The sequence below is a fragment of the Oncorhynchus clarkii genome, chromosome 18 (genome assembly GCF_045791955.1).
Source record: "Oncorhynchus clarkii lewisi isolate Uvic-CL-2024 chromosome 18, UVic_Ocla_1.0, whole genome shotgun sequence".
Lineage (NCBI taxonomy): Eukaryota > Metazoa > Chordata > Actinopteri > Salmoniformes > Salmonidae > Oncorhynchus > Oncorhynchus clarkii.
The window spans coordinates 32,471,020-32,592,915 of NC_092164.1; the positions used below are offsets into that span (position 1 = coordinate 32,471,020).

The following is a 121,896-nucleotide window of genomic DNA, read 5'->3' on the forward strand; positions in this document are numbered from 1 at the left end:
TTCTTGCATAAAACAATAACATTTGAAAGATGATAAACAGGTTAATGTCAAGCCCTGCATGTATTGTGGAATGTAGGCCAACATTGAACACCCCACATTATCTGCTACTGTAGGCTGAATGATCTCAACAGCTATTTCTATGTCAAAATGTTATGGGATGCATTTTCTCCATTGTTTTTGATGGTAGGCCACTTTGGTAGGCCTACATTTTGATTGAATAGCCACAGTAGCCCACATGATCAATGTTAAAACGATACCTTAGAGGGTACAGCCTCATTGTTCACAGTAAACACGCACTGGAAGTTACACAGAATTTTCACAATGTTCAAGTTTGCACTCAGCAAACCTGAAATTTGCTCAGTGCCCCAAAAATTTGGAGGGTCTTCAGTGCATCAGCTGCTGTCTTATCAATCATAGTTTCTGGGAGGACATCAGCAGCAGGCACTCTAGCGCAGAGCAAAGGATCATGTGTACTTGACACAAACGGAGAATCAACCATTGAGCGAATGGGTGGGTGGGCAGAGGCCAGGTAGACAGAGCAATGCGCCGAAACTAAAGTTAAAAATGTAGGCCTTATGCAGTGCCTTCGGAAAGTGTTCAGATCCCTTGACTTTTTCCACATTTTGTTACATTACAGCCTTATTCTAAAATTGGTTAAGTAAAAAAAATCCTCAGCAATCTACACAGCGAAAACAGTTTGACAAAGCGAAAACAGTTTGACATTTTTGCAAATGTATTAAAAAAGAATAATAATACTTTACTTACATAAGTATTCAGACCCTTTGCAACAAGACTCGAAATTGAGCTCAGGTGCATCCTGTTCCTATTGAGCGACATTGAGATGTTTCTACAACTTGATTGGTGTCCACCTGTGGTAAATTCAATTGATTGGACATGATTTGGAAAGGCACACACCTGTCTATATAAGCTCCCACAGTTGACAGTGCACATCAGAACAAAAACCAGCCATGAGGTTGAAGGAATTGTCCATAGAGCTCCGAGACAGGATTGTGTCAAGGCACAGATCTGGGGAAGGGTACAAAAAATGTCTGCAGCATTGAAGGTCCAAGAACACAGTGGCCTCCATCATTCTTAAATGGAAGATGTTTGGAACCATCAAGACTTGTCCTAGACCTGGCCGCTTGGCCAAACTGAGCAATTGGGGGAGAAAGGCTTTGGTCAGGGAGGTGACCAAGAACCTGATGGTCACTCTAACAGAGCTCTAGAGTTCCTCTGTGGAGTTGGGAGAACCTTCCAGAAGGACAACCATCTCTGTAGCACTCCACCAATCAGGCCTTTATGGTAGAGTGGCCAGACGGATGCCACTCTTCAGTAAAAGGCCCATTTCAGCCCGATTGAAGTTTGCCAAAAGGCACCTAAAGACTCTTAGACCATGAGAAACAAGATTATCTGGTCTGATGAAACCATGACTTAAAACTCTTGGGCCTGAATGCCAAGCGTCACATCTGGAGGAAACCTGGCATCCCCCCGGTGAAGCATGGTGGTGGCAGCATCATGCTGTGGGGAGGTTTTTCAATGGCAGGGACTGGGAGACTAGTCAGGATCGAGGCAAATATGAACGGAGCAAAGTACAGAGGTCCTTGATGGAAACCTGCTCCAGAGTGCTCAGGACCTTAGACTGGGTGAAAGATGGTTCACCTTTCAATAGAACAACGACCCTAAGCACACAGCCAAGACGACGCAGGAGTGGCTTTGGGACAAGTCTCTGAATGTCCATGAGTGGCCCAGCCAGAGCCCAGACTTGAACCTGATCTAAATTCTCCGGAGAGACCATATGAGAAGAGAAAATAGCTGTGCAGCAACGCTCCCCGTCCAACCTGGCAGAGCTGGAGAGGATCTGCAGAGAATGGGAAACTCATGCCCAAGAAGACTTGATGCCGTAATCGCTGCCAAAGGTGCTTCAACAAAGTACTGAGTAAAGGGTATGAATACTTATGTCAATGGGAGCTTTGTCATTATGGTGTTTAGATTGATGAGGGGGAAAAAATCATTTAATTCATTTTAGAATAAGGTTGTAACATAACAAAATATGGAAAGTCAAGGGGTCTGAATTCTTTCCGAAGACACTGTAAATATAAAATAACTAGAGATGTCACACCAGTGGCCTCAGTAAATGTTTTTCTTCCTATTAAGATATATATATATAAACATGTATAATCTCCCAGGTACCCCCTGGAGACTGCCCACGTACCCCGAGGGGTTGGGAAACACTATTAGCCCATACGCATGGACGTTCGGGGGCTACAGACGATTTTGTGAGAAGACCGATTTTTAGGACGTCTCATGGTCTGACGAAACCGCTCTAGCTTTGTCACCTTTCACCACAGATGCGGAAGTGCGACAAGGGCAGATGTGGTGGATTGAGATCCAATGCAACAATAAAACAAAAAATATTAAAACCCTTTAGAACACATATTCGGTCTTTCTCTAATTTACTATAGCGGCCGGGAACTGCCTTGTTTTTCTAACAATGTGTCAATATCACAAAATTAACTTCCTAACAACCTGTTGTCGTATTCGCGTGGCTATTGTCGTCAACCAGAAACAGGTGTTGAGAACTTGATCTGGCGGAATAAGACAATACAAGCGTTTCTTTCAGAGAGCGCTCGGTAATCCACGCCCCCAGTGGGCAGATAATATGACATAGCCTCTTATTTTAAAAGTCCGCTATGGTTCTGTTTAGCCTAGTTAGGCTAATATATTTGCAGTTAATAAGTAAAATATATTTGAGTAGAAAACATGAAAACAACGAGTCCCAGGCAGTTCACAATAGAACATTAATTATTTATTAGGCTACCTAAATTATTGGGATAATCGGTTTACCACAAGGTTTTGGAATACATTGGGCTCGTTGACAAAACAGACCATGGAACGCCTTTTCCAATAAGGGTCTGTGGTGAGTCTGTGTAAATCATGTGTTTATATTAGACACGTTGATAGCAGTGAATGACAGCTATTAATTTACTCTGATAATATTTGTAAGTAGAAGCCATATCAGCCAGGGAAAGTAATTGTTCTCACTTTCATAGAATATTCAGATTTGTTTGCCTGACTGTGGGGCTCTTTACCTGAATTAATATGATTTTCTTGTGATCACAACATAACTACTTATTTTGCTCAAATAAAGATATAATTAAATTGTTTTCTTTTAAAAGATGGGCCTGGCTGAGAATAGAACATTCAGTTTTCTACCTGAGTGTGGCGCTGTTTACTGCAATTTTATGGATTCTCTTGCGACCAGAACAAAACTACTTTTACTCAACTAGAGTGAAATAAAAGGTAGTAATCGACCTTGGTATGTTTCCATGTTTTCTACTCAAAGATATTTTACTTAAGTAAAATACTAAATTAACTGCAATACACTGGTCTCAAATAAAAGCATACCACTGCTGGTTTGCTTCTGAAGCTAAGCAGGGTGGGTCCTGGTCAGTTCCTGGATGGGAGACCAGATGCTCCTGGAAGTGGTGTTGGAGGGCCAGTAGGAGGCACTCTTTCCCCTGGTCTAAAAAAAATATCCCAATGCCCTGTGTAGGGTTCCGTCTTTCGGATGGGATGTTAAACGGGTGTCCTGACTCTCTGAGGTCATAAAGATCCCATGGCACTTATAAGAGTAGGGGTGTTAACCCCGGGTGTCCTGGCTAAATTCCCAATCTGGCCCTCAAACCATCACGGTCACCTAATCATCCCCAGTTTACAATTGGCTCATTTATCCCCTCCTCTCCCCGGTAACTATTCCCCAGGTCGTTGCTGCAAATGAGAACGTGTTCTCAGTCAATTTACCTAATAAAATAACGGATAAAAAAAAGCCTAACTAGGCTACACAGAACAATGGTGGAGCCACTAAAAGAGGTTTGAATTTATTAAAGTGTGTCCCAGTCCAACACGCCTAGCTCTGCCCACTGGGGCGTGGCTCATAGCGCTCTCTGAAATAAGCGCTTGTTTCAAATATGTTTAAGTTAACCTCATTATTCTTTGCTCGTATCGTCGTATTCCACACGATCGAGTTCTCATCCCATCACACCAGAAACAGGGTATGCTGTCATTTGACTTTACAACGTTTATTTTCAATTCATTACAGGGCTCCGGAGTGGCGCCTATGACATCCGGCCGTGATTGGGAGTCCCATAGGGCGGCGCACAATTGGCCCAGCGTCGTCCGGGGTTTTGCGGTCATTGTAAATAAGAATTTGGTTAAATACAATTACTCAAAATGACGGCGCCGAAGCAGACACGACTTTTCACAGTGAAAGAGGCTAATGTTGGTTGATGATTCGGACACGCACTTTGAAAAGCGATGATGTCGAGGTGAGTGAAAAGTAAACAGCAGAGATGTGTGATGCTGTGGAACTTGGGGAATAGCTCACAAATTAGCGAATCATGTCATGATAACTTGGTTGGTAAAGGCGAGCACATCAGCGGTGAAGCGCGAATGATTGCTCTCTGTCTCATGGAAATAGTTCGTGTTTAGCTGTATCTAGTTGGTTGTCTTGTTTCTACCGGTGTAATTCATATGGAAACGACCCAAGCTGCTTGCTATAGCTAGCTAGTTAGTCAGGTAATAAAAGTGGGCTGCGCTCACGAAGCGTCCTCCAGCTAGCCATACAGACATCCAGTTAACTGGCCACCGAAATGAAGCCAAGGCTAGAGTAATTCGTTTTTTTCGTTTGGGTTTGGTGTGCTAGGTGCAGATATTCATAGCCTATACATACATTGCCTCGCAGAGAGTATGAAGCAGAGGAGGAAGAGTGTACTCTCCGCACACCCGAGAAGGGGAGCCTACATTTCCATGGAAGGTGTCTGCCCCAAGTCCCACCTTTCACCCTTATACTACACATCCTTGGCCTAAAGTGAAAGTGGCTGGGGTTTTCGATATGTTTAAAGTTGTAGAAATGTATATCTTTTGCAGAGCTTGTAATGGATTTCAACAAGAAAATGGGTGGGGTTGACCATCTTGACCAATTTAGGAGCTATTACAATGTTGAACGTACAGGCAGAAAATAGTGGAAGTATGTGTTTCGGGGGATGCTCAACATTGCCATTTTAAATGCATACATTGTGTGGGGGACCCTGCAAAGGCCCCTTCCCAGAAACCGCAGGCGCTGGTCCCTGAAGGCATTCAAAATGCAGTTTGTCCATTCACTTTGTGATATGGCTACAGTGGCAGGAAGAGAGGAGCCAAGACTGTGGCACCAGGGCGTGTGGACTGAGTTGTAAACTCATTTGAAAGCAGGTGAAGTTTGAAGGGCGCATGGGGGGGTGTGTGGTGTGCATCCGGAGTGGACGCAGGGCAAAGAGTGGCAGATGTGTCGAAACCTCCTTTGGGTGCACTGTGTTCTGTGCCAATTTGCAGGATTGGGCAGTGCTTCCAGACGTTCCATGACCTTTAGGCAAACGCAAAGACTAAAGTGAGTGTGAAATATGAATTTGTCCTACACATTGTCTCTGAACAGTTGTTTTGTATCTAATACTTCTTATGTTCACTGAATTGTTGTCAAAGTAGGCTACTATTTCTACATTGTCAGGCCTGGTCTGTACTAAATCTTATTGAGGTTACCCACATTTTGACATGGTCTCTCGTTTATTTTTACATTATTACAGAATAAAGAATAGTTCTCAATCAAATAGCATTGAGTTTTGAAATACTTTATGAATATTGTCCTCTGGTCACGTTTTTGATATTCTTATTTATATTAAGTATATTGTTACATTTTGAGTGAGTAATTTACTACAATTTAAATACTCTATGGTTTTTGTTCTTTTGAGTGTTAACCGTTGTTTGATAGTTTATTTACACATTGGAAAGCAATGAGTGCTATTCCTTGACACAAATGTGGTGTCATATAGAGGATGTGCTCTTTAACTTGTAATTGTCATTTGTTCTTTGTTTTTGAGCTCTGTCTGTTTTGAAATGCGTGAGAAAATGAGCTTCACTTCAATTCTCAGTAATCTACAGCAGCATTGTAGAATTCTATTGGGGTCTAAAGGGTTAAACTAACATCCAACAGAGGAGCGGATGTCAATTATAAGAACATGCTATAATCTTAATTAAAGGTTTCTATTATGCTAGATCAATTTGTGGACAGATGGTCATTACTAACTGAACAACATGGAGATTCATTGGGACTAGGGATTGATTCTGATCAATGACCCCTTCCTTTTTATGGACTGTAGCCTACATGTGTATGTATTAACTGATTCCTTCAAAGTATGTACAGTACGCATCCCAACCCACTCAGGTGTGTGTTAAATCTTGCTAGTGTCACTGCTTTTGTTAAGGTTTGTTTGTTATAGTTCTTGCTTTAGGTTAGGTGTCTTATTTTTCAATAACAATCAGTGCAGTTCCTGTATGTTGGAATTGAATAATACAAAATAAGTTTAAAAAGAAATTAAATCTTCAAGCTCTGTCAAGTTGGTTGTTGATCATTGCTAGACAGTCATTTAAGTCTTGCAATTAGTTTAAGCCCATTTAATTCAACTGTAACAAGGACACTTAGGAATATTCAATGTCGTCTTGGTAAGCTACTCAAGTGCATATTTGCAGTTGTCCTGCTGAAAGGTGCATTTGTCTCCCAGTGTCTGTTGGAAAGCAGACTGAACAAGGGTTTCCTGATTTTCTGTGTTTAGCTCTATTCTCCTTATTTTTATCTGAAAAACTCCCCAGACCTTGATGACAAGCATACCCATAACATGATGCAACCACCCCATGCTTGAAAATATGAAGAGTAGTACTCAGTGATGTGTGGTTGGATTTGCCCCAAATATGCTGCTTTGTATTTAGGACAAAGTTAATTTCTTTGCCACAATTCTTTGCAGTTTTACTTTAGTGTTTTACTGCAAACAGGATACATTTTTTATTCTGTACAGGTGAACTTGTGGATACGCTTTGTCTGTGACCAGTATGACGGAAGTTCACGAACGAGAGTTACCCATATACTTCGTCATTGCGCTATCTGCCACTAGATGTCCAGTCATTGTGCTAACGCCAGTTAGCACTGGCTCGCAAAACTACTTCCTACATACTGGACACAGAGACATAAAAGTTGAATCCACAAGTTAATCTGACTCTGGGAAGTAGAGAAAGGGCCTCATATCTCGTTAAACTTTGAACTGTTTAAGTCACCATTAGCCTCATGGTGAAATCTCAGAGCGGTTTACTTCCTCTCCGGCAACTGACTTAGGAAGGCAGCCTGTATCTTTGTAGTGATGTATTGATACACCATCAAAAGTGTAATAACTACACCATGCTCAAAGGGATATTCAATAGCAGGCATTTTTTTTATCCATCTACCAATAAGCACCCTTCTTTGCAAGGTATTGGAAAACCTCCCAGGCCTTTGTGCTTGAAATTCACTGCTAGACTGAGGGACCTTTAAAATTTTGTGTGTGATGTGTACAGAGATGAGGTAGTCATTCAGAAATCATATTAAACACTTATTTCATACAGAGTCCATGCAACTTGTGACTTAAGCATATTTCTACTCCTAAAGTATATACGCTTGTCTTAACAAAGGGGTTGAATACTTAGTGACTCAGGACATTTCTGTTTTAGCATTTATTTATTTTTTTTGTCAAAAATAAACTCCACTGACATTCTTTAAAAAATATATTTCACCTTTATTTAACACGTTCTCGTTTATAACTGCACCCTGGCCAAGATAAGGCAAAGCAGTGCGACAGTTACACATGGGATAAACAAACAGTCAATAACACAATATAAAAATCTATATACAGTGTGTGCAAATGTAAGATTAGGGATGTAAGGGAATAAATAGGCCATAGTGGCAACATAATTACAATTTAGAATTAACACTGGAGTGATAGATGGGCAAGTAGAGATACTGGGGTGCAAAGGAGCAAAAAATAAATAATACGGGGATGAGGTAGCTGGGTGGGCTATTTACAGATGGGTTGTGTACAGGTGCAATGATTTGTAAGCTGCTCTGACAGCTGATGTTTAAAGTGAGGGAGGTGTGAGTCTCCAGCTTCAGTGATTTTTTTGCAATTCAATCCAGTCATTGGCAGCAGCAAACTGGAAGGAAAGGCGGCCAAAGGAAGTGTTGGCTTTGGGGATGACCAGTGAAATATACCTGCTGGAGCGCGTGCTACGGGTGGGTGTTGCTATGGTGACCAGTGAGCTGAGATAAGGCGCGGCTTTACCCGCAAAGACTTAGATGACCTGGAGCCAGTGGGTTTGGCGACGAATATGAAGCGAGGGCCAGCCAACGAGAGCATACAGGTCGCAGTGGTGGGTAGTATATGGGGCTTTGGTGACAAAATGGGTGGCACTGTGATAGACTACATCCAGTTTGCTGAGAAGAGTGTTGGAGGCTATTTTGTAAATGACATCACCGAAGTCAAGGATCGGTAGGATAGTCAGTTTTACAAGGGTATGTTTGGCAGCATAAGTTAAGGATTTGTTGCGAAATAGGAGGCAGGCTCGAGATTTAATTTTGGATTGGAGATGCTTGATGTGAGTCTACAGTCTAACCAGACACCTAGGTGTTTGTAGTTGTCCACATATTCTAAGTCAGAACCATCCAGAGTAGTGATGCTAGTTGGGCGGGCAGCGATCGGTTGAAGAGTATGCATTTAGTTTCTTGCATTTAAGAGGCGTTGGAGGCCACGGAAGGAGTGTTGTAATGGCATTGACGCTCGTCTGGAGGTTTGTTAACACAGTGTCCAATAAAGGGCCAGAAGTATGCAGAATGGTGTCATCTGCGTAGAGGTGGGTCAGAGAATCACCAGCAGCAAGAGCGACATCATGGATGAATACAGAGGAAAGAGTCGGCCTGAGAATTGAACCCAGTGGCACCCTCATAGACTGCCAGAGGTCCGGACAACAGGCCCTCCGATTTGACACACTGAACTCTGTCTGAGAAGTAGCTGGTGAAGAAGAGGCAGTCACTTGATAAACCAAGGCTGTTGAGTCTGCCGATAAGAATGTTGTGATTGACAGAGTTGAAAGCCTTGGCCAGGTTGATGAATGCGGCTGCACAGTATTGTCTTTAATCAATGGCGGCTATGATATCGTTTAGGACTTTGAGCGTGGCTGAGGTGCCCCCGTGACCAGCTTGGAAACCAGATTGCATAGTGGCGAAGGTACGGTGGGATTCGAAATGGTCGGTGATCTGTTTTGTTAACTTTGCTTTCAAAGACTTTAGAAAGGCAGGGCAGGATGGATATAGGTCTGTAACAGTTTGGGTCTAGAGTATCTCCCCCCTTTAAGAGGGGGATGACCACGGCAGCTTTCCAATCATTTGAGATCTCAGACGATACGAAAAGGGGTTGAACAGGCTAGTAAAGGGGTTGCAGCAATTGTGGAGGATCATTTTAGAAAGAGAGGGTCCAGATTGTCTAGCACAGCTGATTTGTAGGGGTCCAGATTTTGAAGAGTGGCAGATAAAATGGGTTGAGAAAGATTCCACCAGCCTAAGCTGCTACGGTGGCCAGGGTGGGGAATAACATGTTACACTGAAGTTATGGAACTTATGCAAAACACACACTCCTACTTGCAAGACACACTACACTCTTAGAAGAAGAAAAAAAGGTTCCAAAAGGGTTCTTCGGCTGTCCCCATAGGAGAAACATTTTTGGTTCCCGGTATAACTATTTTGGGTTCCATGTAAACACCTCTGTAAAGGGTTCTACATGGAACTCAAAAGAGTTCCACCTGGAATCAAAAGGGTTCTACCGTGAACCGAAAGGGTTATTCAAAAGGTTCTCCTATGGGAACAGCATAAGAACCCTTTTAGGTTCTAGATAGCTCCTTTTTTTTCTAAGAGTGGAATGTAGGCTAATGTGAACAGATACCCACATGATGTCAGTTTCATGCTTGTTGGAATAAAAGGAATGGGTGTGCACACAAGTGTTTTAAAATAGATGCAAAATAAAGCATTCTGTACCTTTCAAATTAATTACCACAAGTAATGAGTTTGAGCTGAGCTCCAGCACATTACGGGTCCAAAAATGAGTAGGATAAATAGTGTAGAAGTACTGACCTTAACCCTAGAAATATGTAATATGGGACCAAATACTACACACTTGGCTACTTTCCTACACCAGTGCATTTTTCAAAATATTTATGACACCTTCAAATGGGAGTAGTATATATACAGTGAAGTGCTTTAATTTCTAGATGGTAAAACAAATATATGTATGAAAATGCATTGGAGCCCTCAGTCAAAAAGTCACTTTTCTTTAGGGCTGTCCCCGACAAAAATAAATACATCTTGGTTGACCGAGAATCATCCTGTTCTTTTGATAAATTGGTCAGACACACCCTATGGGTTTGAATAAAATACGACATATGCACTGATCTTGTCTGATGCTTTACGCACACTATTTGATTAAATAATTAAGACCGACAAATGACTAAAGAGCCCGATGGTCAGACTGTGTAATAAAATGACAGCGAGTGCCTGTGTTACTGGAGCACGTTGTCTCGCTCTCCTCCCTACTGCAGCAAAACGGCACCAGAGCAAGTGTTTATTGCTGTCTGAGCCGAAGCTGCAACAATTTCAACCTTTTAGTTTCTTACTTGTTTGACAGAAAAGTTCTGTTACCGGAATCCCTAATTTCTTTATGAAAAATATCCCCTCAACGGTTGCTCTCTTTACATGAAACATGTAAGCGTCGCATGCATGTGACCAATAGTCGATCATAATCACATCAATAAATTGGTTATAACAAACTCTGAACACAGTAACACGTGATAGTAAAATGGTTGCGGATAATAAACTCGAAACTGACAAATGTTTACAGGTTTCTTAGGAGGGAAAGGGGAAGTCAAATCTGTGGGTGACATTTGACTTGTGGTGCTACAAGTTCTGGAGATCAAGAAAAAGGAGGGTATAGGACCAAGCGTTGCGGGAGTATAATGTGGGCTGTTAGATTACAATATTACTTTCTGACCATTTGGAATTGTGTAAACACCACAAAATAAGTGTACCAGAGAGTATCGAAGAATTAAAAAAATATATAAAGCCTTTATTACAGCAGACTAAAAACAGTTGTATGCATTTGAATTACAGTTTATTTATTGTTTAGGCTAATTATTCAAAGCTGTCTTTAACATTTAAATAAACAAAAATGCTTGATTGCATTTCAAAGCATGAATGTCTCGTATACTGTGTGATGGCATGAATATAGGCATAAATTAAGTTACGGTATTAAGACTAAACATTACTTATTATAATGATGATCATAATAGTAGTTATTATAAAAATAAGGATATCAAGAAAAAGGGGTATAGGAGCATGAGTTGCGTGCATATTATGTGTGACAAACAGGTGCTGTTAGATTACAATATAATTTCTGCCTGTTTGGAACAGTGTAAACACTAAATAAATAATACCAGTCTGTTCTAACAAATTGTAAAGCCTTTATTACAGCATAGCAAAGATTAAAAACAGCTGAATCTGTGAAATTGCTTTAACAGACATTTGCGGTTGCACGAGTGTTGGTCTTCAAAGATTCAGTAGACTATTAAACAAACACTCAACAGGCAACAGAAGCAAGATAATTTTTATTTCTGTAAAGTTTTCAGACCCCTTGACCTTTTCCACATTTTGTTAGGTTACAGCCTTATTCTAAAATGTGTTAAATTGTTTTCTCTTCATTAGTCTACACACAATATCCCATAATGACAAAGCAAAAACAGATTTAGAAATGTTTGCTCATTTTATGAAAAAAGGAAATATTACATTTAAGTATTCAGACTCTTTACGCAGTACTTTGTTGAAGCACCTTTGGCAGAGATTACAGCCTCGAGGCTTCTTGGTTATGAGGCTACAAACTCTGTAGGGTATGACTCTACTGGCTCTGGCACTCAAGGACATTCAGATATTTCTCCCAATGCCACTCCTGTGTTGTCCTGGCTGTGTACTTAGCCTCATTGTCATGTTGGAAGGTGAACCTCCGCTCCAGTCGGAGGTCCCGAGAGCTCTGGATTAGGTTCAGCAAAAATATCTCTGTACTTTGCTCCATTCATATCTGCCTCGATCCTGACTAGTCTCCCAGTCCCTGACGCAAAAAATGATCCCCACAGCATGATTCTGCCACCAACATGCTTCACCGTAGGGATGGTGCCAGGTTTAGTCCAGACGTGACGCTTGGCATTCAGGCTAAAATAATTCAATCTTGGTTTCATCAGACCAGATAATCTTGTTTCTCAAGGTCTGTGAGTCTTTAGGTGCATTTTGGAAAACTCCAAGTGGGCTGTCATGTGCCGTTTACTGAGGATTGGCTTCCGTCTGGCCACTCTACCATAAAGTTCTGATTGGTGAAGTGCTGCAGAGATGATTGTCCTTCTGGAAGGTTCTCCCATCTCCACAGAGGAACTCTGGAGCTCTGTCACAGTGACCATCAGGTTCTTGGTCACCTCCCTGATCAAGACCCTTCTCCCCCGATTCCTCAGTTTGGGTGGGCGACCAGCTCTAGGAACAGCCTTTGTTCTTCCAACCTTCTTCCATTTAAGAATGATGGAGGTCACTGTGTTCTTGGGACCTTCAATGCTGTAGAAATGTTTTGGTACCTTTCCCCAGATCTGTGCCGTGACACAATCCTGTCTGTACTTTACGGACAAGTCCTTGGACCTCATGGCTTGGTTTTTGCTCTGACATGCACAGTCAATCAAATTCACTAATAAAGCCGATGTCACAAAGTGCTATACAGAAACCCAGCCTAAAACCCCAAACAGCAAGCAATGCAGATGTAGAAGCACAGTGGCTAGGACAAACTCCCTAGAAAGGCAGGAACCTTGAGAGGAACCAGGCTATGAGGGGTGGCCAGCCCTCTTCTGGCTGTGCTGGGTGGAGATTATAACAGTACGTGGCCAAGATGTTCAAATGTTCATACGTGACCAGCATGGTCCAATAATAATAATCAGTGGTTGTAAAGGGTGTAACAGGTCAGCACCTCAGGAGAAAATGTCAGTTGGCTTTTCATAGCCGATCATTCAGAGTTAGAGACAGCAGGAGCGAGAATACTTAATTTCACACAGGACACCGGATAAGACAGGAGAAAAACTGCAGATATAGCAGACTCTAGCCCCCCCAACACAAACTATTGCAGCATAATTACTGGAGGCTGAGACAGGAGAGGTCGGGAGACACTGTGGCCCCATCTGACTATACCCCCGGACAGGGCAAACCAGGCAGGATATAACCCCACCCACTTAGCCACAGCACACACACCACTAGAGGGATATCTTCAACCACCAACGTACTAGCCTGAGACAAGGCCGAGTATGGCCCACGAAGATCTCCCCCACGGCATGAACCCGACAGGAAGATCAAGTCAGAGACCCACTCAAGTGAAGCACCCCTCCTAGGGACTGCATTGAAGAGCACCAGTAAGCCAGTGACTCAGCCCCTGTAATAGGGTTAGAGGCAGATAATCCCAGTGGAGAGCAGGGAACCAGCCAGGCAGAGACAGCAATTTTTCTGCATTTTTGGACAGAAAGTTTCAGATTTTCACAATGTTATGTAGATGAAAAAAACAGTCCTTGAAACAGTCTTGATATGTTTGTTAAAAGAGAGATCAGGGTCCAGAGTAATGCAGAGGTCCTTTACAGTTTTATTTGAGACTGTACAATCCTCAAGATTACTTGTCAGATCCAACAGATGATCTCTTTGTTTATTGGGACAGGGCTTCACCATGTTTCATCGAAATGTACAGCTGTGTATCGTCCACATAGCAGTGAAAGTTTACATTATGTTTCCGAATGACATCACCAAGAGGTAAAATACATAGTGAAAACAATAGTGGTCCTAAAACGGAACCTTGAGGAACACCGAAGTTTACAGTTAATTTGTCAGCGGTCATACCATCCACAGAGAAACTGATATCTTTCGACAGATAAGATCTAAACCCGACCAGAACTTGTCCATGTAGACCAATTTGGTTTCCAATCTCTCCAAAAGAATGTGGTGATCGATGGTATCAAAAGCAGCACTAAGGTCTAGGAGCAAGAGGACAGCTGCAAAGCCTTGGTCTGACGCCATTAAAAGGTAATTTACCACCTTCACGAGTGCAGTCTCAGTGCTATGATGGGGTCTAAAACCAGACTGAAGCGTTTCGAATACATTGTTAGTCTTCAGGGAGGCAGTGAATTGCTGCGCAACAGCTTTTTCAAAAAATTGAGAATGGAAGATTTGATATAGGCCGATCCTTTAAAAAAAATATATTTATTTTCTGGGTCAAGATTTGCCACTTTTAGTGAGTTTGGTACACAGCCGGTGGATAGGGAGGCGTTTATTATGTTCAACAGGAGGGCCAAGTTCAGGAAGCAGCTCTTTCAGTAGTTTAGTTGGCATAGAGTTCAGAATGCAGCGTGAAGGTTTAGAGGGTATGACTATGTTCATCAATGTGTCAAGAGATATAGTATTAAAAAAACTTGAGTGTCTCCCATGACCCTAGGTCCTGGCAGTGTTGTGCAGACTCAGGACAACTGAGCTTTGGAGAAATACAGATTTAAAGAGGAGTCCATAATTTGCTTTCTAATGATCAAGGTCTTTGTCAAAGCGGTTCATGAATTTATCACTGCTGAATTGAAAGCCATCCTCTTGGGGAATACTGTTTTTTAGTAGTTAGCTTTGCGACAGTGTCAAATACATTTTGGATTGTTCTTATTCTCTTCAATTAAGTTGGACAAATAGGATGATCGAGCAGCAGTGAGGGCTATTCCATACTGCACGGTACGGTCTTTCCAAGCTAATCGGAACACATCCAGTTTGGTGTAGCACCTTTTTCTTTCCAATTTTCTGGAAGCGTGCTTCAGGGCTCGGGTATTTTCTGTATACCAGGGAGCTAGTTTCTTATGACAAATGTTTTTTTGTTTTTAAGGGTGCGACTGCATCTAATGTATTACGCAACATTAAATTAAGTTCCTCAGTTATGTGGTTAACAGATTGTTGCACTCTGACGTCCTTGGGTAGGTGGAGGTAGTCTGGAAGGGCATCTAGGAATCTTTGGGTTGTCCGAGAACTTATAGCACGGCTTTTATGATCCTTGGTTGGGGTCTGAGCAGATTATTTGTTGCGATTGCAAACCTAATAAAATGGTGGTCAGGATTATGAGGAAAAACATTAAGATCCACAATATGTATTCCACGGGACAAAACTAGGTCCAGAGTATGACTGGCAGTGAGTAGGTCCGGAGACATGTTGGACAAAACGATGGCTCCGAAAGCCTTTTCGAGTGGGTCTGTGGACTTTTCCATGTGAATATTAAAGTCCCCAAAAATGTGAATATTATCTGCCGTGACTACAAGGTCCGATAGGAATTCAGGGAGCTCAGTGAGGAACGCTGTATACGGCCCAGGAGGCTATAAAAAAATGATTGAGTAGGCTGCATAGATTTCATGACTAGAAGCTCAAGACAAAAACGCAGTCTTTTTTTTTTGTAAATTGAAATTTGGTATAGTAAATGTTAGCAATACCTCCGCCTTTGCGGGTTGCGCAGGAGGATATGGTCACTAGTGTAACCAGGAGGAGAGGCCTCATTTAACACAGTAAAGTCATCAGACTTGAGCCATGTTTCAGTCAGTTCAAATCACATCAAGATTCTGATCAGTGATTAGCTCATTGACTATAACTGCCTTGGAAGTGAGGGATCTAACATCAAATAGCCCTATTTTGAGATATCAATCTCTTTCAATGACAGGAATGGAGGAGGTATTTATTCCAGTGAGATTGCTAAGGCGAACACAGGCATGTTTTGCCCAACCTAGGTCGATACAGTCTCAATGGGGATAGCTGAGCTGACTACACTGACTGTGCTAGTGGCAGACTCCACTAAGCTGGCTAACAGCCATACTGCCTGGCCTGCACCCTATCTCATAGTGGAACTAGAGGAGTTAAGAGCCCTGTCTATGTTCATAGATAAGATGAGAGCACCCCTCCAGCTAGGATGGAGTCCGTCACTCCTCAGCAGGCCAGGCTTGGTCCTGTTTGTTGGTGAGTCCCAGATAGAATTTGTAGATAATTGTCCCTTTGCAGAAAACAGTTTAACCAGCGATTTGAGTTGTGAGACTCTGCCTTAGAGCTAACTGGGAGGGGGCCAGAGACAATTACGCAATGCCAACATCTCTCTAGCTGATTTACACGCTGAGGCTGTGTTGCGCTTGGTGACCTCTGACTGTTTCATCTTAACATCATTGGTGCTGACATGAATAACAATATCACTATACTTTCTACACTCGCCAGTTTTAGCTTTAGCCTGCACCATCTTCAGATTAGCCTTAAAGTCGGTAGCCCTGCCCCCTGGTAAACCGTGTATGAATGCTGAATGATTCGTTTTAAGTCTAATACTGCGGGTAATGGAGTCGCCAATGACTAGGGTTTTCAATTTGTCAGCGCTAATGGTGGGAGGCTTCGGCGTCTCAGACCCCGTAACGAGTGGAGGGGAGACCAGAGAAGGCTCAGCCTCGTTGCTTAATGGGGAGAACCAGTTGAAAGTTTGTAGGCTGAATGAGCGACACCGGTTGAGCATTCCTACAGCATTTCCTTCCAGAAGCCATGAGAATTATCCAGCTGCAGGGACTGTGCGAGGGGATTTCTACTACTATCTGTACTTATTTGTGGCACAGACGCTGTTTCTTCCTTTCCTACACTTAAATTACCCTTGCCTAACGATTGCATCTGAAGCTGGGCTTGCAGCATGGCTATCCTCGCCATTAGGCGATAGTTCTCCTGTATATTATGAGTACAGCGACTGCAATTAGAAGGCATAATGTTAATGTTACTACTTAGCTTCGGCTGGTGGAGGTCCTGTAGAACCATGTCCAGATAAAGCGTCTGGGGTGAAAAAGTTTAATGGAAAAAAGATTGAAAACGGTATTTAAAAAGTAAAAACCTTAAAGTTGGCAGGTAGCAAATTAACGCTAGCAACAAAATGCACAGCAGCATGTAAACAAGTCCACCTGTGGGACCTATGTTGGCAGGTGTGTGGCTTTCCAAATCATGTCCAATCAATTGAATTTACCACAGGTGGACTCCAATCAAGCTGTAGAAACATCTCAAGGGTGTTCAATGGAAACATGATGCACCCAAGCTCAATTCCGAGTCTCATAGCAGAGGGTCTGAATACTTACAGTACCAGTCAAAAGCTTGGACAGACCTGCTCATTCCAGGGTTTTTCTTTGTAGAATAATATTGAAGACATCAAGACTATGAAATAACACATGGAATCATGTAGTAACCAAAAAAGTGTTTTAAAAAATCAAAATATATTTTAGATTCCTCAATGTAGCCACCCTTTGCCTTGATGACAGCTTGGCATTCTCTCAACCAGCTTCACCTGGAATGCTTTTCCAACAGTCTTGAAGGAGTTCCCACATATTCTGAGCACTTGTTGGCTGCTTTTCCTTCACTCTGCGGTCCAACTCATCCCAAACCATTTGTTGCGAAATAGAAAGCCGATTCTAGATTTAATTTTGGATCGGCGATGCTTGATGTGAGTCTGGAAGGAGAGTTTACAGTCTAACCAGACACCTGGGTATTTGTAGTTGTCCACATATTCTAGGTCAGAACCGTCCAGAGTAGTGATGCTAGCCGGGCGTGAGGGTGCGGGCAGCAATCGGTTTAAGAGCATGCACTTAGTTTTGCTAGCATTTAAAAGCAGTTGCAGGCCACGGACGGAGTGTTGTATGGCTTTGAAGCTCATTTGGAGGTTTGTTAGCACAGTGTCCAGAGAGGGGCCAGATGTATACAAAATGGTGTCGTCTGCGTAGAGGTGGATCAGAGAATCACCCGCAGCAAGAGCGACATTGTTGATATATACACAGAAAAGAGTCGGCCCGAGAATTGAACCCTGTGGTACCCCCCATAGAGACTGCCAGACAACATGCCCTCCGATTTGACACACCAAACTCTGTCTGAGAAGTAGTTGGCAGTCATTTGAGAAACCAAGGCTGTTGAGTCTGCCGATACAAATGCGGTGATTGACAGAGTCGACAGCCTTGGCCAGGTCGATGAAGACATAGTACTGTCTTTTATCGATGGCGGTTATATCGTTTAGTACCTTGAGCATGGCTGAGGTGCACCCGTAACCACCTTGGAAACCCGGAATACACAGAACTAAAGCTTAGTGAAACTAGCCTGCATAAACCTTGCTGTCTTTTTCAGAATATTACTTGTTTTAGTACATTTTATGTATTTAAGAACTATAACAACACATGGAAACCTATGGAGGAGGTATCCTTATTGTGAATGGTTTGTCTAGGCTAAGGTGCTCCAGATGGCCACCAGGGCTGCACCAAGGGCCACTGTGAGAGGTAGTTGTACGGAGCCAACCCCGTTGCAGATTGGTGCTGGAGCAGGTCTGTGAGACGTTGTAGCCGACTCCCAGGATGCTAGAAGTGGATGTGGTGTTGCAGAAATTTGTGGCCAGGCAGCTCTTGTGCTTGATGCTACTGATGTTGAACACTGGAAGAAGGAATAGAGGAGGAGCAATTGTAAGTCCAGGTAGTTGTTGTTTGGGTAGTCAGCACTATATTTTACCGCTACAGAAAAGACTAGGTATTAGCAGAGAAACTATTTGATGAAATGGTAATTACACAGTAAAAACCTAGGAATGACCTATTTTTATTGTAGCTTTCTACTTGGATGAAACCACAGGTCAGTCAGTACCTGCTTGTCCGCTCTAGCAGTTGGGCTCTGAGGTGCTACATGTTGTATTGTACCAAACAGACAAAGACTGGTGATCCCCATAGAACATGTGTTGCAATACAGAGACTCTGCTGTGAGATGGATGGAGAGACAGAGCAGAAAGAGAAGACGGTGACTGACCTTGTTGATGGTGACAATAAAAATGATAATGCTTGCATCGACCTGGGATTTTAAACTGTCAAGGGTTGGGTTTGACTGCTCTTCTGAGATTTGGAGTGTGAGTTAATATAGGTGTGAATGTTTTAAAGAGAGGAGGGAGCAGGTTTCAGTTTAAAAGTTTACTAGTCATATGTACGGGATACACATGGTATACACCATCCAAAAAAATGCTTACTTGCGTGTTCCTTCTCGACAATGCAACAACACTTAGAAATAAAAACGATAAGAATACGAACATAAGGTAAGTGGCTCAGTAGAATAGATAATACAGGAAGGCACAATTTATAGTGTTTCGGGAAAGGGGTGATTGGGGGGCAAATGTTACAATTGTGCAGTAAGTTTCTGTTAGCGGTAAGCAAATCCAGTGTACCTGGCATGCTGGCCTTGATGTGGGCCATGACCAGCCTCTTTTGACACTTCATGATAACTGGGGTGAGTACGACGGGGCGATAGTCATTTGGACACATAATCTTGTTTTTCTTGGACACTGGGACGATGGTGGTCTCCTTGAAGCAGGTGGGGACTATGGCCTGGGACAGTGACGTGTTTAAGAAGTCCAAAAAGAAGCCCACCAGCTGGTCAGCATACACTGAGGACACGGCCAGGGATGCCATCTGGGCTGGCAGCTTTGTGAGTATTCACTCTTTTAAGAGTTTTCCCTCACGTCAGCCTCGGAGAACGAAAGCACCTGGTTGTCCGTAGCAGCGAGAGTCTTCCTGGATGGTTCAATATTGTCTGCTTCGAAGCAAGCATAGAATATGTTAAGATCATCTGGGAGGGACACTTTGGTGGGCCACACAGCTGGATAAGCCTTTGTAGTCCGTGATAGTCTGTAGTCCTTGCCACATGCATCGCAAGTCTTGAGTTGTCGACTGTCAATTCAAGTTTGTGTCTGTATTGTCTTTTTGCGTCCCTAATGGATTTGTGGAGTTCGTACCTGCTTGCCTTGTACCAGTCACGCATCACCGAGTCATCAGAGTTTGTTCTGCTGACATTGAATGCTGCAGTTCGGGCTCTCAGCATGGTACAAATATCTCTGTTCATCCAGGATTTTTGGTTGGGGTATGGCCAGATTGTGAGTACAACATCAACACATTTCCCAGTGAAGCCTATGACTGACAATGTATACTGAACAAAAATATGAACGCAACATGTAATGTGTTGGTCCCATATTTCATGAGCTGAAATAAAAGTTCACATATACATTTTCCATATGCCAAAAACCTTATTTCTCTCAAATTGTGTTCACAAATTTGTTTACGTCCCTATTAGTGAGCATTTCTCCTTTCCCAAGATAATCCATCCAGCTGACAGATTTGGCATATCAAGAAGCTGATTAAACAGCATGATCATTACACAGGTGCACCTTGTGCTGGGACAATAAAAAGCCACTCTAAAATGTGCAGTTTTGTCACAACACAATGCCACAGACGTCTCAAATTTTGAGGGAGCATGCAATTGACACTGACTGCAGTAATGTCCACCAGAGTTGTTGCCAGATAATTTTATGTTAATGTCTCTACCATAAGACGCCTCCAACATTGTTTTAGAGAATTGGGCAGTACGCCCAACTGGCCTCACCAACGCAGACCACAAATAGACCATCGCCAACCCAGGACCTCCACATCTGGCTTCTTCACCGGCGGGTTCGTCTGAGACCAGCCACCTGGACAGATGATGAAACTGAGGAGTATTTCTGTCTTTAATAAAGCTCTGTGGGAAAAAACTAATTCTGATTGGCTGGGCCTGGCTCTCCAGTGGCTGGGCCTATGCCCTCCCAGGCAATGTGTGCACATTTGTCATTTTGTTCATATCCTTTGCTAGTTAGGGAGTTATTAGCCCAGTGTTAGATCATCTGTAGTCAGAAATGGGGGAGTGATTGCTTCATACAAGAGCACACAACGTGCATTTCTAGTCATCTTTAAAAAGAGTCAGGTCGAGATGTATTTTTGTCTTAAAGGGGCAGTGTTGTATTTTGAGACAGGCTTGAATAAGCTAAGTAGCCAATAGGCAGAGGGTAGCATCATTTTGTCTTCTCAGTAATAATGGTATGGGAATAATGATGCATTTTATTTTGTAAAGTGTTTTCTTGCATCAAACACATTTTCAGCCACCTCCTTGTTTGAATGACAAGTGGAGAAACGGGTTAACGTCAAGCCCTGTAAGTCTCATGGAATGTAGGCCTACATTGAACACCACTCACTCATTGGCTGCTATTGTAGGCTGAATGATAAAACAGCTCCATGCTAAGTTATGTTGCATTTTCTCCATTTTTTTGAATGGTATGTCACTGATAGCCTTACATGATAATCACATTCCCAGTGGGTCAGAAGTTTACATACACTCAATTAGTATTTGGTAGCATTGCCTTTAAATTGGTTAACTTGGTTAACTTAGCCTTCCACAAGCTTCCCACATTAAGTTGGGTGAATTCTGGTCCATTCCTCCTGACAGAGCTGGTGTAACTGAGTCAGGTTTGTAGGCCTCCTTGCTCACACACTCATTTTCAGCTCTGCCCACAGATTTTCTATGGGATTGAGGTCATTGGCTTTGTGATGGTCAATCCAATACCTTGACTTTGTTGTCCTTAAGCCATTTTGCCACAACTTTGGAAGTATGCTTGAGGTCATTGTCCATTTGGAAGACCCATTTGTGACCACGCTTTAACTTCCTGACTGATGTCTTGAGATGTTGCTTTAATATATCCACATCATTTTCTATCCTCATGTTGCCATCTATTTTGTGAAGTGCACCAGTCCCTCCTGCAGCAAAGCACCCCCACAACATGATGCTGCCACGGCCGTGCTTCACGGTTGGGATGGTGTTCTTCAGCTTGCGAGCAGCCCCCTTTTTCCTCCAAACATAACAATGTTCATTATAGCCAAACAGTTCTATTTTTGTTTCATCAGACCAGAGGACATTTCTCCAAAAAGTATGATCTTTGTCCCCATGTGCAGTTTGCAAACCGTAGACTGGCTTTTTTATGGCTGTTTTGGAGCAGTGGCTTCTTCCTTGTTGAGCAGCCTTTTCAGGTTATGTCGATATAGGACTCATTTTACTGTGGATATACAGTTAGTCGGAAGTTTACATACACCTTAGCTAAATACATTTAAACTCAGTTTTTCACAATTCCTGACATTTAAACCTAGTACAAATTCCCTGTTTTAGGTCAGTTGGGATGATGTCATGTCTATGCTAATATGGCAAAAAAAATACCCTAGCTAGCTGACCAACAGCTGTAACAGTGTACTTGAGAGAAAACAAGAGCTCATTGAGAGAAAACATAGACGAAATATAGTTTACATGTTGTCAACAATCTAAGCCAACCCCGTCTGTTTTGCAACCCCATAGTTGTTGCGAAGGCATCGATTTGTTGCTAAACAGCCAACCCCTCTATTCAAACACTGGGGCATCAAATATGGCACGTCAAACGAGGGAACTGTAGCCTACTGTTTAGATGGGTTAAATGGAATAGTAGCCTCACTGAAATTACTGTAGGTCTATAACCTCCTACATAGTCTAATATGAATTAAGCATTTCTTCCAGTAAAATAATACACCATGTAAATGTGTACTCCGGAACAGGAGTGGAGAAATGTAATGTCTTTATTTCAGCAACTTCAGAGAATTAATGCGCAGATAGGTGGTATCATTATCAACGTCATAAAAGCTGATAGTATTTTAACTAGAGGTACTTACGGTTCCAAAAAGTTGGACCTGTTCCGACATGTACCTGGGGATTTCCCACCCGGACCCGATGCGCATAATTATTATTTTTTTATTTTTAAATATAGAGACCCGTTCCAAATGGAATCGAGGACAACTAGACCCATTTCGTAGAGACCTGGTTGGATCCAGATCCGATCCAAGTGTAGAACGCAGCAGAAAAGTTTATTTTTATTTGTTAAAGCAACTTTATTAACCGGAGCTGATAAATCACGAGGGAGAGGCGCCGCTCTAGCAGGCGGGGAGCGTCTGTACTCTGAGCAAGTGACATGGGGAGGAGGAGGGAGGGAGAGACAGCAACCAACCAAGCCGACTCGCGCTATAGTAGACTAATATAGGTTATCATAGTGTTATATAAATATTCATACACATAGCTCATATAAACAAAGACATTCCGTCGTAAGAACACATACACCCAGCCAGAAGACTGACCCCCTCTTCCTTATATAAACACACATCTCATCTCCCTCTAACTGGCCGGTCCCAAGAGCAAAGAACTTTTGCTGTGCACCAATGGGGCCCGCTCTGGCTAGAGCAAGGCCCGCCTCCAACCCTCCGACCAGTCAAGAAGACCGAAACGACAAGACTCCACCTACTTTATTCTATGTATAAAAATGTATGTAACCATTGTATAGGCCTCTTTTTCACCTGGCTCCTTGCCGAGTTATGTGAACTAGGTCCGTGCACGTAAAACTGCGGGACAAGATATCTCTGACTCATTAAAACTGTCTTTCGTTACAACTGAAATCCACTCTGTCCAGCGTCCGTGATTTGGTCTCAACTCTCCAGTATTTGAACACTAACAATAGGTTATTTATCAGCAAATATGATTACGAAGAACCTGTCTTGACTGCATCAAACCGGGAGAAGCTAGTTAAGCTAGCTAACGTTAGCTAGCTAGGCTAATTGAGGCTGCAGTGCATGCACTTTCTCATCCTACAGTTACAAAAAACAACTCCATTCAAATATTAAGTAGCAGCGTACCTGGCAAAGGCAGATATTGATTTCTTTATGCTCACTTTCATCCATCGTACAGGACGCGAACAGGTGACTAACATTTCGACGTCAAACTGAGGTCTTCCTCAGTGACCTGACCATTGCGCTTAGCTCTTATTTATAGCCCATTGAGACACAACAATGTAAAAAATAAAGTATAATGATAACGTTTCAAAGTAAATGGCAAATTATGGTAAAACAATAAGCTGCATGGTATGTCTCGTTAATCAATTAAACATGTCAAAATATACACTGCTCAAAAAAATAAAGGGAACACTAAAATAACACATCCTAGATCTGAATGAATGAAATATTCTTATTAAATACTTTTTTCTTTACATAGTTGAATGTGCTGACAACAAAATCACACATATGATCAATGGAAATCAAATTTATCAACCCATGGAGGTCTGGATTTGGAGTCACACTCAAAATTTAAAGTGGAAAACCACACTACAGGCTGATCCAACTTTGATGTAATGTCCTTAAAACAAGTCAAAATGAGGCTCAGTAGTGTGTGTGGCCTCCACGTGCCTGTATGACCTCCCTACAACGCCTGGGCATGCTCCTGATGAGGTGGCAGATGGTCTCCTGAGGGATCTCCTCCCAGACCTGGACTAAAGCATCCGCCAACTCCTGGACAGTCTGTGGTGCAACGTGGCGTTGGTGGATGGAGCGAGACATGATGTCCCAGATGTGCTCAATTGGATTCAGGTCTGGGGAACGGGCGGGCCAGTCCATAGCATCAATGCCTTCCTCTTGCAGGAACTGCTGACACACTCCAGCCATATGAGGTCTAGCATTGTCTTGCATTAGGAGGAAAGGAGGAACCCAGGGCCAACCGCACCAGCATATGGTCTCACAAGGGGTCTGAGGATCTCATCTCGGTACCTAATGGCAGTCAGGCTACCTCTGGCAAGCACATGGCTGTGCGGCCCCCCCAAAAATGCCACCCCACACATGACTGACCCACCGCCAAACCGGTCATGCTGGAGGATGTTGCAGGCAGCAGAACGTTCTCCACGGCGTCTCCAGACTGTCACATGTGCTCAGTGTGAACCTGCTTTCATCTATGAAGAGCACTGGGCGCCAGTGGCGAATTTGCCAATCTTGGTGTTCTCTGGCAAATGAAAAACGTCCTGCACGGTGTTGGGCTGTAAGCACAACCCCCACCTGTGGACGTCAGGCCCTCATACCACCCTCATGGAGTCTGTTTCTGACCGTTTGAGTAGACACATGCACATTTGTGGCCTGCTGGAGGTCATTTTGCAGGGCTCTGGCAGTGCTCCTCCTGCTCCTCCTTGCACAAAGGCGGAGGTAGCGGTCCTGCTGCTGGGTTGTTTCCCTCCTACGGCCTCCTCCACGTCTCCTGATGTACTGGCCTATCTCCTGGTAGCGCCTCCATTCTCTGGACACTACGCTGACAGACACAGCAAACAGCTCGCATTGATGTGCCATCCTGGATGAGCTGCACTACCTGAGCCACTTGTGTGGGTTGTAGACTCCGTCTCATGCTACCACTAGAGTGAAAGCACCGTCAGCATTCAAAAGTGACCAAAACATCAGCCAGGAAGCATAGGAACTGAGAAGTAGTCTGTGGTCCCCACCTGCAGAACCACTCCTTTATTGGGGGTGTCTTGCTAATTGCCTATAATTTCCACCTGTCTATTCCATTTGCACAACAGCATGTGAAATGTATTGTCAATCAGTGTTGCTTCCTAAGCGGACAGTTTGATTTCACAGAAGTGTGATTGACTTGGAGTTACATTGTGTTTGTGTTCCCTTTATTTTTTTGAGCAGTGTACATAGATTATATTTGTCAGTGAATCCGGAGATACAGACCCTAAAAATCAAGGTAACAACATTATAGAAACGAGGACAGTGAAAATAATTGTTTAGCCCCTTTTGAATCCAGTGTCTAAGCAGTACTGCCAGAATGTCTCTCCTTGTTTTAGTTAGCATACCATGTCACCACCTCTTGGTGTAATTTGGCTGTGTTCTATGGCTACAAAGCGAAGGAAGGGAGGAAGGTGAGCCATGGTTGGCTTCAATGCAGTGGCACGCAATAGCATAGTCTGTTTTTATTTCGAATAGCAGGCTCATCAATCCACCTCCAGGCCACCTGAGGAAGTTCAGTCAGAACCGCAACAAGAATATTCAGTGATCAACATATCACCAGGGTCTCTCACTGATGCCCAAATGTCAGTCCTGAGTAAAGGACTCTCTTTATCCCCTTCTGATAGGATAGACCCCTTTGCATTAAAAGACACTTTCAAATGTATTTGCCAATTACATTTAAAAAAGTTATTCTGTACTAATAGGCATTGATTTATGGGACACTGGGGGAGGAGACCTTAATTTATGATGTCCAGAAAAACTCATATTTCCACAATGTCACACTTTGGAAAATATACTATATATAAAGTATGTGGACAACCCTTCAAATGAGTGTTAGGCTCACAAATCGAGCACACCCCCATACAATCTCCATAGACAAACATTGGCAGTAGAATGGCCTTACAACCCATGTGCCGGTCTCATCAAATCCATCGTATTGAAACACCCTCAAGTGATCCAAATCTACAAGAGTTCACAACATTGCCCTGCATTTTTTTTTTCGCTGTGTGCGCAATCTAGCCGATTTCCATTACGTACAGCATCCAGCTACCAAGGACGGGTGACACTTGGCTCCCAGGCCCGCCCAATGGTAATTACAAGTGTGGCCACTGTGTATGTTGTGACAAAATGATCAACACTAAAGTTTTTTAACCACCCAAGAACATGTAAAGCATACAAAATCCAAAGCTTTATTAACTGTAGCACCACAAATGTCATATACAGTGCCTTGCGAAAGTATTCGGCCCCCTTGAACTTTGCGACCTTTTGCCACATTTCAGGCTTCAAACATAAAGATATAAAACTGTATTTTTTTGTGAAGAATCAACAACAAGTGGGACACAATCATGAAGTGGAACGACATTTATTGGATATTTCAAACTTTTTTAACAAATCAAAAACTGAAAAATTGGGCGTGCAAAATTATTCAGCCCCCTTAAGTTAATACTTTGTAGCGCCACCTTTTGCTGCGATTACAGCTGTAAATCGCTTGGGGTATGTCTCTATCAGTTTTGCACATCGAGAGACTGACATTTTTTCCCATTCCTCCTTGCAAAACAGCTTGAGCTCAGTGAGGTTGGATGGAGAGCATTTGTGAACAGCAGTTTTCAGTTCTTTCCACAGATTCTCGATTGGATTCAGGTCTGGACTTTGACTTGGCCATTCTAACACCTGGATATGTTTATTTTTGAACCATTCCATTGTAGATTTTGCTTTATGTTTTGGATTATTGTCTTGTTGGAAGACAAATCTCCGTCCCAGTCTCAGGTCTTTTGCAGACTCCATCAGGTTTTCTTCCAGAATGGTCCTGTATTTGGCTCCATCCATCTTCCCATCAATTTTAACCATCTTCCCTGTCCCTGCTGAAGAAAAGCAGGCCCAAACCATGATGCTGCCACCACCATGTTTGACAGTGGGGATGGTGTGTTCAGAGTGATGAGCTGTGTTGCTTTTACGCCAAACATAACGTTTTGCATTGTTGCCAAAAAGTTCAATTTTGGTTTCATCTGACCAGAGCACCTTCTTCCACATGTTTGGTGTGTCTCCCAGGTGGCTTGTGGCAAACTTTAAACAACACTTTTTATGGATATCTTTAAGAAATGGCTTTCTTCTTGCCACTCTTCCATAAAGGCCAGATTTGTGCAATATACGACTGATTGTTGTCCTATGGACAGAGTCTCCCACCTCAGCTGTAGATCTCTGCAGTTCATCCAGAGTGATCATGGGCCTCTTGGCTGCATCTCTGATCAGTCTTCTCCTTGTATGAGCTGAAAGTTTAGAGGGACGGCCAGGTCTTGGTAGATTTGCAGTGGTCTGATACTCCTTCCATTTCAATATTATTGCTTGCACAGTGCTCCTTGGGATGTTTAAAGCTTGGGAAATCTTTTTGTATCCAAATCCGGCTTTAAACTTCTTCACAACAGTATCTCGGACCTGCCTGGTGTGTTCCTTGTTCTTCATGATGCTCTCTGCGCTTTTAACGGACCTCTGAGACTATCACAGTGCAGGTGCATTTATACGGAGACTTGATTACACACAGGTGGATTGTATTTATCATCATTAGTCATTTAGGTCAACATTGGATCATTCAGAGATCCTCACTGAACTTCTGGAGAGAGTTTGCTGCACTGAAAGTAAAGGGGCTGAATAATTTTGCACGCCCAATTTTTCAGTTTTTGATTTGTTAAAAATGTTTGAAATATCCAATAAATGTCGTTCCACTTCATGATTGTGTCCCACTTGTTGTTGATTCTTCACAAAAAAATACAGTTTTATATCTTTATGTTTGAAGCCTGAAATGTGGCAAAAGGTCGCAAAGTTCAAGGGGGCCGAATACTTTCGCAAGGCACTGTACATTTTTATTTTTATTTTTTATTTTTTTATTTTACCTTTATTTAGCCAGGCAAGTCAGTTAAGAACAAATTCTTATTTTCAATGACGGCCTGGGAACAGTGGGTTAACTGCCTGTTCAGGGGCAGAACGACAGATTTGTACCTTGTCAGCTCGGGGGTTTGAACTCGCAACCTTCCGGTTACTAGTCCAACGCTCTAACCACTAGGCTACCCTGCCGCTACCCTGCTACCCCACATCCTGAAATGCATAAAACAACGGCGGAGAACATTGAGCGGGAGAGCATGCTCTCGAAGATGGCGATAGGAACAAGGCATCCGACACGGATAGTGTTATGAAATCTTCATGTATTTTTCCAGGCTTGGGGTCGATGAGGTGGAAGGAAGTAGGTTACGAGTGTGAATCTGATGACGCTAGCAACCATAAGGGAGATGGTGCGTCGAGGAAGGTTGGCGTCAAGTACGAACAGAATGAGCTGTACTCCAGTCGCTCTGGGGGTGAATTGGAAGAGTGAAGATAAATTACCTGTGTTGGCAGGTGTGGTGAAGATCTTGGAGCGTGAGCCTTGCACCGATGGTCATGGTAAAGATGAATCTGGTACAGTAGGAGTGATTTTTGGAGAAAGTGCACCACATGTGGTTTCAGGTTGGGTGCGGATGCATTGGTGAAGGTAACCTGAAGTGGACTTGTGATTGTTTCTTCCTTCCAGAGGGAGCAGGCGCCACGCGAATGAGACCTGTTCTCGCTTTGCTCTCATGAACAGGGTGCCATTGAAAGGAGTTAATGATTACTGTGGTAGCTGTGAGGGTGAAGCTGGATCAACTAATGTTGAAGATTCCCGGTGTTTGACACCTGCCAGCGAGTGTTTCAGGTGCCAAGCTTATGGTTGTTTCAGCAGTGTGTAGGAGGGCGATTCCTAGATGTGAGAAGTGTGCAGGAGGGTATGGGACAAGGGATTATGAAGTATTGGTGAAAGAAGCCGTGTGTGTTAACTGTATGGGTGCCCATGCTGGGGATCAGAAGTGCAAGAGAAGCAGGTGGAGGTTGCCAGGGTCAGATTTGTACGTGTTTGCGGAGACAGTGAAGTGCAGGAAGATGGGTCAAGGGTGAGGGATCCTAAGAGGCTCCCGGTGTGTAGTACATTTTTGACCAAATGAAATATGCTTCAGGAAAGTTGGCTTTTTAGCGTCCATTGGCATGGTTAACTGTACTGCAGAAATGGAATGTAAATCAGAGAAAATAGTTGTGGCAGCTGCAGAGAAGTACTTGGGTTTGAGATTTTACTACAGAAGAGTTACAGGGTGTGTTAAATGGTAGTGTCCCATCCTCCTAGGGCGTCAACCTGGTGTAGGATCAAAATAGTGGAATGTGGTGGTGGGTTTTTGAGTATAAGGTTAGTTGGCAGTGTCATTTTTTATTTCCCCTTTTTGTAACAAAGTATAACACATTTATACTCCAGTACAATTCATTGGTGGCTGGAAATGCACTATTAATATTGGATGCCAACCGCTGTTAAACCTCATCGAAGAAGGTTCCTAATGCAGAGGACAAGACCCCTGCAAAACAATACCAGCTTCACAAGCTTTAAATCGACAGGTTAGTGGTAAAAAAATGTTACATCTTTACAATAATAGGGTCAAGCCATGGCATGATATAAGTATGATGAGTTTGCCTTTTGTGAAGAGAATAAAAACATTATATTAAGACATGAGCATGCGTGACAAGGACAGCTTGGGCTCATCTGATTGGCAGGGCTAAGCATGAATAGTCATTGAAAAAGATAAAAAACATCCACTACTACATTTTCCCACTAAAGAGAAAATGATTAATATGTGAGCCATTTCCCATTTGTCCGATTTAATATTGTAATGCAAAATACTGTGGTTGCCGCATGTGATGTCGACGCATGGTTCGTTTTCATACTTTCAAATGTAACGAGTGTTAAAATAGAAATATGAAAGGTTTAGTGCACTTCCCGCCAGCTGTTACACAGAACTGGCGTGAAGGGTGTTTGGGCGTGGATAAAAGTCATGACGCCGATAGACAAAAGCAAACAACTAAGGTGGTAAGGGATTTTGTAGAAGCTTTAATCATTTATTTTTGCAGTCACCCAGCAATCCCGTACAGTATACACATTTACAGTTTAAAAATAGGTTTTCAAAAATAAAATGTTTCATATTTACCTAACCAGTCAAGCCATTTAGTTAGTACAACATCAAATTAGTACACAGTTCTTCCTAAACAAGTAGGTTTGACAAATTTCTAATTAACCTAGAAAATCCTATTAATACAAATAGCATTTATAAAGCTTGATTTAATTATCTACACCTACATTCTAATATTGCCATACAAATACAAGTATTACTTTAGGCAAAAAGGAATATGCAGGGTGGACAAAGATACAATTCCCAGTCAAAACAAGATTAACCACATTGTTTGCCCTTTTTAGGGACAGAGACTAGTTTAGCAACTGGCCCTCCTTTGGTCTAGGTCATCAATGGGGGAAACATGGTCATAGAGCAATTGCATTATTAATTGTAATTTGGGTGATCAGTGGAGCTCCCCAACACCAAGTGGCTGGATAATCGGCTCATTAACATTGAACATCAAATTGAAATAGTGGTTTGAAAGTAGCATTCATCTGAAATTAACATTGACTGAAATGGCATGTACTTAACCTTTAATGTATACATTGGCCTCAGGGATACTGTATAATAGAGCATGGCAATTGGGACAACACTGAATGCAGTCCATCACCCATGACACCTACTGTACAAGCAGGTATAACCAACACCAAAGTTGGTAAATATTGTCTTTGTTAGCGGAGCTCCCTAATGAAGATGAATGAATCAGTCAGTATACACATTCATTGGTTATACAGTATAATGACTGAAGTGCATCATCCTACTAAAGTGCCAGAAGGCATCTGCTCAATTATGTTGATGAAAAGTTGCCTATTGTATGTGAGCATTCCATTTAATTGAATGTTTTTCGTGGTGTGTAAGTGCAATGGAATGAGGGTCAGGGAAAAGCTAATCTGACTGCATTTCCAAGTGAGCAATAAAACTAATTTAGAGACTTCCAGAGGCATCAAGGACAAATCTATTTTTTTAGTGGAAATAATTGAAGTTTAGATGGTATGATACACTAAATGTTTCCTCCTTGGCCTAAATTATATAAGATAATGCAGGACTTCTATACATGGACAGATTGCTGCTAATGTTGGCATGTGTGAACCATCAACCTACATGCGTATCAACCTCTGTATATGTATAGGCCAGAGGGCTCCCCCCCCCTTACACTAGGACTTTGGTCATGAAGGTGGTGGCGAGGGCCAGGTGCAGGATTCTCATTCGGGGCTGGCCCGGGGCAGCGTTACACAGGTCCGAGCTACAGCAGGTCTTGTTTACGCTGTAGACTGTGACGTTGGAAATGGAAGGGAACGTGGTTGTAGACACCTTATTGCAGTCGTTCATTTTCAGGCAGCCTTTTGTCTTGATTTCCAAAACATGAGCTGTGGATGAAAAGACATAAATAATGTGGTGCCTCTTGACTTATTTACTTGGGCATCGTCGTGCCAAGCGGCGCATAACCCAACAAACTAGGAATCGTAAGTGGTTTTCCATAAGCTTTTTGCCCCAAGGCAGAAAGCTGACAAGTGAAATTTTAGCATCTGCAAAGGGATAGTAGCAGGTTGTCTTCCTTCCTTTTTGGCTTCTGAAGAGGACAGAGGCTCTTAAAAAGGTGCAAAAACACACAAAATAAAAAATAAACTTACTGTTGTACTGGTCTTTGTAGCAAACTTGCACTTGTCTTTTACCAATTTCGCTGATACTGTAAGCTACTTCTTGAGGAAAGTCCTTACTTGCAATGACTGCTATATGGATGTTGAACGCACTAAGTCGCGCTGGATAAGAGCATCTGCTAAATGATTACAATGTAAGACACCAGTGACCTGTGTCAGCCAGTCCTTTGGTCCTTACCTGCTTTTCCGACACCGTTGAAACATTGCTCGTCAGCGCCGCAGGTGACTTTGGTCTGGAACACGTTGAAGATGCAGAGCTCACAGTTGAAGCACTGCAGAGCCTGGCCTGGGATGAGAAAGCAGGATAAATAAAAACCAAGCAATAAATTACCATGCCATTCTACAAATCATCATGTTCAAGGAAACATTCTTGTAGATGACCTAATGCGTGTTGATGCAATCCTACATCATTGAGACAGTCTGTTAATATGGGCCAAACAGCGGTTTAGTCGACGACTCCCACCCGGTTTTGTACACTTCAGTGGATGAAGGGCCCAACCTGCGTAGGTACCATTATGGTTAATCATAGAAGGGCATGGTTGTTTGAATATTTGTTCACTACTCAAAACAAAGTTCTGTAGCTTTTGATGGGGACAGACAAAATGGCTGCTTCCCAGTAAGCGCTACTCCAAAACAGAGCAAAATCGGGTCAGGGAACTACCCTACTTTTATAAACAAGTAGTTTAGTGGTTTTAGGGGGCAGAGGAGGAATGGTCTGCCGGAAACTACAGAATGAACTGAATGACCGCAACAACCATAAATTCAACAAATTAGTTGCAAGTCCCTGAGCAAGTTGACTTATTCAAATAACCCTCCCAGAAACACACGCAGTACCTTAGGAGTTCAAAACCTGGCCAACAAAAGTGTACGTATATACCAGTGTGTGCACGTCAACCCCCCAAAAATGTATGCCTTTCCATGAAAGCAGGAAAACATGGTATGACCTTCAATTATCAATGTCTGGTGGACAAAAATCATTTAAGCAATTTGATTGAACCAAGGAACGTTGGGTTGCTTAGAAAGGTTGTAAAAGCACCATTCAGAAGACTGCTCGCTCCCCCCCCCCCACCCAAACACTGGTTTCGGTTACACCCCATCGCAGATAAGTTCAGACTCGGGTTACAAAGTGCCACTCCTGATCATAAAAAAACCCCACCAAACTGCCATTGAATGTGAGTGGATCTCCACAATCCAACCAAATGACTCAACTGCTTGGGTGTCATGTTCCACACAATATATACACACAAAAGTATGTGTACACCCAATTAGTGGAATCGGCCATTTCAGCCACACCCATTGCTGACAGGTGTATAAAAGCGAGCACACTGCCATGCAATCTCCATAGACAAACATTGGCAGTAGAATGGCCTTACTGAAGAGCTTAGTGACTTAATGTAGCACTGTCATAGGATGCCACCTTAACAAGTCAGTTCGTCATTTCTGCCCTGTTAGAGCTGCAAGTGCGGTTGTTGTGAAGTGGAAATGTCTAGGGGCAATAACGTCTCAGCCGCGAAGGGGTAGGCCATATAAGCTCACAGAATGGGAACCCCAAGTGCTGAAGCGCGTAAAATAGTCTGTCTGTTGCAACACTCACTACCAAGTTCCAAATTGCCTCGAAGCAACGTCAGCACAATAAACGTTTGTCGGGAGCTTCATGAAATTGGTTTAAGGCCTAGCAGCCGCACACACCTGAAGATCACCATGCGCAACGCCAAGCGTTAGTTGGTGTAGTGTAAAGCTCGGCACCATTGAATCACGTTTCCACTCGAGTCCATCACTCCAGAGAATGCTCTTCACCACCTGGCAGGCCGATGGAAAAATCTGGGTTTAGCGGCTGCCAGGAGAACCATCTGCCCCAATGCATAGTGCCAACTGTAAAGTTTGGTGGAAGGAGGAATAATGATCTGGGGATGCTTTATTGTTTGAGCTTGGCCTCTTAGTTCCAATGAAAGGAAATCTTAACGCTACAGTGTACAATGACATTCTAGAGGAGTGTGCTTCCAACTTTGTGGCAACAGTTTGGGAAGCCCCTTTCCTTTTTCAGCATGACAATGCCCCTGTGCATAAATTGAGGTCCATACACAAATGGTTTGTTGAGATCGGTGTGAAAGAACTTCTGGTCTGCACAGAGCTCTGACCTCAACCCCATTGAACACTTTTGGGATGAATTGGGACGCCGACTGCGAGCCAGGCCTAGTCGCCCAACATCAGTGCCTGACCTCAGTAATGCTCCTGGCTGAATGGAATCAAGTTCCCACAGCAATGTTCCAACATCTAGTGGAAAGCCTTCTCAAATTATAGCAGCAAGGGGCGGGCGGGGGGGACCAACTCCATATTTATGCCCATGGTTTTGGAATGACATGTTCGACAAGCAGGTGTCCACGGTCTTTGATGCACTACATGACAAAGTATCATTGTGACCTTGCAGACATTGATTCAGCTTTTATCCAACTTTAAAGCCACTCCGTGTATCAAAACATCTTGTTGCCATTTGAGCTGATCATTCAATCATTGTTTGAATTCCATTCTTTAGGTTCAAATATGAAATAAGGTGTCGTTCCGACAAGACATCCTTGAGGGAATACGCAGAGAAGGCAGACGGGACAGATGTAAGCGCACAAGTAAACTTCCACTTGTCAACCTTCCCACTTAATGCTTTGACCTAAAAGCAGCAAAATGCTGATATTTTTCCACTTATTGGTCTTCTGACCAATCAGAGCAGCTCTTTTGATAATAATTGTTCTAAAGAGCAGAGTTGGACTGCCTGTGTTAACTCAGCCTAAGTGACGGTTTCCCCAGACACAAATCAAGCTTAGTCCTGGACTACAAAGCTATTTTGACCATGCTTTTTAGTTCAAGACTAGACTTAAATGTGTCTGGGAAACCGTCCCCATGAGTGAAAAATAATCAATTGTCCTCAATGAGAATGCTAATTCCCCTACCACTACAGTACGTACAACAACCTACAGGCTCAGCTCCTGGAAGCACACCAAACAAGGTTGCCATACTGTGCATAGTAACGTACGGGCCTACGTAACGTACATGAGTCATGACATGAATGTTTGTCAGTCTTGGGGCCGCACCTTGACATTACCCTTCACAAATCCAGTCAAACCCGTTACCCAGTCTCTCCCATCGCCCCACCAAATCGGTCACCACCTCACAAAAACAGGGGACAGTCAGGTTGCGCAAACAGAACTGCTCCTAGGCTTACAGTTGGCTGCATTCCTGCCACAACAGGTCATTTACCGACGCAATGAGGGGGTTAAGGATGAGCACACAAGCCTTGTTCGGACACGCAAGAGCATGGGGAGACAGCGAGTCATATGGGAACTGACTGAGGCACCATAATGGTAGTCTGATTCTATATTCGTCATCATGGGGAATGTTCACCACACAAGCAACCTCTTAATAATTGTGTCTCCACCATCGTTGCCTTTTAAGAGGACAGTGACCATTGAGTATGAATAAACAGTTACTCATACAACTCACCCTAAAATAAAATGCACAAAAAAAATGTGGCCTATGACTGTCAAAAGGTTATACTTTAAGGCAGACTGGACATACTATATGTTTAGGACATACATTATTAGAAACAATATGGTTTGTGTTATACTGTATAAGGCTAATTATTATTATTATTACATGGACAAAGTGTAAGGCAGACTGATAAATACACAGGATTACCATGTCACAAAATAGTCGTCATGGGGAATTTTATTGGCCTGTAGCAACATTCAAGCATCTTAAATTCCCCCATCCGAAATAAAACTCCTTGTGGGCCTATGCAGTATTGCATGGATTCCATTCGAACTACCAAGCCAACAAAAACAGACCTGATAAGCAGTTGTATAGTGCCCTGTACAGTCCTCAGCCCTATTTAGGTTTTTGTATATTGTCGGGTGTTTTATGTTCTGTAAGGAGTTTTACGCAAGCAGCGGTGTAAAAGTATTAAATTGTATTTTTGGGGTATCTGTACTTCATTTATATTTGAAAACTTACTTTACTACAATCCTAAAGAAAATGTACTTTTTATTTCATACATGATCCCTGACACCCAAAAGTATGTTACATATTGAATGCTTAGCAGGACAGAAATGGTCCATTCACACACTTAAAAAGGGAACATTCCTGGTCACCCCTACTGCCTCTGATCTGGTGGACTCACTAAACACACATTCTTAAATTTGTAAATTACATCTGTGTGTTGGTGTGCCCCTTGCCGTCTTGTTTTCTTAATATAAAAAAGGAACTTGAAATGATTAATACTTTAACAGTAACATTTACTTTTGATACTTACGTAGATTTAAAATCAAATACTTTTACTCAAGTAGTATTTTACTGGGTGACTGCCACGCGAGTCATTTTCTATTACCTGAGTAAAATTACAGTATGACAACTGGGTACTTTTTCCACCACTGGATGCAAGGCAACATTGTGAAAACAGACACAATGCCATCTTAACAAAGATACCTAAAGTAAACTGGTAGCATAAGGAAACATTCTCCCTGTGTTACTGTTGGACATACGCTTATCACATTGTACAAAAACACTACATTTGCAGATCCTCATCTCATCAGGCAAATGAGCAAAACAGACTTGATAGATTTCTAACATGAGTACCAAAGTTGTCCACCTGATGACAATGTGGCCTGATGAGACTCCCATGGTGTGTCGTAATCTAGAGCCTTGACCAGGCAGATCAAGGCTTTCAACAAACATTGTGTATTGAATTATAGTGAATGAAAAAGGTAGATCAGGATTCCGTAAAATAACCGATCAGGTTATTCAGGACAATTGGTTACGCATCTCCCAGTTCTAAGGCCCACCATGAAGTACAGTGCAACAAAACAATTGAGAAGGGGAAGACAGTGGCTTCATGGATGTGTTGATTCTATTCATTTTAAAATGGTCTAATGTGGTCTCAACTGAGCAAGTCTCATCTTATTTAAATAACCTGGACATATAGTACACAAAACATTTTGCTTAAGCCTAAAATCCTTTACAAATAAAGTCTGGAACTACTCCAATGTTCATTCCAACCGGTGTTCAGTAAAGCCGAGCAAAAGCCAAAGTATTTAGTATTGTTTGCCTTTCCCAATTTCTGTTTCCCCTAAAATGTTTTCTAAAAAAAAAGGTTACACTACATTAGCAAAAGTATTTAAATACCCAATAAATTACTGGGAGTTTATATATGGAGTGAGTATATATGGACTCTTTATTTTCATAGTTGACACCTGCTCAAACACATAATTCCAAAATAAGGGGCATTAATATGGGGTTGGTCAACCGTTGCTGCTACAACAGCCTCTACTCTTCTGGAAAGGCTTTCCACTAGATGTTGGAACATTGCTGCGGGGACTTGCTTCCATTCAGCCACAAGAGCATTAGTGAGGTCGAGCACAGATGTTGGGTGATTAGGCCTGCTTACATTTGGCGTTCAAATTCATCCCAAAGGTGTTCGATGGGGTTGGGGTCAGGGCTCTGCAGGCCAGTCAAGTTCTTCCACACCGATCGACAGTTCTGTATGGCCCTCGCTTTGTGCACGGGGGAATTGTCATGCTGAAACAGTAAAGGGCCTTCCCCTAACTGTTACCAAAGTTGGAAGCACAGAATCATCAAGAATTTCATTGTATGCTGTAGCATTAGATTTCCCTTCACTGGAACTAAGGGGTCCGAACCATGAAAAACAGCCCCGGACCATTATTCCTCCGCCACCAAACTTTACAGTTTAAGATGGCATCCTACGACGGTGCCACTTTGAAAGTCACTGAGCTCTTCAGTAAGGCCATTCAACTGCCAATGTTTGTCTATGGAGATTGTGTGGCTGTGTGATTGATTTTATACACCCGTCTGCAATGGTGTGGCTAAAATAGCCAAATCCACTCATTTCAAAGGGTATCCACATACTTTTGTGTTCATAGTGTACCATAATTCCCGTGACAATGTAGTTGTCAAGTAAAATGTTTCACCTTGAGGGTGTCAGCAATGCACACTAGTTCTACACCGTGTCCCTGAAAGGTTACACCTTTTACTCTGACGCCATCTGGTGGCATTTTCTAAACTATACATATTGTATACTGCCCTCAAAGTACATTTAAGTTTTTACACAAGTCCTACAAACACATCCTTAGTACTGTTAGAAAGGTAAGAACTGTGGGATTCAGCTAAAGGTATCAACATTTGCAAAACTAGTTTCTATTGCACAAATTCAGGTAGGCCCCTCCCATTTGTTTTCTAGTGAATACACTGAAGTATTACACTGAACAACACTGAGCCAAAAGAGTAAGCGAGCAACATTACATTTTCATACGATCTTAGTTTCACCAACAAAAAAACTTCAGGGGAACCTATGCAAATGTATGAAATCATGTTCTGAAAATATTTGGTAAAAATCATGAGGAATGAGGCCAGAAATTGTGTGTCATTTTGATTCTTACATAGTCACAATTCAGGAAGAACTCAGTCAAGGTAGATGATTGCAGAAAATCCTATAGTAAGGGTGTGGTTTGAAACCTGAGCTGGGACAAAGGCATGCTTCGTGGAACTAAGGTATTTAAAACTTTGGGTCACACATAAAAACAGCAAGCCTTTAAAAATCACATGCATAATGTGGACAGGTTCTGACACGCAATCTAGGCGAGTTTAGTATGCCTGGATCTGTGCTTAAGGGTTTGACAAACCACACATACCAACCCTAAAACATCAAATAGGGTGGAGTGAATTCACCGAAAATAAAATAGTACAAGAGCCACCAAGTTAGGAATAAGAGTTTCATGGCAAATTAAAGATATAGTTCACCCAAATTATGAAGTTTCCTTAGCCTGTTAGCAATACATGTTATTCTTTACCAGAGGGATTTTTAAAATGCATTTTATTTCACCTTTATTTAACCAGGTAGGCCAGTTGAAAACAAGTTCTCATTTACAACTGTGACCTGGCCAAGATAAAGCAAAGCGACAAAAACAGTTCCACATGGGGTAAACAAACATATAGTCAATAACACAATAGAAAATCTATGTACAGTGTGTGCAAATCTAGTAAGATTAGGATATACTACAAGCCACCAGGGTCTGAACTTGAATGGAAAATGACTGAGGATAATAGCGGACAATATTGCCACTCCTAGTTGCCATATCTTCAATCTAAGCCTACTAGAAAGTGTGCGCCTTCAGGCCTGGAGAGAAGTTAAAGAATTTCCGCTACCCAAGAATAGTAAAGCCCCCTTTACTGGCTCAAATAGCCGACCAATCAGCCCGTTATCAACCCTTAGAAAACTTCCACTTATAGGGAAGGACATTCAACAAGCATAGAACTTACACAAATGACTGATTGGCTGAGAGAATTATAAAACGATTGTCGGGGCTGTTGTGTGGCTTTTGACATTATCGATCAGTCTGCGGCCTGAAAATCCTGTTATAGCGTTACACCCCCTGCTAGATTGTGGATAGATTTACCTGTCTAACAGAACACAGATGGTGTTCTTTAATGGAAGCCTCTCCAACATACTCCAGGTAGAATCAGGAATTCCCCAAGGCAGCTGTTTAGGCCCCTTACTTTTCAGATGACTCAACCTTCTTGCCGTTTGTGCTGTTGTCTGTGCCCAATGTTTGTACCATGTGTTTCTGCCTTGCTATGTTGTCTAATGTCTCTTTATGTAGTGTTGTGCCTTGTGGTGTGTTTTGTCCTATACACAAAAGTTTGGGGTCACTTAAATGTTCTTGTTTGAAAAAAAGCTATTTTTTTGTCCATTTAAATAACATCTCTTGATCAGAAATACAGTGTAGACATTGTTAATGTTGTAAATGACTTGTAGCTGGAGTTTCAGAAGAAAGTTTTGTTTCTGGACATTGAGCCTGTAATCAAATTCTACGAATGCTGATGTTCCAGATACTCAAGGTTCAATAAAAATAGACACTGTATATGTCAGCTACTACAGAGACTGCAACATTTAATTTTAGAGTGGGTGGCAAGGAATATATTAGTCCTAAATATTAATAAACTTACAGCATTGTATTTGGGACATGCACTAAACCTCAACTAAATATTGTAATTCATAATGTGGCAATTGAGCAAATTGAGATTAAACTGCTTGGAGTAATCCTGGATTGTAAACTATCATGGTCAAAACATGATACAACAGTAGCTAATCTAAATGTATAGCTTCCGTCCCTCTTCTCGCCCCTACCTGGGCTCGAACCAGGGACCCTCTGCACACAACAACTGACACCCACGAAGCATCGTTACCCATCGCGCCACAAAAGCTGCAGCCCTTGCAGGGCAAGGGGAACAACTATTTCAAGGTCTCAGAGCGAGTGACGTCACCGATTGAAACGCTATTAGCGCGCTCCACCGCCAACTAGCTAGCCATTTCACATTGGTTACACTAAGATGGGGAGGAGGCTGTCCATAAAGCGCTGCTCTGCCTTAACACAGTCAACAAGGCAGGTCCTACAAGCCCTAGTTTGGTCACATCTGGACTACTGTCGTGTGGTCAGGTGCCACAAAGAGGGACTGGTTCAGAACAGGGAAGTGCAGCTGGCCCTTAAATGTACATGGAGAGCTAGCATTAATAACATGCATGTCAAGTTCATGGCTCAAAGTGGAGGAGAGATTGACTTCATCACGGCTTGTTTTTGTTCGAGGTGTTGACAAGCTGAATGTGCCGAGCTGGTTTAAACTACAAGCACACAGCTCGGACACACATGCATTCCTCAAGACATGCCAGAGGTCTCTTCACAATCCACAAGTCCAGAACAGACTATGGGAGGCGCACAGTACTACATAGAGCCATCACTACATGGAACTCTATTCCACATCAGGTAACTGATTCAAACAGTAGAAGCAGATTATTATATATTTTTTCTCCACACTTTATGAAACAGTGGAGTCAAGAGACACACGCATACGGGCAATTGCACACGTTCACTAATATTGTTGTGTAGTGGTATCATACATTGTGTTGTGGATGTGGTGGTGTGACAGTTATGTACTGTTTTATCCTTTGTTGTGTGTAATGTGTCTTAATGTGTTTGGATCCCAGGAAGAGTAGCTGCTGCCTTGGGAGCAGCTAATCGGGATCCCTAATAAAATACCAATTACTACATAGCAGGATCAATGAGTAAGCCAGCTAACTTTTTTTCAAGACCGGCTTGAAATTGGAATGGTCTAATTGACTTTAAACATTTCAGCTTTCTTCATTAAAATCAGAAAATAAGTTGTTTATCAAGTTTAGCTGACTAACTCACTCATCGATCCTGCTTTGTAGTATAGGCCTACCGATCTGGCCACTGTCTCAAACTTTTTAGCACAAATTCAATGCAAGTCAGTGGTACCGCTATTAGCGTTTCCACTTCATATCCAAATCTATGAGTAGCCTAGCTTCATTGAGGTGCACAGATACTTTAGGGTGTTTTGGAAATGTAATTGAAAAAAAATTGAAAAAGTTAGCATTTGAAAGTGGCCAGGTCAAGAAAACCAAAGCCTGGATCGCTGTCATACCTTGTCCATAGACTGCTTACAGGGTAAGGAAACCAATTTTATTCTGTAATTTGGGTTAACTATCCATTTAACCATAAATAAATAAATAAATAATTGATGACATTCCTTTATAAAGCATTGTTATCTGCTGACCATATGGTCCTATATAGTCAATAAGGTTCAAGTCATCCCAGCTTTACAAAATGGGCTACATTAGCCCAAGATGTACTCTTCAGGAGTAACGGTACCATCAGGCTCCTTAAGGTCCTGTAACTCCTTAAGATCCAAGGACCTCATGTTATTTTCAGAGGTAGACTGGCTCTGGCAGCCAAACACTCAATTTAAACCGAATCCATTCTCAATTGTAATAAGGTTCGAGAAACAAAGCCCTTTAGTTTCATATCACCTCCAAATAATTTCACAAATGCATAATACACTTACTGTACACAATTTTAACCGGTTCTAACAGTAGCAGCCAACAGTATTTTTAAGTTACATTTTTCTGGCAGCCTTCATCCTTTACACACAGGTGTCCAGGAACATGCTAGATAGCTCATTAGTACAGGTGGTCCCTCAGTCTTCTGTAAACACACACTAACATGGAGCTATGGCAGTGTAGGAACACTAACCCTATAAAAAAGGTGCAAATCAATTTAACGTTTGTTTTTGAAAATGATTGCTAATTCAAATGGTCCTTATGCTTCCAAAATCAAGTCACAAGTAATGCGTATTAATGTTCAGACCAAGCTTTGGGGCTCTTAAGAGCCACTGAACAGGCTGATTGGCACATGGGTTCTGTTGCTCATTAGAAAACGAATAAAATGGATTTCAGTCTTCCTGAACAATATCTTGTTTGGTTATTGATGTTTGCCCCCCTGTAGGCACTGTAGGATAGCTATAATATCCTCAAAATCCCAAGAATTAATTTAAGATCAATCTAATTGTAGTTGACCGAGGATGTTTAGTGGCGCAATTCCACATCTAACTAAGGTGTTCGGTGCAGTATTTCTCAAGTAAAAAAAAAAACGTGTGAAGTGTGGTCTTATGTAAACAGAGCTGCTAGGCAAGTCTGTCACACTGTTATTGGATGAAGTGCAAATCACCGCACCCACGTTAGTGGGTAAATGGACATAAACAAATCCAAACCAAACCTTAATTTTACCCAGTGTGATTTTCCAAACTGTTTGAGACAAGATTGGTCATAGTCAAAGTTATTACATTTACACTAAGTCAATTTTGACACTAACATAATTGACTCAGATGCCACAGGCTGTTTTCAAAGGGATTCATTGTTTATTAAAGGCAGTCCCTTCTTAACAAAGTTATTCTGTAGAGAACAGTGGAGGAAGGGGAGGACCATCCTCAAATTTCATAATTGTAAACCGTATCTAAAAAGGATAACTCAAAACTATACAATATATTCACACCACCAAATAATTGATTAAAACATTTTTTGCAATGGTCTACAGTAGCCTCAACAGCATGCTGTAGGGTAACATGGTGTTGCCAGAGGACAGCTAGCTTCTGTCCTCCTCTTGGTACATTGACCAAAAAACAATCAGATTGACAGAAATATGGCTGAGACGCAAAGAAAGTTCTCAAGAATGATCAGATTAATATTGCCATTGAGAACATTCAAAACAAAACGAGACATGACCTTTCAAGGTCAGTCTCGCAAAAATATGCATTATTGTGTTCTAACTACCCGCTCTTCAAAGCGTTCTGAACAAGTTAAGGGAATCGTTCACAACCATTGGCACATTCTAAAATCCGATGATGTCTCGGTAATGTGTTTTTGGACCTTCCCTTGGTCGTATTCTCACGGGGCAGAAATCTCAGAGACCAATTGGTAAACTCTGATTTACCACCGAGATATTCCTGAACAACGTCTATTTGCGCCCCTACTGGATGGAAATTACAAGTGTAATGGCTGTGCTCAATGCAATGGCACTTCTAAATGTAGATCCTTCAAACACCCACAAACAGGGACATCGATCCCAATCAAAGGTGTTATTACGTGATCCACTAAGGCAGTTATTTATCTTGTAACTTGTCCTTGTGGTAAAAATGATGTGGGTAAAACAAAGCGCAAATTAAAAGTACGCATCTCAGAGCATCGTAGCACCATTAGGTGCAAAAACTTTTCTTACCCAGTTGCGGCCCACTTTTTGGAGGCAGGCCACTCAATTTCGTCTCTGCGTTATATTGGCGTTGAACATTTCACCCTCCCTAGGAGAGGGGGTGTCCTTGATAATTTATTGTTAAAACGAGAGGCTGCCTGGATCTTTAACTTAAAGACCCTTGCTCCCTTCAGTCTCAATGTAGACTTTGATCTGAAGCCATTCTTGTGATTATTGTTACTTTGCCATTGTAATTGTTTGTCAGCTTGTGTAGTCTAAAATGAATCTATGATCGTATGCTATCCATTTGTTGTTTGTTTGCTGTTCTTTGTATGCCATTTTAATATCTGAGAATAAACCAATGATATTAGGCTACTCATGGCCATGATTACAGACACCTGTGTCTTCTGACACTATATAAACGAGTCATTCCGCAGGGTTTGTGATTATACCCTGATGAAGACAGCTTGGCTGTCGAAACGTTGGTAATGACATTTTTACATCTGAGCTCATAGTGTGTGCGGCCCTTTTATTTTGAAGTTTTCTACTCCGCTAGCCAGCACCTCGCCTAAATAGGTGTGCGTTTCTTTTTCTTCTAGGTTGTAAGTAACAAGAACATTTCCCAGACATATCTGATATGGGCAGAAAGCTTAAAATCTTCTTAGAATAACTGCACTGTCCAATTTACAGTAGCTAATACAGTGAAAGAATACCATGCTATTGTTTGAGGAGTGTGCACAGTTATTGATACATTTTCAATTTCATTAGGCACGTTTGGGCAGACTTGATACAACATTGCAATGGTTCAGCCTAAAACTGTGCACTTACACTGCTGACATCTAGTGGCAAATATTAAAATGGCACCTAACCTGGAATAATACATTGACCTTTCGCTTGCATTTCAAAGATAAAATACGTAATTTTTTTCCTTTTAATTGTCTTTTACCAGATCCTAGTGTGTTACATTCTCCGACATGAATGTCACATTTACACTAACTTCAAAGTGTTTCCTTTCAAATGGTATCAAGAATGTGCATATTCTTGCTTCAGGTCCTGAGCTACAGGCAGTTAGATTTGGGTATCACATTTGCTAACTGCTGACTGACTACAAAGCAACATTACTGCATGATTGTAATGGGTTTACTAATGTGTTAGTTCTATTAGCTATGTTAACTAGGACATTACTTTAGCTAATAAGGGGACAACGATGTAGGCTGTGTGTAGCAGTTATGACATGGTTTGGCTTGGAAAAGTTTTTTGCTAGGTCACATACAGCTGATGTGTTCATTGAAGTCCACAAACGAAGGGGAAAGGTGAGTAGAGACTACAATGAGACTACAATGGATACGTGGCTACAATTAAAGTGAACTGTTTATGCCTGATTAGGGGTTTATTCATTTGGCCGATTCTGTTTCTTCAACGGAAACAAACGAAGCGGGGTTAAAAAACGGAATTTGTCCAATCGATACTCGTTTTCAACTGTTGGACTAAGGATTACAGGCATGAGTCACTGTCTGTCCAATAATTTCTCTCACATGTGTGCTCCTACTTTGTAAACTTTTCATAGGCTAGGTTGTAGCAACCTCATGATAGGTTTAGGGAAAATGTAGTAGCTTAGACCTATCGACGTTAAATACAACTGGGTGAAAGGAATATGAATGACAGTCATCCAACATGCTGTAATAGAAATAATTCATGCTCATGAAAAATAAATCGTCCTCCATCATAAACGGCACTGACTGCCACATTAGACTCCTTACTCCAATGACCTACGTGTAATGAAACTGAGTAATGAACAAGGGCTTGGGCTACGGTAGCTACAATGTTACCATTTCTAGAAGCGCATCGTGCCAACAATCACTACTTAGCTAAGACAGATATGATTGATTAAATCAGTTTCAGATATTAATCTCAAATGTTTCATTGATGGCAATTGAAGACTCAAATAAAGGCCACGTCATTACCATCACGTCAATGAAGTGGGATGAGTAAAACTGTTCAAAAATATGTTGATTATTTTATTGTAACCAGTTTATGGAAGAATCCGAGTTCTTATTATACATTATTTTTTCCATACAAAGACTAAAAAAAATACACACACATCAGCATATTCAGTTAGCATTATAACATGGACAAATACCAGCAGATAATTTCATAATACTAATTTTGAACTTTTCAGATAAACTTGTACAATTATTTCTTTGCCCCTTCCCCGCTCTTTCTATGATACGAGGATCCGAACTTTCAAATGCGAACAATTAAGCTGATTTTCAGATCTTTTTCACTAGTAATTGGTCTTTTGACCAATCAGACCAATTATTTTGCCAATAAATTGGGCAAAAGTTCAGAATTTGGCTTCTTACGACATCCACGTGTTCTAATTGGCTGTAAAGTTAACCTATTGATATGATAAAGTATCGTGTATCTTATTACAAGAAAATACAGGTTAGCTTCGAATGATGAAGAGGATTGTCGAATATCGTTTAGTCTAAACAATTCATTACACACACATATCGAAGATTGTTTTTAGGTATGAAATTGATACCTAAATGAGACAAGCAATTGTTTCTTACCAACTGAAAAACACAGGCCAACTGCGAAAATGCTGAGAATAATTCTGTTCATCGTTGAAAAAAAGAAGTTTCGCAGGTTTCTATCCTTGCCTCTATGGACCGTTAGCTATGTTCTCAAACAACAGCTTTTCACCAACTCGCTATTTATAACCTCCCTCCCATCACCACAGACGCGTCGCCGTTATACAAGGTAGAGAGGTATCTTGGCCACGTTCAGTTGCAAAACGTCCTGAACGTTGCAGATAGAAATTCCACGAATAGAGCCGGCGACATTATTCTACGTGTCGGAGCAGGGCGTTGGACATACCTTTGAGGGAAGCATGTGCTCAAAATGAACCCCCTCCCATCCCCCTTAAAAAAACGTTTATAATTCACAGCTTCACAGAAATTCACAGCATACCAAATGCCACCATAGGCAATTATTAAACATGTTACATTTTTTATTATAGGCATATTTATTTCTGCAACAACACATCATCACAAATTGTAAGTAAGCTATTTTCAGTGCCTTCTAAACACATGATTGACATTGGGAAAATAGCTGATCCTTGAGGACGACTTGCGGGATTGGAAGGGCTGTGTTGGAGAGGCATGTTGTTCTACATAGCATATTTCTTTCTGAATGTTCCAACACGTTGCTTCCTGCTGAACATGCCCCAGCCCTCACCACACCCTAATTTGCCCTCCCACCTGTGCACAGGTGATGGTGGTGTTCAAGAGACAATAAGCAATGTTCTTTAGTTAGGGGGTGTCAAACTCATTCCATGGAGGGTCCAGTGTCTGATGTTTTTCGTTATTTCCTTTCAATTCGTGTCCAATTAAGACAAACAACCAGGTGAAGGGAGTTCCTAACTAATTAGTTACTTTAATTGATCAGGGGAGGAATTAAAACCTGCAGACACTCGGCCCACAGTGGAATGAGTTTGACACCAGTACTTTAGGTCATAGTTCTGTCAAAAACAATTATGTTGGCATTTTTGTGCCAATTTGAAAGTTCTGTATCATATTTTCCAAGACTAGCCTACATTAAATACACACGTAGGTTATGTCAATCGGTGGAGGCCGCTGAGGAGAGGAAGGCTCGTAATAATGGCTGGAATGGAGTCAATGGAATGGTATCAAACACTGGTTTCCATGTGGTTGATTCCGTTGATGCCATTCCAGCCATTGTTATGAGCCTTCCTCCCCTCAAGCAGCCTCCACTGATGTCAATATCCTCCAAAAAACAATGAATCCGTGTGTAAAGACAACGAACTCCCCTGTACTTTGTCAGAGTAAATAGAAGGGCACACTAGTGGTATACCTGGATTTCTCTTGCGACACAACTCTCATCTCCCCATCCTTTTACTGATGTTATTATGCCCAACAGAGCTTAATGCCAACCTAGTAGGCGACAGGTCATTCATTATATAGGCATGAGGAATCAGACAAAATAGGCCTACGTTATGTTAACAGTATTTCTATTTTTGTTTCCAATTAGTCTGCTGAAAGGAGAGGTAATCTAAATGTTGGGGAAGTGCATAACCTATGGAAAAACAGGCTCAAATAGACCGTTTCAAATACACAAAAATGAATATATTTCAATTGAAAGACATTGGTTGTGTAAAAATGAATATCTTGCAACTGAAAGACATTGGTTGTGTTATTTTCTGTGTCATAGTGTTTTCACCCCAGTATCTTTCCCGATATCTCAGGCTGCCTATCCTGTCTGAAATGTGTCTGTTGTTCTGTGAAAGAGCAGGGCCTGAGTTTCTTACTGTGCATGTGACCATTGACCGTTTTGTATATTTTTGACATTCTTAAACGGATTACATTTGAAGGTTAGCTCTATTGGAATATTAATATTAGAATGATTTGCCAATAATAATATCAGCTGTACATCTATATCCTTTGGAGGTGTGGCAGTTTGTTCTTTAAACCACAGTGTCTATGGTAAATACAGCTAATACGAAGTACATCTAGTTCCCTCCCTATACGTCTATATCCTTTGGAGGTGTGGCATTTTGTTCTTTAAACCGCTGTGTCTATGGTAAATACAGCTAATACGAAGTATATCTATTCCCCTCCCCATATGTACATCATAGGCCTGCCATACGATTAGGGGCTTTACCTACCTCCAATGTCAATGTGTGGAATTTTCCATCAGCAGTAGTAAGTCTCAAATATGCATGCGTGCTTGCGTACACACACACACACACACACACACACACACACCACACACACTGACACACACAACGCAATATAATAAGCTATGTGCATGCCAATTCAACCTGTGCCAACATGTTAGACAGATCACTGTCTGAAGGAGTCTGGTAAGAGACCATCGTCCTCCAGCACTGAATGTTGGAGTGATCAGAGAAACACAATTCTTTCAGTCATTGTCTTGGCCATCATGCACCAAATGAGAGCATTCCGCAATGTATGGTTGCTATTGTGTATTGTTTGCTTGTTATTCGGGCAACCCATTGGGCACAAACTGGTTCAATCAATGTTGTTTCAACGTAATTTGTCAACGTATTGTGACGTGGAAAATACATTGGATTTGAAAAAATTAATCAACTCAATTCTATGATCAATGTTCCAACATCAGACTATACACGCATTTCCATACAATACAACACATATAAACACACATAGACTAAACAATCTTTTGAGGATCCTTTTGGCACCATTCATACAAATTGAATCACTGTTATATTTTGGAAGTTACAGTATGTTGCCCAATGCAATCTCTCGAGTGCACTGCCCAGAAAGCATACACTTAACAACAAAATGACAATAGAAAAATAATGGTAATATCAGTAGGAAAGGAAGAGGAAACTTGTTGGCCTTCTGCCCAGTGTGCCCAAGGTGTGTGAGGAGAGACCAAAGGAGGGACAGGTCCTTACTTCTGATGCTGTGGTCAAAACTCCTGAACCATGTGGTGACCTCTCCCACTCTCCTCTCCCTTGGAAAATGTGACAGAGTCAGGGCAGTCACATGGTTGCGTACTGCTCATTTTACTAAAGAGGAGCAGCACTGTCTTGGGTAAAAAGTAGAATAATATATACTTTCAGAAAGTATTCACACCATTTGACTTTTGTGCTACAGCCCGAGGTAAAAATGTACACAAATTGTGTTTTTTAAATTTTTATTACAACACACAATACCCCATAATTCCAAAGTGGAATTATGTTTTTAGAAATGTTTAATTAATTAAAAATGAAAAGCTGAAATGTCTTGAGTCAATAAGTGTTCAACTCCTTTGTTAGGGCAAGCCTAAATAAGTTCAGGAGTCAAACTGTCAGGATAAAAAATAATGGAGCTAAGAACAGGCAAAATCCTAGAGGAAAATCTGTTTCAGTCTGCTTTCCACCAGACTCTGGGAGATTAATTCATATTTCAGCATGGCAATTACCGAAAAACACAAGGCCAAATCTACACTGGAGTTGCTTACCAAGAAAGACAGTGAATATTCCTGAGTGGCCGAGTTACAGTTTTGACTTAAATCTGCTTGAAAATCTATGACAAAACCTGAAAATGGTTGTCTAGCAATGATCAACAACCAATTTGACAAATCTTGAAGAATTTTGAAAATAATAAATGGCAAATGTTACAGTATGTGAAATGTCTCTGAAGCCACACCCTGAAACTCTCCCGAGTACAGGAGTTTCAGCGATGAGACAAGACTGTAACTACTATCAATTGGGGAGAAAAAAGGGGTGTATATATATATATATATAGTGAAATAAATGACTTGTATTAAGCCTTTTTTTTCTGTTAAAATAAGCTAAATATTTGCCAATGACATTTAGATAATTTAGCTTGGTACAAAAAACTAAAACACTAATATAATATATTTAGTCTTGCTTAGTTTTCACTTTTTGCAATGTATCCCTTGTTATATTATGGTTATATTGTTATGGTTATACTCTGTTTTGGGAACATCTACCCAAAATATTTCACATTTTTTATTACTTTACCAAACATATCATGGCACTAGTGAAAGTCAAAATCTGTAAAATTTGTGAACGTCTAAATCAATATTCGGGCCATTTAAACAGGGTGCGTCCCTCCTATAGACCAGGGGAGAAGGGCTCGATTTTGTCGTTCTGAGCATTTGCAATGCGTCTGCCTCCGACGTATAACAAATGTTTTACTTCCACACAAATGTACTTCTTTACTTATTTTAGGTTTCATGAAGTGTGTAGGTTGCATTCTTAATCGTACAGCTATGAAAGTTATGTATTTAAACCTGCCTGCTCGAGACGCATTCAGCGATTACTTTGCGTTGTCTGTGCAGTGAAGCAGTCGAGCTGGATAAAAAAAATTCAAAGGGCCGCCCCATAAATGGATGTAATGATGCAGCCGACCACCACAGGAAGGCAAATATACGTTTATTCGACAGAGGATGTGCACGTGGTTGTAGGAAGGTCTGGATGGCTGTCTTCTGACTTATAAAACTATGGGAAATCAATAAAATAAGTTATGCAAACGTACATTTAAAAAAAAAAAAGTAATTCTAGTGCCCGATTTTGGGGACTGTCAGTTTTAATAAATAACCTATCACGCTTCAGTTCACAGCTGTGCAGAGTATGTGAGTTGAGCGGAGTCAGGAGAGGAGCGTTCCCAATTTGACTGGAGCGCTGAGCGAGATTCCCAAAGGCTGGAGCATCGGCCTTTTAATCTCCTCCAATTTCGTTCCAGTAGTGCTCACTTAATTAGCTCAGGGCATGCCCGGCCCAGCATGCATTTGTAGTCTATTTGTAGCTACCCACTAGTGATGGGTCTTTCGCGAACGAGTCGGCTCTAAGACCCGGCTCTTGTAGGTGAACGTTGGGAGCCGGCTCGCATATCAGAAGAGCTAAATCTATTTATAAAATGTAAAAAAAAAATAACGTATGAATAATCAAAATATTTAAATGAATAGAATGAACTAATTCAAAGAACGAAAAAATACATCAAATAATATAGGCCTAAATGCTCAAGCACACATTCGTTCTGACTGTCTGATCAGACTAACAGCCTCACCTGTCGTTCCTGTCAATCAGACACGCAGTGTCAACCACTGAACCAAAGATGCATGAGGTTGGGCTGGGCCAATTCACTCACAGTCACACATTTAGCAGCCGAGGAGAGAGAGGAAGGACAGCTGTGAAGACAACACCTGGAAAATGAGTAGGAAGCACAGTAGCATTTGGATGCATTTTAATAATGTTGACAGTGTTAGAGCATAGTGTAGATTTTGCCAAAACAAAATCTCATATAAAGCCGGCTCTACGCACAACCTACACCGGCATATGCGAACTGTGCACCCAACTGTGAAGCTAGCTGTAGCGGAGTTTCGAGAAACTAGCGGGCCTGCTAGTGATAGTGGTGGAGCCAGCACCTTCACACGTGGAGATGTATCCACCCAGTCAAGTAGGCCTACTCTGCGTCCAACAGCAGCGCAGTCTTCTATGGAACAGTTTATGCCAAAGTCTATGTCTGTAGCAAAACAAGGCCAAATTGATATTGCATTGGCTAAAATGATTGCCACCGATTTCCAGCTATTTTTGATCATGGAGGACAGAGGTTTTAGAAATTATAGCAATAGTCTAAATCCAATGTACACAATTCCAAGCAGGAAACCCCTTTCAAAATCACTTATTCTACAACTGTATGAGAGCACACAGGCTTCAGTACGGGAAAGAGTCCAAAAAGCTACTGCAGTTTGCCTTACCACTCACTGCTGGACATCAAGGGTAACCACTTCTTACATGTCAGTTACATGTCACTTTATTGAAGATTTTTTCGATGTCTAGCGGTCTTCTGGACTGCTTTGAGTTCAGCGACAGACACACCTCACAACTTGGCAGAGGAACTGTTGAGAGTGGCCAGAGAATGGTAAGTAGATGGAAAAGTGGTCTGTTGTGTTAGCGACAATGCATCTAACATAGCCAAAGCCATGAACATTTTTAAATGGATCCATCATCCATGTCTTGCCCACACAATCAACCTGATTGTAAGAGATGCTCTGAAGCTGATGAAGCCCACTGTGGACAAAGTGAAAGCAGCTGTGGAATACTTCCACAGGAGCACATTAGGTGCTGAAAACTAAAGTCTACACAACGCCAGATGGGGATGTCTGATGCCATCATCTCTAGCCTGGTCATTGTCAATGCACCTGTTGATGCTCTGACCCAAGAGGAATGGGATGTGGTGGAGGAGGTGTGCAGAGTCCTGGAAACATTTGAGCAGGTCACTGTGGAGATCAGTGGAGAGAGGTACAGTAAGCAGCTATTACTACATCATTATATTATACATCATTATATGAGCAGTAGATGAGAATGTAGTATCAGTAGACAAAACATGAACCTGAACTAATAAGTTACTGTTCTCTCCTTTCAGCTATGTGACAGCCTCAGAAATTATGCTCCTGTGTAAGGGTCTGCAGCGAATCACAGCCAGCCGCCAGAGAGAAGCAAATGTAATCACAGGACATGTGACAGACTTGATGGACACCCGGTGTTCATCAATGGACAGAATGGAATATAATCACGTGCTATCAGAAACCGCAGCACTTGACCCTAGGTTTATTAAGAAGTTAGCCTTCAGTGATGCCAGAGTGAGTGATGAGGCTCTTCAAAGAATAACCTCAGCAGCAGGGAGGGACAGCCCCGGCAGTCAGCTGGCTCAGGCACCAGGGCAACAGGAAGAAGAGGGAGCAGATTGAGCAGAAGCACGAGCAGTAGTGCCACAAACGTCTGACGAGAGAGTAACTGGGGATGCAGCACAAAGGAATTCCTCAGCAGATGCCATAATGGAAGTCCGATCCTATTTGGAGGAGCCCCTCCTCCAAAGATCTGCAGATCCTCTGAGCTGGTGGAAGAACAAGGCCTCTGTCTACCCACAGCTTACTAAAGTCATGACAGGGAGACTCTGCATAGTGGCCACATCCGTTCCCTCTGAGAGGGTCTTCTCAAAAATGGGAAAAATAATTACTGAGAGAAGAAACTGCATCAGCCCCTCGAAAGTTGAGGCAGCTTGCATTTCTGAATGCAAATCTCTCATAAAAGCAAACTATGGTCAGCATTGCTGTGTGCTGCTGGTTATAACATGGCAATAAAGGAGAGAGAGAAAAGAGGGACCAGTTTAATGTTTTAAGTGGAATGCTACAATTTTGCACGTTGTTATTTATTTTTCTTTGACATGGTGCAATATTCTATTATTATGCTGTTCAGATTGTATTATTGTTGAATGGTTAGATTTATATGCACTTTGTTTATATACATTAAAAAAGTTATACTTTAAATGCACATGTTTAATAGCATTCTTTTTCATAATAAATCAACGCATTTCTAAATACATTGTGGTTAAGGTAGAGTATGATTTCATTTAATAATTTAATTCAATTTTTTTTTAACACCAATCATACTGTTTGACTAGAAAAAATACAAAATATATATTTTTTAATTGCCGTTTGGGAGCCAAAAGAGTTAGCGCTTTTTGGTTAGCTGAGCCGAACGAGCCGAATGCCCATCACTACTACCCGCTCTAGAAATGGTTAAATTAGCTAATATTATAGACAGATCACACATTCATGCAGCTGTCACGTTGTCTTTATCCATACCAAAGCTGCTGTTATGGATAAGCCTTTTACTTGAGAGCTCTGTCCTCTTTGCCAGGTCTCCCTTGACCAAATTATGTTATTTTTGACCTGGTAAAATAACCTAACAGTTGTGTGCACTCTCACCTGATATAATTGTGTGGTCCAGTGGCAGATTTTCAGATTTTTCAAAAGAAAATAGACATATACAGTATATCATCAGCAATTCTCAATCAGATGAGATACACAGCTAACCCAAATTGAATTTCATTCATTTCTTAAATCTTCTCTAGGCCCTCCCTTCCCAAACCTGAAGCCCCGTCCCCCGCAGAAAAGACCAGGAAGAAGATTTGGCTTAAGGTACAACTTCCTATTGAGGAAATGTAAGAGAATTCAATGTAATATTTAGAGTTACTGATGTGAATAGAAGCATATACAAGCAATCTATCAAATGTATTTTAGATAGCCCCTTTTACATCAGCAGTTGTCAGAAAGTGATTATACCCAGCCTAAAACCCCAAAGAGCGAGCAATGCAGACGTAGAAGCACAGTGGCTCGGAAAAACTACCTATAGATAGGCAGGAACCTAGGAAGAAACCTAGAGAGGAACCAGGCTCTAAGGGGTGGCCAGTCCTCTTCTGGCTGTGCTGGTGGAGATTATAAAGGAGTGCAGCCATCTAGGCCAGATCGTTCTTCAAGACATTTAAACGTTCATAGATGACCAGCAGGGTCAAATAATGGTTATACAGGGTGAAATAGTTCAGCACCTCAGGAGTAAATGCCAGTTGGCTCTTCATAGCTGAGTAATTAGAGGTTGAGACAGCAGGTCCGGTAGAGAAAGACAGGATCAAACAGCAAGTCTGGGACCAGGTAGCACTTTTGGTGAGTCCTGAGCAGGTCGAGGTTTCCATAGCCGCAGACAGAAACAGCAGAGACTGGATCAGCAGTACGACCAGGTGGACTGACGACAGGGCTAGCCTGGAGTCACAAGGCCAGGTAGTCCTGTGGCATCGTCCTAGGGCTCAGTTCCTGCATCCTTTATTTAATTTGTGTTTTAATTTGTGTCGACTAAAGCCCAGAAACACACACTTCATTTAGGTTAGTGTAGTCAAGGCTTTGTCACTGAAATAATATTGTGCTTATCTGTCCACCAAGCCTGCTGGGTGACAGGTGAGTCTTTTCACCAAGCTGTTCCAGTCCTGGAGTGGCACGCTGGAACTTCCAGAGGCTTGTAGACCTGAACAGTGTAATGTGGTCCAGGTAATTATCACACATCTGTTTTGTTGTATAATTATTTCCACTTAAGAAAATTGTTCCTCTTTCTTTTATATCTGACATCCCTATTATCTCAACCACAGCCCTCACAGCTGCAGTCGTCTGCCCCTGCACCTGCTATACTGGTGTTGTGTCTTTGGCTATGCCGGATTAAGTGATATGACATGCTATTCTATAAAATAATTTCTCCGTAATTAATATTACCTGATTGAGCTAATCATGTAAATGTAATTTAACTAGAGAGTCGGGCACCACAAAATAATATTTATAGAGCTGTTATCTTCCGAATAAACTCTTAAAGACCTAGTAATGTTTTACATCAATAGCAGTCAATATTAATCGTCATCTTAATTCAGTCTCATCTGAAAGTTGTAACTTCTTGGTTATCTGCACGAACCCTGGCTAACAAGTTGAACCAGCAATACAAAATAGGGTTTAATTATTTATTTACTAAATTCCTAACAAATCACACAGAATTACACATACACATAATTAAATCATAACTTGATTACAAATTACGTCATAAAGGAAAACGTCCCTAGTGGGCGGAACAGATATGACAGCTTGTTACACAAAAGAAAAGGGGCTGGGTTTGAGTGAAAGAGCGGGAAGACTGAGGAACAAAGGGCGAAGCTGTGCTATTGTAAATACAGTATCTTATGCATTCTAAATTACCGCCCATTTGGAAAAGGAAAATGCAGTAAATATTTACTCTGAGCTGCGCTTCGGTAGGTTGGTGGTAGATGGAAGGCCGTGTTGCCCAACCGAGTCCTTCGTCCTTTGAAGACTGTCTCTGCTGGTAAATGGAATACGTTGTAGTAACGTTGTTGTGTCGGTGGCATTGCATTATCCCCAAAGCGGGCCAAGAAGGTGTTTAGTTTGTCTGGGAGCAAGACGTCGGTGTCCGTGACATGGCTGGTTTTCCTTTTATAATCCGTGATTGACTGTAGACCCTGCCACATACGTCTTGTGTCTGAGCCGTTGAATTGCGACTCCACTTTGTCTCTATACTGACATTTCGCTTGTTTGATTGCCTTGCGGAGGGACTACACTGTTTGAATTCGGCCATAATCCCAGTCACCTTTCCATGGTTAAATGCGGTGGTTCACACTTTCAGTTATGCGCGAATGCCGCCATCTATCCACGGTGTCTGGTTAGGGTAGGTTTTAAAATTCACAGTGGGTACAACATCTCCAATATGCACTTCCTTATACACTCACTCACCAAATCAGCGTATATGTCAATATTATTCTCTGAGGCTACCCAGAACATGTCCCAGTCTGCCCTCACATATGTACAGTGTTCCCAGGAGTGGCAGGCAACCCAATTCATTTTGATTGGGTTATTTTGCCTAAAAACCTTTAGGCCTACCCATAGAAAAAAAAAACCTGCAAAGGTTGGCAAAAATGGTGTCTAGCATCCCCATTGGCTCGCAAATGCTTCTCAACGTATTTCTTTGTAGGCTCTAGCCTTGAAATAATATAGCCTAAATAATTCATTTTTGTTCTTTGTTAGGTTCCCTGTCTGGCTCCTGACCTATTTAGAGTGTTTATATGCTGTTTAATATGACATGTAGTCTGAAATTATGTTCGCTTCTTACATGAACCTTTTAATGTATATTCAAATACTTTTCATTCAAATCCATATGGTTTGGTTTTAATACTTTAAAACCAATTGGTAGGTCCAGGTAGTCACAAAAATAGATGGATGTTGACACCTGGTATACACCTGGTTGATTCAATTGTGATTTTAATGAATGGAGCGAAATCGCAGTAGTTTCTTCCCAGTGATGAGCACGGAGCAGTTTTTAGCAGAGTGGTTGGAAAGGACATGGTGAGCACAGTGCGCAAGAACCACTCCATGAGCCGGGATTCAACTGTGCTCACATGTGACATTGTCCAATCCATTTGAGAAAAGAGGAAGACAAGGAGCAATTATTGTTCACCATCATGAAGGAATTGAGTTGTGAGAAGGCTGAGCTCCAGCATTTGGGAATCTTGCTCAGGCTCCAGTCAAATTGGACATGTTCCGCACCAGCTCTGCTCACATACTATGACGGATTCAATGTCATGTTTTAGTTAGGCCTATTCACCATTTCAACACTGTCACGGGGGTAGCATTAAGAGAAGAGGAGAGGTATAGTTTGGACTGCACTATTTATCTCCTTGTCTTTGTGGATGCAAATAAGCTGATAACTCAAAAACAGGGAGAGATGTGGGTTGGTGTGAGTTTGGAGTGTTGGATATCAGCAAGAAACAAAGGAAGGTATGAGCGTAAACCTTAGGAGGAGAGAAAAATAGGAAATGCAAATAAATGAAATGAGAAAAACAAGTTTGGAAATTTCAATAGAGAATGATTAGGGGCCTCTAGTGGTCAAAATGCAGTATTAACATGGGCAGCGCCATTCAGGGCTGCCCATTTTATTTTATATTAAAAAAATCACAACAAATACCAACATACACATAAGAACAACGACTTACAGACACACACAAACCAAACTAAATCTCCTCTGCCCAGACCCGCATGCTCACACCCCCATCCTTAGTGCCTGCATTATTGTTTGCCACATTAAATTGTAGGGGAGAGAGAGGTATGTTGTCACATTTTTCACGCTGTCTTAACATTTACTGGGCACAATATATCACAATGGTATAAATGTCATACCAAATGAAAGACGGAAGTCTTGGGCACATATTCTGTATTCATTACATCTTCATATCTATTTCAGTACTGAGTTGTAAGACCGTTAAATAGAGAGTGTGCATTTGTGACAATTTGCCCCATCAGCGGGTACATTGACACACTACGTCTGGTAAGTTGTCACATTGGATTATCAACAAATAAGAACACAACTAATTAATTGTGAATATTGATTTTAATTTCAAAACCAAATTCAACTTCATTAAAGATGTCACGACTTCCGCCGAAGTTGGTCCCTCTCCTTGTTCGGGCGGCGGACGGCGGTCGACGTCACCGACCTTCTAGCCATCGCCGATCCACTTTTCATTGGTTTTGTCTTGTCTTTCATCACACCTGGTTCCAATTCCATCAATTACATGTTGTGTATTTAACCCTCTGTTTCCCCCCATGTCCTTGTCCGTAATTGTTTGTTGTAGTGCTTATGCACGGTATGCACCGGGTTTTGTTTGTATTCTGTTGACGGTGGTTTATGGTTATTAAACACAACCGTTGTAAATCAGTTTCCGCTCTCCTGCGCCTGACTTCTCTGCCGCCAGTAGCATCGCATTACAAAATAACTCAAAATAAAAGCAATCATGCCTTTCAATCAAAACAATAATACTGGCAGAGCGCACATTCATTAAGTGGCACGACCACTTTGCTGAATTTTGAAATCGAACATTCTCTGGCGTAGTTGTTGGAATCGGAATGGAATGTAAATGCTGCAGATAACTGCAGCTTAAATGTTTAAAGTCTTAACAAAACAGGCATGGTGTTTAAACACACTTATGCACAAATGCACAGCCTATACGACGAACATCGGTATCTGACTAATCAGACTCATCTTCAGAGTCACAGTTCTGGCACACATACATTGCCTGGCCTGAGGTGCAAGCATCATGGGCCCATTTGTTGCATCTCTCACACTTCACCCAAGTCTCCTTTGGAAGGCTGAAAATGGCTCCACACAGACGAGGCAGAAGCAGTCCTCTTCATCTGATGACTATTCTACAATCTTCTTTTTTTTTAGCTGCTTTCTTGTTCTTTGCAGATCCAGATTTGGCTTCCCTTTCTTCGGAAACAGTCTTTTGCTAGATTGTGCCTTATTATTTTCCATTTCTAGTGCCTGCTTCACTGGTGTGTCAGTTAGAATTGCGGTTTTGTACCGTTTTCTTCCTTTGCAAGCTGGTTTTCGGGGGCCAGCTTTTGGATATGGCTGGATGTCCTCTGGAGATGGTAGTCTGCTGTCAGCAATGGCATAGCTGGACATGGGTGAGCTGGTGCGTGTAATTCTTGTAATCCAAGATGGCGTAGCAGTCAGACGTCTTTGTCCTGTCGTGTCCCTTGTATTTATTGTTTTACATATTTTTCGTCGCATATCCTTTAAAATATTTTGCTAAACCTCATCATCTAAATACTCTCCTGCAACCCGCCTCGCCCAATGTGGCGTGGATCTGCTTTTTTCCCCTAAAGTATTTATATTTACTTTGGATCTGGAATCCCTCAACTGAAGCTAGCCAGCTAACTACCAGATAGCAGTCAGCAAACCATTGCCAGCGGTCATCAGCTAACCTTCAGCTCGGAAAGCTCTCGCCAGTTCGAACAACGTGACTCTAACCAGAGCATAACGGACCTGTTATTTTTATCCCCGGATTCCTACCACAAACTGAACATTTTCATCTGGATCTTCACAACTAGCTAACCGCAATCCCGGATGACTACTCCTGGCTAGCATTTCCATCCCAGAGCAAGCACCAATTTAGCTTGAAGCTAGCCCGGCCAGGGCTCCTGTGCTACCACCGAAGCATACTCCAGGGCTACAATATCAGCCTGCTAGCTACCTAGAGCTACTTGGAACCCTACTAATTCCACGAATGGCCTATCGACGTCACCGCACGAAGAGGCAAAAACAGACTTACCCCCATCGCAACATCCCCCCCAAAGGCTAACTTTCTAGCCCCTGCTATCTGCTTGCTTGCTAACCCGGTCTGCTAACTGCTAAACTGCCGGGCCCTGGTCTGCTAACTGCTAGCTTGTCTGCCCGGTCTGCTAACTGCTAGCCCTTGGTAACTGCTTGCTTTCTAACCCGGTCTGCTAACTGCTAGCTTGCCCTGGTCTACTAGCTGCTAGCTTGTTTAGCTCCGGCCTACTAACTGTTAGCTTGTTAGCCTGCTAACTGTCTGAATCGCCGTGTCCCCAGCCAGCCCAACCACTCACTGGACCCATATGTTCACTTGGCTACGCATGCCTCTCTCTAATATCAATATTCCTTGTCCATTACTGTCCTGGTTAGTGATTACTGTCTTATTTCACTGTAGAGCCTCTAACCCTGCTCAATATGCCTTAACCAACCATGTTGTTCCACCTCCTACATATGCGATGACATCACCTGGTTTAAACATCTCTAGAGACTATATCTCTCTCTTCATTACTCAATGCCTAGGTTGACCTCCAATGTACTCACATCCTACCTTACTTTTGTCTGTACACTATGCCTTGAATCTATGCTATCGTGCCCAGAAACCTGCTCCTTTTACTCTCTGTTCTGAATGTGCTAGACGGCCAGTTCGTATAGTCTTATCCTACTTCTCCTCTGTTCCTCTGGTGATGTGGAGGTTAATCCAGGTCCTGCAGTGCCTAGCTCCACTCCCACCCCCCAAGTGCTCTCATTTGTTGAATTCTGTAAACTTAAAAGCCTTGGTTTCATGCATGTTAACATTAGAAGCCTAATCCCTAAGTTTGTTTTACTCACTGCTGTAGCACACTCTGCCAACCCAGATGTCTTAGCCGTGTCTGAATCCTGGCTTAGGAAAACCACCAAAAACCCAGAAATCTCCATTGCTAACTATAACGTTTTCCGCCAAGATAGAACTGCCAAAGGGGGCGGTGTTGCAATCTACTGCAAAGATAGAAAGTAATACAGAATTCTGCAGGCTAAGTCTGTACCCAAACAATTTGAGCTTCTACTTCAAAAAATGTACCTTTCCAGAAACAAGTCTCTCACTGTTGCCACTTGCTATAGACCTCCCTCTGCCCCCAGCTGTGCCCTCGATGTGAACTGATTGCCCTCCATCTATCTTCTGAGCTTGTGCTACTAGGTGACCTAAACTGGGACATGCTTAACACCCCGGCCATCCTACAAACTAAGCTTGATGCCTTCAATCTCACACAAATTATCAATGAACCTACCAGGTACAACCCCAAATCAGTAAACACGGGCACCCTCATAGATGTCATCCTAACTAATTCGCCCTCCAAATACACCTCTGCTGTTTTCTATCAAGATCTCAGCGATCACTGCCTCATTGCCTGCATCCGTAATGGGTCTGCGACCAAACGACCACCACTCATCACTGTCAAACGCTGCCTAAAACACTTCTGCGAGCAGGCCTTTCTAATCGACCTGGCCGGGGTATCCTGGAATGACATTGACCTCATCCCGTCAGTAGATGATGCCTGGCTATTCTTTAAAAGTACCTTCCTCACGATCTTAAATAAGCATGCCCCTCTCAAAAAATTTTGAACTAGGAATAGATACAGTGGGGCAAAAAAGTATTTAGTCAGCCACCAATTGTGCAAGTTCTCCCACTTAAAAAGATGAGAGAGGCCTGTAATTTTCATCATAGGTACACTTCAACTATGACAGACAAAATGAGAAAAAAAATCCAGAAAATCACATTGTAGGATTTTTTATGAATTTATTTGCAAATTACGGTGGAAAATAAGTATTTGGTCACCTACAAACAAGCAAGATTTCTGGCTCTCACAGATCTGTGAGACCTTCTTCTTTTAAGAGGCTCCTCTGTCCTCCACTTGTTACCTGTATTAGAGAAGGGGTCAAAATCAAAAGTAACAGTCAGTATCTGGTGTGGTCACCAGCTGCATTAAGTACTGCAGTGCATCTCCTCCTCATGGACTGCACCAGATTTGCCAGTTCTTGCTGTGAGATGTTAGCCCACTCTTCCACCAAAGCAGCAAGTTCCTGGACATTTCTGGGGCAACGGCCTTAGCCCTCACCCTCTGATCCAAGAGGGAGGAGGATGTCAGTCCAGCCCCTCAGTCCAGCCTCTCTCAGCCTATTGCGGACAGTCTGAGCACTGATGGAGGGATTGTGCGCTCCTGGTGTAACTCGGGCAGTTGTTGCTGCCATCCTGTACCTGTCCCGCAGGTGTGATGTTCAGATGTACCGATCCTGTGCAGGTGTTGTTACACGTGGTCTGCCACTACAAGGACAATCAGCTGTTTGTCCTGTCTCCCTGTAGCGCTGTCTTAGGCGTCTCACAGTACGAACATTGCAATTTATTGCCCTGGCCACATCTGCTGTCCTCATGCCTCCTTTCAGCATGCCTAAATAATGTTCACACAGATGAGCAGGGACCCTGGGCATCTTTCTTTTGGTATTTTTCAGAGTCAGTAGAAAGGCCTCTTTAGTGTCCTAAGTGTTCATAACTGTGACCTTAATTGCCTAACGTCTGTAAGCTGTTAGTGTCTTAACGACCGTTCCACAGGTGCATGTTCATTAATTGTTTATGGTTCATTGAACAATAACGGAAAACAGTATTTAAACCCTTCACAATGAAGATCTGTGAAGTTATTTGGATTTTTATCAATTATCTTTGAAAGACAGGGTCCTGAAAAGGTGACATTTCTCTTCTTGCTGAGTTTATAAGTACGTTTATCGTACTAACGTTTAACGTTTATCAGAGCTGATTACACAATATATCAATGTTTGTTAAGCATGTTCTATGTGTCTATGTATACTAGGGCAATTTGTTACATGTGAAGACTTGCCCCAAGGTCATTGAGACAACTTGCCCCAAACTGACATGTGTGCTAATGTTGGCTAAATCGCAAGGTTAGCTCAACATAGGACTGCAGCTAAAATATCAAAAGACACGTTATTGTCGTCTCTACTCAGTGCAAAATTCTCATTTTGAATGTTCATACCTAACAAAGTTTTATTGAATAAAATGTAAAGTGACAATTTTTTACTTTTGAAGGGGAAAAATAAGAAACTTGTGCTCACCTCAGATTAGTGACCTTGACCACATGTGAACAGGAAGTTGACCATAGAACATGTAGTCACACAAAGTAGCTATTTGATTTTTGAGATAGACCCTCTAGTGTTGGAGGTATGAACACTTTGACAACTTACCCGTGTGAAAACTTACCTCGCACTCACCTACCAATTAGTTTTTCTCTGTCGCCTGTGTATTTCAATAATAAATAATTAGATTTTTATATTGTGTTAACTGTGGGATTGATTGATTTCCACGTTTTTAGTAGACATTTTTCCAAGATGAGTGATGAGAAGAGAATAAAAAGTCCAGGCTTTTGGGTATCTCACTACATCCCCATATGCCATGTCTTGAAATATGCAGACAGACGGATTAAATCTACGTTTACATTGTAATACTTCTGACAGCCAACTTTATAGCCCCGCCCATAACGTTTAGATTTCAAACATTCCCAGCAAGCATCGATGATTGAGTCATTATTAGTTTTACACTTAAGACATGACTCTGCCGTTGTGCTGTATAATTTATGAATTTTGTCTCTTAAATTGCATGTATTTGAAAATATCTATAATGGTCAGTCCAAAATTGCTTTTTAAATCTGTCATGGAAATAAATGTATTTCCTGTTACCAAGTCATTTAAAGTTTCTATGCCTTTAGTTTTCCAGGGCTTCCACCATTTTAATGAAGTCAACTGGTTGGGACTTCCAACTTCATTGGCTGATCTCTCCTGATGACCCTTTTGGGGTCCTGTCCAACTGGGTCATCAGGAGGAATCAGCCAATCGTGAAAGGGAAAATGTACTACTTCAAAATGGAGATTGCCTCAATGGCGCTGCCCATGCTGTCACAGCATGGGTCTAATGGTACAGATACAAAGATGTGTTCAATCTGTCTCGAAGGAAATTGTATAACTTCCCGTAAATGTATAAGCCCTGTATGAAATGTCTCAAACATTTGACGTGACGCACATCGTTGCCAGGAATTAAGACACACACAAAGTAAGCCCTTAGAATAGAATTGAAGTTGGACGTATATCTGTTAGTCATACATTCACACCTCAGAGCATGTGCTTGCTCACCGGTATGCACATGCATGCTCTCTCTCACACACACACACACACAAATAAACAGTCTTGGGCAATCAGCTATAGGCCCTTTGTGACTACTGCCTTCACAATGTATAGTATCCAATCACAGATCAGACAACTAGACATACCACAATGGTCTACACGTATTATCCAGCAAATCATTGACACCATCTGGCCAGGAGGCAAAATAACAGCTGTATCTCAGTGGTTTGGTACGATTTTTCCAGTATCAGACACAACATCAATGAGAAGATTAGAAAAGGTTCAATTCCCAAGATGCTCAGAGAACTGCTGTTGAAGGGCAACTGTAAAATATTCAGAGGGAGATAGTTCCATACTTATGAGGGATTTTTTTTACAACAATTTCATGGTGACTATGGAGAAATAATTACCTAATTTATACATAAACCAAACACAATTGTACAAAAAAAGAAAATGTTTATTGAGAATTCTGAATCCTTGTCACTCTTCCACGGTTGCAAAAAACCACAGACATACAGTACCAGTCAAAAGTTTGGACACACCTACTCATTCAAGGGTTTTCTTTATTTTTTACTATTTTCTACATTGTACATTAATAGTGAAGACATAAAAAAAGAAGTGTTAAACAAATGAAAATATATTTGAGATTCTTCAAAATATTCACCCTTTGCCTTGATGACAGCGTTGCACACTCTTCGCATTCTCTCAACCAGCATCATGAAGTAGTCACCTGGAATGCATTTCAATTTACAGGTGTGCCTTGTTAATAGTTAATTTGTGGAATTTCTTTCTTTCTTAAAGCGTTTGAGCCAATCAGTTGTGTTGCGACAAGGTAGGGGTGGTATAGAGAAGATAGCTCTATTTGGTAAAAGACCAAGTCCATATTATGGCAAGAACAGCTCAAATAAGCAAAGAGAAACAACAGTCCATCATTACTTTAAGACATGAAGGTCAGTCAATATATACATTTCAAAAAGTTTGAAAATCGAATTGCTGCAAAGAAACCACTATTAAAGGACACCAATAATAAGAATAGACTTCCTTGGGCCAAGAAACACGAGCAATGGACATTAGACTGGTGGAAATCTGTCCCTTGATCTGAGGAGTCCAAATTTAAGATTAATGGTTCCAACCGCCATGTCTTTGTGAGAGAATGCCAAGTGAACGGGTAATCTCTGCATGTGTGGTTCCCAAGGTAAAGCATGAAGGAGGTGTGATGGTGTTTTGCTGGTGACACTGTCTGTGATTTTTTTTTTAAGAATTCAAGGCACATTTAACCAGCATGGCTACCACAGCATTCTGCAGCGATACGCCATCCCATCTGGTTTGCGCTTAGTGGGATTATCATTTGTTTTTCAACAGGACAATGACCCAAACAGACCTCCAGGCTGTGTAAGGGCTATTTGACCAAGGAGGAGAGTGATGCCGTGCTGCATCAGATGACCTGGCCTCCACAATCACCCAACCCCATTGAGATGGTTTGGGAAAAGTTGGACTGCAGAGTGAAGGAAGAGCAGCCAACAAGTGCTCAGCATATGTGGGAAGTCCTTTTTTATTTATTTAACCTTTATTTAACAAGGCAAGTTAGTTAAGAACAAATTCTTATTTACAATAACAGCCTACCCCGGCCAAACCCTAAGACGGACGACACTGGACCAATTGTGCGCTGCCCTATAGCCTGGAATCAAACCAGGGTCTGTAGTGACGCCTCTAGCATGGAGATGCAGTGCCTTAGACCGCTGCGCCACTCGGGAGTCCTTCAAGACTGTTGGAATAGCATTCCAGGTGACTACCTCATGAAGCTGGTTTAGAGAATGCCATGTGCAAAGCTGTCATCAAGGTAAAGGGCAGCTACTTAGAATCATCTAAAAATCTATTTTAATTTGTTTCCCTTTCTTGGTTACTACATGATTCCATGTGTTATTTCATAGTTTTGATGTCTTTACTATTATTGTACAATGTAGAAAATAGTAAAAATAAAGAAAACCCTTGAATGAGTAGGTGTGTCCAAACTTTTGACAGGTACTGTACATTCATTCTAATCTTGACAAATCCATTCTTATTGTTCTGAAATCAAATCATATATCAAGCATTCTACTTTTTGCCACAAGGACTCAAACGCACATGTGCAGTAGGGTGATGAAACCCCTACATCACAAACAAAAAAACTTCTCCCCAAATAGAAGCAGATTTTCTGTCGCTATATTTTACATAAATATTTATATTATGTGTGGAGGGTCACCAGTCAAGTCAGTGCCCGTTGTGGAGAGAGATGAGTCCTGTTGTAGTGAAACCAGCCCAGCAACATGTGACAGAGCTGACATTCTCACCGTGCAGTACCAGCACAAACAAGACTGTTGTTTTGGGTGACGCACACAGAGACAGTAGGTAGGTTGGTATGTCTTTTCTGGGTCATTCTAGAACATTTAATTCATTTCAGGTTTATTTGTGTCTATCCTATGTCGCACATATACAAATTCAAAGCTATAATGTGTCCTAGACTCGCACTTCCTGTAAACCACAAATCACAGCGCCCGTGCGTCTCTGTTTAAGGCAAATTTAACAGAACACTATTGTGAATGACCACTTTGACACACTGGCCTCAGTGAGTGTCACACAATAAAAGAGTGATACAAGCCTGAGTGTGTGACTTGGTAAAACAATGGTTTACAGGAGCAGGTGAAACGGCAACACCCTTAGTGACAGATTTTGTCCTTATCATCGACCAAGCAGTCTCTGTGAGAGCCAGCCAGTGTACATGCGTATGGGGGTAGAGCAGGGATTGCTATTCAACCAGTGGTGACGGTCTACCACGACCCTTTACCAAACCGTGCCAAAGACAGAACAGAAAACAAACAGAACATGGCGAGAGTTCACCATCGGAGCAAAATGGGGTAATATCACAAAAGGAAACAGTAGCGTCAAATCCAATAACATCCATGGACTTTCTTTCCCTCCACCTTTTCTGTTTTGGCACTGGTGAGTTTGGTAACAGATGCATGTAATTCTAAGTGTGTGTGTGGGTTTGGGATTAGAACCTGTGCGTTTGTCTCGCTCACATTTAAACGTCCTAACCTAAACAAAATAATAAAATCTGCAGTATGGGGAGGAGGCATCTGTATGGAGCTTGGTGCAGCTGACCCGTCCCCTCAATCATCATCTTCTCTCCCTTCTCTTTCTCTCTGGGCATTAGCGGATGGCTTTGACAGGGCTCTTGAAGCTGGAGGCTGCTTGCAGCTGGAGCTGGTAGGCCATGGGGTGAATCTTGAATCCATAAAGCCTGTTGTGAGGACATGAGAATTCATTAGATCTTGATGAACGTGTGACAGGAGTCTATGAAGAGATTCTATTATGGTAGCACTTATTTTACACAACCGTTTCCTATGGTATGTAGCTGAAATGTATTAGGAAATTATCTGCTATGAGTAGAAATTGATCTAGGACTTGCTTTCAGTGAGTTACGTGGGAATGACATGAAAAGAAACAAGCCTATTTTACACAGTTGTACTGACCTAGGCACAAACTGGTTGGCGGGCCTCTTGGGCCTGTACTCGGGGTGCACCATGAAGAGCATGTGGGGGAATCCAGTGCCAAAGTAGGCCCCGTCTGTGTGGTGGTGCCGGGAGGACTTGGGCGTGTACACGTCCATACACTTAGGGCAATACAGCTTCACCATAGCCTCGCCTGGGATATCTGACAGACCTAGGGAGGGATAGGGGGAGAGTTTAGAGACATTACTGGTCTGAAATAATTATGCAATGCTCGAGGACACACTACTGTATTCATCCAGGTGTCTCTTGGAAACCAGATTAGATTTGAAATGGATCGTAATACATTCAAATCTTACACAGAGGATTCAACGATAAAGTACACAGAGGATATGCGTAGCATAGTTTGGGTTAGGAAAGCAATGTGGCTGGATACCCAGAATTGTTTGTCTTTGGCACATGAACATTCAAAGCCAAGATACAAATGTTGCTCTTTGAGGTTAATCAAAATTACCCTTAAGTCTTATAGTCAATCACTTGTCCCCACACTAGGCGTGGGTGGTAATGGTTGAAACAAGACAGACATACACTCACCAATGGGCAGCATGGGCTGGTTCTCACAATAGACGCGGGGGCAGTAGCCAAAGTCCCCCTGTTGATACTTCTCCAACTGAGAAAAAGAGATAGAGATCAATGGAGAATGTGAAAAACATTTCAGGAGAAATGCTGCATACATGTGATATGCAGCCTTTCAACAAACTTTGGAGACAGAGAAGGGTCGTTGCTGTACCATCTGAGCAATGCCCCTGTTGGTGAGGATGTATCGTGCGTGGATCAGCCCGTAAAGCATCTCCGCTGCCTGCTCTATGAGGTCACTCTGGTTGGGGTTGTCCTCCAGCTCCTCATCTGTGGAACATAGAGAGGAGAGAAGAGCTTATATGAAAGGGGAAGAGGCCACTCACATGTTCTGATTTAAAGATTACTCACAAAAGCATAATTGTGTACATAACTGTAACGTCTTTACACATGCTAAAGATATCGGCATCTAATACAGCAAGACAAAAATATTGAATTGGGTGTTTTAGTGCTGGGCTAGAACAAACGCCTGCCACACACTATAACTCAGGATCAGGGTTAGTGACCACTGAGGCAATTTAGTGTGCGTACACAACTTTAACACTGAGGTGATGCAACCATAATATGTGTATTCTGATCTAAATTGTGTGGGATGTTCTGTACTTCCGAGTGCAGTAGAGATGGTTCTGGAGTTGGGCTGACCTGGTTCTAGGTCCAGGATCATGTCCAGGGCCTGGCGGTAGTGGGGAACCTGCTCATTGAGCCCAGTCAGGTTGAACTTGTCCTGGATGTAGTCCTCATCCACCTGCCAATGGAGGAGAAGACAGAAGTTAGCGACAAATGCCAGACCTATTCATGTTTGAAAGTAAGTTTGTGTAGTGAGGGGTGTCTATGAATGACAGGATTTTACTCGAGCACTACTCAACTCACCACCTGCCTATCAGTACATTTGGTTAGCTGAATCAGGTGTGTAGGGCTGAAGCAAAAACCTGCACATCCAGGATAAAGGATTGGCCACCCCTGTCTTAGCTTACATTCACTTTTTGGTCAATGAGTTTGGCTATATTGCCCTGGGTGCTGCTAGATACTGACCTCACAGAAAAACTCGTTTCCCCTCAGTCCACAGAACCAGGAGATCCATGACACTTCCTCTGAACTGCTCATCTCGGGAGACTAAAGGGCAAAGACATTCAACAACAGAGCCATTTAGTGTGTGAAAGTGAAAACGGAAGGTTGATAGTTCAGCAACACAAAAATATCATAGGTAGATAGCTACAATAAAAAAGACAAACATAATTATATCAAAACCATAAGAGCAATTAGCTAGGTAACTAGAAAACGTTAACTGTTGGTTTACCTAGTTAGTTACCGTGCCAATGTGTAGTTAACGTTAACTAGCTAAATCATTGGTAACGTTAGTTGACATTGGAAGTGTACGAAATAAGGATATTACCCATGAAAATACCTATGTTACATCAACAATCATAATTAGTAGCGTATCCAATAGTTTGCTAGATGACCAGCAGAAAATTATAGCTAAGTTACATCCTTAGCTAGTAGCTAACGTTAAAGCCAGGTGGAAATTCAATATGGCGCATCGTCCAAACTAGGCCGCATTAAATTTGATCAGTTTTCAGTCGCAAATCCTCTTAGCTATATCATATCTCACATTAATATATGCAGTAATTCTGGTAACTTACCCCCTCTTTAAAGGGTTTAACGCCAGTAAAATATAAGAAACGTAATATTTAGTGTTGTAAATAAAATGGACACCACCTCCCAGTAAACCGCTGCTGTAGGCGTTTTCGTTGTAGGCAAATTGATGACGTACAAATTCAGAGACTATGGGTACTGTAGTTTTGAAGTCCTCCAAAAACACTATTACGAGAAAGGCAGAAATGCTTTTAATATATTGTCCAGTATAAAATGTAGGATAGGAACAGAAGTTATAATTGCTTCTTATATAGACCAGAAACTCTCAATCTTCTCTGGTAAACCATCAGTGAGGGCACTCCAGAGCGGATAGATACGATTTTATTTGAATATCAAATTTGTCACATGCGCCGAATACAACAGGTGTAGGTAGACCTTAGTGAAATGCTTACTTACAAGTCCCTAACCAACAATGCAGTTAAGAAAATACCTGCAGAAAATTAAGAGATAGGAAAAACAGCCTTCTACGGACACTGGAAGAATGCCAGTCCTCATATTTTTGGGTCCTTCGTGAATCATGTTGTAACAAAGGCGGCCAAGTCCTGTAGGGGAGGCTTTGTCAAGGGCTTAGGATAGCACTTAGACCAATAACCTTCAAAGCTCTAAACGGGAGTGAAAATCTCCCAGCCCTTGTTAAGACTTCTATCCCACATCATCTCAATGCAACCCAGACACTTTAATTAGGCTAAAGACTTTCTAGGTGGGGCCTCAATCAAGTCAAGTCCCAAACCATCTCAATTTCACTATTATTCTACAATATTGAAAATAGTAAAAATAAAAACCCTTGAATGAGTAGGTGTGTCCAAACTTTTGACTGGTACTGTGCATGCATATCAGTGCAGAGAACCACCTACCATTGCCCAGGCACTGAAATTAATATAGATTTAACTTCACATGGGGGCAATTCATAAATAAACTCAGACAAAAACAGATTTTCCATTAAAACAAAAGTTTATTCTCTGTAATTTTATTATAATAAGACACTTCTCTGCTTGTACATTGCTCCCTTGAACTTAAAAAATGGCAACATTTGTTTGTGGGAATGTAAGTTGGGGTAGACAAAAACGTTGATATATACACATGTATATATTGGTATGTTACGGTTCCATTAATAAACCATAAATTATAGAACAGCTTTAACCACTCCAGGTACCTTGGTAATGCTGTAAATATAGTACAATCTTTGAGGTTTTCAAGAATACACTATCGTTTTCTTTAAAACATGGATACATACAATATGAGCACATCAATAGTAAGAGTTAAGGAAGGATGCAGGGCTCATAAGCCTGTGTTAAGTGTTTGGCTACCAATGTTTTTTTTTTCCACAGGCAAGGCAAGCTGCACCCATGGATGTGGTAATGCTTAGTAGAAGTCAGTGGAAAATAAAATGTACCCACTTCATTTTTGCCTGCCTTGGTGTATGGCAAAAATGGCATTATACCCAAGTAACTGATTATGTACTTAATTTGGATAAACATATACTTGAATGTATATACATAAATGTATAAGAAAGAACTGTAGAATTGTCTTAATATAGTTCTTAAAACTAAGTGTGGGCAAACAAGGCAAAAGCGTTTGCCATCCATATGACCCCCCCCCCCCAAAAAAAAGTTATTATATAGACACCAGAAAAAGCATGCGCACACTCAAATGCCCTACTCAAAACATCCCAAAACTAATCTTAAAATGGTGGCTGTCAGTAAACAAACAAACCCCAACTTACAAGCAGTGAAAAATGTATGCAAATAAATAAAATAAAAAGTTATAATTTTATCCATTTCAACTTGGATGCTGCCCCCCGCCCCCATCAAATTTTCAAAACCAGCTGTAAGCCATTTTGTGAATCAGTCAGTCTACATCAAAAGTTCTAAACCCATGTATTCCCTGTAACACTCTTGGAGAATAGTATTATACCTTGCAAATGTATTTGGACATTTGGGAAATCAGTGGTGTGACAACACATCACCCTGGCCCTTTTCCACCATAGTCCAAGATTCAGTTCAATTGAGCCATATAGTTGCCACCGAGGTTTTGGAAAGGTTGTCTTGAAATAATGTACACTTTGAAAATACTTCCTCAATATGGAGCTCTTGCCAGCCCGACTTTTGTTACAGGGGTCTCTTCTACAGCACAGTGCAGTTGTATTTGAGTAGAGTGCCTTCCTACATTGAGTAGGACAGCATGAATATAGTAGTACAATACTCTGATGGCCAAACTTAGCACTCTGGAACCAGAGTACGACACCTGCTGCATCATGTAACAAACTTGTTCAATAAAAATACACCAACCAGTTCTTTATACTATAGGAGTGGACTCAATTATCAATTGAAGAAAAAAAAAGAAAAAAGTCAAACGGTAAAATAAAATAAGAGCATATAACTGTATATTTCTTTCTCGCAACATGACTTGCATTTTCAGTGAACAAATGTTTCCCTGACCAGAAGTTTCATGTGAAAGTATCTTGAGAAAAAAAATTGCCTCCACAGAAAATGTATTTGTTTTATTTTTTATATAAAGCATTCAAGCTATTAATTCAGTGTTCTTAGGGTAAACAAACTTGATGAACAGGAGAGAATCTTACTTCAGCAAAACGTCCTTTTTTGCAGTGTATATAAGAGGGCTCTCCAACCCTGTTCCTTGAGCACTACTAGAATTTCACAACAACCCTAATCTAGCACACACGTTTCTCAGAATTAGCTAGTTGATAAACTGAACCAGGTTAGTTACAACTGGGCTTGGAGCGAAAAACTACAGGAGGGTAGCTCTCCAGGAATAAGGTTGAGACCCCTGGTATAGAACGTCTGCAGCTTGTGAGAAGAGAATGCTACGTTGAGAGAACCTTTTATCTAACAGGAACAAAAGAGCAACAGAAAGTAATAAGAGCAGGTCAACAATAACAAAATCACACCGTCTAGTTCTGAACAAGCAGCAAAGACATTGATATTAGAGACAAAAATCAATATGAGGAGAGTGTGGATGGGTGAGCAGTAGTACTTCAGCTGGCCTGTTGTGGCTGTCACAGTAATTAAAGAGATGTACTTGTTCGTTGGGAGATCAAAAACTCAGAGGGAAGTGGGGGGAATTGTATAAAAAGTTATTTTAAAGACCTGCTTTGCAGAAGAAAAATACACACCCCTAACCTTTTAAGGGGGGGGGGGGGGGACTGAAACAAAACTGACAAGAGGCAAAGAGGGGAAACAAAACAAATAATTATTTTGTATAAATCTATGGTACAATTGTTCTCGTTAAAATAAGAACCTGCACCCCCCCCACCCCACGTGGGAACATATAATGTAGATAACTGCCCTACAGAATACCACCCCATTCCAAAGCGTGGTAGAAATATACACAGGTACATAAATATAAAAATCTGCCTTCTCCTGGTTAGCCAATTTATCCAACATGTTTATCATGACATGTTTAACATATCATACTGCATACACACAAACTACTACGCGTGATTGTGTATATCTGTTATATGTCATATTGTGCTTGTAAATGCAAACACGTGTTGTTTTTTTATGTTTTCCGTCAAAAGGTGTGTGTTCAAAACGAACAAGCGTGTCTGCTGATCCTAAATCGGGGTGGAATTCTGAAAGGTGGTGGGGGGTACAACTGAAAAGGGGGGAGCAGAGTGACACTTTACAATAACGGACAGGAGATAGAAGATGGATGAAGAGCGAAAGAAGCCTAACGTGTGTGTACACTGTCTCCATAACTATGTATTGAACATTAATGTGCTAATATGTTAAGGGACGAGAACAGAGAGGCTGAAGGAACGACAGACAAAGGGATAAATAACAGTGGGGCGGGGTGGATGCATTTGAAATGTTTCCAGATCTTCCACTTCACTTCCTGTTTTTGGGGGAGGGCCAGTTTCCACGGCGCTCGCCGCGTTGGCCCCCTCCATTTCCGGCTCCACCACCACTGGGCGGGCCCCGTGGGCCTCTTCCTTCTCTTCCTCCAGCGTTGACCCTCCTGTTTTGTCGCTCCATCCCGGGACGCTGGCTGGAGAAGCTTCTCTTGTTTGCCGCCTGCTCTTTCGCCGTCATCTCTCGCTCTCCGACCACTCCTCCTCCCCCGCCTCCACCACCACCTCTTCCGGGTGGGTGATGATGGTGATGGGAGGAATAGGACTTCCCTCCTCCTCCCTCCCTCTCCCGGAACTCGGTGAAGTCACTGCTCTCGGAGGCGGTCTCCCACTCCTCATTGGCCTGATCGGAGTTCTGGTTGGAGAAGTCAGGGGATTTGGCACCCCCTGCTGGGTTGTGGTGATGCTGAGAGTGGGCCTGGCCGGAGATGCCCTGGTTGTAGTGGTGGTGGGGGTGACTGTTTGCACTTCCAAGATGGCCACCGGTACTGTTGTTGCTGTTGTTGTTGGTAGCCGTAGTAGCATTGGGGTTAGCATTGGGGACATCGCATGTTGTGGGAGCCACGTTGGGAGTGCCGTCAGTGACATCCTGAACATAACTCTGTCCGGGCGAGGAGGGTCGTCCTCCTCCGATGACCCCGACTCCTCCGTTGATGCGAGCGGCATTCTCTCGCTCCTTCAGCCGCCGGAAGCGCGGTGGCTTATCCTGTTGATGCTGGGAGCGCCCGTGGCGACGGCGTCTCGGGGGGCGCTCAAAGCCATCACGCGGGACACGAGGGAAGCCACGCCCATCCGGCCCAGAGAGAGGGAGTGGAAGGGGCCCGCTGGAGTTGGTAGTGGGGTTAGCCATGGATTGCTGGATCCCAACTCCTCCGTTCTCTGTGGAGCCCTGTGGGGCTGGAGTAGGTGTAGCAGGGATAGACTGTGGAGGGGTTGCTCCTCCCTGATTCTGAGCTTGGCTTCCGTCCGTTGCCTTCTCCTTCTTCTCCCCACTGGTTCCACGACCCGTGTCTTTGGGTGCGGCCGACTGCATTGGGGCATGATGCTTGCGGACCGAGGCTGAAGACTTGGAGGCCCAGCCGTGAGGGTCGGCCCTAGATCCTGACCTGTGACCTCCAGCCATTCCTCCTCCTCCTCCACCACCACTTTTATAGATAGAACCTCCTCCCCCGCTGCCACCTCCCCCACCACCTCCCCCCCTGCCCCTCCTGGAGGGCACACCCCTGGGGGTGAACACCCGGGTATGGGAGCCTCTGGGTGGGGCGGAGCCGCTACCGGTAACGTTATCTGTGCCGCTGCCGTTCTTGGTGCTGGACTTGCGGTCTTCTTTGTCCGACTGGGCTAGGTCGCTGGCGGCACTCTCGCTGCCTGTCTCAGACCCCCTCTGCCTCCTCCTCTTTGGGACCTCCTCATATTCAGAACCCTCGCTGCGGGTCTCGCTCTGATTACGGGCGCGCCCCGGGTTGGCCTGCGACCCCCCTCGGCCTCGCCTTCCCCCCGATGCCTCGTCGTAGCCTCCGCCGGATCGGTAATCTCGGCTACTCCTGCTGCCCACTGCCCTGCCACGGCTAACGCTGCCACCCCCGGCCATGCCCGTGTAGGTGCCTCTGTAACCCCGGCCGCGCCCGTAGAACTCGCCACCTCGCCCGACTCTGCTGCCACGGGCCGAGACGCTGTGGTAGGATGCACCACCGCCCCTTTCAAAGGAACGCTCTCTGTCCCGCCTGTTAGAGGGGTGGCCGGAGTACCCTGATGAGGGGGTGGGATTGACCCCATTTTTGGGCCCCTTACCCACTCCTCCTCGTTCGTTTGCTGTTCGATCCTTCCCTCCGTTTCTGGGTTTAGGACCTGTCTGAGCCGGCACTTCTTTACCAGACACTGCAGCGAAGCTCTGTGGGCCGGAGGATCCTTCCTGCTTGACTGATGAATGGCCTCCATCTTGTCTTTCATCTTTGTCTTTTCCGAAACCTCCACTGGTCTTTTCTCCTCCCTCGCCCTCCCCTCCTCCCTCTCTCTTCAGCACAGGCCTCTTGATAGGCCCCGCCCTCTTGTTGGTGTTTCCACCTCCCGATTGGCCACCGGCGGGTTTGTTGTGGTCAGACGCTGTTGGGTGATTGGAAGAATCCTCTCCTCCGCGGGAATTTCCACCCATTGCTCTCCTGTTGTGTGAAGAGGGGACCCCTGCGTTGCTGCTGCCTGGCCTTGGCCCCCACTGGGTCTCAGTCTTGTGTTCCCTCCCGCCTCGCTCCCTCTGGTTGGGCTTGGGGTCACGGTGGTGGTGCTGCTCCTGGCCCTGCCTCTGCTGCTGGGACTGAGGATGGGACTGCTGAGATGTCACAGAGGACTGAGAGTGGCTGTGGCCAGGGCCCATCTTATCCTGCTTCATTTCTCTGCCGCTTCCTGTTTCATGTCTCTGCCCGGTTCCTGTGTCGGCCTCGCGCTGAGGTGGAAGGTGATGCAGGACCGCCTTTCCACTGCCGTCCTCCCTGGATGAGGAAGAGGAGGATGAGCAGGAGGAAAGGGACGGCTGTTGGAGCAAGGGCGAAGGGTCACCCTTCTTCAGGGCTTCGCCTCCTCTCTCGCCGCGGCCATTCTCAGACTTGTGGAGATGGAGGGGGAAGTGGGAGGGGGCTTGATGTTGTTGATGACCATGGTGTTGAGGGTGGTGGGAGTTGTTATTCTCCAGGGGGGAGAGGTCAGTGCGCCCGTTGCGGTCGTAGTGGGGGCGGGGGGCCCCCCAGATCTGGCCCTGTTGCTGGCCGCCCTTGTGGCTCTGGCCCTCATCCTGGTGGCTGAAGCCTCCACCACTCCCCCTCTGTTGCTGCTGCTGGTGTGGGGCCATGCGGGAGCCCTGGTCGGGGAAGTTGCTGTAGTTGCCCCGGCCTCCCATGTAGGACTGGTGGTGGTGACTGCCTCCTCCCTGGCCCCCCACCTGAGTGCCCACAGGTGGTGGGGTCTGGTTGGAGGAGCCGGAGCCAGAGTTGGGCTGCTGGATGGGGCCTAGCCCCCCCTCTCGCAAACCACGGACTGGAGGGGTGTCACTCCTAAAATAAAGACCAGAGATTTATAAAAGACACTTGTGGAAACTGCATCCTGTACTAACAACACTGACTCAATTCAAATATGTAAAATCTAATGTGATTTCAACTCATACATATTTTCCTATTCAATCAGTATTGTATGATCTGACAATTAAAGGGGTACTTCAGGCTTTGGGCAACGGGGACCTTTATCTACTTCCCTAGAGTCAGATGAACTCGTGGATACCATTTTGTGTCTCTGTGTCCAGTATTAATTTAGAGGTAGTTTCGCAAGCACAATGACTTGAAGTCTAAGGCTCTAGTTCGCAAGTGCGCTAGAGCTAACTAGCAATTTCCTTTAAAAAGTAGGCAGAGAAATGGTTTCCACACGTAAATCTGACTCTCGGGAAGTAGATTAGTAGTATCCCTTTAAATGATTGTGATTGACATTTGACCCCCGTCCCGTCTTACCTAGTCCCACTGCCACTGTCCTCTTCCAGAGCCTGCTTCTGTCTCAGAGGGGAACTCAGTCCCCTGCCTTCGCTGCCCGTGGGGAACACCTCGGGCCCCCAGGCCAGTTTGGGGTCCATAGGGGGCGTACCACGGTGGGGGTGTCCCGGGTGCTGTTGCCTTTCGAAGTTATCCGAACCAGAGCCCCCCGAATCGGAGCGCTCACGTCCCATCATCCCTGCAGCAGAGATGGGTAACGTTAGAAAAGTCACACACAATTATTCCAATTTTGGCTGACAACCTGGTGCTATTTCTTAGAGCATTTTAACTTTATTGCATTACCATAATCTCTATGGGCTAAATCCTACATTTAAATCTGGTTTGCACAAATCTGCCATTGACCTCAATAGAGGATTTACAATGTTTTGTTTCTTCACGAAACTAAGTTCCATGCAAATTCAGATTCAGCTCTATGACAATATGCCTACTCCTTAATCACACTACCATGAGTACCCACCTGCGTGTTGCATGTTGGGCGGATAGTAATCCATGGGCCCTGGAGGGCGACCCTGCATGCTCCCCTGCATCATCCGTGGGTCCATGTAGGGCATCATCATCCAGCGGGGGTCAAAGTTCATGGGCAGGGGGCCGCGGGCCATTGAGCCCTGCGGAGGGTACTGCAGGGGCCCAGACTGCTGCTGCTTGGGACCCTGGGTCTGAGGGGTGGCCCCTGGGCCCTGCTGCTGAGGTGACTGCTGAGGCGGGAGCTGCTGCTGACTCTGTTGGGCTGCTTGGCTGTGCTGCTGCTGCCACTGCTGCTGCTGCTTCATCAGCTGCTCCTGAAGACACCAAGTGGGCGAGATATTATAATAATAATAAATACATAAGCCATTTAGGAGACCTTTTATGAAAAGCGGCTTAGTCACACGTGTAGGGCTGGGAGATATATCAAGTTAATTCGATCAATTAGAATGTATGTTTTAGCGCAAAAAATTCCACATGCATGCATCGGGAGAATCAAATTATTTTGTTTTTCGATTTTATGAGCGTTTATGTCCGCTCGTTCTTATCTTATCTCGTCGTTTTGGTCTGGTCTCCTTCGCTTCTTTTGTGCTGAGTGCACCTTCCCACTCAAACACCAAGCCCCTCCCCTGCCACTCGCAACAACAAAGATGGAAGATCACTTTTTCCTCTCTGACAACAAGCAGTTTCAACTCACTATTTGCGGTTTGGTCCAACAGAATCGGTCATACACTGAAACACATGGAGAAATTTTACTGTAGAGGAAAACGTAACCTTATGTCTTAACTCCAAAAAGTGACAAAGAGCAGACCCTACAAAGAGCAGGACCTCCCGAGTGGCGCAGCGGTCTAAGGCACTGCATCACAGTGCTAGTGGCATCACTACAGATCTTGGTTCGATAACGGGCTGTGTCGCAGCCAGCCGCGACCAGCCGCGACCAGGAGACCCATGAAGCGGCACACAATTGGCCAAGCGTCGTCCAGATTAGGGGAGCGTTTGGCTGGCCGGGATGTCCTTGTCCCATTACGCTCTAGCGACACCTGTGGTGGGCCGAGAGCATGCACACTGACACTGTAGCCAGGTGTACAATGTTTCCGCTGACACATTGGTGTGGCTGGCGTCCGGGTTAAGCGAGCATTGTGTCAAGAATTAGTCCGGCTTGGTGGGGTCGTGCTTAGGAGGACGCATGGCTCTCAAGCTTCGAGTCCGTACGGGAGTTGCAGCGATGGGACAAGACTAACTACCAATTGAATATCATGAAATTGGGGAGAAAAAACATTTTTTATACAAATAATAATACTAAAAAATAACTGAAATATCACATATACATAAGTATTCAGACCTTGCTATGAGACTCGAAATTGAGCTCAGGTGCATCCTGTTTCCATTGATCATCCTTGAGATGTTTCTACAACTTGATTGGAGTCCACCTGTGGTAAATTCAATTGATTGGACATTATTTGGAAAGGCACACACCTGTCTATATAAAGTCCCAGAGTTGGCAGTGCAAGTCAGAGCAAAAACCAAGCCATGAGGTCAAAGGAATTGTCCGTAGAGCTCTGAGACAGGATTGTGTCAAGGCACAGATCTGGGGAAGGGAACAAAACAATGTCTGCAGCATTGAAGGTCCCCAAGAACACAGTGGACTCCATCATTCTTTAATGGAAGAAGTTTGGGACCACCAAGACTCTTCCTAGATTTGGCCACCCGGCCAAACTGAGCAATCGGGGGAGAAGGGCCTTGGTCAGGGAGGAGACCAAGAACCCAATGGTCAATCTGACAGAGCTCTAGAGTTCCTCTGTGGAGACTAGAGAACCTTCCAGAAGAACAACCATCTCTGCAGCACTCCACCAATCAGGCCTTCACAGTAGAGATGCCAGACAGAAGCCCATCCTCAGTAAGAAGAACATGACAGCCCGCTTGGAGTTTGCACCTCTGGTCTGATGAAACCAAGATTTAACTCTTTGGCCTGAATGCCATGTGTCACATCTGGAGGAAACGAGGCACTGCTCATCAACTGGCCAATACCATCCATATGGTGAAGCATGGTGGTGGCAGCATCATGCTGTGATGATTTTTTTCTGCAGCAGGGACTGGGAGACCAGTCGAGACAAAGAAGAATGGACCAAAGTAGAGAGAGATCCTTGATGTAAACCTGCTCCAGACAACGACCCTAAGTACTCAGCCAAGAGAAAGCAGGAGTGGCTTCAGGAAATGTCTCTGAATGTCCTTGAGTGGCCCAGCCAGGGCACAGAATTGAACCTTATCGAATATCTCTGGAGAGACGTGAAAATAGCTGTGCAGCGACGCTCCCCATCCAATCTGACAGAGCTTGAGAGGATCTGCAGAGAATGGGAGAAACTCCCCAAATGCAGGTGTGCCAAGCTTGTAGCGTCATACCCAAGAAGACTCGAGGCTGTAATCGCTGCCAAAGGTACTTCAACAAAGTACTGAGTCTGAATACTTATGTCAATGTCATATTTTAGTTTGATATTTTTTATAAATTCACAATTTTTTGGGGGGGGGTTTGTCATTATGGGGTAGTGTGTGTAGATTGATGAGGGGGGGGGGAAACTATTGCAATCATTTTAGAATAAGGAAAAAAGTCAAAATGTGGAAAAAGTCAAAGGGTCTGAATACTTTCCGAATGCACTGTATATTGCTATTCATTATAATTGAAAAAAAGAAATGGTGTTATATCAGCACAGATTATTTATAGCGTTTGTTGTCAAACTGCAGTCATAAAATGGAGCCACAAAAAGGTAGTGGTAAATTCCTCAAACTGGCACTTTGGGAAGGTTAAGCCAATCTGAAATGCAGTGTCAAAGACAGAACAACTACTCTGGACCCACATTGATTTGGTTTGTATTGATCGGGGGTTCTTTTCTGGGACAGTGAATGGAACGGTTTGCTTGCTTTGTAGAATGGAACTTCAATTTGGGATGTGAAAGGGACAATATATACCCCATATACGTCGATTTGACTGGGCTTCATCCCCCCGTGTATGTCTCAGCTCTTGTCTACGTCACATCAAGTTTCGATTTTATTTTATTAGGATTTCTTAGTCCAAATAGTCCTCATTTGGACTCATCTTCGAAGAGTCCTTAAACTTTAAAATACAATTTAGAAAAAGAAAAAGCATATTTACGAAAGTAAATAAGAGTAATTTTGCTGCACTGAAATCTAACGTGCCATCATCTGAGCCATTAATTAGTCATGTCAACAAATGCAGTGTTAGTAGAATGTATTTTGCAATAAGCATGCGGATTGGCTGTGATCAAATCATTAGTTCCCATGTACTCCCATATTTCTTTACTCACAATACCCTCTAATATCTTACTGAGTGAAGGGAGTAGACTGATTGGTCGACTAGTGGCAGGCGTAAAGGGTTCGTTGTCTTTCGGAATTGGACACATACATTTGGAAATGGACCCTTTTCCAGTGACCAATTAAATATTTCAGTCGAGCAGCATAGCGAACCAAATGTAGTCCTTATTAAGATCATTACCCATAAATGTACCTTTGGTAATGACTTCAATAGGTTATTAGACTGACCTGTTGCTGCCTCTGAAAGCGGGGAGGCAGGGACTTCTGGTACTTGGAGAAGCCCTGCCCGGGGAGTGCACTGACTTGGCGACCTGCTCCTCCTCCCATGCCCTCTACCTTCATTGGGTCTACCACTCCTCCACCACCACCTCCTCCGCTGCGGATGTGAGCACTACCTAGGATCTCCTCCTTCTCTTCCCCAGGCAGCAGGACCTCCAGAGAGGGCTGCTGCAGTTGGGGAGTGGGGGGCTGGGGATACACCTGGGTGTCTGGATGGAGGAAGGGGAGAGAATACAGCAATGATATACCCCTGTTTGTTTGAAGAGGTAAGCAGATGTGAACGAGCACAAGTAACATGCTATCAAATTTGAAGGAAGGTACTATTGTGAATTTAAGATGTGATAAATCAACAACTTCATAGATGCACAACTGTTTGGTGAAATCCATATTAGCCTTTTGTCTATGGCCCAAACATTGAACGTCTTGAACGTGAATGATGCCAATCATGTGCAGCCTAAGACAAGAAACAGCGCATGACTTGTTCATATCGTAGTCACATGCATCAGGTAGCCTAGACCATAGGCCTATACGTTTTGTATCACAACTATATAATAACGCCCAACTAACGCAAAACATAGCTTATAGGCCTAGGCCCCCTGAAACACAATTGGAGAGCACATAGCCTAGTCAAACATGTGGTCTTATAGGCCCAGGCATTGCACAATCGTGTGGGGAAAAAACAAATGTTCTGGCTGGCCACTATTTAAAAGAAGATCCCAGCTTTCTGGTGCTGCTATATTTATTGCTCAACTCTTAAAATTAAGCACATTAATCTGCTTTACAACCGGTGAAGCCGGCAGCGTGAGATTTAAGGGGAAGCAAATTTTCACCATAAAAATGCACCTTTATAATAAAGCATTCCATGCATCTGTAGATTAATTGAAGACAGCCTACTATTCGTAATGTGATGACTAGATTGGATAGTCACAATTTAGGTGAAAAAAAAACAAGAAAAAAAACGTGGTCACTGTTCGCAAAAAAAGACGTTCGATGTATGGCTATGTATGGCTGAGCGCGTGTAGCGTAGAGTAGGCCTAGGTTAACTTCTTAAGGTATAGGGGGCAGCATTTTCACTTTTGGATAAATAGCGTGCCCAATTTCAACTTCCTGCTACTCATGCCAAGAATATAAGATATGCATAATATTAGTAGATTTGGATAGAAAACACTCACACAAGTTTCTAAAACTGTTTGAATCATGTCTGTGAGTATAACAGAACTTATGTAGCAGGCAAAACCCAGAGGACTTGTTTTCAGTTCCTACCGCTTCCACTGGATGTCACCAGTCTTTGGAATTTGGTTGAGGTTATTCATTTGTGCAATGAAGAAGTACGGCCATCTACAAACTGCGTAACACTGTTGAGAGTTGCGCAAGACTTGAAAAGTAGCTTGGTTTGTTGTCTTCCTGTATTGAACACAGATAGACCAGTCTTCAATTTGATCGATTATTAATGTTTAAAAATACCTCAAGTTGTATTACAAAAGTAGTTTGAAATGTTTTGGCAAAGTTCACAGGCAACTTTTGAAATATTTTGTAGTGACATTGCGCAATTTGGAAGCTGTTTTTTTTCTGGATCAAACGCGCAAAATAAATTGACATTTTGGATATATATGGACGGAATTAATCGAACAAAAGGACCAATTGTGATGTTTATGGGACATATTGGAGTGCCAACAAAAGAAGCTTGTCAAAGGTAAGGCATGTTTTTTATTTTATTTCTTTGTTTTGTGTAGCGCCTGCAGGGTTGAAATATGCTACCCTCTGTTTACTGTTGTGCTATCATCAGATAATAGCTTCTTATGCTTTCGCCGAAAAGCCTTATTAAAACCTGACCTGTTGGCTGGATTCACAACGAGTGTAGCTTTAATTTAGTATCTTACATGTGTGATTTAATGAAAGTTTGATTTTTATATATTTTATTTGAATTTTCTGCGCTGCATTTTCCCTGGCTTTTGGCAGAGTGGGACGCAAAAGCGTCCCCTATACCATAAGAAGTTAATAGGCTATATCAGATTTCTTCTCTCTTTGCACTGAAAAATGTTGGCCTTCTATTAACACATTTGATGCTATTCTACTACACTTTATATGAATGGTACATTAGCATAATATTTTTTAACATGACAAATTACAAGGTAGCCTACTTTGCTGACACTTACAAACAGATCAATAACAACTTTGTCCATAGGCTGGTGCCAATAAGACAGGCAATACTATTGTTCTCTCAATTAAGTTGATCATTTTGATAACTAAAAGACAGATTACATCAATAACCATTTACTTTCTGCCATTGTATTTTGAAACATTGCAATATGACTGGCTGGGTCTTTACTTTCGATGGCAGTCGCAACTCAACAATCATGTACTTGGCATTTGCCGCATTGCCTTTCCTTCTGACTGTAGGCAATGAGATTTAAAACAATCCACAAATTATTTTTGAGGAAGAAGCTAATGATCCTCTGTGGCCAAATCATTAGTAGCCACTTTTGAATGATTTGATTTATTTCTGTCAGTGGTATAAGGTGCTCAAGTAGAAGTACTCAAATGATTGTCTCGCCTGGTTCACCAACTACTTCTCTGATAAGAGTTCAGTGTGTCAAATCGGAGGGCCTGTTGTCCGGGCCTCTGGTTGTCTCTATGGGGGTGCCACAAGGTTCAATTCTTGGGCCGACTCTCTTCTCTGTATTCATCAATGTTGTCGCTCTTGCTGCTGGTGAGTCTCTGATCCACCTCTACGCAGATGACACCATTCTGTATACTTCAGGCCCATCTTTGGACACTGTGTTAACAACCCTCCAGACGAGCTTCAATGCCATACAACTCTCTTTCCGTGGCCTCCAAATGCTCTTAAATACAAGTAAAACTAAATGCATGCTTTTCAACCGACCACTGCCTGCACCTGCCCGCCCGTCCAGCATCACTACTCTGGACGGTTCGGACTTAGAATATGTGGACAACTACCTAGGTGTCTGGTTAGACTGTAAACTCTCCTTCCAGACTCACAACAAACATCTCCAATCTCCAAATCTAGAACTGGCTTCCTATTTCGCAACAAAGCATCCTTCACTCATGCTGCCAAACATACCCTCATAAAACTGACCCTCCTACCGATCCTCGACTTCGGCGATGTCATTTACAAAATAGCCTCCAATACCCTACTCAATAAATTGGATTCAGTCTATCACAGTGCCATCTGTTTTGTCACCAAAGCCCCATAAACTACCCACCACTGCGACCTGTACGCTCTCGTTGGCTGGCCCTCGCTTCATACTCGTCGCCAAACCCACTGGCTCCAGGTCATCTACAAGACCCTGCTTGGTAAAGTCCCCCCTTAGCTTGCTGGTCACCACAGCAGCACCCACCTGTAGCACGCGCTCCAGCAGGTATATCTCTCTGGTCACCCCAAAAAAACAATTCCTCCTTTGGCCGCCTCTCCTTCCAGTTCTCTACTGTCAATGACTGGAACGAACTACAAAAATCAACACTTATCTCCCTCATTAGCTTTAAGCATCAGCTGTCAGAGCAACTCACAGATTACTGCACCTGTACATAGCCCATCTATAATTTAGCCCAAACAACTACCTCTCCCCCCTACTGTATTTATTTATTTTGCTCCTTTGCACCCCATTATTTCTATTTCTACTTTGCACATTCTTCCACTGCAAATCTACCATGCCAGTGTTTTACTTTCTATATTGTATTTACTTCGCCACCATGGCCTTTATTTTTGCCTTTACCTCCCCTTATCTTACCTCATTTGCTCACATTGTATATAGACTTATTTTTCTACTGTATTATTGACTGTATGTTTGTTTTACTCCATGTGTAACTCTGTGTTGTTGTATGTGTCAAACTGCTTTGCTTTATCTTGGCCAGGTCACAATTGTAAATTAGAACTTGTTCTCAACTTGCCTACCTGGTTAAATAAAGGTGAAATAAAAAATATAAATAAATACTACTTAAGTCGTTTTTTGGGGTATCTATGCTTTACCATTTATAATTTATGACAACTTTTACTTCACTATGCTCTTAAAGAAAATGTACTTTATTCCATACATTTTCCCTGACACCCAAAAGTACGTGTTACATTTTGAATGCTTAGCAGGACATGAAAATGGTCCAATTCACACACTTATCAAGAGAACATCCCTGGTCATCCCTACTGCCTCTGATCTGGCGGACTCATTAAACACACATGCTTAATTTGTAATGATGTCTGAGTACTGGAGTGTGCTCCTGGCTATCGGTAAATAAATAAAACAAGAAAATGATGTTGTCTGGTTTGCTTAATATCAGGAATGATAAAATAATTCATACTTTTACTTTTGATACTTAAGTAGATTTTTGTAATTACATTGACTTTCGACATTTAAATATTTAAAACCAAATACTTTGACTTTTACTCAAGTGGTATTTTACTGTGTGACTCACTTTAACCGGAGTAATTTTCGATTAAGATATCTACGTGAAGACCAGATTGTGAATGAGAGACTGATGAAGTGTATGCAGCCTGCGCAAGAAACAGAGCAGAGCGCATGTATTTCATGAGACTTTTTTCAAATCATCATTAGTCGCATCATGTAGCCTTAGTACGTATAAACAAATCTAAAAACATGTAGTGTAACGTTTGAATCACAACTAAAGTTACATAAATAACTCTAAATGAAGCATATAGGAGGTCCTGTTTCTTTGTTAACCACAACACAGAATAACCGCATGTGCGCACTTCTTCAGAAATCATTGTGAAAATATGTGTTCTATTTATTCAGCTATGTTCAAATTGTATTTTTTCTTACTATAAAATAATGCCACAGGAATTATAAGCAAATCTTGTCTGCTAAATGAGCTAGCGTAGATCAGGGCCTAACATAAGAACGACTCAGAATATGCTATTATGTTCTTCTGAAAGAGGCTAGATTTGTTTTCTTATCATGTTTCTTTAGACCTGCTTAAAATAAGTAATGGATTTATTGTGATGGTGTAGGCTACATTAAATTAATTTATTAGACTTTAAAATGTAGATGTTCCAAAAGCTCCGTATCATTGGCTTGTAGGCTATGCATGGAAGCCAGGAGATGCTAAACATGTTTAAGTTAATTAACGGTCAATTACCGTGAGGCCGGCAGTTATTTGCAATGACAATCACCGGCTGACAAAATGTAATGACCGCCACAGCCCTAGTCAAAACTCACCAGTAATGGAGTCATAGCTGCTGTTGCTATTGGCCCTCTGTCTGTCGGTGGGACTGGGCCCTGGCACTAGGTCCCTGGTCAAAACCTGGGCAGCCAGGACAGCAAGGGGGGGCTCGTCATGGTCCACGCAGGGAGAAGGGGGCTGGCTGATGTTAGGGGAGGAGGCCGAGGCCGATAGGGAAGGGCTGGGGCTTCCGGCCGTGGCGGAGTTGCCGTCCAGACTGGGGGGCTTTGAGCCTCCGCTGCTCCCACCACCACCCTGCTGCTGGGCCTTCTCATCCAGCCTCTTCAGCTTCTCAGCGCAGGCCGCGCGCCGCTCTTCCTCCATCCTTCGCTCTTCCTCCTCGCGGCGCCGGCGGGCACGTTCAACGGCGGCTGAGATCTCCGAGGAGGACTGCTTCCTGCGCTGGCGCCACGTCTCGTCCTCGTCTTCACCAGAGGGCGGAGCTAGCAAACTAGCTGTCTGAGGCGGAGGAGTGGGTCCTCCGGGGACGGGGGAAGTAGCCTGCTGCTGTTGGAGCTGTGGGGAGGGGGCGGGCTTCCCGGGGGCCAGGGAGGCAGAGACAGTTCCGGGGGCTACCACCGGGCCGGACTGATTAGGAGAGTTGCGGTCCTGGGAGAGGAGAAAATGGAATGAGGACACACACACACAATCTTAGCTGCATTATGAAAATAAAACTTCCCTGGTATGATGGTATGAATAACTAAACTTAATAACCGAACCGCAAAAAAGTGTGTGAAAATGCTGTGCGGATATATACTGAGTATACAAAACATTAGGAACACCTTCCTAATATTGAATTGCACTCCCCTTGGCCCTCAGAACACTCAATTTGTAGGTGCATGGACTCTATAAGGTATTGAAAGCCTACCACAGGGATGCTGGCCCATGTTGACGCCGATGCTTGTGTCATGTTGGCCAGATGTCCTTTCGGACGTGGACCATTCTTGATAAACATGGGAAACTGTTGAGCATGAAAAACCCAGCACTGTTGCCGTTCTTGACACACTCAAACTAGTGCACCTGGCACCTACTACCATACTCAGCTCAAAGGCACTTTACTATGTTTTCCCATTCACCCTCTGAATGGCACACATACACAATCCATATCTCAATTGTCTCAAGGCTTAAAAATATTTTTTTAACCCGTCGCCTCCCTTTCATCTACACAGATTGAAGTGGATTTAACAAGAGACATGAATAAACGATCATAGCTTTCACCTGGATTCACTTGTCGGTCTCATGGAAAGAGCAGGTGTTCTTAATGTTTTGTATACTCAGTGTATATACGAGGCCCTCTCTCTCCCCAGGTAGGCAGATACCTGTCGGTAGTAGGAGTAAGGCCCCTGTCCCTGGTGGAGGAGAGGCCCAGGTGGGGGGGAGGGCTGCTCCCGGGGGCCACCCAGTCCAGGCCTACGCCCCTGTAGTGTACAGGCAGTCACAGGTTAGTTAGCCATTACGTTAATATCCACGTCCTCAAAGCAATTGTGCTTTTTACTATGAAATAGTCACTGTTCACTTGCATATTATCCCTGAGCTGCCTCTGAACGTCTACTAGACTAGCCGTACCTGGAAGGTGGCGGGGGCAATTTGGCCCCCCCAGCCGCTGTTGCACCCCTCCTCAGCCCACCCTGGCTTGCTTGAGGGGGGTGGGGAGCAGTCCTGGTCAGCATTGGAGGGAGGGGTGCAGCTGGTGTCCCTGTCCCCTCCACTGTCAGAGGCTCGGGAGCGCTGGACCACCTGAAGGGGACCTTCTTGAGACCCCTGTATCTCCCTGGGGAAGGAAATAAGAGTGTGTCACGTCAAAAGCAATCCCACATGCAACAACTCATTTCATGAATTCGTTATTTTCTGTCTCCGTCATTTATTAATTCAGAAACCATTTATGCGGGTGTCTCGGTCTAGATGGCACAAAGGAGGATTGCGAGCAGAGAACAGTACAAAACGTTTGAAAAGGTCAAATTGTATTTCCCACACCATGTCGTTCTGTTATGTTGGGCAGCTACTGTGGGACATACCGTGGGCCGTTCTTGCTCTCGCTTCTTTCCCTCCTCTCGGGTCTCTCGTTCCTCTCCTCATCTTCTTCTCCTTCATCGTCGCTGAACTTTAACTTGGCTGAGTAGTCGATCTCCTCATGTGCCCCTGTTTGACAGGCCAAACGGTTCAGAGTAGAAGCACAATGGAACGCATTTGTACCACTGACATCCACCACCATTTTTAGGGGGTAGATCAGCTTTAATATTGCAGATAGAAGCCACAATCTATCAATGTCATTTTCTGCATAATTTCCAATCCCCCATATATATTTATTAATTTCCCCTAATACGACCACCCCTCCCCTAATTGAAGTAAACTAACGGACAACAATACTTAGGCTTTTACTTCCTGCTTATACATACTATATACATTTTACGTACACAGTATATTTTACACAATTTATTATAAAAAATTTTTTTAAATGATATTATGTTTGGTTTGGATATTTTAGACCATATTCACATTTTAGGCCTATTTATTTTGACTGCAACTATAGTTGAAGTGTTTTCTATTTACCTTTGCAGATGTTATACATTAATATTTTGTTACATGCTTAATTGAAAATTTGCACAAAGGTTCTCAGTAAAAGGATAAATAAAATATGAGTAAGTACCTTGATTTGTTGAGTATAATTCAAAATACATTTTATATAAACTATTTATTCATTTAATTAATAGAAAATGTGCTAAATAGTGATGTATCGTTATATGAAATGACCTATTTTGGGATATGAGATTTGTCATATCGCCCCGCCCTACCCTCAACCCCACCCAGCTATCTCTGAAAACCATCTAGTTTTGATTTCTAATTGACAGATATTTTTAAACTGTGCTGTTTCACAAAAGTTCTGAACCTTTATTCTCATAGCTTCTACAGAATAATTATATTATTGATCGATTGACTATTACTTTTCAAATCCCCCAGCAGGGCAATTTGCAAAGTTAAATCCAGGTAAATACTGCAATTCTTCAGCAATTCCTGAACCTGTGACCAAAAACAAGCTACATAAAGGCAGTACCAAAACAAGTGATCTAATGATTCCATCTCTTTTCAGATAATTCTGCAGAGCAGGGATGGTTTTGTCCCCCATATAGATGAAATTCTACCAATAGAATGTTGTCTACTAATTTAAATTGAAAAACTACATTTTGAAACCAGTGTCGTTTTATGTATCACTTCATAAACCATGTGCCATGGAATCGGCACATCGAAAATCTCTTCCCAACTACTTTGCAACCTGTATGGCACAGCTGTAAAAATGTTGGTCCTTATCACAATTTATTTTATTAATGCAGGGCTGACAGAAAAGTTCCTTACCTTCGCCCCCTTCCACATGCCTCCATTTTTGTGGTAATGCTGCAATCAGTTGGTTGTAATATTGAATAGAACAGACATGTCCATATATTTTTGTTAACTGCATGTGTGACATAGGACTGGTGAAGTTATATAATTTACAAAGATATCTTAAAAAAACGTTGTTTTTTTAAATCAATTAGTATATTTGAGTTTAACCGTAACATTTGTTCGGTCTTTTCTGGTGGATTAAAGTCAAATTGCAACCAGATTTCTATTTTTAGTCAAACATATCTGTTTGGGCTTCTTGCAGTCTACAAATTATTTGTAATTAGGTTCCGGCCCCTCCAACCATCCTCTCAAGAAAAAAATAGTCCCGTCTGAAACTAGTTGATGATCCCTGCTTTAGTGAGGTCCACCAATGCTTTAATATTTAATCATTTCTGCCCTCCAAATTCTTATTCATTATATAAATAGGAACGTGTAATTTTATCTGGCTTGCCATTCCAAATAAAGTGGAATATTGTTGCTCATATAATAAAATAAAAAAAACAGGTTGTTATGTGTGGGCAGGGCCATAAGTACACTGAACAAAAATATAAACTTCACATTTACTGAAATACAATATGGCAGAAATTTTCCACACACACAAAAAGCTTATCTCAATGTTGTGCACACATTTAAAAAAATCCCTGTCAGTGATAATTTCTCCTTGCCAAAATAATCCATCTACCTGACAGGTGTGGCATATCAAAAAACTGATTAAACAGCATGATCACTAAAACAGGTGCACCTTGTGCCGTTATGGTATGGGTAGACATAAGCTACTGACAACGAACAGAAATTAAATTTATCGATGGCAATTTGAATGTACAGAGATACCGTGACAAGATCCTGAGGCCATTGTCGTGACAATAATCCGCCATCACCAGCTCATGGTTCAGCAAGATAATGCATGGCCCCATGTCACAAGGATCTGTACACAATTCCTGGAAGCTGAAAATGTCCCAGTTCTTCCATGACCTGCATACTCACCAGACATGTCACCCATTGAGCATGTTTGGGATGCTCTTAATCGACATGCACAACAGTGTGTTCCAGTTCGTGCCAATATCCAGAAACTTCGCACAGTCATTGAAGAGGAGTGGGACAACATTCCACAGGCCACAATTAGATGTCACATTGCATGAGGCAAATGGTGGTCACACCAGATACTGACTGGTTCTGATCCATACCCCTACCTTTTTTAAAGGTATTTGTGACCAACAGATGTGTATCTGTATTCCCAGTCATGTGGAATCCATAGATTAGGGCCTAATGAATTAATTTCAATTGACTGATTTACTTATATGAATTTTGTAATAGTTGCATGTTGCGTTTATATTTAAACTGGGATATGACCAGTTAAGAGTTGATCAGGGTGATTTTTTTCACAAATAGACAGGTACTGTCCTTTCCATGTTGCCAACTTTCTATAAAAAAGTATTGTAGTGAGATCATTACTTGCTTTCGGGATATGAATACCGAGTATGTCAACCTCACCATCTTATCATTTTATTGGTAAACTACACAGTAATGTAAAAGTTGTATTTTTTAGCGATCCAATACGTAATATGGTACTTATCATAGTTCTGTTGTAATCCAGAGAGGATAGAATAATTATCTATATTCTCCATGAGGCTGAGCAGGGATCCAGATTGCGGATTTAAAACATGAATCGTCAGCATACAATGACACCCACAGAGGGTATCAGATGTATCCTCACTTGGATAAACCTGGTAGGTCTCCCCTCCCCTACTCACAGCACTACTGGATCCATGAGATGCAGTCAAATGTGATGCCCACTTTGTTTCTCCATGTATTAGCAAACTCCCGCTATATTAGAATAAATTCGGGTTGAAAAAGAATGAAAGCGGAATAGTAACCCTTGCGGCTGGCTTCCTTGTGGTGGGTGGGGGTCATGCTCAATTGGCTTCTTTTGCCAAACAGAAGAAAAAAATGTATTCTTTGCGATTATGGTGGAGAAATAAAAATCTGTGTCACAATGTGTAATTTTCAAACATTATATTATTAAATCATAATGCTTTCATAAAGTGCTATCCAGTCATAATTTTCCCATCTTGTTTAAGGTATGTTCTCATATCAATTGAACAGTGTACCCATATTATTCATGTGATGATTTTTAAACTTGCCACTGCTCTCTGAGCAGTATAATCAATAAATATAAGTGTTCATGAGTCCTGACATCTCCTCCCCCTTTCTCTCTCTCACCTGCCCAGCCCTCGTCTCCGTCCTGGTGGTCCAGTTCGTCTAGCTCCTTCAGGTCATCCTGCTTCAGGATGGAGGGTCGCTTCACCATCTCTCCTCCCCCACCACGGGGACCGCCCTGGGGACGCCCACGACCGTCATGACCCTGCTGGCGAAACCTGGGAGGTGCCTCACCAGGTGGAGGGTACCCATAGGGCCCCAGGGGGCCGTACGGAGGTGGGAAGGGCAGGTAGGGAGGGTACATCTGAGAGACAGAAAAAGAGATACACAAAAGCATTGGTGCAAAAAAGCAGAGATTGACAATAGACTGCTGCTACACTGGTGGCTAACAGGCTGTGAGCCCATCTGTGTGTACCTGTAACAGTGTGATGTTCTAACACCTTAATATACAATGGGAAACGTCGCTAACGAGATACCCACTGATGTACAGAAACACCTAATTAAAATGACAGTATTGTCAAGACTTCGTTCCAAAACCAACAGAGCAAAAAAAACAATGGAAACACATTGAAGTTCAGTTTTTTATTTGGTATATAAAACGTTATACGACAAAGTGCGTTTAAAGTAATCACACACGCTTTATATTTGCAACAAGCCAGTTTGATGGAAATGGCTGCCGGTAAAGTGTGCATATATTTTGTGTGAATATTAAGAACAGGCGTTGCCGCTTGAAGATCTTTTACAAATGGATGAAAAACTAGCTACTGAGATAATACAGTGCCCTCAAAGTATTCATACCCCTTGAATTATTCCACATTTTGTTATCTTATAGCCTGAATAAAAAAATATATATAAAATGTGTTTTTCCCCTATCTCAACCATCTACACACAATACCCTATATAGCGAGGAAAAATATGACATTTTTGCAAATTTAATGAAAATAAATACAGAATTATTCCTGCCCCCGAGTCATAACATGTTAAGTGTCACCATTGGCAACATTTACAGCTTTGAGTATTCTAGGTAAGTCTCTACGTGCTTGCCACACCTGGATTGTACAATATTTGCACATTATTCCAAAAAAGATTATTCATGATCTGTCAAGTTGGTTGTTCATCATTGCTGGGCAGCTATTTTCAAGTCTTGCAATATATTGCATGTTGATTTAAGTCAAAACTGTAACTAGGCCCTCTGGAAAATTTACTGTCATCTTGGTAAGAAACAGTGCATATTTGGCCTTGTGCTTTAGGTTATTGTCCAGATGAATTGTGAATTTGTCTCCCAGTGTCTGTTGGAAAGCAGACTGAACCAGGTTTTCCTTTAGGATTTTGCCTGTGTTTAGCTTTATTCAGTTTCTTTTTATCCTCCCAAAAAAATCCCTAGTCCTTGCCAATGACAAGCATACCTATAACATGATGCAGCCACCGCCATGCTTGTAAATATGATGAGTGGTATTTAGTGATGTTGTATTCAAGACATGAAGTTAATTTCTTTGCCACGTTTTGCAGTTTTACTTTAGTGCCTTTGCAAACAGGCTTTCACCTTGTCAGCTTGGGGGATTGTAAGGTTCCAATCTTGCAACCTTACAGTTATAACTAGTCCAACGCTCTAACCACCTGCCTCTCATTGCACTCCAGGAGGAGCCTGCCTGTTACGCGAATGCAGTAGAAGCCAAGGTAAGTTGCTAGCTAGCATTAAACTTATCTTATAAAAAACAATCAATCATAATCACTAGTTAACTACACATGATTGATGATATTACTAGTTTATCTAGCGTGTCCTGCATTGCATATAATCGATGCAACGCTGGGGGATGATTTAACAAAAGCGCATTTGCGGGAAAAAGCACAATCGTTGGACGACTGTACCTAAACACTAATGCCTTTCTTAAAATCAATACACAGAAGTATATTTTTAAACCTGCATATTTAGCTAAAATAAGTCCAGGTTAGCAGGCAATAATAACCAGGTGAAATTGTCACTTATCTTGCTTTCATTGCACGCAGAGTCAGGGTATATGCAACAGTTTGGGCAGCCTGGCTCATTCCGAACTAATTTGCCAGAATTTTACATAATTATGACATAACATTGAAGGTTGTGCAATGTAACAAGAATATTTAGACTTAGGGATGCCATCCGTTAGATAAAATACCGAACGGTTCCGTATTTCACTGAAATGATAAACGTTTTGTTTTCGAAATTATAGTTTCCGGATTCGACCATATTAATGTCCAAAGGCTCGTATTTCTGTGTGTTATTATGTTATAATTAAGTCTATGATTTGATAGAGCAGTCTGACTGAACGATGGTAGGCAGCAGCAGGCCCGTAAGCATTCATTCAAACAGCACTTTCATGCTTTTTGCCAGCAGCTCTTCGCAAGCTGAGCGCTGTTTATGACATCAAGCCTATCGGCCTAATGGCTGGTGTAACCGATGTGAAATGGCTAGCTAGTTAGCGGGGTGTGCGCTAATAGCGTTTCAAACGTCACTCGCTCTGAGACTTTGAGAAGTTATTCCCCTTGCTCTGCACGGGCTGAGGCTTTTGTGGAGCGATGGGTAAACGCTGCTTCGAGAGTGGCTATTTTCGATGTGTTCCTGGTTCGAGCCCAGGTAGGGGCAAGGAGGGGGACGGAAGCTATACTGTTACACTGGCAATACTATAGTGCCTATAAGAACATCCAATAGTCAAAGGTATATGAAATACAAATGGTATAGAGAAATAGTCATAAATACTATATTAACTACAACCTAAAACCTCTTACCTTGGAATATTAAAGCCTCATGTTAAAAGGAACCAGCAGCTTTCATATGTTCTCATGTTCTGAGCAAGGAACTCAAACGTTAGCTTTCTTACATGGCACATAATGCACTTTTACTTCTCCAACACTTTGTTTTTGAATTATTTTAAACCAAATTGAACATGTTTCATTATTTATTTGAGGCTATATTTATTTTTATTGATGTATTATATTAAGTTAAAATAAGTGTTCATTCGGTATTGTTGTAATTGTCATTATTACAAATAAATAAATAAAAATCGGCAGAATTAATCGGTTTCGGCTTGTTTTGGTCCTCCAATAATCGGTATCGGTGTTGAAAAAAATCATAATCGGTCGACCTCCAGTATCCAATTGGTAGTTACAGTCTTGTCTCATCGCTGAAACTCGCTGTTTCCTTGCTCTCCGGCAACTGAGTTAGGCAGGACGCCTGTATTTTTCTAGTGACTGGGTGTATTGATACACCATCTAAAGTGTAATGATTAACTTCACCATGCTCAAAGGGATATTCGATGTCTTGTTTATTTTTTTTGCCCATCTACCAATAGGTATCCTTCATTGCGAGGCATTGAAAAACCTCTTGGTCTGTGGTTGAATCTGTTTAAAATTCACTGCTCGACTGAGGTACCTTTCAGATAATTGTATGTGTAGGGTACAGAGATGAGGTAGTCATTACAAACTCACGTTAAACACTATTATTGCAAACAGAGTGAATCCCATGCGCTCTTATTATGTGACTTATTAAGCAACATTTTACTCCTGAACTAGAAGTTTTTCTTAAATGGGTTGAATACTTATTGACTCAAGACATTTCACCTTTTAATTGTTTATTAATTTGTTAACATAAAAATATATATGAAAATCCACGTTGATATTATGGGGTACTGTGTGTAGGTCAGTGACACAAAATCTAAATGTAATCCATTTTAAATTCAAGCTGTAATAACAAAATGTGGAAAAAGTCAAGGGGCGTGACCACTTTCTGAAAGCTACATCTATTGTGAGCACACATGCAGAGATCACACCAGGAGTAGACTTACGAATGGAGGCATGATCCCTCTGTACTGTGGGAAGCCAGGGCCCACGGGGGTCTGGGGCAGCACGGGGCTGCTGGCAGGGGGGTTCCTAGGCGGCCCATGGGACTGTGGGTTCTGCTGCTGGTGGAGAGGTTGGCCTGCCTGGCCACCAACGGCAGCCCCCTCCATGACCAGAGTCCCGCCTGGGCCACCCTCTGCGACCCCCTCCCCGGTGGGTGCCAAGGCGCGGCCCCCACCGTCCCGCCAACTCGTCATGTCTGGGGAGAGGGGGAAAAACAAGGAAAAGAGGTTAAAAAAAACAGGAGGGAATAGAAGCCACTTATACCAGCATTTGTATTCAGGAAGAAACACTGGACATGCAATGAAATCTTGCCATAACCGATGTCCTAGTTACAGAACTGTTTCCAAAAATTTATTTTTTTCTTTCTTTCAGTGAGAGGAATCTTAGACTCAGGAGTGAATAAGCAGGGAGGTAATTCTCCAACTGGCATGTCTGGAAAATGTGGGAATTTTAGGACATTTATTTATTTTATTTTTTTACAAAGAAATGAAAAAAAATGCACTTGTTCTGACCACTGCTTCTTGTTCTGTTGGTAGCCCTCTTCACTGTGTGGTCTATAATAACCTATACAGAAATGAGCGTTACTCACTCGGAGGGCGGAGGCTTGGTCCGGGCCCATACCACTGATCTGCAGTGCCCTGTTCTTTGCCAGCTTTGTCCTGGTCGCCAGCCGCCTGCAGGGTGGGAAATTCCTCGCGAGAGAATGGCGACGGTTGGTTTGATCCCTTTCCACCTGTATGGTGCGAGAGAGGGGTTACTCACAGTTAAATATCCAGACGCGAGTTAGTTAGGAAGCCATTGATGATGCAGTCAAGTCGGCGGAGACGTGACAGATGTAAAGTATGATACTCACCATCTCCTTGTGCTCCATGTGTAACACTGGCCTGAGCCCAGGACCTTGCCCCTGCGGCCTGGGCTGAAACCGGGGCGGGAACCGGAGGTGGAGCCTGAGACACACACACAACAGCACAACAATAAGGACCATGGCGGTATGGAACCATGTTGTGTTTCAGTTCACATTGATATGGAATTGGTGTGTACCTCTGGAGCTGGCGGGGTTCTCGGGCGGGTCGGTACAGGCGTCTGTGAAACCACAGGCTGCGGCAACTCCAGCTGCGGTTCTGACAATACATCGGTACTGAGAGAAGGAGAGAGAGAAACGCCAGATGGGTAAGTGTCAGACACGCCAGTCAGTCACACCGACAATTGAGCCAGTTACCGAGTTAGTAGGGGCCTATTACCGATGTTCCACGGCGGTATTGCTGGCGTTTCCTGAGATAAAATAGCATCTCTATATTCATATCACCATTAGAATATATTTATTCTGAAGATGGACACAATCCTGCTAATTCAGATAAATCATCAATATAGATGATAAATCGATTCAATTCGAGTTCTGGGCAGATGTAGATTTTTAACAAGAGGCAATAATACCCAGCCACGTTAAATAGTAAAGCTCAGTGAATAGAGTGCTGACTGAGAATAATTTAGTATAGTGAAATCAATAGAGCGCCTCATGGGGAATGTGCATGGGGGCCCCCCTCCTCACCTCTTTGGGTCTGCTGGTTCCAGCTTGCTTGCCCATCCTGTGCCGTCTTTGGGAACTAGCGAGACGTTGGGGTCGTTGCCTTTGTTCTCCGCCTTCAGACTGGGCAGGCTGGCAGGGGGTGGCATGCGCCGCGCGGAGGCAACTTTACCAAGAGACTGCAGGCCATGGCGGGGGGGAACTGATGGGGGAGGAAGAGAGAGAGGAGACGAGGTCATTAGCAGAAAGACCACAGTAACTTGAGACCACTGAGAACCAAATGGGAGGGGAGATGAGGTCATGAAAACAACAGTGGTTATCGCCGATGTAGGCGTTTGATAAAGACTCCACAAGAACTGCAGAGAATTGAGTTACAACTAGGGCTGGGTGAGAAGGCCTAAAAAGCATATCTTGATTTTTTTTTTTATGTTGTAGAATGTAAAGGGTCAACTATTACTGCATTTCAAATAGTAGTCGAAAATCGAATGAATGCAGGGCTTGTGAAATTATACCCAGCTAAATATAAACCTTTAACTTGCCTAGTTAGGTAAAGGTTAAAGAAAGAAAGAAATAAGCCTTCCACAACCATGAGACCCACTAATAATTGAATTTGTCAAGAAGCCACTCCTATGTTGTCTTGGCTGTGTGCTTAGGGACGTTGTACTGCTGGAAGAGCAGGTTTTCATCAAGGATCGCTCAGTACTTTGCTCCATTCATCTTTCCCCCAATCAACATTATTATAGACACTGGCCTAGATACTAGCTAATATGGCTTGTCATCATGTATTGGAGTTCTCCCTTTCACTGACACAGTAAGACATTATTGTTCAAAATTGATCAAAGGGCCAGTCTAAAATAATAAACGGTCCGAATCTGGCCTGCGGGCCACCAGTTGAATAGCCCTTGAGTAAGCCCAAGCAAAGCATATTTACGATAACAGAGTTTACGTGATCAATGGAGGGAACAAACTACATAGGCATTTTATATGAAACGGAGCCAAATACAAGACAGGATTTACATGTGTAACTCCAGTTCTCATGAAGGATGTAAGCTACTCTCACTCCATCATCTGCTCACTCACACATCTCACTCACACATAATATGCACCTACATTAATACTGAATCTACACACATACAAGCTGCTATTAATCCTTCTAATTTTCTGTTGCCTAGTCACCTTACCTCTGTACATATAGTGGAAAGTAGTGTGAACCCTTTGGAATTACCTGGATTTATGCAAAAATCGGTCATAACATTTGACCTGATCATCTAAGTCACAACAATAGACAGTCTGCTTAACCTAATAACACACAAAATTATATTTTCCATGTGTTTGTTGAACACACTGTTAACATTCACAGTGCAGGGTGGGAAAAGTATGTGAACCCTTGGCAGCAATAACCTCAACCAAACACTTTCTGTAGTTGCGGATCAGACCTGCACAACGGCCAGGAAGAACTTTGGACCAATCCTCTTTACAAAACCGTCTCAGTTCGGCAATATTCTTGGGATGTCTGGTGTGAACCTCTCGAGGTCATGCCACAGCATCTCAATCGGGTTGAGGTCAGGAGTCTGACTGGGCCACTCCAGAAGGTGTATTTTCTTCTGATGAAGCCATTCTATTGTTGATTTACTTCTGTGTTTTGGGTCGTTGTCCTGTTGCATCACCCAACTTCTGTTGAGCTTCAATTGGCGGACAGATAGTAACATTCTCCTGTAAAATGTCTTGATGAACTTGGGAATTCATTTTTCCACCGATGACAGCAAGCTGTCCAGGCCCTGAGGCAGCAAAGCAGCCCCAAACCATGACACTCCCTTCACCATACTTTATAGTTGGGATGAGGTTTTGATGTTGGCTTTTTTTTCTCCACACATAGTGTTGTGTGTTCCTTCCAAACAACTCATCTGTCCACAGAATATTTTGCCAGTAGCGCTGTGGAACATCCAGGTGCACTTTTGCAAACTTCAGACATGCAGCAATGTTTTTTTTTTGGACAGCAGTGGCTTCTTCAGTGGTGACTCCCATGAACAACATTCTTGTTTAGTGTTTTACGTATCGTAGACACGTCAACAGAGATGTTTGCACGTTCCAGAGATTTCTGTAAATCTTTAGCTGACACTCTAGGATTCTTCTTAATACCTGTTATGGCTGCGATCCCCGTACAGGGATCAACATCAGGGGAAATTTCAGAGTGACAACTAAAAATACAACTTCGTAACATTAAACATTCTTGGAAATGCAAGTGTCTTACACCCTTCAAAAGATTAGAATCTTGGTAATCAAACTATGTTTTCCAATTAAAAATAGCTATTACAGAGAACAAATCCCATGCATTTTCCGCCATGACAGTTTTTACACATTCACATCTGAAGGTAAAATTATGACTTACAACCTGATATCTTGCTCTTATTTCTCTTCATGAGGGTCCCAGTGATCAAATGAAGTGCCGTTTTCTTTCGTTTGTGCCGTGAATTCCATCTCTATCAATTTTTTACGGAGCATTCGACGTAATTACACACGGTAAAACATTGTTTATCTAGTCATGGTTGGTTTCAGTGCATTCCTCTGGATGTTTGCAACACAGCCAAACGTCATTGTTTTTTTTGCGGGGAATATTGACCAAAGTGAACTGATTTGAAGACAACGAGCAATGACTACCTTACGCACCAATAATTTCAGCTAAGCTTCATTGATTGACTATATTTCTGCCCAATGACCACTGATCTTCTTGAAATCTAGCTGGGTAGATAGCCAATGAGCGGAGGTAAACGCCAGTATGTAATGGTTTTGGGTTGGACCACAATTCCTTGTTTGTAATCGCACGCGCAGGGAACTCCACTCTCGCCTTGACGATCAGAGGAGTTGCTGTAAGGCTTTTTACGCGCAGCTGTATTTCGGAAAGTTGTAGCTTCAACGATTTCATTGAAGATATCATGGCGAATAAATCAGGTAAAGCGAAGTCAAAGTCTAAAGTGAAAGTGAAAAAGTGAGACAGATTTTTTGTTTGAGGAATCTTGGAGTGTTATGATTCAAACAAACTGAGGAGCTGTTTCTGCAAGGACATGACGTACTTCTGGACGGGTAAGTGCTAATGCCGTTTTATGAAATATAAAAAATAATATATTATATATAAAAAATTTAAATAAACACTTTTGCAATGAAATGTGTGGTTTGTTTGTGTGTGTGTGTTGGTTTGTTTGGGTGTGGGGGTGTGTGTGTATATATATATATATATTTTTTTTTTTTTATTATTATTATTTTTTTTTTTTCCCAAGTCAGATTATATTTTCCATTTTTTTTATTCAAATGGAATGGAGTAGAACAGCAAACACACACATGGCCACTGCGCCTGCTACTCCTCTTCATTTCCATATGAAATAGCCATTGGGTGCTGGTGGCGAGCGCAGGCCCACAACATTGGCCAGAGTTGAATGGAACAGCACTTCACCTTAGTGACTGTTCCCTCTGCTCTATACAATACATATTTGTTTATTTTATGTGATGATAAAAGGCTCATACAATACAAATATTTTTATAATGTTTTCTTTCACAGTGATAGCGACTCCGACTGGGAGCCCCCGGTGCCAAGCTGCCCGCTCTACCTCTGCCCCCAGTGGTGTTCATATGCCACAGTTCATTACTGCAGGCATGACTGTGCCTCAGGGCCAAAAGGGCACAGCATGGAGGCGTTGTTGTGTTCTGTGTCGCATGAAAGGCACCACTTGTTCAGTTTGCCTCTGCTTTACATCAGAAAGACTACTATGGGGCATGGCACAGGCAGCAAAATATTGTGACGAGGACTTCCAAGGGGTGTACTGTTTTTTAAAAATATTTATTTTCTAATATATATATATATATATTTTTTTTACATTTGTGTGTGTTAGAATTGCTTTTTGATATGTTGTATATAGTTATTTGCACGGCTGTATATAGTTATAGGTCATTTCACCAATTCGGCCACTTGGGTACATTTGGGCAACTTGTGGGTGACACCTGGGTGACTTCATGCTAAATGTCATGTAGCTCACCCATTCCTGAAGTTATCAGTCTGAAACTTTGCACACCTACAGTTGCCCTCTTGTGATATCCATCAAAATTATCTCCAGCATCCTATCTGACTGTGTGGCTATTCTAGTACATGTGAAAGATGATACTACAACAATAAAAAACAGAAAACGTATGCTCTTTCTTTCTCTTTCCTTCCATCCATCAGATCTACTGTGTTATATTCTCCTACATTCAATTAACATTTCCACAAACTTCAGAATGTTTCCATTCAAATGATACCAAGAATATGCATATCCTTGCCTCTTGGGCTGAGCTACAGACAGTTAGTTAGATTATGCACTGTGGTCTTGCAGTCATCTTTGCAGGATGGCCACTCCTAGGGAGAGTAGCAACAGTGCTGAACTTTCTCCATTTATAGACAATTTGTCTTACCGTGGATTGATGAACATCAAGGCTTTTAGAGATACTTTTGTAACCCTTTCAAGTTTCAAGTTTATAATAAAAGCATCACATGTGCAGTCACTTTTGAGAGTGGTGCTTTCCTGCTAAAGGAACATTTGCGCATATAGCCTACTGCCGTGTGCACATTGCTGCGCTTATGTGAAGAAATAGCTTCATAGTGTATCTAATTTTGAAGCTAAACGTTCTCTCTCATCTGTTGTGTCATTCTCATTGCTTACATTTTTTGGGGGGATGGTAGTGGTTGCATTAATTTGGGATATTTCGCATCCCACAACTGTCCCGGACTATGTTTGGGAATATTTATTTCAAGATAGAGAAGGTCAACTTTTATACTATGGTGGATAGTAGATTGCCATAGGAGAATGCTTTTGCTGTTTTTTTGGTCTACTCATCTTGACAGAGAGCCATATGAGTGAAATGTGCTTCAGACCACGCAGTCGGGAGAATGTTTTGTTTTATTTAACCAGGCAAGTCAGTTAAATAATGCAAAAACAGTGTTGGAGAAGAAAGTAAAAGTGCAATATTTGCCATGTAAAAAAATCTAACGTTTAAGTTCCTTGCTCAGAACATATGAAAGCTGGTGGTTCAATATTCCCAGTTAAGAAGTTTTAGGTTGTAGTTATTATAGGAATTATGACACGTCGACTATTTCTCTCTATACCATTTGTATTTCATTTACCTTTGACTATTGGATATTCTAATAGGAACTTTATTATTGCCAAGCCTAATTTCAGGATGTGATAGACTAAGTCATAAACAGCGCTGTGAATCAACCATTGCTAAGAGCTGCTAGCAAACGCAGTAAAGTTTGAATTAATGCTTACAAGCCTGCTGCTGCCTACCACCGCTCAATCAGGTCGCAATTGTAAATGAGAACTTGTTCTCAACTTGCCTACCTGGTTAAATAAAGGTGAAATAAATAAAATAAAATAAAAAATAAAATAAAAAATATCAAATGATAGACTTAATTATAATAAACAGAAATACGAGCCTTTGGTCATTAATATGGTCAAATCCTCAAACTATCTTTTAGAAAACAAAACGTTTATTCTTTCAGTGAAATACGGAACCGTTCCATATTTTATCTAAAGGGTGGCAACCCTAAGTCTAAATATTGCTGTTACATTGCACAACCTTCAATGTCATAATTATGTAAAATGCTGGCAGATTAGTTCGCAAATAGCCAGGCGGCCCAAACTGTTGCATATATCCTGACTCTGCATGAAATGAACGCAAGAGAAGTGACAATTTCCCTAGTTAATATTGCCTGCTCAAATTAATTCCTTTTAACTAAATACGCAGATTTAAAAAATATATACTTCTGTGTATTGATTTTAAGAAAGGCATTGTTGTTCATGGTTAGGTAGATTCGTGCAACGATTGTGCTTTTTTCACGAATGCGCTTTTGTTAAAACGTCACCTGTTTGGCGACGTAGGCTGTGATTCGATGACAAATTAACAGGCACTGCATTGATTATATGCAACAGGCTAGTTATCCTAGTAATATCAACCATGTGTAGTTAACTACTGATTATGTTAACCTCTTTCAGCTAGGTGGCACTATTTTTATGTTTGGAAAAATAACGTTCCCAATGTAAACGGCCTATTTCTCAGGCCCATATGCTAGAATATGCATACATATTGACAGATTAAGATAGAAAACACTCTAAAGTTTCCAAAACTGTCAAAATATTGTCTGTGAGTATAACAGAACTTATATTGCAGGCGAAAACCTGATGAAAATCAAACCAGGAAGTGGCTTCTATTTTGAAAGCTCTATGTTCCATAGCCTGCCTTTGCTCCATTTAAAGGGATATCAACCAGATTCCTTTTCTTATCGCTTCCTCAAGGTGTCAGTCTTTAGACATAGTTTCAGGCTTTCATTTTGAAAAATGAGCGAGAAAGATAACATCGCGTCAGGTGTTCGCATGAGTCTTGCTTGCGCAACAGAGCTTGGGCAGCCATTGTCTCTCCCTCTCTTGCTAAAAAAGACAGTTGCGGTTGATATATTATCGATTATATATTTTAAAAACAACCTGAGGATTGATTATAAAAACTTTTGACATGTTTCTGTGGACATTATGGATACTATTTGGAATTTGTCTGCGTTGTCGTGACCGCTCGAGCTTGTGGATTTCTGAACATAACGCGCCAAACAAGGTATTTTGGATATAAAAATAATCTTTATGGAACATTTATTGTGTAACTGGGAATCTCGTGAGTGAAAACATCCGAAGAGCAAAGGTAAACGATTAATTTGATTGCTTTTCTGATTTTCGTGACCAAGCTACTTTGATGCTAGGTGTTCGTAATGTTTTGTCCAGTGATCGATAAACTTACACAAACGCTTGGATTGCTTTAGCTGTAAAGCATATTTTCAAAATCTGACACGACAGGTGGATTAACAAAGAGCTACGCTGTGTTTTGCTATATTGCACTTGTGATTTCATGAATATAAATATTTTTAGTAATATTATTTGAATGTGGCGCTCTGCAATTCAGCGGTTGTTGATGACAATTATCCCGCTAACGGGATGAGTAGCGTCAAGAAGTTTAGATTGATTGTTTTTTATAAAGTTAAGTTTAATGCTAGCTAGCAACTTAACTTGGCTCCTTGCTGCACTAGCGTAACAGGTGGTCAGACTGCCAAGCAGTTTCCTCATGGAATGCAACAGCCATAATCGGCGTCCAAAATGCAGATTACCGATTGTTATGAAAACTTGAAATCGGCCCTAATTATAATTATTATATTCAGCCCAAGGGCACAACAGCCACAAGGGGCATGGATTTTTTAGGGGTCATTACGGCCACACAAAGAGGATGCTGCAGGGAAATTCGATGCATTATCAAGTGCTTGTCAAATTGTGAATGAGAGACTGATGAAGGGTGTACAGCCTGCACAAAAAACATGCCTTTCATGCAACTTTTTTCAAATCTTCAGTCGCATCATGCAGCCTTAATGTATTAAAAATCAAAACATATAGCCCAACGTTATAAACATATAAGGGGTAGAACGATTTGTACCTTGTCAGCTCGGGGATCCGAACTCTAACCACTAGGCTACCCTGCCGCACCAAATAAGGTCTGTGTTTCGTGCCTCAGCGTTTCGTGCCTCAGCGTTTTGATACCCGTGTAAATCTCACTAGGATAAGGTAATGTTTGTAAAGACATCATTGTGCACCAATGATATGACCGCTGTTTCGTTGATTGACTGTATTTTAACCCAATGACCACTGATCGTCTTGAAATCTAGCTGGGTAGATAGCCAATGAGCTGAGGTAAACGGCAATATGTAATGGTTATGTGTTGGAAGACCAACCCATGTAGTAAACTCCGGCGTAAAGAGGGTCATTCGCCATTGAAGATTCATACTGGAAGGAGCGCATGTTACGCACAGCACTTTTTTTGGTAAAGCGCATCTTCAGCTGTTTATATATATCAATCAGTATGGCGACTAAGTCAGGGAAAGCTAAATCTAAGTCTAGCTATACAGATGTACACACAATTTTAGAAGAAATTGATCGGGAAAGTAAGACAGATTGTTGGAGGACTGAATTAGTCCACCCACACAGACAGCGTTGTGAAGAAGGCGCAGCAGCCTCTTCAACCTCAGGAGGCTGAAGAAATTCGGCTTGTCACCAAAAGCACTCACAAACTTCTACAGATGCACAATCGAGAGCATCCTATCGGGCTGTATCACCGCCTGGTACGGCAACTGCTCCCCCCACAACCGTAAGGCTCTCCAGAGGGTAGTGAGGTCTGCATAACGCATCACCGGGGGCAAACTACCTGCCCTCCAGGACACCTACACCACCCGATGTCACAGGAAGGCCATAAAGATCAGAGGACAACAACCACCCGAGCCACTGCCTGTTCACCCCGCTATCATCCAGAAGGCGAGGTCAGTACAGGTGCATCAAAGCAGGGACCGAGAGACTGAAAAACAGCTTCTATCTCAAGCCCATCAAACTGTTAAACAGCCACCACTAACATTGAGTGGCTGCTGCCAAGATACTAACTCAACTCCAGCCACTTTAATAATGGAAATTGATATAAAAAAAATGTACCACTAGCCACTTTAAACAATGGCACTTAATATAATGTGTACATACCCTACATTACTCATCTCATATGCATTTACTGTACGCTATATCATCTACTGCATCTTTGTAATACATGTATCACTAGCCACTTTAAACTATGCCACTTTGTTTACCTACCCTACATTACTCATCTCATATGTATATACTGTACTCGATACCATCTACTGCATCTTGCCTATGCCGTTCTGTACCATCACTCATTCATATATCTTTATGTACATATTATTTATCCCTTTACACTTGTGTTTATAAGGTAGTAGTTTTGGAATTGTTAGATTACTCGTTGGTTATTACTGCATTGTCGTAACTAGAAGCACAAGCATTTCGCTACACTCACATTAACATCTGCTAACCATGTGTATGTGACAAATACAATTTGATTTTGATTTGATCTTGGTGATTATTATTTCATTTTATAAGAGGCACCTGTGCTCCCAAATTATAATTCCAGGAGGCACAGCAAAAATATTTAGGAGCATATGCCCCCAAAATGGTAGCACTGTAGAGCCCTGTTGTATTCTTCATTCTATAAAATAATGCCACGGAATTCAAAGCAAATCTTGTCTGCAAAATGAACAAGTGTAGCCCACAGCCAGATCAGGGCCTAACATAACGACAATTCAGAGTACGCTATTCTGTTCTTCTGCAATAGACTATATACCATGTTTCTTTAGAGCAGTCTAAAATAAATAATGGGACATATTGTGATGACGTAGGCTATATTACTTTTTAAAATATAGTTGTTTCAAAGGTCTGCATCAGTGGCTTGTAGGCTATGCAGTCTCTCAATCCAAGATGGCAGCATGTCAAGTCGTTAGTCTGTGATTAGTAGTTTTTAACCTACTAACAACAATTAATTTATAGTGGCGCAAATCTATACTTTCCTTGTTGTGTAGTGCAAACTACTTAGTTTTGCTGGTGTAAGATAGTGGGTCTCCCCCAACTCGAATAATATTTTAATCGGCATTTACACTTCTTTACTCAAAGCTTACCTAAGTAACCCTCCCTTTCCCTCTGCTGAGTGTCTCGTCCAAGCTGCTACTCTTCGCTCTCCACCTGGCTGTCAGCGGCAGCTCAACAATCCCCAAACCGTTCTCTCAATCCACCCCCAATCTACTCACACACAGACTCATACATACACACACAGTCCCTCTCTCCCCGTACCTTTCCTTGGCCTTTATTTCTTAAATCTCTCAGAGAAAATGACCATTTCAGTGGTATTGCTTTGCGGAGTGACATTACTGAACCCTGGAGAAAATAAACATTGCCGCTGGGTGAGTATATCTGACAATGGGCGCCTGTTGTCTAAAATTGATGGGGTTAGGATTTTGGCTTTATCAACTGATGCAGTTGTGTTTTCTGAAACCTGGCTCCGCAAGTCTCTTCTTGATAAGGATATTTGTATAAAATGGTTACAGTGTGTATCGCACTGATTGATTTAAGGTGTGGGTGTGGCTATATATGTAAAAGCCTACATTCCTTGTAAGTGTGGAAAGTCTGAAACTATTTGACAACAGTTGGAATTTCTTGCTTTGAATCTCTGTCCCTGGTATACTTTTAATTAAAAAGCCATTGTCGGATTACTACCATTTTAATTCTTCGGAAATGTGGTGGGTACTCTATTAGTTCCCAGGATTTATTTTGCCAACGGTTCCAATTTGGTAAAAGGGCCTTTATGTACTCTGCGCCATTGGATTGGAACACCTTACAAATTACTTATAAACTGGAAGAACTTGTCCCGATTGGTGTTTTTAAATAATTTATGAAGGATTTTGAGGCGGATTCCTTGACCTGTCAATGTTTTTTATTTGCTGTTTTATGATTTCGTTATTGATTTCTATGGTTCTTACTAGAGGACGCCCGAGTATGATTTTTCAACGCCGATACCGATTGGAGGACCAAAAAAGCCGATACCGATTAATCGGACGATTTAAAAAAAATGTATTTGTAATAATGACAATTACAACAATACTGAATGAACACTTATTATAACTTAATATAATACATCAATAAAATAAATAATGAAACATGTTCAATTTGATTTAAATAATGCAAAAACAAAGTGTTGGAGAAGAAAGTAAAAGTGCAATATATACCATGTAAGAAAGCTAACGTTTAAGTTCCTTGCTCAGAACATGAGAACATATGAAAGCTGGTGGTTCCTTTTAACATGAGTCTTCAATATTCCCAGGTAAGAAGTTTTAGGTTGTAGTTATTATAGGAATTATAGGACTATTTCCCTCTATACAATTTGCTGCACTTGTGCATGTGACATTAAAACTTAAAACTAAACGCTAAAATGTTAAGTGCTAAAATGTGGGTTGTGTATGCACTTCTAGTCAAGTTGGCCCATACATCTCATGTTGGAAAATGATTGCATAATATGACTTATTATCATAATCGATATCAACAAATCCAATCACCTATGATGGATCAGAAAATGATCCGATGACCTGGATAAGGACACCTCACGTCAACACCTGAAATTGTTCCACACACTAACACACTACCTGGACAATGGAAACGAGAATACTCACCAACAGGCTTTTGTGCTTCAAGGCTCTTTCCTTTGTAGGTATCAAACAGGTTGAGAGACGCATACTTGGATTTGCCATCCTTCCCCTTTGCAGTTTGCCCAGAGCGCTCTGACATTGCGCTGTCCGCTCATTGAGTAAGGTGAGCCCTGAGACTGGAAGAGAGAAAGAGATGGAGACATTTGACACCATGTATGCGTCACTGAACGTGAAGGTAAACGTGGTGTTGAGTTGATGCAGGTTCTAAACAACAAAACGAGTCCCGATATCCAGTCTTTTCTTAACAGTGTATGCATTACAAAGTTTGTAGTGTGGACAGACAGAGGGGGGGGGGGGGGGACAGTGCTCAGAACAGGTCAATAACATTAGAGACCAATGTGTGAGCAGAGCTAGCACGTGAACAGTACATTGCCATGAACAAGGCAACACAGGAAATACTGTACCGAGAGAATAATGCGATCCATGGCATAGTTTCCATGGTGATGCATTATAAATTATGTCTTTTTCTAGGACTGCCTTGAGAGGGGTTGCCTCCATGGCAACAACACCAGGGTTGAGCCCATTTTCCAGCTCACCAATAAAATCCACTGGGCTGACATCGGTCCAATTCATAAAGATTTGGCTACAGCTAGAGAGTTGTTCTGTGTCTGTAAACGGATCATATATTACAAAAACAATATCCGTCTTTGTAGGCGGCGCAATCTTGTTTGGGGAAAATGTTGCCCTCTTGTCATGTTACAAAGATGGAGGTCAATTGCAAACTGCACATTGAGTTGATGATTATCAAATTAATTAACGGGCAACTGGGGCCCTCTGTAGCTCAGTTGGTAGAGCATGGAGCTTGCAACGCCAAGATGGTTTGTTCGATTCCTGGGACCACCCATACGTAACAAAATGCAGGGGGTCCGTGGTCAGATCTCAAAATATATACAGTACCAGACAAAAGTCATTTCAAGGGTTTTTCATCTAGAATGACCCAGAAAAGACATACCAACCTACCTACTGTCTCTGTGTGCGTCACCCAAAACAACAGTCCTGTTTGTGCTGGTACTGCACGGTGAGAATGTCAGCTCTGTCACATGTTGCTGGGCTGGTTTCACTACAACAGGACTCATCTCTCTCTACAACTGCACTGACTTGACTGGTGACCCTCCACAAATTATAGTATAAATATTTATGTAAAATATAGTGACAGAAAATCTGCTTCTATTTGGGGAGAAGTTTGTTTGTGATGTAGGGGTTTCATCACCCTACTGCACATGTAGGACGTGAGTCCTTGTGGCAAAAAGTAGTATGCTTGATATATGATTTGATTTCAGAACAATAAGAATGGATTTGTCAAGATTAGAATGAATGTACAGTACCTGTCAAACGTTTGGACACACCTACTCATTCAAGGGTTTTTCTTTGTTTTTACTATTTTCTACATTGTACAATAATAGTGAAGACATCACAACTATTAAAAATTTTGAGTCATGTAGTAACCAAAAATAGTGTAAAACAAATTAAAAATATATTTTAGATTCTTCAAAGTAGCCACCATTTGCCTTAATGACAGCTTTGCACACTATTGGCATTCTCTCAACCAGCTTCACCTGGAATGCTTTTCCAACAGTCTTGAAGGAGTTCCAACACAGGCTGAGCACTTGTTGGCTGCATTTCCTTCACTCTGTGGTTCAACTCATCCCAAACCATCTCAATTGGGTTGAGGTCGGGTGATTGTGGAGGCCAGGCCATCTGATGCAGCACTCCATCACTCACCGTCTTGGTCAAATAGCCCTTACACAGCCTGGAGGTGTGTTGGGTCAATGTCCTGTTGAAAAACAAATGATAGTCCCACTAAGCGCAAAACGAGATGGGATGGCATATCACTGCAGAATGCTGTGGTAGCCATGCTGGCTAAGAGTGCCTTGAATTCTAAGTGAATCAGAGTGTCACCATCACACCTCCTCCTCCATGCTTCACGGTGGGAACCACACATGCGGAGATCATCCGGTCATCTACTCTGCGTCTCACAAAGACACATCGGTTGGAAGCAAACATCTCCAAATTGGACTCTAGAAAGGACAGACCTCCACCGGTCTAGTGTCCATTGCTCGTGTTTCGTGTCCCAAGCAAGTTTCTTCCGCTTATTGGTATCCTTTAGTAGTGGTGTCTTTGCAGTAATTTGATGTGAAGGCCTGATTCATGCAGTCTCCTCTGAACAGTTGATGTTGAGATGTGTCTGTTACTTGAACTCTCTGTCTGTTACTTGAAACATTTATTTGGGCTGCAATTTCTGAGGCTGGTAACTCTAATGAACTTATCTTCTGCAGCAGAGGTAACTCTGGGTCTTCCTTATCTGTGGCGGTCCTCATGAGAGCTGGTTTCATCATAGCGCTTGATGGTTTTTGCGACTGCACTTGAAGATACTTTCAAAGTTCTTGAAATTTTCCAGATTGACTGACCTTCATGTCTTAAAGTAATGGAGTGCCGTTTCTATTTGCTTATTTGAGCTGTTCTTGCCATAATATGGACTTGGTATTTAACCAAATAGGGCTATCTTCTTTATACCACCCCTAGCTTATCACAACTGATTGGCTAAAACTCATTAAAGGAAAGTATTTTCACAAATTAAGAAGGTACACCTGTTAACTTCTTGGTGATAGGGGGGCAGTATTGCGTAGCTTGGATGAATAAGGTGCCCAGAGTAAACTGCCTGCTACTCTGTCCCAGATGCTAATATATGCATATTATTAGTAGTATTGGATAGAAAACACAAGTTTCTAAAACTGTTTGAATGAGGTCTGTGAGTATAACAGAATTCATATGGCAGGCGAAAACCTGAGAAGCATCCAACCAGGAAGTGGGAAATCTGAGGCTTGTAGTTTTTTAACTCAGCCCCTATTGTAGGTACAGTGGGATATTGGTAATGTTGCACTTCCTAAGGCTTCCACTAGATGTCAACAGTCTTTATAACTTTGTTTAAGGCTTCTACTGTGGTGGGACCGAGAGAGGAATGAGTAAGGTGTCTGTCTGGCAGAGTGCCACAGGCTCGTATCGCACAGTCACGAGAAAGTTAGCTCTCGTTCCATTGCTTTTCTTCAGACACAGGAATTCTCTGGTTGGAACATTATTGAAGATTTATGATAGAAACATCCTAAAGATTGATTCTATACTTAGTTTGACAAGTTTCTAAGGGCTGTAACGGAACTTCTTGAACTTTTCGTCCGATGTTCGGCTGGACCTGAACGCGCTTTTGGATTTGTTCAGCAAACGCCCTAACAAAAGAAGCTATTTGGACATAAATGACGGACATTATCGAACAAAACAAAAATCTATTGTGGTACTGCGATTCCTGGGAGTGCTTTCTGATGAAGATCATCAAAAGTAAGTGAATATTTATAATGCTATTTCTGACTAATGTTGACTACCCAATATGGCGGATATCTTTTTGGCTGCTTTGTTGTCTGAACGCTGTACTCAGATTATTGCAAGGGTTGCTTTTTCTGCAAAGTTATTTTGAAATATGACACCGCGGTTGCATTAAGGAGAAGTATATCTCTAATTCCATGAATAACACTTGTATTTATCAACATTTATGATGAGTATTTCTGTAAATTGATGTGGCTCTCTGCAAGATCACCGCATGATTTAGGACTCCTGAACGTAACTCGCCAATGTAAAATGAGATTTTTTTATATAAATATGCACTTTATTGAACAAAACATACATGTATTGTGTAACATGAAGTCCTATGAGTGTCATCTGATGAAGTTCAAAGGTTAGTGATTAATTTTCTCCATTTGTGCCTTTTGTGACTCCTCTCTTTGGCTGGAAAAATGGCTGGGTTTTTCTGTGCCTTTGTGGTGACCTAACAATCGTTTGTGGTGCTGTCGCTGTAAAGCCTTTTTGAAATCAGACACTGTGGCTGGATTAACAATAATTTTATCTTTAAAATGGTGTAAAATACTTGTATGATTGAGGAATTTTAATTATGAGATTGTTGTTTTGAATTTGGCGCCCTGCACTTTCACTGGCTGTTGGTGGGGTGGGACGCTACCATCCCACATATCCCAGAGGAATAAATTGAAATGCATTCCAGGTGAATAATGCATGAAGCTGGTTGAGAGAATGCCAAGAGTGTGCAAAGCTGTCATCAATGGAAAGGGTGGCTACTTTGAAGAAACTCAAAAATATAATATACACTGCTCAAAAAAATAAAGGGAACACTAAAATAACACATCCTAGATCTGAATGAATGAAATATTCTTAAATACTTTTTTCTTTACATAGTTGAATGTGCTGACAACAAAACCACACAAAAAATATCAATGGAAATCAAATTTATCAACCCATGGAGGTCTGGATTTGGAATCACACTCAAAATTAAAGTGGAAAACCACACAACAGGCTGATCCAACTTTGATGTAATGTCCTTAAAACAAGTCAAAATGAGGCTCAGTAGTGTGTGTGGCCTCCACGTGCCTGTATGACCTCCCTACAACGCCTGGGCATGCTCCTGATGAGGTGGCGGATGGTCTCCTGAGGGATCTCCTCCCAGACCTGGACTAAAGCATCCGCCAACTCCTGGACAGTCTGTGGTGCAGTCTGTTGGTGGATGGAGCGAGACATGATGTCCCAGATGTGCTCAATTGGATTCAGGTCTGGGGAACGGGCGGGCCAGTCCATTGCATCAATGCCTTCCTCTTGCAGGAACTGCTGACACACTCCAGCCACATGAGGTCTAGCATTGTCTTGCATTAGGAGGAACCCAGGGCCAACAGCACCAGCATATGGTCTCACAAGGGGTGTGAGGATCTCATCTCGGTACCTAATGGCAGTCAGGCTAACTCTGGCGAGCACATGGAGGGCTGTGCGGGCCCCCAAAGAAATGCCACCCCACACCATGACTGACCCACCGCCAAACCGGTCATTCTGGAGGATGTTGCAGGCAGCAGAACGTTCTCCACGGCGTCTCCAGACTCTGTCACATGCTGCGTGAACCTGCTTTCATCTGTGAAGAGCACAGGGCGCCAGTGGCGAATTTGCCAATCTTGGTGTTCTCTGGCAAATGAAAAAAGTCCTGCACGATATTGGGCTGTAAGCACAACCCCCACCTGTGGACGTCAGGCCCTCATACCACCCTCATGGAGTCTGTTTCTGTTTCTTCTGATGTACTGGCCTGTCTCCTGGTAGCGCCTCCATGCTCTGGACACTATGCTGACAGACACAGCAAACCTTCTTGCCACAGCTCGCATTGATGTGCCATCCTGGATGAGCTGCACTACCTGAGCCACTTGTGTGGGTTGGAGACTCCGTCTCATGCTACCACTAGAGTGAAAGCACCGCCAGCATTCAAAAGTGACCAAAACATCAGCCAGGAAGCATAGGAACTGAGAAGTGGTCTGTGGTTATCACCTGCAGAACCACTCCTAAACCACTAATTGCCTATAATTTCCACCTGTTGTCTATTCCATTTGCACAACAGCATGTGAAATTTATTGTCAGTGTTGCTTCCTAAGTGGACCGTTTGATTTCACAGAAGTGTGATTGACTTGGAGTTACATTGTGTTGTTAAAATAAGTGTTCATTCAGTATTGTTGTAATTGCCATTATTAACAAATAAATAAATAGGCCGATTAATCGGTATCTGCTTTTTTGGTCCTCCAATAATCGGTATCAGCGTTGAAAAAACATAATCGGTCGACCTCTACTTAGGTTACTAAATGATTCCATGTGATAGTTCCTAGTTTTAATGTCTTCACTATTATCCAACAATGTAGAAAATAGTAAAAATAAAGAAAACCCCTGGAAAGAGTAGGTGCCCAGACTTATGACTGGTCCAGACACCCTAGTCATAAACTGTTCTCTCTGCTACCGCACGGCAAGCGGTACCGGAGTGCCAAGTCTAGGTCCAAGAGGCTTTTAAACAGCTTCTACCCGAAGCCATGAGACTGAACAGCTTATCAAATGGCTACCCAGACTATTTGCCCCCCAGCTACAACTCTGTTATTATCTATGCATGGCCACTTTAACACCCCTACCTGCATGTACACAATTATCTCAATTACCTCGACACCGGTGTCCCCGCACAATGACTCTGTACTGGTACCCCCTGTATATGGCCCCCCCTTTGTTATTCACTGCTGCTCTTTAATGATTTGTTTTTCTTATCTCTTACTTTTTTCTGAATTTTGATTTCTTAGGTATTTTCTTAAAACTGCATGGTTGGTTAAGGGCTTGTAAGTAAGCATTTCACTGTAAGGTCTACACCGGTTGTATTCGGCACGTGACAAATAAAATTTGATTTGGGTTTGATTACTGTATGTTTACAGATGCAATTAATTTTGGCCAAAGGAATAAATTTAGGGGGTGTAATACATTTTAGAGGAATACTATTACATTGTATTTATTTTTTTGCCCTGCACAAAATGGGTCTGGGGGGCTCACAGTGATATTGGTATGCACAGTACTCTGCCAATTCTAAATTGTTCAACTCAATATTTCTTTACATAAATGCTCTGTAATTTAAAGTAACTGTCCATTGAAAATCTCACATTTAAAATGTTCATATTGTGTTAACTCATACCAAATAAAGTTATTGACTGATCTTATAATCGTAGCTGTGGCCAATGCATAAATTGGATTTAAAAAAAGCTTAACTTCTCTAGGATAGGGGGCAGCACTTGGAATTTTGGATAAAAAGCATGCCCAAATTCAACTGCCTGCTACTCATCCCCAGAAGATATGATATGCATATTATTAGTAGATTTGGAATTGAAAACACTCTGAAGTTTCTAAAACTGTTTGAATCATGTCTGTGAGTATAATATAACTTATGTAGCAGGCGAAACCCCGAGGACAAACCATTCAGATTATTTTTTTGAGGTCACCCTCTTTTCAATGGGTTTTCATTGGGAATACAGATTTCTAAGGGACTTGCTTGCAGTCCCTACCGCTTCCACTGGATGTCACCAGTATTTAGAAATTGGTTGGGGTTATTCCTTTCTGTAATGAAGAAGTACTGCCATCTTGAACCAGGTTCACTTCATGTGTACTGTTTGATAGAGGTGCATGACCAGAAAGCATGCTTGAGTTTGTTTTCTTCCTGTATTGAACACAGATCATCCCGTCTTGAATTTTATCAATTATTTACCTTTAAAAAATACCTAAAGTTGTATTACAAAAGTATTTTGAAATGTTTTGGCAAAGTTTACAGGTAACTTTTGAGATATTTTGTAGTCACGTTGCGCAAGTTGGAATGGGCGTTATTCTGGATCAAACGCGCCAAATAAATGGACATTCTGGATATATACGGACGGAATTAATCGGAAAAAAAGGACCATTTGATGTTTATGGGGCATATTAGAGTGCCAACAGAAGAAGCTCGTCAAAGGTAAGGCATGATTTATATTTTTAGTTCTGCGTTGTGTCGCGCCTGCAGGGTTGAAATGTTCTCTCTTTTGTTTATGGAGGTGCTATCCTCAGATAATAGCATCGTTTGCTTTCGCCGAAAATCCTTTTTGAAATCTGACATGTTGGCTGGATTCACAACACGTATAGCTTTAATTTGGTATCTTACATGTGTGATTTCATGGAAGTTTATTTTTATAGGAATTTATTTGAATTTGGCGTTGTGCATTTTCTCTGGCTTTTGGCCAAGTGGTACGCTATCATCCCACATATCCCAGAAGTTAAAAAAGCCAACTCAAACAAAAAAAATGCTTGTTTCCTTGAGGATTATGTCATCCTCCCGAGGAGGATGAGCTGACCAATCAGCGGTCTACTCGCATGAATATTGACCGGTAAACGCCCACACCATTCTGTTGTTGGGGTATGCCCACACACTATTCCAACACAGAAAAGGCTGCTTTTAAACATACATGACCACAATTTTTTTGAGGGAAAAACCTTCATATTGTAATTAATTATAGGTTATATTTCATAGAATTACACTGGAGAGTACTATAAGCTTTATTATGGCAAAGTTCTCACTCTGCCTCATGGAAAAATGTGTAGAATTGCAGGATTGGTGCTGAGCGATTAGTGCCTTTTGAGGCCGGTTCGGTTTCAGTTAGATTATTAACAATAGAAAGATTTTCGATTTCAATAATATTTTTTAAACATTAAATGCACTATGCATTGTTGGTTGAATGCTGTAGCGCAGAATAAAACAAGTCTCATGATAGATTATCACTTATTAACCATCAGTTATTCACATTACAGACCGGACAAGTAGCCGCCACAATAGAATATGGTCATCGTAGTTAATCATCACGTTTTCTGCACTAAACTATGTAGAAAATTGGCCTGTTGGAAACTACAACACCTTACTGCATCGCACAGTTCGACATGATCGGATTTATCTCAAGAAACTGCAGCGCAAGGTGCGTATTGAGATCACAGTAAAACAAATTAAACGTAATTTAAATAATTTTACTGCAGTTGGTCAAATAGTTGTTAAAAAAAATCCCCTCAGCGCCCTGTAGGATATTAGCTTTAAAGCTGTGACAATTTTTGCTGCCCCATAACAAAATGTGTAGAATTGCAAGAAATTAGCTTGGAAACGGTAATATTCTCTCTCCAATGCCAAGAGGCGGACCATTAAAATGTTCCTTCCCGGGGCCCGAGACATCAAGTCATGGTAAAACACCTTGTATTTTATTTGTATCTCACTCAATTATGAGGGGTACCTTATTACTTTGTCATCATAGAAGGGTTCCCCGACCTCAAGAAGTTTGAGAACTCTTGTAATAGTGCACTGCAAACCACAAGAGCAACTGACAAGATAACTTGACCCATTTAAAAGACTGCAACAATATTATTAGAGACCAGCAGGCACCCACCATTAAATACACTACATGATAAATAAAGGATGTGTTCAATGCACATTTGTATGGCGTAAAGATATGAGTTGCTTTAATGGGATAAATGTACTTTTAGTCGTGCTATTGTCCCAAACACTGCCAAATAGCAGCACACCTTGTGTGCCTCAATACCCCGATGAGATTAGAAAATTAGGTCGTGGGATGGCCGGCAAATAACATGTTGTTCAGGGATTAAGAGGGCAGATAAGCAAGACATCAATGTAATACACCAGGAAAGGGCCTTGTAACGCAAAAAGGAGTTCAGGGCCAGCCACAGCATGCCATCATAACAGCACACTCAAAGGCAAGGGTCAGCACAACACAGTCCAAGTATACCACTTCACCAAAAATAGTTGCTAGCATAAACATCACATTGTCTGTAGCCATAGTTAACTCTGAACAGCAATCTAATACGGCCTCCATATTCACGTTGGGAGGGGGACTGCGATGTTTCGTAATGCATACCCAGATAAATTGCGGTGGTGAAATTAGTTTAGTTTACATTCCTCGTTGAATCACAGTGAATACGTCAATCAACTCAGTTTTTAATGCTTTAGTATAGATTGTATAAATCCCAATTTCTAGGAACTATGCGATTTGGCAAATTATTTTATGAAGAGAACAAAACAAAATGGCGGTGCGGGTAGGCCATCTGCATTATAACAAACCGGTTAGCAATTAAGCTAGCTAACTATACGATGCAAACATTGCATGTAGCTATAACCCACGCCGTGATACACATGGGCATGGCTGTTGTGCCACAAGATTGTATAACTATACAGTAGAACCAATATATCTAAATTGGTAACCTAGCCATCTGTAATAGATCTCTCTACATCTCGCCCTGCTATGAACCAAACCAGCCAGCTAATAGCTAGCTAACCAACACTATTGTCGCTAGCGAGTGACTGTTAGCCGATGCTAACGTTAGTTAACTAATGTTACCTCATTAGCACACATCTCTAGCGGTTGCCATCGTTACATTTCAACTATAATATAGTTAGCTAGCTAGCTAATATTTTACATCAGGAAATACAAGATGTAAGTACTAACCTGGTCTTGTCCCGACTTGTCTCGAGTTGTATCGCAGAATAATGTAATCACGTTAGCCCTCTACTAACTAACGTTAGCTAGTTTATTGCTCACGCTGTCGCTGGCAAGTAACGTTTACCCTAGCTTGCTAGCAAAATTACCACTCTGCTAGCTCAAACTACAAATTAATTAACGTTATAAAATAAGAGAGGGGATATTGGAGATTGATGTGTGTAAAGCGGCTTACTTGTACTCCTTTTTCTTTTTCCACAAAACCAATGAAAAATAAAAATATTACAGGAGAGCTTAATCCGTCACTACAAGAGCCGTCAACGGCTACTAGAGACGGTAGTGCAGAGGGGGCGGAGGGCACACAAAGAGGGCGGGGTCAGATTAACATAATGAATTCTGAATCAGCATGTTGTCCTATCAGATCTAACATTTCGGATTATTTCAACATTTTGCATGGTTTTCACGCCTTATCCTACATTGTCAGGTCGAGTAGCCAAATAATGTATTTTACAGCGCTCTGATCAGCGAACCGTGTACTGGGTTTATTTCGTTTCACTGTCTGGTTGCTATTTATCAACACCAAAACAAAATCAAATGTGTGTTTTTCACTCACAATATAATGCAATTCAATAGTTTATGTTTTACACCTCTTGATCAGATCTCATGCATGACCAAAGCGTTAAAGGGGAAGTTCACTCATTTTTACGTGGCCTTAATTTCACTCTTTCTGTGCTTGTAGTTGATCCCCCAAAAACTGTTTTAACATTTTTATATATTTATTGTTTTTATTTTGAGCACAATTTTTTTTAGCGAATGCAGAGACATTCAGAATGTGATTCTGAATTTTTGGAGTGTTTTCGGAGCTTTTTCTAAACATGCTTTAGACACATTTTCATAGTGCATTGTAGTCAATGGCAAGTGATGACTCAAAAAGTGACAACCAATTTTCTCTGACCAAACAAAAAATAAACAAAATACAGTTTGGGGGATCAACTACAAGCACAGAAACAGTGAAAATGAGGCCACGTGAAATGGGCGAACTTCCCCTTAAAAAACTGTCAATAATATTAGTAATTCATTCATTTATTAGTAATTCATTCATTCAATTATTCATGAATATATTAGTAATTTCATTCATTAATTAATTGTTGACTATAGACAGGCAGCACTATCCTGATGCAGCACAGGGGCTGTATCCATAACAAAACATTTTTAATTGTTGATTATAACTTGTGGATGAAATACTGAAACTATTCCCATTCTTCAACGCTTTGAGACAGCATCTCAATATTGGAATTTTGACCTAGATAGTTTGTGTGTATGCATTGATATGTAGGCTACATGTGCCTTTTTTTTATGTATGTAGTTTTGTCCTTGAGCTGTTCTTGTCTATTGATATTCTGTATTATGTCATTCTGTATTGTTTCATATTTTGTGTGGACCCCAGGAAGAGTAGCTGCTGCTTTTGCAACAGCTAATGGGGATCCTAATAAAATACCAAATAGATGTGAAGCTTTTCGAGAATGCTTTTTAAATGCGAAACATGTATTTTGATGGAAGGTCTAAGATGTCAAGTAACAATTTCCTCTCTTCCTTTTTTAATTTCATGCATGGAAAATATAATGTGTAGCAACATTCAGGTAACCTTAATTATCAAGGTCAATGTTTTTTTTTTAACTCAATTACTTTTACTCTAAGTACTTTTTAATTGAGGTACTTTTGACTTACTTAAGTAGTTTTTTTTAAACGTCATTTTTCTTCTTCTTGAATAAAAAGTAATTAAAGTAACAGAACTTCTAATTGAGTAGGATATTTCAGTACTCTTTCCACTTCTGACTTTGATCAGCATAAAATAAAATAATTGAATGTTCTGTGAGTTCTCTCTATTTCCCATGCATGAACAGTTTCAGTATGTCAAGATGGACAGTAGACCTATTCATGAAGATTACGAAAACATATGCAGATGATAGAGTAGCTTTCAAGTGGGGTAATTTTTGTACTTTTTTTTCAGTGTCAACGCTTAATTAAAGTATTTATTTTATGAATTGTTTTACTCTCTCCTCCATTAAGTTGTTTTTGTTGTTGTTGCATTAACTAGCTCTATGTAACATAAACACACAGTAATCAATGTCAATCGAGACATTGATCTTGAAAGAGAATTTGTTTGGATAGAACACAAATCAACCTTGAGTTTGGTCATTAAAACAGCTAAAGTTAATCATTAGTGTCACACCAACATTCGCTTTGGCTCCCCCTCCTGTCCAGCTCAGGCATTCGGCGTTCCCGGACTTCAAGCTGCTGCCGAACCCAAAATACCCCTGACTGCAGTGTGCAATTCGGGGCCTGGCTCAATGTGGGTGGAGTCCCACGTTTGACCCCACCCACTTTTTTTTGTCCATCTGAGGTTTGACAGTCGCACACGGAGTACACGGCAGATGTGTTGTAACACTTTTTGCTTCATGCTATATTTTGAGACAAGCTACTGATATTGTTGCAGTGAACATACTTGTTGTGTAAGTCATGTACTCTTAAAATTGTGTTGATAAATGTTATAACTTTGTAATTATATTATTTAATTGAGCATATATACACACACACAGTTGCTACCTGTCCTGATTTATACTGCTATTTACTTTCCTCATGAAAATGGAGACAGACTATACCACAGTGACAAGCTGAATGTGCTTTTACATTAAGTTATACCAGCTCCAGTACAGAGATCAGAGATTCGGGTGACTTCTATGTCATCTTTACTAAACAATTGAAACAATTAACCCAGCAGACAAAAACAAGGTTTGACCCCTCTTCAAAAATGGCTTCACTCCTGCTCCTCAAAAGAGACAGACAGTAATGTTCTTGTTGTCAACTGCCTCAATGTAGAACATCTCGTAATCTCTCTGTAGCTGGAACATGAAGGGTTCCTTGAGAATATTTTCCTCTTCATCCAAGCCACCATACAACCGTAGTTCTTTAAGCATCACCAATCCAAAATTAAATCTAGAATCGGCTTCCTATTTCGCAACAAAGCATTCTTCACTCATGCTGCCAAACATACCCTCGTAAAACTGACTATCCTACCGATCCTTGACTTCGGCGATGTCATTTACAAAATAGCCTCCAACACTCTACACAGTAAATTGGATGTAGTCTATCACAGTGCCACCCGCTTTGCCACCAAAGCCCCATATACAACCCACCACGGTGACCTGTATGCTCCCGTTGGCTGGCCCTCGCTTCATATTCGTCGCCAAACCCACTGGCTCCAGGTCATATATAAGTCTGTGCTAGGTAAAGCCCCGCCTTTTCTCAGATCACTGATCACCATTAGCAGCACCCGCCCGTAGCACGCGCTCCAGCAGGTATATTTCACTGGTCATCCCCAAAGCCAACTCCTCCTTTTTGCTCCTTTGCACCCCAGTAACTCTACTTGCACATTCATCTTCTGTACAACTATCAGTCCCTTGTTGAATTGCTAAATTGTAATTATTTCACCACTATGGCCTATTTATTGCCTTTACCTCCCTAATCTTACTACATTTGCACACACTGTACATATACAGTGCCTTGCGAAAGTATTCGGCCCCCTTGAACTTTGCGACCTTTTGCCACATTTCAGGCTTTAAACATAAAGATATAAAACTGTATTTGTTTGTGAAGAATCAACAACAAGTGGGACACAATCATGAAGTGGAACGACATTTATTGGATATTTCAAACTTTTTTAACAAATCAAAAACTGAAAAATTGGGCGTGCAAAATTATTCAGCCCCCTTAAGTTAATACTTTGTAGCGCCACCTTTTGCTGCGATTACAGCTGTAAGTCGCTTGGGGTATGTCTCTATCAGTTTTGCACATCGAGAGACTGACATTTTTTCCCATTCCTCCTTGCAAAACAGCTCG

The 121,896-nt window shown here is 42.0% G+C and overlaps 3 protein-coding genes across 7 annotated transcripts; all 3 read right to left on the bottom strand.

Moving 5' to 3' along the window:
• Positions 1–30,101: 30,101 nt before the first annotated feature.
• Positions 30,102–46,170, bottom strand: LOC139372575 (sperm acrosome membrane-associated protein 4-like). The gene is made up of 3 exons (XM_071112319.1): positions 46,014–46,170; positions 32,019–32,126; positions 30,102–31,549 (listed from the first exon to the last, which is right to left on the bottom strand). The coding sequence occupies exons 1-3, from the start codon at positions 46,063–46,065 to the stop codon at positions 31,332–31,334; spliced, it is 378 nt and encodes a 125-aa protein (XP_070968420.1). The 5' UTR covers positions 46,066–46,170; the 3' UTR covers positions 30,102–31,331.
• Positions 46,171–64,057: 17,887 nt separating this feature from the next.
• On the bottom strand, positions 64,058–69,516 carry LOC139373404 (casein kinase II subunit beta). 3 transcript variants are annotated; one of them, XR_011627567.1, is made up of 8 exons: positions 69,386–69,514; positions 68,778–68,858; positions 68,388–68,490; positions 67,900–68,015; positions 67,704–67,779; positions 67,134–67,323; positions 65,648–66,901; positions 64,061–64,163 (listed from the first exon to the last, which is right to left on the bottom strand). XR_011627567.1 is itself a non-coding variant. In XM_071113866.1 (7 exons), the coding sequence occupies exons 2-7, from the start codon at positions 68,847–68,849 to the stop codon at positions 66,811–66,813; spliced, it is 648 nt and encodes a 215-aa protein (XP_070969967.1). In that variant the 5' UTR covers positions 68,850–68,858; positions 69,386–69,516; the 3' UTR covers positions 64,058–66,810. The 3 variants fall into 3 exon arrangements, 1 of the variants encoding a protein (XP_070969967.1); XR_011627568.1 differs by lacking the exon at positions 64,061–64,163 and adding an exon at positions 64,168–64,201; XM_071113866.1 differs by having other exon boundaries at positions 64,058–66,901; positions 69,386–69,516.
• An 814-nt stretch (positions 69,517–70,330) lies between these two features.
• LOC139373345 (protein PRRC2A-like) lies at positions 70,331–118,345 on the bottom strand. 3 transcript variants are annotated; one of them, XM_071113753.1, is made up of 16 exons: positions 118,232–118,345; positions 108,107–108,258; positions 97,021–97,198; positions 96,513–96,609; positions 96,325–96,418; positions 96,061–96,204; positions 95,414–95,667; positions 91,659–91,899; positions 88,076–88,199; positions 87,627–87,831; positions 87,380–87,478; positions 86,057–86,669; positions 80,817–81,076; positions 77,257–77,578; positions 76,761–76,977; positions 70,331–76,313 (listed from the first exon to the last, which is right to left on the bottom strand). In XM_071113753.1, exons 2-16 carry the CDS (start codon positions 108,219–108,221, stop codon positions 73,247–73,249), a joined length of 6,030 nt encoding a protein of 2,009 aa, XP_070969854.1. In that variant the 5' UTR covers positions 108,222–108,258; positions 118,232–118,345; the 3' UTR covers positions 70,331–73,246. The 3 variants fall into 3 exon arrangements, with proteins under 3 accessions (XP_070969854.1, XP_070969855.1, XP_070969856.1); XM_071113754.1 differs by having other exon boundaries at positions 118,006–118,312; XM_071113755.1 differs by lacking the exon at positions 87,380–87,478.
• Positions 118,346–121,896: the final 3,551 nt, after the last annotated feature.

Excerpts from the sequence above, each read along its gene's own strand:
- LOC139373404 (XM_071113866.1), bottom strand. The coding sequence starts at position 68,849 with ATGAGCAGTTCAGAGGAAGTGTCATGGATCTCCTGGTTCTGTGGACTG. Across the intron at positions 67,780-67,899 it reads ACAGGGGCATTGCTCAGATG|TTGGAGAAGTATCAACAGGG; the intron begins GTACAGCAACGA and ends TCTTTTTCTCAG. Across the intron at positions 66,902-67,133 it reads GCCAACCAGTTTGTGCCTAG|GCTTTATGGATTCAAGATTC; the intron begins GTCAGTACAACT and ends TCCTCACAACAG.
- LOC139373345 (XM_071113753.1), bottom strand. The coding sequence starts at position 108,221 with ATGTCAGAGCGCTCTGGGCAAACTGCAAAGGGGAAGGATGGCAAATCC. Across the intron at positions 96,419-96,512 it reads GAACCCCGCCAGCTCCAGAG|GCTCCACCTCCGGTTCCCGC; the intron begins GTACACACCAAT and ends TGTGTGTCTCAG. Across the intron at positions 86,670-87,379 it reads CTTACTCCTACTACCGACAG|GACCGCAACTCTCCTAATCA; the intron begins GTATCTGCCTAC and ends CTCCTCTCCCAG.
- LOC139372575 (XM_071112319.1), bottom strand. The coding sequence starts at position 46,065 with ATGAACAGAATTATTCTCAGCATTTTCGCAGTTGGCCTGTGTTTTTCA. Across the intron at positions 32,127-46,013 it reads TGGCCTGTGTTTTTCAGTTG|GCCAGGCTCTGCAGTGCTTC; the intron begins GTAAGAAACAAT and ends TTCTCATCCCAG. Across the intron at positions 31,550-32,018 it reads CAACGGTGTCGGAAAAGCAG|CTCATGTTTTGGAAATCAAG; the intron begins GTAAGGACCAAA and ends TTTCATCCACAG.